This window comes from Gadus chalcogrammus, chromosome 7, assembly GCF_026213295.1.
Source record: "Gadus chalcogrammus isolate NIFS_2021 chromosome 7, NIFS_Gcha_1.0, whole genome shotgun sequence".
Lineage (NCBI taxonomy): Eukaryota > Metazoa > Chordata > Actinopteri > Gadiformes > Gadidae > Gadus > Gadus chalcogrammus.
This window is the reverse complement of record NC_079418.1, coordinates 1,737,383-1,881,205: the sequence shown is the minus strand read 5'-3', so window position 1 is coordinate 1,881,205 and position 143,823 is coordinate 1,737,383. Positions and strand designations below refer to the sequence as shown.

Genomic DNA, 143,823 nt, shown 5'->3' with positions numbered 1-143,823 from the left:
GGCAGGTTTGGAATTTGTCAACAACTGATGACGTAGGCCGGTACAATTTTCGCCCCCGGTACAATTTTAACGTGACAGTGGCACCCGGAGATGCTAACAATAAGGTCAGCTAATGCTAACCCTAGCTGTGGATGGACTCCTATACTGATGATAAAGGTCAGCTAATGTTAACCCTAGCTGTGGATACAGACTTCTATACTGACGCTAATGCTAACACTAGCAATGCCTGTCCTACTGCTCAGTAGGGCTGTCCCCAAATCTGAATTTTCTGAGTCGAATCAGATCTGCCTTTTCAGTCCAGAGATTAGACTATTGTAATACTTTCTATTAACACTCTGATTTGGTATTCTATAGGCCTTTTATATATGCTAGTGCGTTACGCTCATTACGTTCTCACCTGAACAGTTTTCTGTCAATCAAAGTCGTCGGAATTGTAGCCAACTTATTCCTGTTGGTTTTAATTAGGCTCCTGCCCATAATGCGGTCCGATAATGAACACGGGGCATATGTATAGGCTAGTGGATAATCCACCATATGAGCCCCGTGTTCACGATCCGATTGCATTTATTGAGCCCGAAAAAATAGACAGCGCGGTGTCGCCTTACTGACTGCACTCCTAGAGAAAATGTAGCAATAATGTAAGGGGAGACAGCCGCTTCCCTCTGAGATTCTGTCTAGCATACAAAGTTACAATGAATCAATCGCCACAGTGACATGGACAGTGTCTAAATAAAGCTTCTCTTGTTAGACGTGGTTGAATGAAAAGCTAATTCTTGCATACAAAGTTTGCATTTCACTTTGTTACGGTTGTCCTTTAAATGTTTGAAATGTCGCCACACTCTTGACGTCTTCTGAGACATGGTTATAGGCTATGGTAGTATTTGCTAGAGTAAAACCACCAACTGCTCTGGTTTCAATTTGTATCCATTTCAGCACACGTCGTGGCACATCAGTCCTTCTAAAATATGTAATTATAATTATTATCCATATAAATGTTATTCCTGTGCCTTTTAATGTTGAAAATTCTATTTTCAGTTTTATTACACACCACTCACTGACGAAAAAAAATAAAAAATTCAAAAACGATGAAAGGAAGACGGCAGGAAACCCCGCAGTCGACTCAGATTCTCTGAGTCGACTCCTACTGATGACTCAGATTCTCGGAGTCGACTGCGAGGTTTCCCGACTGATGATTCGAATCATCGACTTTCAGGGTAAAGCCCTACTGCTCAGACTCCTATACTGATGCTAATGCTAAGACTAGCGCTGCGTGGGGCTAGGTTAGCTGATGCAAGTCCTAGTGCTGTGTGGGGCTAGGTTAGCTGATGCTAGCCCTAGTGGTTGGTACCTTGTTGGCCGGCCTGATGTCCCACTGATCAGACTCCTATACTGATGCTAACACTAGCGCTACGAGGGGCTAGGTTAGCTGATGCTAGTCCTAGTGGTTGGTACATTGTTGGCCGGCCTGATGTCCCAATGCTCAGACTCCTAATGCTAATGCTAACACTAGCGCTGCGTTGGGCTAGGTTAGCTGATGCTAGTCCTAGCACTGCGTGGGGCTAGGTTAGCTGATGCTAGCCCTAGTGGTTGGTACCTTGTTGGCCGGCCTGATGTCCCACTGATCAGACTCCTAATGCTAATGCTAACACTAGCGCTGCTTGGGGCTAGGTTAGCTGAGGCTAGTCCTAGCGCTGCGTGGTGCTAGGTTAGCTGATGCGAGCCCTAGTGGTTGGTACCTTGTTGGCCGGCCTGATGTCCCACTGCTCAGACTCCTAATGCTAATGCTAACACTAGCGCTGCGTGGGGCTAGGTTAGCTGATGCTAGCCCTAGTGGTTGGTACCTTGTTGGCCGGCCTGATGTCCCACTGATCAGACTCCTAATGCTAATGCTAACACTAGCGCTGCTTGGGGCTAGGTTAGCTGATGCTAGTCCTAGTGCTGCGTGGGGCTAGGTTAGCTGATGCTATCCCTAGTGGTTGGTACCTTGTTGGCCGGCCTGATGTCCCACTGCTCAGACTCCTAATGCTAATGCTAACACTAGCGCTGCGTGGGGCTAGGTAAGCTGATGCTAGTCCTAGCTCTGCATGGGGCTAGGTTAGCTGATGCTAGCCCTAGTGGTTGGTACCTTGTTGGCCGGCCTGATGTCCCACTGCTCAGACTCCTTCAGCTCCACGAAGCCAGCGGCAAGGAGACGACGCTTACATTCTTCCACCACTGGGGAGGAGGAGGAGGGGGGAGGAGGAGGAGGAGGAGGAGGAGGAGGAGGAGGAGGAGGAGGAGGACTCATTCAATTTCATTTAGTTTGAACTTTTGTGAATTATTCTTCCCATTTCCCACTTCCCAAAACCTAAGCGCAATCGTGTCTCATGACTACTTTCCTTCCCCTTTAGAAAAGACTGAATCAGAGGTTTCAGATGGAAACACGTTATGAAATATTCTGTCCAGCTCAAGGTCCATATCAAAATAGTACAAGTTCTTGCCTCAGCAGATTCTAGTCAAGATAAGATATGTCCTCCTGTTGAGACAGAGACCTTCAACTGTTAGCGGACTTCTGATCATTAATAACTTTTATGAGAGTCACTTCAACTAGATCATTAACAACCATCTCTGTGAGCAACCTTACAGCACACTATTCACAAAGTATTGCAGTTGGTTTTAAATAGATTTAGGGCAAGAAGACAAACCTTAAAAAAGAATGAAAGTATAACATTAATATAGGAAAATATGGAACCCGTAAAGGGACATGGGATAAAAAAAAAAAGAATAACATTTCTCGTGACCACGAGAAAGTATCTGGTGCTCACGAGAAAGTATCTGGTGCTCACGAGAAAGTATCGTACGCATATCACTGGCAGTGTGTGTGTGTGTGTGTGTGTGTGTGTGTGTGTGTGTGTGTGTGTGCTTTAAATATGAATAAGTGCACATGTAAATATAGATTTTATTTTTTAGTATTTTTAGATTTTTATTTTAGTATTGATTGTTCAGCATGATGCAGTCTAGTGATTTGGGATTACGTCTGTGAAGTGTCCCTACCAAAGCTGAGACCAAATTTACGCCCATGGAATAAAGTACCCAGCTTGTCAAGAATGGGTGGCCGCTTCATCCCGACCTATAAGGCACACTAACCATCTCGTAGTTGGAGGCAAGAGTACGCGCTCCAATAGTGCAAGATAAAAATATAGCAAATTCATTTGAATGATTTTAGCTTGTGAGTGCCCGTGCCCGCGATAAATCACACACAAGCTAAAATCATTCAAATTAATGTACTTTATTTTTATCTCAAATTATTGGATCACGTATACTCTCTTGCGCTCCGCCTCCAACTACGAGATGGTTAGTTACACCTTTCCTGCTGTCGGCTCCCAGACCGAGGAGCACAGGTGAGACGTTCCCTCCAGGGCCGATGCTCTCTCGGGGGCAACACCCTTCACTTTGATCGACAGTGGGTCTGCTTATAGGTCGGAATATGGTTGGAATGAAGCGGCCACAGATTCTTGACAGGCTGGGTAGGCCTACTTTATTCTCACACACAACCGGACTCGTTCATTACTTCACTAAACTGACACGCACGCTAACGCTCGCTCTCCTCGCTCGTCCACCCGCTCGCTGACGACACACACACACACACACACACACACACACACACACACACACACACACACACACACACACACACACACACACACACACACACACACACACACACACACACACACACACACACACACACACACGTTACTTTCTCGTGCGCACCAGATACTTTCTCGTGCTCACGAGAAACGTTTAATTTTTATTTATTTTCCCCGCTGTCACTTTACGTGTTCCGTAGGAAAACATTCGCATGCGTTTATTAATTTTGTAGGGACTGACTGCAGCATTTCCTATCTCAGGTTTTATTGCCCACTCTGTCAAACACTCTGAGGACAGCTTAGTTGCAGTGATCTCCAAATAAATGTCATGCATGGTACTGGAGATGGAGGTAAGATGAAGACCTAACAGGGTTTAGCTCTTTTCGTCTCCCTCTCTTAGCTCTCATATTTTACCTACAGCAACTTTAAGCCATTAACCCTTTAATTAATCGAATAACGGTGTAGCATGAAGACCGGGGGTCCAGCAGGTCTAGGACCTAGTCGAGGAGGGGGTCTTAGACTCTTACCGTGATAGGGGGAGACCCCTGCGTTGACGAACGTCAGGAACTCCTTTGCCGCTTTCTGGACCGCTTCCTTGGAGTTCATGATGAGCGCCTGGAGGGAGGTTAGGGTCGGGTCGGGGGTTAACTAGGTCGGGTGGTACTGGGCAGATACTTGGATCCTGAGTCCTTTCCACAGAAGAAGTGTTGCAGAGGCTAACGCGTTAGCTTCTGGAGCTACACTGCAGACAGATTCCTCTACAAAGTGACGGAGAACGAGGAACTAACACGGACTCAAGTCTAGGGATCATATGGGTCCTACCTGCATGGAGTGGACTCTGAGACCGGGACGGGAGGAGGTCTGTGTGTGGGTGACAGCGAGAGTCGTCAGCTGTCACTCAGAAGAAGAGTTTAAATGACTGAGCCACAGCGCCTTCCGCCGGGCCGGAGGGGAATACCATAGACATGGGTTTCATGTCTATGGTAATACATCATAGACGGAGCATCGAACGCTTTTGTCATACGTGTTGCTAAAGCAGGACACATGGTTTGGCGTGTTTTATTATTCATAGTTGGCTTAACAATAATATAATATTCTATTAGGCTAGATGCTATAAGTGACCTGACCAGACGTCCGAGATCAAAACTGGGAACATAATCCCCGAGAAGTGGGAAAAAAACGGTCAGCTATTTTTATGTTGAAGAAACAATATATGAATAGGCTATATATAGGCTACATACATATCCTACATAAACAATGTATGAATACATTAGATATCTATACATCTTACCTTATAGACAGTATCTCTGACTGTTGCTGCAGCAGCAGAGTTATGTCTTGACACTTTGTAGTGATATTTTATATTTACTTTTATTAACAACATTCTTTCATCACACCACCAGGTGTGGTGTGATGAACTGTTTAAGCCGTTTTGGAAATCTGCCCCTTATGTCATCCCAGGTGGGCATGTGGGGGGCATATCATGTGACCTTTAGAACAACATGAGATACTATAGCCTTATTACTCACCACAAACCGCCAGTGACTGTCATTGATATTTACAAAAGACACTGCACCATCAAAACAGTCAAAGTCCACCTGTGTAAACAACAAGGACATACATTTGAATACTGATTCAGATTTCAGATTCTGATTTTATTCGTCACATGCACAAACAATACATTGCAGTGAAATGTTCTCAGTCGGCTCCATGCTAAATAGTCACATAACAAACATAACAAAACGGTAAATACATTCAAGATGTCAGAGGGTTATTGCACATAGGAATAAAAAAAAAAAAGGGGGTTACTTAAATAAATATATAATGCCGCTTTTCCACCGCACATGTAGCTCGACTCGACACGACACGACTCGACACGACTCGACACGGTAGCAGCGCGGGTGCTTTTCCACCGCAAATAGTACCTCCGGGACGTGGGCGGGGTCGTCTGCGCGAAAGGGCCGTGATGTATTTTTGTACGCGACGCAAACAACACCTACGTAACCCACACATGGACAGAACCCACATAACAACAATGGAGAACATCGATGCGATGGTATTCGTGTTCGTATTATTAGCTGGCATGTTGAAGAAGTGGAATATGTTGGCTGCGGCGCTACTATGGCTGTTCTATCGTTACCAGCATGGTTGCCATGTCGCTCTCGTGACTTCGTCACACTCTCTGGCCAATCAGTGGCCGGCCGTCTGCCGACGTCACCTTTTAGCATCGGCTCAGCCGCTTGGAACCTAGAGCGAGGCGGTACTAGAAAAAGCAGCCACTTGAGGTACTAGATCGCGGTGGAAACGCAAAAAAGGCGAGCTGAGTCGAGTCGAGTCGAGTCGTGTCGAGCTGGTACCATGCAGTGGAAAAGCGGCATAAGTGCAGTTGCTATAAAGGGCTTAATCAGTACCATTTAGATACCTGACAGCTTGGGGGTAGAAACTCTTCCTGAGTCTCTCAGTCTTTGCCACCAGTGAGCGGTGTCTGCTACTGGTACTGCTCAGTGAATTCAGCTCAATCCACTCTAACAAAATTACATAATATGCTGTGTTTCTACAGTTACCGGGATACCTTCATATTGACATAGAAATGAAAATATACAAACTTTTCTCATTTGGTGTCGCAACAATTGTTGCCTTGTGCCTAGTGATCCATCTGGAGCAGACGTCCAGACTTTTCAAATCTATTAAGAGCAGCCCAAATGTAGCATTCAATTGCCTGCAGGGATGAAAAATGTAGTTATTCACACCAACATGTAAAACATTTCAATGATTAAGAAGCAAATTACTGTGTTCCAACAGATTCCTACAATATTGTGTGTAGAAAACTGCAATGATCATCAATACATAGAATTCATACACTTTAAGGTTTTTTGATGAAATAACCAAACCATATTTTCAATAGCTCAACACAACTGCAACAACAATTGGTTTCCCCCAAATTCAACACAAAATATCACCACTAATTGTTGTGGGAAGTGAACACTGCATGTTCAAAAGTATTGGCACCCTTCCCAACAAAAGCAAACTTTTCATTGTTAAAATCCAGTGCTACCGTTACAGGCAGTCAGACGTCAGCTGTGGTATCATTCCCAAGAAATATAAACCCATTTCTAATGGACAATAAACTCCAGTTTACTCACTATGCATCTCTATTGGTTTCTATGGACAGCATGAGGTTTTCTTTAAGGATTCCAAATATTTGAATGAATCTACCTAACCCTTTATATGCAGCTGATTATCAGTGCCAGCGATTAACACTACTTCCTCCGACACTGATAATCAGCTGCATATGAATGAATGAATGAATTATCTTTATTGTCAAAGTACAGGTACAGGTACAGATAAATCAAAATTTGGGAGAGCTCCCCCCTGGTGCTTAAAGGGGTAGTGCTAGTGTGCTTTTATCACTGCAAACGACACTTGTTGTGAACTCCTCATTGCATTCATTTGTAAAAGTTAAATCCTTTCTGCTGTGTCTAAATTTGATTACTTACCTCACCATTGAGAAGTTCATGTGGTCGTAGTGTTACCAAGTCTGCATGCCACAAAGTAAAGGCACGAGGAGGTGATTTAATAACTGCCACTACTACTTCTGTTTGAGGTTGTTCCCACAGCATCTTTACCTACAATATAAGGGAAATGACGATGGAAATGCTTTAAGGTGATTTTGCCTGGTTCACAGTTTGTTCATTTAATTCCTACTGCAACACTTATTTGGTTTTTATAAATACCTCTTCTCTCCACTTCTGTTTCTGCTCTGCTCTTGTCCCCATCTCTGTAATTTCTCCTTTTTCACTGCTGTCCTGTTTCTGCTTTGCTCTTGTCTTTGTTTCTGATTTCCCCTTTTGCCCTGCTCTCTCACTCTTTTCTTTTTCGTTCACTTTTAGGTGCACCATAGTATTTGGATTTGTCTGTTTGTCTTGGGGATCCTCGCTTTGCCCATCTCTCTTCAGCTAAATCCACATTATTTTTGGGACATAGTGGTCTGATAAGGAGGTCCTCTGGAAGTTGATGTCTGAGGATATGTTCAGTATATCTTCCTTTGAGTGAACCATACATTTTTCTGATGAATTCTGATGGCCTGAGGTATCTTTTTTTGTGGAGAATGTTGTGTTTTACAATCCCAAACCAATTCTCAATATGGCAATTTGTGTCCTGTTGTGGCCTTGTTCCAGGTCGTCTTCTCTGTGTTTTTTGTCTCTGGCATACCTCTGTAGGTCTCCCAACATGGCACCACTCCAAAGAGGGTAAATGGCCATGTAATTGTCCAGAAGAACCTTTATTATGGTGGGGCAATGGTATGGATTTGACCTGTGAACATTTTCCTGCTGTCCTTCTGCCGCTGATACTTACTTCCTCATAGATTCCTTTGAATTCTCTTGTGTATGGAGAGCTTCCAACAAGTGTTTTGACAGACCTCCCGATTTCTGCATCCTCCCACCTGTACAACTCTGCCTCCATATGACCCTCATGCTCTTGACTCTTTTGATATAAGTGCCTTCAGAAAGTCCAAACTGCTTTGGACTGCATTCAGATGTTCTGACAGCAAAGCAATGCAGAAGTGTCTAAAAATGCGACATGTAGTCTTCAAATCGATTGTGTTCTGCAGTCTTGCAAAAATGAAGGTTGAGAACTCTCTGAGGGACTTGTCATTGGTCTTCCTAACAATGCTGCAATTCACTGCCTTAATTATGTGGGCAGAGCACAGATGAAGCAGTGTGAAGGGTTTTATATCGACCCATTTCTGTTGCCTCTGGATAATGTAAAATGCTTGTTCTCTTCAGGTATGCATCTATGCTTTCCTTGTTGAATGCTAGTATTACAGCCTGAATTAATGCCCAACTGTAATCCGTCTCTACCTTATGCACCCTGAGAGAAGTATATTTAGACAATTTCAAAAGAAACTGCATCAGCCAAAAAGCAAGGGGAGGTACACTGTGCTCATTGGAGATCACCTCGGTGACTGGGAGGGGCGGGGCATCTTGACCATGTCCTGGCAAGGCCATAGCACAATAAAGGACTCTTCGCTTGTCTTCAGGAGGCTTTGACACCATCCCCCCTGTGGCATCCAGGTACAAAGAGACAGGCTTCTTCATCCTCAGGTGGTGCACCAAGATGCTTAGGTCTGTCTCTGTGTACAGGTGTATCCCCAAGGGGTTCACCTGCAGATGATGTACATATCCTGGTATAATATAATAGCTGCTGTCACATTCCTTCTTTATGTCTTGCATAAGCTGCATTTCTATGAGAACATTGTCGTGTAATTTTCTGCTTTTCTGCACTTCTGCAGCGATTACTCTCAAGATGTTCTTATTGGGACTTTTTGTCAGGTTACCTGACACAAGTTCTGAAACTGGAGGTGTGTACGGTCTCCTGTAGTATTCTGCACTCACTCCTGTGACCACAGATTTCACGATTTTGCCCCTGCGAATATTGGTTGCTGGCATGAACCGTGGCTGTTTCCCAAAGTGAAGGCTGCAGCCTTGCTAGGATGCGTCCTTGCTAGTCGCGTCCTATGGAGATGAGACTAGAATGCTAGCTCGAGTGCTTCCTAGCGTTTGTAACGTCGGACTTTGGGAACGACTTGGTAGTGTGGAAGCGCTTCCGCTTTTTAACACTGCGTGTCCGCTTGTACACACATGTGCGCTTATGAATAAAACATGGCAGCAATCAAGCTGATCGATATTTATTTGACTTTTGTCTGTTATGAATGCGGTCATGTCTCCTTCGCATGGAGCCTCTTTGGGGAAGTCACAAAAGCTTTGTTGTGGTTGATCGAATTGTCTTTATTAAAAGGAAAATCCATTCAATTTTTATAAAACTATGTGAAATTGTTTTCACATAGAACTTAATTCATGCGTCACATTTACAGTACGGTTGATTACTATTATGCAGGGGGGAAAAGACAAAGAAAGAGATGATAAAAATGTATTTATTTGGATATATTATTTAACTGATCTGATTCATTCATTCATATATGCCTACAATCTACCAGTGCTTTGAACACATAAGTATATCATATAAAATACAATTATATACGTTCATTAAAAATTACAAACATTGCAAATGATCGGTTGTGCATTAATTTTACAACATTGGATAGTGGCACTATCCCCTCCACCGGCAAACAAATGTTTGTGCGCCACCCTAAGGCGCACAAAAGCCTCAGTTTGCTGGGCTGACCCTAAAAAAAACGATTCAACACAAACATAAATAGGTATACATAAATAATGTAATCTTGTGAGCGAGACATTGGTGACAGTGGTGTTTAACACCAGCTACGTCCAGGCAAAATATAGCAACGTATCATTAAGTTGCAAAAACGTTTGAAAAGTGGCACAGGCCTTTAGGCTTGATTATTTGCATTAACATGATGAATCTATTAAAAGCAATACGGCACAAAATATTTCTGAAAACTAATATAACTTCACTTCGTTTGAACGTGTACTTCTCTGCCATTTTCAAGAACCCGCCCAGTGAACGCAGAGGATTGTGGGTAGTTTTGGCTCGTCTAGGATGCAGCGATGCATCCTTGAAAAATCTCGGAATTCTCAAAAACAAAGGACGCAAAAATGGCGCGGCTTTCTAGTGTCCTCAACATTGGAACAGTGCTTGTCGGCGTTCTATGACGTAGCGTCCTTAAAAGGGCGGCCGTTGAGCATGCTTCCTTGACATTGGGAAACAGCCCGTGTCTCATTTTTCGAATGTTAAATTTCTCCATGACGAATAACAGCCATTCTAATGGTGGGCTGACGCCAACTAGGCTTGTTTCTCATTCTAATAATGTACCTTAGAGTCTGCGTCTTAGAGTACCATATTAAGCGCTATATAAATTGTATTTATTATTATTATTATTATTACCTTGCCTGACAGGTGGAGTATTTGCAAACAGCATGCAAAGTTAAATATGGTGCATTTATTTTCCTGCTGCCAGGAACACAGACATGCTGTTATGTAAAATGAAGGACACAAATGTTGACACCGCTGTGAAGTGAGATGTTGCTCCACTGATTTTGTGTAAGTGAAATTGTGAATTTCTTGGCCGTGGATGGCACCTTTCTAAACACTCCATCACTCTTTATAAAAAATTGTTCTGATACATGTCCTTTTACTTTTGCCTTTCTCTGCCTCACCTTCTCTGAATATATATAGGGATCCATAATGAATGTAACAATCCCTTCGCTACTTGTGTTTGTATAGCCGTTTCTCAATTCGCGTACTTGTGCGTGCTCGTGTGCTCGTGGACTCGTGAAACGTCATCAGTCGTTGCCCGAGCACTGTTCCAATTCGAAGCACGCATCAAGCGAGTACTGTCGTAAAACCCGGAAGGGTTCTTGATGCGTGCTCGATCTCGCCGTTTCACCAAGCATGCATCGGAGGTGGCTCGTGTGTGCTTGCAATCGCTATAAATCCCAGGATGCATTTCGCACTCGCAGCAGTACGATGGCGGACAATATGGAGAAGACGCACAACTGTAGCTTAAGTTACCCTCATCCTCATCCTCATCGTCATCCGCTTAACCGGGGTCGGGTCGTGGGGGGAGCAGCTCAAGCAGGGGGCCCCAGACTTCCCTTTCCCGGGCCACATTGACCAGCTCTGACGGGGGGATCCCGAGGCGTTCCCAGGCCAGTGTTGAGATATAATCTCTCCACCTAGTCCTGGGTCTTCCCCGAGGTCTCCTCCCCACTGGACGTGCCTGAAACACCTCCCAAGGAAGGCGCCCAGTGGGCATCCTTACCAGATGCCCGAACCACCTCAGCTGACTCCTTTCTAAGTAAAGGAGCAGCGGCTCTAATCCGAGTTCCTCACGGATGGCTGAGCTTCTCACCCTATCCCTAAGGGAGACGCCAGCCACCCTTCTGAGAAAACTCATCTCGGCCGCTTGTACCCGCGATCTCGTCCTTTCGGTCATCACCCAGCCCTCATGACCATAGGTGAGGATAGGAACGAAGATCGACCGGTAGATCGAGAGCTTTGCCTTGCGGCTCAGCTCTCTTTTCGTTACAACGGTGCGATAGAGCGAACGCAATACCGCCCCCGCTGCTCCGATTCTCCGGCCAATCTCACGCTCCATAGTACCCTCACTCGCGAACAAGACCCCGAGGTACTTGAACTCCTTCACTTGGGCTAAGGACTCATTTCCTACCCGGAGTAAGCAATCCACCGGTTTCCTGCTAAGAGTCATGGCCTCAGATTTAGCGGTGCTGATCCTCATCCCAGCCGCTTCACACTCGGCCGCCAGCCGATCCAGTGAGTGCTGAAGGTCACAGGCCGATGATCCAATGAGGACCACATCATCTGCAAAAAGCAGTGACGAGATCCTCAGACCACGACTACGCCTCGATATCCTGTCCATGTATATCACAAACAGGATTGGTGACAAGGCGCAGCCCTGGCGGAGACCAGCACCCACTGAGAACGAAACTGACTGGCTGCCGAGAACACGAACACAGCTCTCGCTTTGGGAGTACAAAGATTGGATGGCCCTGAGGATAGACCCCCTTACCCCATACTCCCGCAGCACCTCCCACAGTTTCTCCCGGGGGACCCGGTCATACGCCTTCTCCAGATCCACAAAAAACATGTAGACCGGATGGGCATACTCCCAGGCCCCCTCCAGGATCCTTGCGAGAGTAAAGAGCTGGTCCGTAGTTCCACGTCCGGGGCGAAAACCGCATTGTTCCTCTTCAATCTGAGGTTCGACGATCGGCCGAACCCTCCTTTCCAGCACCTTGGAGTAGACTTTACCAGGGAGGCTGAGAAGTGTGATACCCCGGTAATTGGCACACACTCTCTGGTCCCCCTTTTTGAACAGGGGAACCACCACCCCGGTTTGCCACTCCTTTGGCACTGTACCCGACTCCCACGCGATGTTGAATAGGCGTGTCAACCATGACAGCCCCTCAACACCCAGAGCCTTTAGCATTTCTGGCTGGATCTCATCAATCCCTGGGGCTTTGCCACTGCGGAGATGTTTGACTACCTCAGTGACCTCCACCAGGGAAATTGACGACGAAACACCATCAACCTCGAGCTCTGCCTCCAACATAGAGGGCGTGTTATTCGGATTCAGGAGTTCCTCAAAGTGTTCCTTCCAACGTCCGACGACCTCCTCAGTTGAGGTCAACAGAGTCCCATCCTTACTGTACACAGCTTGGATGGTTCCCCGTTTCCCCCTCCTGAGGTGCCGGATAGTCTTCCAGAAACACTTTGGTGCCGACCGAAAGTCCTTCTCCATGGCCTCTCCGAACTTCTCCCACACCCGCTGCTTAGCCTCCGACACGGCAGCCGCTGCAGCCCTTCGAGCCTGTCGGTACCCTGCAACCTGGAGTCCTCCAGGATATCATATCCCGGAAGGCCTCCTTCTTCAGTCGGACGGCTTCCCTGACCACCGGTGTCCACCACGGTGTCCGAGGGTTACCGCACCTTGAGGAGCCTAAGACCCTGAGGCCACAGCTAGCCACCGCAGCTTCAGCAATGGAGGCTTTGAACACCGCCCACTCCGGCTCAATGCCCCCAACCTCCACAGGAATGCCAGAAAAGCTCCGCCGGAGGTGTGAGTTGAAGATACCTAGGACGGGGGCCTCCTCCAGACGTTCCCAGTTCACCCGCACTACTCGTTTGGGCTTACCAGGTCTATCCGGAAATTTCCCCCATTCCCTGATCCAACTCACAACCAGATGGTGGTCGGTTGACAGTTCCGCCCCTCTCTTTACCCGAGTGTCCAAAACATGCGGCCTCAGATCAGATGACACGATCACGAAATCGATCATCGATCTTCGGCCTAGGGTACTCTGGTACCAGGTACACTTATGAGCACCCTTATGTTCGAACATGGTGTTTGTTATGGATAATCCATGACTAGCACAGAAATCCAATAACAAACGACCGCTCGGGTTTAGATCAGGGAGGCCGTTCCTCCCCACCACGCCTCTCCAGGTGTCTCCATCGTTGCCCACGTGGGCGTTGAAGTCTCCCAGCAGAACTACGGAGTCCCCTACTGGAGCCCCATACAGGACTCCATTCAGGGTCTCCAAGAAGGCCGAGTACTCTGAGCTGCTGTTTGGTGCATACGCACAAACAACAGTCAGAGTTTTCCCCCCTACAACCCTTAGTCGCAGGGAGGCGACCCTCTCGTCTACCGGGGTAACCTCCAACACCGCGGCGCTCAGCCGGGGATTTATGAGTATCCCCACACCCGCCCGGCGCCTCACGCCCTCGGCAACTCCGGAGAAAAATAGAGTCCAACCCTTATCCAGGAGTACGGTACCAGAGCTGAGACTGTGCGTGGAGGTAAGCCCCACCAGATCTAACTGATAGCGCTCCACCTCCCTCACAAGCTCCGGTTCCTTTCCCCACAGCGAGGTGACGTTCCACGTCCCCAGAGCCAGCTTCTGCCGCCCGGGTCTGGTCCGTCGAGACCCCTGACCTTCGCTGCCACCCATGTGGCTGCGCACCCGACCCCAACGGGTCTTCCCACAGGTGGTGGGCCCATGGGATGAAGAGAGGGGGGGTGCCACGTAGTTTGTTCGGGCTGTACCCGACCGGGCTCCGTGGCAAACCCGGCCACCAGGCGCTCGCCATCGAGCCCTCCGTCTGGGCCTGGCTCCAGACGGGGCCCCGGGCTTCCTCCGGGCCGGGTCACATCTCCTCTTTTTACGTTATTCATTGGAGTTTTTTGAACCATTCTTAGTCTGGCCCCTCACCTGAGACCACTCTGCCATGAGAGACCCTACCAGGAGCACAAGGCTCCAGACAACACAGCTCTCAGGTTCACAGGGACATGCAAACCTCTCCACCACGATAAGGTGACGGTTCCAGGAGAGAACCGTCACCTCTCCTGGTGACGGTATATATATATAAGTTACTCTTAACTTATATATATATATTTACATAATATAATAATAATAATAATAATATAAGATAATATATAAATATATATAAAGTCGTGTGTGTATAGCTTATACACATGACAGGACACTAGGGATGGGAATCGAGAACCGGTTCTTGTTCAGAACCGGTTCCGAGTCAACCGATTCCTTGGAATCGTTAGCAAGCCTGCTTAACGATTCCGCTTATCGGTTCCGGTCGCGGCAAATGCGTCGTGACGTCACACACACGCTGCTTTGATTTGGTTCAGAACGCAGCAAACATGTCGCCGCCGAGGAAGAATCGCATTGTGCGTTCACACCAAACGCGACGGGGCGACAAGATCCCATACAAAGTGAACGTAGAGACGCGTGTAAGGGCGAGTTTTTCGCGGGAGAAAACCGATGACAAGTTTTTGTCGTGATGACAGCCAATCAGCGTTCAACAGCGTGATAACTGAGTGACATGTGTAACGTAACAGCCAATCCGCGTTCAGCCGTCAAACTCAGTGCAGTGCAGTCCGGGTGAACCGCGGAATGGAGGAGAAAGTGATTGTTGCAGTTTGCGACTCCCGGAGCTCTATATATAATAGTATATAATATATTATATACTATATTATAATTGTATATATAATATCACGGCCAACAGCTCTGTCGCCTCCGGATGGCCGTAGCGTGGGGAGCTCTCATAGGGATTGGGCTTCTCGGGGTTTGTTTACCGGCATTGCTATGGTTTCCGGTCTTGTGTGTTCCAACGGTTTATTAGGTAGGCCCATCTAATAAATCTCTGTCTAATCAATGCTTCATTTTGTTTATGTCAGTTTAATTTTGTTACAAGTTGAATGCAAATGAGCACTGTTAGAATTCCAAAAGGCACAAGCTCTTACTTGGCTGTTTTCAGTCTTTGTTTTTAGTTGTATGGCACATAATGATGGCATTTGGGCTTAAAAAGCGAAACATATATCTTTTCGTCTAGACCAATTGATTTGAAAATGTACAATTTCCTAATACTAGAAGCACTTCTGATCAGATATTAAAGAGATGTAATGCAAACAAACACATTTATACTTATTTTCTCACCCAATGAGAATCGATAAGAGAATCGATAAGGAATCGGATCGATAAGCAGAATCGGAATCGGAATCGTGAAATTCTTATCAATTCCCATCCCTACAGGACACGCATATCTTTTCAATTTTTATTCATTCAGAATATTTACATACTATTTGAAAATGAAAGAGGCTGGGATTTTGTTTAATATCATTTGTTTATATTGTTCAGTAGTATATGCCTAAATGAGGCCGTAGCACAGTTAACGGACGAGCAGAGGTGGTGACGTCATCGAGTCCGCTGCTGTTCCAATCGCAGGTACGTACTCGCGTGCTCGCAAGTATGTGCTTGAAGTACAGACTTGCCAAGTACGTGCTTGCAAGTCATCGAGTCCGTAGTACGCGTGCTAGGAATTGAGAAACGGCCATAGACCTACTCGCGCTCACACATGTGCTCGCTGTTGCCTCGTGGTTGCTATGACTGCAGCCAGTGCTACAGCCTAAAACAGCCAATCACAACTGTCCGACGTACAGCCAATCACAATGTACGCCCATTCAAGCGTACAGCCAATGATATTGTGTAACGTAATCAGCAGACGACGGACCCCGAGCCGATCTGGAAGCTGAGCCGATATGGTACTTACAACGGCTCTTGTGTTGGGCTCTGCTTGTGTTTGTGGGTCTGTAGTGCCGTAAAGCTATTCGGTGCATCGCGAGACTCGAGACTCCTGCGATAGTGGGCGGCGGGTCGCCAGCAGAAACTTGCCCTTTTTCCGCCAAGATCAGCGACCAATCGACCCATAAAGTGTTATCAGGGGCGGCCCCAGCACATTTGGCGCTCTAGGCGAGGGGGGGAGGGGGTATGAAGCGATTGTTGAGGGGGGGGGGGGGGGGGGGGGGGGGGGGGGGCGATTGTTGACGGGGAGACGTGGCCCATACATTTTTTTTTTTTTTTTTTTTTCGGGCGCATTTTATATTTTGCGCTCCCCCTCTAGATGGCGCTCTAGGCGGCCGCCTGACCCGCCTGTAGGGAAGGCCGCCCCTGAGTGTTATAGAACCATCACAATGACTCTTAACCTGTTATATTAAGGTAAATTAAGCAAAAAAAGTTCCCATTTAAAATGTTAATTCAATAAAGGATTGTTGACTGAATCACGGGAGTTATTTTTCTCTCCCTCTCACTCTTTCTCGCCCACTGTCAATTCTAAAAGTTTCATGTGACGTCTTTAAAGTAATTTATCACTGCAATTATTATTAATAAAGTAATTATGAACTAATCATTGCGGTAGGAGTCAATGTGTTGCCGTGACCTGCGCCACAAGGGGGCAGAAGTGGCCACGAATCCACACCAAAAACCCATGTGACGATATCGTGCCGTTTCTTCATATAATTCCACATAATTTCTTACAATTCCAGTTTATTTAATCATTTCTATTTTTGATATCTGAGACGCGGGCTCAAATAAAACGGTTCTCATCAAAAACAATCTAGGCGTACATTGCCTATACATTGACAGGCCTATGAATATAAAATAGCCTACATATGAATATAAATATAAAAATATAAAATACAAGATATATATATATACATATATATATACAAGTACTAGTTATATGTATAGATACTAGTATCATGTATATTATGTTGAGGGTATTACGTTGACATACTTAGGAATACGTCTACACGAGTTGACTTAACACACACACACACACACACACACACACACACACACACACACACACACACACACACACACACACACACACACACACACACACACACACACACACACACACACACACACACATACACAAATTCCTGTCCCACATTCACATCATAGCACACAAGTACAAGTTCAGACAAACCCCACGTTTGTTGAGACCCGTCGTGTGGCGCTGTCACACTAAATTTGTACCGGCTGCCAAATTTGTACCGGGCGCGTCATCCATACGTAATCCATTCCAAACCTGCCTGTCAGCAGATGATCGCGTCGTCAGTTGCCGGGCAGGTTTCAAAAAACATTCGCGCTCATGTTGCCAAAGACGAAATAACATAACACAGTTAACGGATCGCTAGATAATGTAATGTTTTGTTGGGTTCCTTAATAAACACACGATGTATCTTGGAACAGACATCAACATGCAGCGCGCCAATCCAACTGCGCATGCTCCGTGTGACGGTCTAAAAACTGATGTTGATATCATTACAGATAACACTTGTTTTTACTTTATATTTGTATTGTATTTAATTGTTTAATCAAATTTAGCAAGTAAACTGAGTGTTTAAAGCAGGTCAAGGACGAAATAGCACAATACAGATAACGGATCGCTAGATAGAAGGTTCGCGAATGTTCACGTCATTCGACGCGATCGTCCGTTGCCAGGCAACGGACGAAGCGATCATCTGTTGCCAGGCAGGTTTGGAATGGATAACGTATGGATGACGCGCCCGGTACAAATTTGGCAGCCGGTACAAATTTAGTGTGACAGCGCCATGCTGTGAGGAGACGCACCAACCGACGGCACCAGCAGACGGCGGCAGAAGCGCTTCTACACCTGAAACATTTGGCTATTGGATCGTGTTAGAGGTTGTATGATCCTTCTCTGATTGGCTTAGGGAATCTATCTTGTCTGTCAATCACAGGTGTGCAATTCCAAACCCCTCTCAGAGAGAAAAAGAGAGAGAGTGAGAGAGTGAAAGAGAGAGAGAGACCCAAGTTTTTTCAATAAACCCCAACACCACCATATCAATACATGCTTTATTAATCCAAATAATTAGCAAAGTTGTTCCCTTAAAAAAAACTACTCAAAACAGAATCATGAAGTTACTGCAAGATGCATGATAAGGTCCCAGTCTCAGAGCGGAGGAATAAATAACATAAGGACGTTTTAAAGACAGTGTCCCACTCATCCCTTATCTTAAAGACAGTGTCCCACTCAGACCTCCCTTACCTTAACGAGAGGTTCTGAAGTTAGTCAGTGCCTGAAGTGTTTTATGTACAGAGGGTTCGACCAGGCCAGTGTTGACGCGTTGCCATGACCACAGGAGTCTGTGCTTGTGAGCCAGTGTGGGTTTGTGTGTGGGGATGTTTTGTTTGTTGGGTCCTTTTAAATAAAGTTGTATTTGAATGAAGTATTTCATTAGACAAAGTCAGACTTCAAGAGCGACGCCCAGATATTTAGTATTGAAATATTTAACGTACTATCGTCTGGTTTCTGTGTGTGTGTGTGTGTTTGTGTAGGTGTGTGTAGGTGTGTGTGTGTGTGTGTGTGTGTGTGTGTGTGTGTGTGTGTGTGTGTGTGTGTTTGTGTGTGTGTGTGTTTGTGAGAGTAGGCGTAAAGGTGTGTGTGGGGGAGGGGATGATCACAAAATGGCGGACACAGAGTTCAGCAGTTCCAGTAGTAGATTCCCCGGTCGTGGTTTCAAACTAAACAAAGAACAGTTCAGACGGCGTTAAAACATCTTGAACCCAATGAGGTCTGAGCTAAATCCTCCCCATGAATAAAAACACAAGTGTGTGTGAAGATCAGCGTTTGAGTAAATACACAGTGATAATTCAGCGTGTCAGAGCTCAGCTCAGCGCAGGACGTCCTGTGACAGAGTTCACCCCCCGCGGCCGTGAGAGGGTGAGCGGTGAGGTGGGGATTCAGCCCTTCACTCCCGCCCACGTGCCGTCCGGTCGCCGAGTCAGAGGGGTGGAAATATGGCTGAGTGGAATCAAACCCGAAGCACCTTTGACCTTTGACCTGCGGTCTGGACCTGCGTGACCCCCCCCCCCCCGTTCTCTGACCGCTGATAGTTCAGTCCGAGGTGGGGCGGTAACCTGGGCACCTGACCCCTGACCTCTAACCTCCCATCCCTCATACAAAATCCAGGTCTATCAGGGTGTAGTGTATGTGACAGGGTGAGGCTTTGTACCACCCAGTGTGTGTTTCCCCCCCCCCCCCCCCCCCAGGGGACCCACTGAGGGCCCCAAGGACCTCCTCGGGGGGGGGGGGGGGGTGTGGGTATTTGGTGAGGTCGTAGGTCACTTCAGTGGTCAAACTCCCAGAAGAAGAAGAGGAAGAGGAGACTGCGTTGTCATGGCAGTTAACCGAGGCTAACCGTCTCCCAGGGCGACGGCGTTAGGGCCCTGAGGTTGCGGGTTCGAGTCCCTGCTCTGTGTTTGGGGGGTGTGATGTCATCTTCACCGTGGCTAGGGGGCATGGGTCCACCTTGGAGGGGTGTGGCTTTAAGCATAGAGGCGGGGTCAGGTCCGACGCAGGGGCGGAGTCAAAGTCAACCCCGCCCGGCCACGCCCACTACGGCGTGGGGGGGACGGTCCCTAGACAGGGGTCCCCCAAACCCCTGGTCTGGAATAGCCAGAGGGGCCCCCCTGGCTCTCTGGGGGCCCTCTAGGACATCAGGAGGGGGGGGGGTCTGAGAGCAGGGGCCGGTCTGTAGTCCCTTAATCCTCTGGGGCCACTTAATGTCCTAGAGGGGCCCCAGAGAGGAGAGCCAGAGGGGCCCCTAGAGCAGGAGGGGCCCCAGAGAGGAGAGCCAGAGGGGCCCCAGAGAGCCAGAGGGGCCCCAGAGAGCCAGAGGGGCCCCAGAGAGGAGAGCCAGAGGGGCCCCAGAGAGGAGAGGGGCCCCAGAGAGGAGAGCCAGAGGGGCCCCAGAGAGGAGGGCCAGAGGGACCCCAGAGAGCCAGCGAGCCAGCAGGGCGCGATCAGATCCGGAGCAGGGGCCCCACAGCCTCGGCCTGGGAGCCGTAGTCGTAGCCCAGGTCCACGGCCGCATGGGGGCCCCCCGGGGGCCGGGCAAAGTGGGGGCCCCCGGAGCTGGTGGGGCGGGCGTTGGCGGGGCCACTGCTGGTCGGCCGGCCACTGTGGGGCCCGCTGCCCTGCGGGGGGCCATTGTGGGGGCCACTGCTGCTCGTAGGGCGGGAGTTATGGGGCCCGCTGCTGCTCATTGGTCGATTGCTGAGTGGACCGCTGCTAATTGGTCTGGAGTTAATCGGACCGCTGCTAATTGGTCTGGAGTTAATTGGACCACTGCTAATTGGTCTGGAACTCTGGGGCCCGCTGCCTAACAGGGGATGGTTGTGGGGGCCGCTGCTGCTCATTGGTCGATTGCTAAGTGGACCGCTGCTCATTGGTCGGCTGTTAAGTGGACCACCACTGCTGATTGGTCGAGAGCTGAGTGGGCCGCTGCTCATTGGTCGAGAGCTAAGTGGGCCGCTGCTCATTGGTCTAGAGCTTAGTGGGCCGCTGCTCATTGGTCGATTGCTAAGTGGGCCGCTGCCTATTGGGCGAGAGTTGAGTGGACCGCTGCTGATTGGCCGGGGGTTAAGTGGACCACTCCCCATCATGGGCAGGCTGGGGGGGCCGCTGGAGGTGGAGGGCTCGTCTCCACACACCTCCACCTCCACCTGCCGCTCACGGAAGTTCTGGATGTAGCTCTGTGAGGGGAGGAGAGACAGAGGACCTTAGATCGCTGGAGACAGAGGGGCAGAGGGGTGTGTCTCTATGCATGCATAGAGACACATGTATATGTGCATATGTAGCCGTGTGTTATTGCCTGAGTATGTGCATAGGTTTGTGTGTTTGTGAGTGTGTGTGTGTGTGTGTGTGTGTTGTCTGCGTGTACGTGGACACAAGTGCTTGTGTAGATCGGTACGTGTGTGCATGTGTTTTTGCGTCCATGGTATCTGCGTTGTGTGTATATCTATGTGTGTATGTGTGTGTGTGTGTGTGTGTGTGTGTGTGTGTGTGTCCACCGACCGGTGACAGCACGTCCCCGTCGTAGCGCCGAATGGGGTGGGGCTTGCGGCGGTAGGCGGGCTCGGCCGGCGAGGCCTTGTTGCCGGGGGCGCCCGCCGCCGCGGCGACCGGGTTCTTCTTCTTCTTGGCGCGGGCGCCCCGGGCGGAGCGGCCGCGGTCGTCGCGCTGACGGATCCGGAGCACCTGCATGTGCCTCTGGTGACGAGAGATGATAACTGGGGGGGAGGAGGGGGAGGGGGAGAGGGGGGAGAGGAGGGGGGGGGGGGAGCGGGGTGAGGAGGGGAGGAGGAGGAGGAGAGACATAGAAGGAATAAGAGAGAGAGATAGTTTCGTTTACCACTAACATTTCTTTGAGTAATCTTTTATATTATGACCATTTAAAGGAATTTATGTCATGACAACTCAGAATGACACCTTGAAAAGCCTTAATGAGGCTGAATTGAGGCCCACACACACACACACACACACACACACACACACACACACACACACACACACACACACCCTGGTGATGTTCTGACTGTCTGACCCACACGTGTTTATCATGTTGGTGTCTCCCTCAGACATCACAGCACCATGGATGATCTCTACGGCATCATCTCTAGATCAGATAAGACTGTTGGCACGCACACACTGACACACACACACAGACACACACTGAAGCACGCACACACAGACACACACACAGACACACACTGAAGCACACACTGACACACACACAGAAGCACGCCAACAATGACACACACACACAGACACACACTGAAGCACGCACACACTGACACACACACAGACACACCGAAGCCCACACTGACACACACAGAGGCGCACACACACAGACACACTGAAGCACGCACACAATAACACACACTGAAGCACACACACACTGAAACAAACAAGGCACACACTGAAGCGCGCGCACACACACTGACACACATAAAGACACACACTGAAGCAAGCCCACCCTGAGACACACACACCGACAAACACAAAGAAACACACTGAAGGACGCACATACTGACACACACACAGAAGCACGCACACACAGACACACACTGACAAACATTCACACTGACGCATGCAAGGATGTACACACACACTGATAAACACACGCACACAAGACTCACGCACCTACACACTTACAAACACAATGACGCACGCAGGCAGGCAGGCAGACACACACACATACATCACGCAACATTCCTGGACAGGAAGGTTTTTATCTCCCCCCTCCTAAATCTCTCTCTCTCTCTCTCTCTCTCTCTCTCTCTCTCTCTCTCTCTCTCTCTCTCTCTCTCTCTCTCTCTCTCTCTCTCTCTCTCTCTCTCTCTCTCTCTCTCTCTCTCTCTCTCTCTCTCTCTCGTCTTTCAAAGGCTGCCTTTTCATCTCATGCCTCCCACTCTCTCGACTCTCAGACATCATCCTCATAACATTTGAAAGCACTATGCAGAAAGCCAACAGTAATACATCCATAGACCATATTGATTTAGGAGGTTGAAATTGTCTCCAAAGGCTCCAGTGAATGCACTTTTAGATACACTGCAGTATAAGATGCACTGACTGCACCATGACATTTACATTTAGGGGATTTAGCAGACACTTGTATCCAGGGCGACTCACAACCGTTCATCCACCCATTCACCCACTGACGGCGGAGTCTACCCCTTTGTTGTGTTTGTCTCCGCCCCCATGTTGCATGAATATTCAAAGTTCTCGCGGGAACTATGTTTGCCCCTCCCCCATACTGCGAGAATGATCAGAGTGTTATGAGAACTGTCAGAGTTCTTGCGGGAAATATGTCCTTCCTCTCCCGTTGCTTCACACACACACACACACACACACACACACACACACACACACACACACACACACACACACACACACACACACACACACACACACACACACACACACACACACACACACACACACACACACACACACCAGGGGTCAAAACTAACTTTCCACCAACGTCCCGGAAACCTCCCGAATTCTTTTTTTAACCGTCCCGAATCGTCGCGAAATTTCCCAAAACTCATTTTTTACATTTTGAGTTGTTACTCACTGATGATATAATAAAAACATTATGTTGATAAAATAATATATTTATTCCCAGACTAGATTTGTTTAGCTTCAAGATGACAGCCAACAGAACTGAACTGTGGTCTACGTGACCTTCTGCCAGTACTCCACCATTTAGTGACTGCCTTTAGTGAGTTGTACTCGTCCAGAGGAGGGCCATGCATTGAGATTAGCATGAGGCTGTTCAGAGCTTCATTGGCAAGGCGAGACCTCCAGTCCCACTTCCCCGTTTCATGCAGGAGAAACCACGCTCTAGCAGGAGCTGCTCATGGGTAAGTCAAGGCTGTCTCTGCTACCACCATCTCTGGGTTTCATTCTGATTTAAATGCAACGGCTCCGGGGTTCCGGGGGGGGGCTTGAGTAGTGGTCATGCTGCGCTGTCTCCACAGAGACAAGGCAGCGATATCATCATGAGCAGTACTAACTGGAGAGAAGGTGAAATCCGCGAGCTGCTGATCATGTCTGGTTCGGACTACCGGATTTCAGCCCGATTTTGCCCCGATCTGTTTGTCGCAGACAAATGTGCGAGTCGTAGGCCCTGCACGATTTTCAAAAGTCAGCGACGAGTCGAGGTCTTGTAATGTGACATGCTTGCGGGCTGCGATTTTATCGTCCCAACGTCGAAATGTTTGGCATGCCAGAAATTTGTGGGAAACGCAATGACGTATCCATTGCATTGCATGCCAATTGCATTGGCATGCAATGCAATTCAATGCGCATGCATTGCACCAACGCCAATGCTTACGAAGTACTCCGCCCCCTGTTTGACGTCATCAGCGCACTGTTGACAAAACACCCGGACAGCTTTGTGGTTGTTGCAGGAGAATTCAACCACATTAGCTTAAAGACTGTGCTCCCCGGATTCAAGCAATATGTGGACTTTAAAACAAGAGGAGAAAATATACTTGATTTGGTCTATTCCAACACTGCTGAGGCATATAAGGCCATTCCTCAACCCCATATTGGCCTTTCAGACCATAAATCTGTGCTGCTGGTTCCAACTTACAAACCCAGGCTGATACGAACTAGGGCAACCCAGTCACACATCAGGGTGTGGCCAGATGGAGCAGTCTCAGCGCTGCAGGACTGTTTTAAATGCACTAACTGGGAGATTTTTAAAACAGCTGCATCTCAGGGTGAGCATCATATTAACATTGAAGAATATGCTGAAACGGTGATGAGCTTCATTGCCAAGTGCACAGAGGATGTTACTGTGATGAAGACCTATATAGTACGGAACAACCAAAAACCCTGGATGACTGCTGAGGTACGTTAGCTGTTAAAGGCTCGGGATGCTGCGTACAGTGGAGGAGACAAGGGGAGGGCGCTCCAAGCCTGTGCTGATGAGCTGACAGATGTTTTAATAGACATTTTCAACATCTCTCTCTGTCAAGCCACTGTACCCAGATGCTTCAAAACATCCATCATCGTTCCAGTTGCAAAAAAGTCTGTTGTGTCCTATTTGAATGACTACCGTCCTGTTGCATTGACCCCAATAGTGATGAAGTGTTTTGAACGGTTAATCAAACCACACATCACATCCAGCCTACCTGCATCACTGGATCCTCATCAGTATGCCTACCGTTCAAACCGTTCCACAGAGGATGCAATATCCACTACCCTGCATACAGTACTCACCCATCTAGAACAGAGAGACACCTATGCTAGAATACTGTATGTTGACTTCAGCTCTGCATTTAACACCATCTTGCCGCAGAGACTGATGGATAAACTTCTCCTCCTGGGCCTAAACCCCACCCTCAGTCACTGGATACTGGATTTCCTGTTGGAGCGACCACAGTCAGTTCGTGTTGGGAAAAAAATCTCCAAATCCATCACACTGAGTACAGGATCCCCCCAGGGATGTGTGCTCAGTCTTCTGCTGTACACGCTGCTGACCCATGACTGTGTGCCAAGGCACAAGAACAACATGATTGTTAAGTTTGCAGATGACACTACAGTCGTGGGTCTCATTCATGGGAATGAGGAATCCTATTACAGAGAGGAGGTCAATCTGTTTGAGAGATGGTGCAGAGACAACAACCTGGTGCTCAATGCGGAAAAGACCAAGGAAATGATCGTGGACTTCCGTAGATCAAAACCTAAGCACACACCCCTCTGCATCAGTAATCGTGAAGTGGAAAAGGTGGAGAACATCAAGTTCCTGGGAGTACAGATCTCTGACAACCTTTCCTGGTCCAAAAACACCACTGGGCTAGTGAAGCGAGCCCAACAGAGATTGTACTTCCTGAGGAAACTCCATCAGGCCTCACTACCTCCCAGTATCCTCACCACATTCTACAGGGGGGCAGTGGAGAGCGTGCTGACGTACGCCATCTCTACCTGGTTCTCCAGCTGCAGTGCGGCGGACAAAAAGGCCCTGCAAAGAGTGGTGAGATCAGCGGAAAAGGTCATTGGAGCCTCACTTCCCTCTGTCCAGGACATATTCCTAAGCCACTGCAGGAATAGGGCCCAGAAAATAGTGAGAGACCCCTCTCACCCTCTGAACAACTTCTTTAAGCTCCTACCCTCCAAGAAGCGCTATCGCAGCTTAAGATGCTCCACCACCAGGCTGCGGAACAGCTTCCTGCCTCAAGCTGTCAGGATGCTCAATGCACCAGCGTCCTAAATCTTCCCACTGGACTTTATTTATTATTTATTTATTCATCATTGGGACGTTTGTTTGTAATGTATGTGATCTTGATCCCTGAGAAACGCCTTCTCGTTTTGTTGTTCGATCAACAAAATGACAATAAATTTGATTTGATTTGATTTGATTTGATTTGATTGTTGACATGAGGGATCCCCGCCACCAGTTGTGCGAGGGAACCCCGCGAACAGCTGGAGCTCATGGGCAGTGTTTAATAACTAGTAAAGAACTATTAATAATAATAATAATAATACATTTAATTTAGAGGCGCCTTTCAAGACACCCAAGGTCACCTTACAGAGCATATAGTCATCATAAGATATATATTAGACTAGTAGAGTTGCGCGGTTAGCGGTCATACCCTCGGACACCGTGGATAATCTACGGGTTGGGTGGATTGCGTGAAATACAGTAGCCTCATACTTGGAGGAATTGCGGGCGGGTTGCGGTGAAACAAATAAATAAATAATAAGTAGGTTAACATATTGACTAGACAAACGGCAAACTGAGTAATTTGACATATATTTTTCTATAATCTTCTGAAATGCGCAAACATCGTTTACCATAAGCATTCCACTGTGCGATCATCCTTGCTGCGTATGCCCTCACACATTGTTGAAATCATATGCTGGATGGTTTATTCTTTCTATGTGGCTTTTAGTTAATAATCGGGATGTAATCGATGACAATAGGTGACATTTCATAGTGGTCGGACATTGTAGCGTGCCGACAGGCTTTTGCCGGAGTGGAACACGCAGCTCAAAGCCGGGACTGTCTCCACAAAACCGGGACATCTGGTCACCCTAATGATGACGGGCGGGTATCAATTGTTGAAAATAACATTGCGATGGGTGAATTAGATATTAGGCAGTGGTTGCGGATGACAGCTCATACGCGCATCTCTACTAACTTGACTTCACTGCACTACGCAGAGGACCGCCATCATAATACCTAGTGTAGGAACTCGGGATCCATTGTTATTTACACTTTGTTGCTGCGTTGTTGCTGCGTGTTTGAACGATATAAAGTAAAGATTCTAGAGCATCGCACCCTCGAATCTTGTAGCGTCTTCTGACGAGGCAAGGCCCGAATTCCTGGCTCTGTGATCGCATAGTGTGACATGTTAAATCGTGGAGGAATATCTGAGAATCGTGTATGAACCAGCCAGAGAAGGTGATGCAGTCATATTGAACAAAGACGTTGAAAGATGGTGCGATCTACGAGAGAGACGCAGAGGAACTGTCCTGACGAGGCTTTTGTCGGGATAAAAAACAAATGGTCAGCAAAATGAAGAATATGTTGGCGTTTTTTTCACTTGTAAATAGTTAATCGCGTTTGTAGCCTACACTCACGTGCCTAGGCGTCAGTTCCGCTGGGGACACGTCCCCACCAGTTTTCATCAAGATACATTTTGTACCCACCACTTGTAAAAAAAAAAAAAAAAGAAAACTCGAGTTTAATTATTATGGATTATTACACGGCTCTGCTCAATGCTGTAGACTGCTCCATTCACTTGCACGGGCCTTCCCAACGTTCAGCTGTCAATTATTTTGGTTTATTACATGGCTCTTCTCAATTCATAAAAGTATGAATAGACCTCTGAAGAATAAGTCCTGCCTCCGAGGCTCCGGTTCCATCGGTTAAATGTCTCTGGGAAATACCATGGGGCTTTTGAATGATCGTACATAACAAACTCTCTAGGTGACGAAGAAGTAAAAACTGCTCATGTTTTCAACTACAGACTTTTTCCATCTAGAATCCACTTGGGCTTTGGATTGTCGGTGCCGTAAGTAGTAAACGTTTATAAATGCTACTTTAACGGCACAGACAATCCAAAACACATCGCATCACACACATCCAAGGTTACCGCCGTGCACGAGCCATCCACGAGCCGCCCACGAGGCGGGCATATCAAACTGTTTATTGCTCTGCCTCTCGGTGATTATCCCTTACTTATAACACAGCTCTTCTCAATGCCGTGGAATGCTCACGTCCAGCATATTGGACCGCTGTCAATGAAGGTGGATTTTTTGCCTCTGATTCACGTCATCTGTATCACTCCGCAGTCCGGTAACTTATCAACCCCAGCGTGTTCGGTATAAGCGACAAATACATTGTAAAAAGACACACTTTGAAGTTATTTTTTCGTTTTGGCAAGTAGCCAATACTAATAATACCAATACTCTTCGGCTGGGATGATGAGGCATCAGACAATCAAGTCATTTTAGCCTGAATACATAGGTAAGAAGCACCAGAGCAGGTTGCTAGTACCATGGACAGTATCAGAACGATAACCTGATGAACTAAATGGATGTGGTAGGCTACACCACGGGATGCATCTGCAGACCACTGCCACATAAATAAAGGTAAGACGCAATATTTATTGCTTAAGATTTGCTGGTGCTGTGGCAAGGTCTTTTGTGTTTTTTGCACTCAAGTGGTCGGCTGTTTTAACTTGCAATTGATAGTCGGTCTCTTGTTGACACAAAGTGACTTTTGGTCATTCATGCTTTGCTTGAATTCTGAAATAAATGTGGGGGGGAGTGCATGAGTTTTGGTCAGAATGCCTGATGTAGGCTAGTTTTGAAGAGTTGAAAGAGTGCATCCTCATTGCACCCAGCACTTCTGAAAATGCACTTCCGAATGCGTCTCTGTCCCCAGCACATTTCAAACCAAACTGACGCCCAAGCTCACGTGAACATATTCTTGCATGCGAGTGTCTTCATTCATAAAAAAAACAAAAACATTCTGGAGTATGCAAATTATTATAACGAACGGGGGATTTTACCCCCTCGGTTTAACACAGGAAACTTGAGATAATACAGTGAATCGCCGGGCGTGCCAAGCCGCGACCGAACCGGCTTGGCAGTGTAAAAAGGCCGTCACCATTGTTGCAAGCAGTCTCTGCGTCCCAATGAACAACACAAACGCGAGCGCGCCAGCCAATTCAACGAACCTCAGTCCTTTTTCCATTTCAGTCTTTTCCACTGACCCCAAACCCGTTCTGGTTCGCAGAAAGTGTTGAAAAATTAAACAGAAAAAATAAGTCAGTGCCCACAAAATGCACTTTGATCAATTAAATAATAAATAAATAAAAATAAAGTTTGATATACTTTTTATATGCTTTTTTAAATAAATGTTTAATGAAGGACACATGAGATAACGTGCACAATTGTGACTTTTTAGGGACTTCTTTTGTCTATGTCTTGTCTTGTCATGACATCTCTGAGGAACAAGAGGAAGCTTGTGCTTTAGAAGTTACGGGATTTTTCACTTTTCTCCACGGATTCTCAAAAATGCAGATTCGATTTTCAGGAGGATTTCGATCCTAATGCAATTCTAAACAGATTGTTTTTTGCATGGTGCTAAATCGCCGCCATTCTGTTTAAAACCTATAGGTCAACCCACTCTAGCTCCTGAGACGCCCACGACACAATCCACTGCTACACAATCCACTACTACACAATCCCACTACTACCAAGAGACACAACCCAAGTGAACCCCACAGAACAAAGGTCAACAGACGTCCGACCCCCAGAAGCAGTGTTGCTAGGTTACCACTTGCCCTTGGTGTGCGAGTGAATACACTATAAGATGATAAGAAGCAGAGTTGCTAGGTTACCACTCACACTATAAGATGATAAGGAGAAGTGTTGCTAGGTTACCACTCACACTATAAGATGATAAGAGGCAGTGTTGCTAGGTTACCACTCACACTATAAGATGATAAGAGGCAGTGCTGCTAGGTTACCACTCACACTATAAGATGATAAGAGGCAGTGCTGCTAGGTTACCACTCACACTATAAGATGATAAGAGGCAGTGTTGCTAGGTTACCACTCACACTATAAGATGATAAGAGGCAGTGTTGCTAGGATACCACTCACACTATAAGATGATAAGAGGCAGTGTTGCTAGGTTACTACTCACACTATAAGATGATAAGAGGCAGTGTTGCTAGGTTACCACTCACACTATAAGATGATAAGAAGCAGTGTTGCTAGGTTACCGCTCACACTATAAGATAATAAGAGGCAGTGCTGCTAGGTTACCACTCACACTATAAGATGATAAGAGGCAGTGTTGCTAGGATACCACTCACCCTGGGCTGTGTGAGTGTGATAAGAGGCAGCGTTGCTAGGTTACCACTCACCCTTGGTGTGCGAGTACCCCTCTGCGGTCACCTTCCACTGCACCAGGACCCCCAGCGCGGCCAGCGCCCCCCAGACCCCCAGCGCGGCCCAGGTGACCCAGCAGACGGGGGCGTCCCGGGGCGCCGCCTTCAGCCGCTCCACCACGTACAGGACCAGCCCCAGCAGCTCCGCAAAGTAGTCCATCGCCACGGTGATGGCGGCGGCGCCGAAGCAGGCCGTGCTCAGCGTGGTGAAGAGGCGGGGCCACTGTAGCGTGAGCACGGCGCAGAGCGTCCCCGAGCCCAGCAGGAGCCCCAGCGGGGCCCAGACGGAGCGCGGGGGGGCGGAGGACAGCTCCTCCAGCCCCACCAGCAGGGCGAGGGCCAGCAGCAGGCCGAGGAGCAGCCCCACCAGGAACAGGCCCACGCTGCGCACCAGCATGGCCACCAGGCCGCACAGCAGCCCCGCCCCCACCGCCACCCCCACCGCCGCCTCCGGCCCCAGGGCGCTGTCCGGGAGGGGCTGGCGCACGCACAGGAGGAAGACCACCGCCGAGCCGAAGAGCAGCCCGGTCAGGAACATCACCGCCTTGAAGCAGCGGTACCCTGGAGGGGGGAGGGGGGGGAGAGGGGGGAGAGGGAGGGAGAGGGGGAGAGGGGGAGGGAGGGAGAGAGAGAGAGAGAGAGAGAGAGAGAGAGAGAGAGAGATAGAGATAGAGAGAGAGAGAGAGAGGGGAGAGAGAGAGGGGGGAGAGAGAGGGGGAGAGGGGGGGAGAGGGGAGAGGGGGGGAGAGGGGGAGGGAGAGAGGGGGAGAGGGGGAGAAAGGGGGAGAGGGGGAGAGAGGGGGAGAGGGGGGAGAGAGAGAGGGGAGAGAGGGGAGGGAGAGAGGGGGGAGAGGGGGAGAAAGGGGGAGAGGGGGAGAGAGGGGAGAGGGGGGGGAGAGGGGTTATTATAATATAAAGAGCAGGCCGGTCAGGAACATCACCGCCTTGAAGCAGCGGTACCCTGGAGAGGGGAGGGGGGGGAGAGGGGGAAGAGAGAGAGAGAGGGGGAGAGGGGGGAGAGAGAGAGAGAGGGGGGGAGGGGGGGAGACAGAGAGAGAGGGGGGAAGGGGGGAGACAGACAGACAGACAGACAGGCAGACAGACTCACCGAAGAAGCAGTACACGATGCCGAACAGGACCCCCACAGCGCAGACCACCGATGGAACCACGCGGTGGCGCCCCCCCGGGCTCTGGCACACCCCCGCCCCCACCGGCCGCAGAAGCTCCGCCTCCCCGCCGGCCGTGGCCCCCTCTGTCGCCCCCGCCCAGGTGGGCGTCAGCCCCGCCCACGTGGTCAGGCTCTCCGTCGCCATGGTGATCGATTGGTTAATTGGAGTGGGAGACGGTGGAGGAATGCGATTGCTCTCCTGAGAGAGATGGGGGCGGGGCTGGGGGAGGGGGGGGGGGAGGGGGGAGGGATGGGGTCGGATGGGGGAGGGCACTAGGGAGACCGTCTCACCCGCATGACGCCACCTGAGGGGGGAGGAGGGGCGAGAAGAGGAGAGACTGATTAGGCTCCTCTAATGACAATCAGGTGTGACGAGGTCCAATCGTCTCCTAATTCATTCACATTAACGTTCACATTCAGGGCGTTTATCAGACGCTGTAATCCAGAGCATCTTACAATAAGTCCATTAGTCTTTAGAAAGAGAAACAACAATACATCTCTGTGGGTGTAGTGAGGGGGTTTGTAGAACCAAGGGCCAAGCGATTCCCCACTTCCTCATGTTAGCCTCATTTGTTTAGTCAAATCTGTGTCCTTCTGTGGTTTAAAGGCCGACACCAGAAGCAACAGGATCAACACAAACATGTTTTACACGTAGGCAGACTCCCCACTACCTGTGATAGCTTAGCCTCTGGCCCTACGCTAACCCTAACACTAGCCCTAATCCTAGCCCTAGCCTCTGTTCAGAGTATGGAGGCCTAAACGGAGAGGCTCCGATTAATGGAGGCCTTACTGCTACCACCACCACTGCTGGATACATGAAGAACAGAGGTTCAGTAGACAGGATTTTCCATTGCTGCTGCAGCAGTAGGAATCCATCAAGGTGAAGATCAAGTGTGTGTGTGTCTGTGTATGTTTGTGTGCGTATGCATGTGTGCATGTGAGGTGTGAGGTGTGTGTGTGTATGCGTGTGTGTGCATGTGAATGTGAATGTGTGTACGTGTGTGTGTATGCGTGTCTCTCCGTGTGTGTGTGTGTGTCGGGGGGTTTCTAGGTCAGACCGGCCGTCCGTTACGCAACCTGTCTGTGAGGGGGGGGGGGGGCTCATGGAATATACACCACGCTCCCAGACTGCTCTAGACCGTCCGGAGTTCAACACAGAGCGACCCACAACGGTTCACACACACACATTCACCCATCCCCCCACCGCCGGCGGAGTCGCCCACTCAGGACGACAGACAGCTGGTCAGGAGCAGTCAGGGTGAGGCGTCTCGCTCAGGGACACCTCCACACTCAGCTAGGAGGAGCCGGGGATCGAACCAGCGACCTCCAGGTTACCAGTCAGCCCACTCTACCTCCTGAGACACCGCCGACCTGGTACCGTAACATGGACTGAGACACATGTTGACCTGGTACCGTAACATGGACTGAGACACATGTTGACCTGGTACCGTAACATGGACTGAGACACATGTTGACCTGGTACCGTAACATGGACTGAGACACATGTTGACCTGGTACCGTAACATGGACTGAGACACATGTTGACCTGGTACCGTAACATGGACTGAGACACATGTTGACCTGGTGCCGTAACATGGACTGAGACACATGTTGACCTGGTACCGTAACATGGACTGAGACACATGTTGACCTGGTGCCGTAACATGGACTGAGACACATGTTGACCTGGTGCCGTAACATGGACTGAGACACATGTTGACCTGGTACCGTAACATGGACTGAGACACATGTTGACCTGGTGCCGTAACATGGACTGAGACACATGTTGACCTGGTGCCGTAACATGGACTGAGACACATGTTGACCTGGTGCCGTAACATGGACTGAGACACATGTTGACCTGGTGCCGTAACATGGACTGAGACACATGTTGACCTGGTGCCGTAACATGGACTGAGACACATGTTGACCTGGTACCGTAACATGGACTGAGACACATGTTGACCTGGTACCGTAACATGGACTGAGACACATGTTGACCTGGTACCGTAACATGGACTGAGACACATGTTGACCTGGTACCGTAACATGGACTTAGACACATGTTGACCTGGTACCGTAACATGGACTGAGACACATGTTGACCTGGTACCGTAACATGGACTGAGACACATGTTGACCTGGTACCGTAACATGGACTAAGACACATGTTGACCTGGTACCGTAACATGGACTGAGACACATGTTGACCTGGTACCGTAACATGGACTGAGACACATGTTGACCTGGTACCGTAACATGGACTGAGACACATGTTGACCTGGTACCGTACGGCTGTGAGCGCTCCTCGCCCAATATACCTGCAGAGATACGAAGGCATAGACGAAGAACCAGAGCTGGAGTGAGTGTGAGAGTGAGTCGCGAGTCAGAAAACACCTGGACATTTAAAGAGTGACCCTAGATGGAGATGCTCAATAGCCAGGTTCAGAAAGCGGCCTATCGTCTGGCCTCGCCAGCTCTACTGCTCTCCAATGTAAGATCTATCAAGATTAAAATGGACAAGCTTTTACCTCAGACCCACAGCAACTGGAAGTACAAGGAATGCTCTGCCATCTGCTTGACCACGACCTGGCTGGGTGAGTACACCCCAGATGCGGCGGTCACTCCTCCCGGCTTTTCAACATACAGGGCAGACAGGTCAGCTAATCTATCACTCAAGTCTAAGGGCGGTGGTGTATGTTATCCTAGTCAATGTTCGATGGTGCACCTACTCTACCATTGTAACACAGTTCTGCTCCCCGGATCTGGAGTTTCTTATTGTCACATGCAGACCCTTTTACCTACCACGAGAGTTTGCATCTATCGTGCTAATAGGTGTTTACATCCCACCACAAGCCAATGCTATCACTGTCACCTAAGCCGGGGAAGTCTGACCAAGCAACAGTATCGTCAGAAACTTAAATCTGTGAAGCCGAAGTCCAACATCGTGAAAGTATGGTCCACAGAAGGTATCGATACGCTGAAAGGCTGCTTTGAATGCCCTTACTGGAACATCTTTAAACACTCGTGTGTCAGCCTAGACGAGTTCACAGAGGCTGTTACGTCATTCGTCCGGTTTTCACACCATCAGTCAAAATATTGAAGTATGCAGATGACACCACCATCATCATCGGCCTCATTAGTGACGATGCTGAGTCCCAGTACCACAAGGAGGTGAAATGGGCTATGGACTGTTGCACTGAAAATAAGCTCCATCTTAACGCCTCAGAAACCAAAGAAATGGTTGTGTATATGAGAAGGAGGCCTCACACCAACGCCCCGTCTTTTATATGTGCTCAGCCTATAACCTTCACTGAGTCCTTTCAATTTCTTGACTCACATATCAACCATAATTTGAAATGGGACATTAACACCACCCACCTTATCAAAAAGGCAAGTCAGAGACTTTATTTCCTAAGACAATTGAAAAAGTTTCATGCCAACAAAAACCTTTTGGTGCTCTTCTACAAAGCCATCATTCAATTCACTTCCACTTTATTTCGCCAAGTATACAGATACTAGGAATTTGATTTGGTATTCTCCATGCAGGCAACACACAGTAAAACAGAAAGACAAAAACACAATACAATGACAAACAGTACCATTGTGAGCAATGAATTAATAGCAATGGAGATATTGCAGTGTTAAATACAATTAAAGTGCAATGGAGTCCAAGTTTAAGAGTTAGTTAGGAGGGCTATTGCTTGGGGGGAAAAACTGTGGAGGTGGCGTGATGTTTTTGACATAATAGCCTTGTACCGCCGTCCAGAGGGGAGAAGATTAAACAGACTATTGGCAGGATGGGAGGGGACAGCCACAGTCTTCACAGCTCTGTTAATGGTCCTGGCCATTGAAAGCGTCATCACATCTTCATTCAGCGTCTGGAATGGGAGCTCTGACAGTCGCACCAAGAGGAAATTAGAGAGAGCTGTCACCAAAGCCTCCAACATCACTGGTGACCTTCCATCAGTCCACTCTCTGTATGCTGAACGCAGCTTGAACCGAGCAACCAAGATCATCAGGGACACCTCACATCCGAGCCATGATCTCTTTCAACTTCTGCCCTCTGGAAGACGCTATAGATCTCTGAAGACTGGAACGACACACTTCAACAGCTTCAGCAATTAGACTTCTGAACTCTATTAATTTATTTATTTTAATTTATCCCCTCCTGTTATTATTCCCCTCTCACCCTCACCGGACTGAGCTACAACAAATACCACCAACTTTGTTGTGTTGCAATTAGTGTTTCTATTCTATTCTATTCTAACATGGACTGAGACACATGTTTAGCTGGTACCGTAACTAGGACTGAGACACATGTTGACCTTGTACAGTAACATGGACTGAGACATATGTTGACCTGGTACCGTAACATGGACTGAGAGACATGTTGAGCTGGTACAGTAACATGGACTGAGACATATGTTGACCTGGTACAGTTACATGGACTGAGAGACATGTTGAGCTGGTACAGTAACATGGACTGAGACACATGTTGACCTTGTACAGTAACATGGACTGAGACATATGTTGACCTGGTACCGTAACATGGACTGAGAGACATGTTGAGCTGGTACAGTAACATGGACTGAGACATATGTTGACCTGGTACAGTTACATGGACTGAGAGACATGTTGAGCTGGTACAGTAACATGGACTGAGACACATGTTGAGCTGGTACAGTAACATGGACTGAGACACATGTTGACCTGGTACAGTTACATGGACTGAGACACAGGTGTGCTCATCAGTGAATCACCTGCAGCTCATTGTCTTATTGTCCAGATGCTGCACACTTTGTGCAGCAGTACACACTTTGTAACGGCAGGCAAAGGAAGTGCTACAAGGAAAAAGGAAGAAGTATGTGATTTGGAACGCGGCCCTCGGCTTTCTCCAGCTCCTACCATCACACAGACTTCACCTGAAGATGACCTCACATCCTGTCACTGACTTCCTGTCCATCCCCTCTCTGCCCCTCTCTACCACTGATGTCCTTTTCCAAGTGTGTGTGTGAGTGTGTGTCCAGATTCATGCAACACATTTCAACGTAACAATCATACACGGTTACGTGCACGCTCACAAACACACACATTATAAATCATAATAATCTTTTATATCGGATTACAATGTTGCTGCAGAGCCTCTCATTTGTGTAAGTATGTGTGCGTTAGGGGTTGATCTGTGTGTGTGTGTGTGTGTGCGTGTGTGTGTTTCTGTGTGAGAGGTTGATCGCTGTGTGTGTGTGTGTGTGTGTTTGTTAGGGGTTGATCTGTGTGTGTGTCTTGTACCATAGGATCATCCTCCGACGCACAACCACAGAATGCCAAACACACGAAACAACACAAAACCATGCTTAGCTTCTCAGCCTGCCTCATTCTCCTCTTCTACTTCCTGTCTGTTGCCATGACGCCGGTTGGATGCTGCCTGGCATGGCGACCGGGGAAAGGAGTCAGGAGTCGGTCCAGGACACCAGCCAATGGGGGAGCGGTATAATCTCCCATAGCAACAGACTGGCAGCCAATCAACAGCTGTGTGTGTGTGTGTGTGTGTGTGTGTGTGTGTGTGTGTGTGTGTGTGTGTGTGTGTGTGTGTGTGTGTGTGTGTGTGTGTGAGAGAGAGAAAGAGAGGGAATGAAAAGCAAAAATATGCAGGACCCATCGTGCGCATCCAGACACACAATGAACGCACACACAAACACAATAAAGTCAAGCCCCATACACACACACCACATACCTCACACAAACTCTCTCTCACTCTCTCTCTCTACTGTCCTCCCCTGACTCTCACACTCACACACACACACACGGTCACACACACACACACACACACACACACACACACACACACACACACACACACACACACACACACACACACACGTTCCCCCCCACCCCACCCCCCCCGTCTGGTGTCTGTTTGTCTGTGACGTAACTCCTCCCTCTCATCAGCTGATACGAGGGGAGTCAGAACAGAGACACCACAACCTTTGCCTGCAGCGCATGGCACTACAGAGACTAGCAAGAGGCTACAGAGCTACAGAGACTAGCAAGAGGCTACAGAGCTAGCTCCGTGCTACAGAGACTAGCATGAGGCTACAGAGCTACAGAGACTAGCATAAGGCTACAGAGCTAGCTCTGTGCTACAGAGACTAGCAAGAGGCTACAGAGCTACAGAGACTAGCATGAGGCTACAGAGCTAGCTCCGTGCTACAGAGAATAGCATGAGGCTACAGAGCTACAGAGAATAGCATGAGGCTACAGCACAAGTGCCGTGCTACACAGACTAGCATAAGGCTACAGAGCTACAGAGACTAGCATAAGGCTACAGAGCTATAGAAACTAGCATGAGGCTACAGCGCTAGTGCCGTGCTACACAGACTAGCATAAGGCTACAGAGCTACAGAGACTAGCATAAGGCTACAGAGCTATAGAAACTAGCATGAGGCTACAGAGCTATAGAAACTAGCATGAGGCTACAGCGCTAGTGCCGTGCTACACAGACTAGCATAAGGATACAGAGCTACAGAGACTAGCATGAGGCTACAGAGCTATAGAAACTAGGATGAGGCTACAGAGCTATCTTCGTGCTAGAGACTAGCATGAGGCTACAGAGCTACAGAGACTAGCATGAGGCTACAGCGCTAGTGCCATGCTACACAGACTAGCATAAGGCTACAGAGACTAGCATAAGGCTAAAGAGCTATAGAAACTAGCATGAGGCTACAGAGCTAGCTCCGTGCTACAGAGACTAGCATGAGGCTACAGAGCTAGCTCCATGCTACAGAGACTAGCATAAGGCTACAGAGCTACAGAGACTAGCATAAGGATACAGAGCTACATAGACTAGCATGAGGCTACAGAGCTAGCTCTGTGCTACAGAGACTAGCATAAGGCTACAGAGCTACAGAGACTAGCATAGGGCTACAGAGCTAGCTCCGTGCTACAGAGACTAGCAGGAGGCTATAGAGCTACAGAGATTAGCAAGAGGCTACAGAGCTGAGGAGACTAGCATGAGGCTACAGACTTAGCTCTGTGCTACAGAGCTAGCCCTAGCTCTGCGGTATACTGCTAGCTCTAGCACCGCGCTACAGAGCTAGCTCAAGCTTGGCGCTACAGAGCTCGCTCAAGCTTGGCGCTACAGAGCTACAGAGCTAGCTCAGCGTCGACCTACATAGCGAGTGACCTGCGGCGCCACGCTGGATTAAATCATCTGCTCATCGTTTGACTCTGTGTGCCGTCATGACGATGAGGGTCTGGTCACATGACCTTCTGTCTACCGCTAAACTGATCTGACCTTTGACCCCCTGCAGATATTTACAGAAATTAGAATGTGATCAACCAATCAGGCACTGTGTTGTGGTTGTTGATGTAGAATACAGTTTCAGTCGCACACATACACTCACAGGTTACAAACAGACACACACACAGATGAACACGCACACACACAGGTCAACACAACCTGTCGCCTTGACCCGCAACACAAGCCTGCATCACCACGTGTGCGGGAGTCAGAGCCCCGCCCCTCCACGGCTCCGCCCCCTCAGGGCGGTGGTGTGTGAAGGGCTGACGTAGTGTAAGACAGGCTGTTGGAGGAGGAGGAGGAGGAGGAGATGACGAAGGGTAAGACAGGCGGTTGGAGGAGGAGGAGGAGGAGGAGGAGGAGATGACGTAGGGTAAGACAGGCTGTTGGAGGAGGAGGTGGAGATGACGTAGGGTAAGGCAGGCTGTTGGAGGAGGAGGAGGAGGAGGAGGAGGAGATGACGTAGGGTAAGACAGGCTGTTGGAGGAGGAGTAGGAGGAGGAGATGACGTAGGGTAAGACAGGCTGTTGGAGGAGGAGGTGGAGATGATGTAGGGTAAGACAGGCTGTTGAAGGAGGAGGTGGAGATGATGTAGGGTAAGACAGGCTGTTGAAGGAGGAGGTGGAGATGATGTAGGGTAAGACAGGCTGTTGAAGGAGGAGGTGGAGATGATGTAGGGTAAGACAGGCTGTTGGAGGAGGAGGAGGAGATGACGTAGGGTAAGGCAGGCTGTTGGAGGAGGAGGTGGAGATGATGTAGGGTAAGACAGGCTGTTGGAGGAGGAGGTGGAGATGACGTAGGGTAAGACAGGCTGTTGGAGGAGGAGGAGGAGATGACGTAGGGTAAGGCAGGCTGTTGGAGGAGGAGGAGGTAGTGACGTAGGGTAAGGCAGGCTGTTGGAGGAGGAGGTGGTGACGTAGGGTAAGACAGGCTGTTGGAGGAGGAGGAGGAGATGACGTAGGGTAAGACAGGCTGTTGGAGGAGGAGGTGGTGACGTAGGGTAAGACAGGCTGTTGGAGGAGGAGGTGGAGATGACGTAGGGTAAGACAGGCTGTTGGAGGAGGAGGTGGTGACGTAGGGTAAGACAGGCTGTTGGAGGAGGAGGAGGAGGAGATGACGTAGGGTAAGACAGGCTGTTGGAGGAGGAGGTGGAGATGACGTAGGGTAAGGCAGGCTGTTGGAGGAGGAGGAGGTGGTGACGTAGGGTAAGACAGGCTGTTGGAGGAGGAGGTGGAGATGATGTAGGGTAAGACAGGCTGTTGGAGGAGGAGGAGGTAGTGACGTAGGGTAAGGCAGGCTGTTGGAGGAGGAGGTGGTGACGTAGGGTAAGACAGGCTGTTGGAGGAGGAGGAGGAGATGACGTAGGGTAAGGCAGGCTGTTGGAGGAGGAGGAGCGGAAGTGACTGATGTATTTATATACATGCACACACACACACGCCAGACCTAGCCACACACACACACGTGTGAGATAACTGTCAGGAAAAACACACACACACACACACACACACACACACACACACACACACACACACACACACACACACACACACACACACACACACACACACACACACACACACACACACACACACACACACACAGTGTCATGGCCCAGAGCTGTCATCTTCCAGGGAGTTCAGGTTAAATATAGATTATCTATACATATAAAGATATATAAAACCTCTCAGCTACAAGACATCAGCCACCAAATAACTCAACAATACCAGAACGTCTGTCTGGGAAACACCAATTACTGACTGACTGACTGACTGTGTCTGTGATTACCTGTGTGTGTGTGTGTGTGTGTGTGTGTGTGTGTGTGTGTGTGTGTGTGTGTGTGTGTGTGTGTGTGTCTGTGTGTGTGTCTGTGTGTGTGTGTGTGTGTGTGTGTGTGCCTATAATGTTATAATAACATAATGGTTCACCTCTTATGTAATGAAGCAAGCATTATAATTTCCTCCTTACGTTATACGCAAAATATTCTACCGATAAGCTATACCTATAATGTTTAGCTGAAAAAAATATTTCTATACACGTGCAGCTGGAAACTCATTTATTGTAATTTATTGTTTGATGTGTACTTTTAGGGTTATGATAAGACCTATCTTTTAGCGTTCACCTCAAATGACTCTTAAAAGCAGTGCCAATATTTAAATATTTTTTAACCCTTCAGCGAACAAAAGGAAACGGCTGATTATCATTTAGGGGGCCACTCAATGACGCATCATCAACACTCCCACTGAAGTGGTGCTAGAAATACCAAATTTCTACTCGTCATTCATATATAAGGTAATTTACACTTCCTACAGAGAAAATACTACCTCAGGGGAAGTATTATTCAGGAGATTTTCAGGGTTGAAATGTCAGGATATGTTGTTCACACACATGGCCTATCAGGAGAATATCCGGAGAATATCAGGACTTACACGTGTGTCTGATTGCAGTTAGTGTGTGAGCATTTGATTTCATTATAAAATTTGTCAATTTATCGGTAACAGGGGTAATTGTTCAATGGAAAGTGTAGTATACTATGCATGCATATCAATTATTAAATAGCTTTTACTGTTAATCAGGGCTAAAAAGTGCATTGACATTTTAAAATGCATGGGTTAGTTGAAAATAATAAACCTCTCTTCCAGTGTCCTGGCCAAGACAGGCAGCAGTAGACTACAGTCACACATAGCATACACACAAAACAGAAGAAAAATAAATCAACTAAACAGTCCACAGGGATGGGGGGGGATATCAATATCGCAAGACATTTGGGCAGGCTCAAGGAGGAGGGTAATATTATATTTGCGCAACAAAGTGTAGTCTTGTGGGGGACTCTATAAACATAATTCACCATACTGTGTTATTGACATGTTTTCGTTCTGTGTTATAGGGACACTGTCTCTTTAAGATAACGTGAATTGTGTGTTGATATGCCGGTCGGCGCGATGTTTGAATTTAACAGCTTTTATATGACAAAATGAGGGAATTAAGAATATGTGATTCATCAGCCGTCTGCCGAAATGCAGGAACACACACACACACACACACACACACACACACACACACACACACACACACACACACACACACACACACACACACACACACACACACACACACACACACACACACACACACACGCTACAGGCAGGTGGCTGCCTCACTGTCAGTAGCACAACAACGACAACAGGAAACCAGGATGGTGTTGCCTATTATATATATAGATACATGTACAAATACATGTATCGTTACACCCCTAATATATATATATTAGGGGTGTAACGATACATGTATTCTTATTGAACCGAATTGGTACGGACGTCACGGAACCGGGACATGGAGGAGAAAGGGATGACAACCGAGGGAGACAACCGCGGTCAACAATCCCTTTCTCCTCCATGTCCCGGTTCAGTCTACTCCAGATTGATGTGGAAGTGGAAGAACCAGAGACGTCGGAGAACCCGACGCGGTCATTTGAGATTTATAATATCGTCTGGAGGCTCACACAGCTTTTGGCCGTGATAGTATATATTATATGATATTGATATCTATGTATAATATGATATTATTTTGATATTGAGCTCCAGGACTCACGCCGGAGCACCCAGAGTGTTCTAAAAATATTTACAGAACAGGGCCAAAGACTGTATGCGCCTCGCCATTGCGATACATCCACTGTAATCAGATCGCATGGTACCGTGGCCGCAAGCTGCTCAGGGCCACACCCCCACCCTCCTCCTTGACCCGCCTCTCAAAAACTGTAAGTTTGTGGAAAGCTCATTGTGGGACTGGCTCTAGCCTAAGTTGCTGTTTTGACATTATATGTACTTCATTTTTATAACTGATCTGGTCTTATTTATTTTATAAGTTACGGATGGAGTCTGGAGATGATGTGGGTATATTGTTAACTGTTTACATCTTAGATTACACAGATCAGGCTGTTGCAGCTAGCTCAGGGGAGAGACTGTATGACACTAGGTGGTACAACCTGAGACAATAAAAAATAATTGCCTTCTGCATTTTTGTTTTTGTTTTTCCCTTCATTGTACCGAACTCGTACCGAACCGTGATGTCTGAACCGAGGTATGAACCGAACCGTGACTTCAGTGTACCGTTACACCCCTAATATATATATATATATATATATATATATATATATATAGGATCCGATCACATTGCTCATTTACCACACAGAGAACCTCAAACACTACGATGTTATGCTGTTTGTTAACGGTCGGAGGTGGGAAGTCGGAACAGGAAACGTGACATCTCCGACTTGGGTGCGTTCGAGCTTGGAAAACATGGATGCTCACGCTTAACTAGAAGAATACAAAGGGATGCATGTATCATATTTTAGTTTCTCACTCTCACCTCCTCCCTACTTCCCTCTCCTCCACTGCCACAACATACACACTGAGTGAGTGAATCAGTGAGTGAGTGATTGAGCGAGTGAGTGTATTGAGAGAGAGACCCCCTGCCAATCAAGACTCACGTCAATCATTGGCATTTCCAGTCCGACATGTCCCACACCGAAGCCGGTGGCAGATGACCGTGGTCCTCACGGCCGGCCCATTTGAAAGTGTGAACGTGGATTTGTGAGTTTGTGAGTGCGTGCATGTGGGTTGGTGAGAGTGTGAACGTGAGTCTGTGAGGGACTGCATGTGTTAGTTTTATTTCTTACATTATTCTCAACACAGACATTTACATCTATAGTCTGGCGTTATAATTGATTTACCCCGGGTGTAATGTGGAGTGGGCTGTTTTATTAGCAGGCTAGTATTGCCCGTTGCCGTGCGCTAGCCTAGCACGAGCGAACTCTGCAACTATAGAAGGACTGGATGTAATGTGTTGAAATCTGTTTCCAATGATAAAGAACACCAAGAGTCAGGGCACGTTTAACCTGGAACGCAGGACAGTAAACAAGCTTTCTCCTCCATCGCATCACAAGAATTCCACCCTCTCTCTCTCTCTCTCTCTCTCTCTCTCACTTTCTCCCCCCTCTGATCCCCTGTTCTCTCTCTGTTGCTGTTTCCTTCCTCCACTCTTACTCTTTATTCTGTCTCCCCCCCTCTCTCCCTCTCTCCGTTACTGCTTCCTTCCTCCACACTTACTTGTTATTCTGTCTCCCCCCCTCTCTCTCCCCCCTCCCTCTCTGTTACTGCTTCCTTCCTTCTCCCTCTCCCCCCCTCCCTGACTTAGTAAAGTGCTGAGTGTTACCTGAGGATCCCACAAATTAATCTGCATGTCAGCAGCGAAAGGCTCAGAGGTTAAACTAAAGTCGGTCCGTCTGTATTCAGACGACCTCTCCAGTACCTCTAGGGAGGAATCACTTTCTGCACAGATATAAAAAACGTGCCAATAATGACACAGTATCTCGCCTCATATAGGTCAGTTCAGTAGTCAACCGTGTTGTGATCATCACGTGGTTTCTATCAGGACATCGGTAGGCCGCTGACTGCCTGCAATACTCCGCTTTACCCTGGGATGCCACTCGACAGAGTCCTGAACACACAAACGACCACCCAACACACACACCTTTTGTCCGGGACATCCACCTGTCGTGATCTCCACGCGGTGACGTCACGGGTGAGCGTCATCGATTCCAACAGAGGGACCAGTTCGTCCTCAATACACAATATAAGACTCTTTCAAATACAGATACAGATATATAAATCCAGTGTATTGGTTTAACTGAATGCCTTCCCGCTGCCCATGGGATAGGCCAGACCTACAGACGAACGGGCATTAAACCAGCATCTTTAATGCTCAGAGATCGCGGTAGTCGGAGGAATCACCGCGTTATTACAATAAATAAGATAACTACAGCAGCCGATGGGTGTGGAGACACACACACGGACCAGAGACGCCCTGACCGTGAGGTCCATTGACGTCCAGGCCGGGACGGATGTGACAACCTCCCCATCAGACGCGGCCTCCAAGCGGCGGCCTACATGTCTGCGCCCCGGTCGATGAGGAGGTGGACCACCGCACACACACGAACACATAAACACACACACATGAACACCCACCCTCATTATGACAGGGTGAGGATGAACTCGGAGCAGAGACGCGCAAAAGAGCAGGGGATGATTATAAAGAGCGCTGTAACTCTTTAAGGTATTCCGCCCCTGCGCTAGAGGCGGCGTCTCTTACCTTGGCGCGTAGTTCGCGCGCGGCGCGCTGCTGCTGGTGCATCTCGAGTGAAGCGACGACTGGAAACGACGTCCGCGACGTGAAATCAAGGCGCGCGTAACACCCTCACCGTGTCACGCACGCGGGGGATTCCGGTCGTCAGGTTATTTTGTCCGGTAACGCGTCTGTGCTTCCCCCGGGAGACGCGGTGTGCGGTGCGGTGTACTGGAGGCGCTACATCCTGATGGGTCGGCTGAGTTGCACTGTCCGCGTTTATTGACGCGAGCCGCAGACGCGCGTTGACCGGCTCGATCCGGTTCCAGGGTGCTCAGATGATCCTGTAGCGATGAAGATAATATATAATATGATATACTATGATATCATATCATATCGCTCTTGCGGCGCTCCAGTGCGACGCGGTGGAGGTGGCTGCCGCGTCGGTATTCGACGCAGCGCTGGAGCGTACCATGTGTTGGGGGCGCTCCCCCGCGGAGCTGCGGTAGGCCTACGTGGTACGGTCCGGTTCGTTCAGACAGATGTGACAGGTTCTCCTGATTAAGTGATTTGACTGAATTCCAAAAAAGTAAAATCCGAACCTCTTGATTAAATTAATTACATTTAAAATAAACTGAACGTTTAAGAAATATAAAAGTTAGTTGATTCTAACTAGATTTTCTTTAGCATTTTAATTGAATGAGAAATTAATTTGAATAAAATCAACGCTTATAAATCACCACTTTGAAGTCAACATGTTATAATCGTTATATTTGAACGCAGTGAAACACACTTTTTTAGAAAAGTAAAAACGCAGCGATGCATATTATCAAGTAGTTATGGATACAATACATCATAGGATTATTTTATTACTATATATATAGTAATATATAGTAACACACACACACACACACACACACACACACACACACACACACACACACACACACACACACACACACACACACACACACACACACACACACACACACACACACACACACACACACACACACACACACACACACAGTATAACCACCCAGGCACCTATATCCTCACAATCACAAACCATGTCAGCAATTGTCAAAAACGTGACGGATTAACATCACGAAGCTTGAGTCACGTAACCTTTTTCATTTTAGAAGTTCAACATCTTTACATTACAACACTGTTTCTAATCACCTCCAGGAAAGAAAAGAAAAATAGAGTCTATGTACACAGGACACCAATTGACCAGGAGGTGATTTCAATTAAGAGTGCTCAGACAATAAAGACATAACAATTAAAATATTGCATGTTGGGATTAGATTTGTTACAGAGTCCTGAATATTCGTGATAGTGAGTCGTGATCCAACCCGCCGCAAACGACCACGCAACCCGCAATATCCACCTGTCGTGTTTCCACGCGTTAAAACGTCCCTCTGGTGCCCCCTTCAGGCCCAGGGAAGGAAGCGCATGGGAAGCGCACAATGCTTAGGAAAGGTGCCTCGATGCATCCTTTAACCCTTCTTTAGCATAGGTTACTCCTGAGCAACCTTTACGAAAGGAAAGGAGATAGTGGTATCCCATAATCCTTTACGGGCGGCAATATTTATAGCAACAGGCCACCAAGGGAGTTTACCTACACTACGCAAAGACGCATGAGAGACGCGGTAAAGAAGAAGAGAAGACAAGAAAATAAAATGTATAATAATGGAAAGTACCAATTCCATAAACATTACTATTTGAATCGAAATGAATTCATATATTGCTGCTTAGTAAGTGTAACCGGTTAGTTTCTGGCGTTGTCTGTGTTGTGTTTGGATGAAGAGGCCCAGGCCAGGATATCTTATGAGGCGATCTCCGTTTATTCTGACAAAGGTGTAAATAACAACAACAACCTCCGTTCAACTGTTATTAACGTGAGCCCCTCTTCCAAGGAGTACAACATCAAAAGGGGATAGGCAAAAACGTGAAGCACTTTCATAGGGGGGACCCCACGAAAGTGGACGTCGAAGTACAGAAACTGAGTCTCAAACGTTCCACATATTGACTCAGGAGGCCGGACAGTTTATAACTATTAAAACAGATTTTGTGTAATTATACTACATATTACTGTTGTATATTAGACTCTGTTACACATATTACTGCTGTATAATTGACTCTGTTACATAAGCACATAATATACACCATAAGAAAAAAAAATGCAGATTTCACATTAAGACAAACTACTGGGGGCAGTTCATTTCAACATCAACATAAATTGAGCCTCTTTTTTTTCACACGTGAATTGGGATTCGAGTGGCCTAAAATATTCCAGTTTTCCAAGTACGACCTAAGTAATTCTAACTGTTGGCGACAACCTTGTAAAATTGTAGTTTCAAGCTAGAGACGCTATAGAGGTCGGCAACACTCGCCGTCACGCAATGTTAGGAAAAGTGGAGTCAAATTCATTTTAAACAGTGCCGTCTTTTCCTGTGTTCAAAAGTAAGCGCCTTTTCATCTCTCCTTGACCCGATGACGTTTTCCACAAAGGTAAAGGAAAGGAGGCATACCGGTTAGGTGATACATTCACGTAAAATGTCTATATAGTGGGGGATTATTAATATATATATATTTCTTTATTTTTGTGTATGCGTGTATATAAATTTACCTTTTATTTATTTTTTAATTTAATTTAAGTAATTACTTATTTTTTATCCTTATTATGAAGGTGCAAGTGGGTCACTGGCCCCGTCCCCTCAGTAGCAGGTCTCTGCCCCCGCCCCCTCAGGCTGGCAGTAGAAGGAGCAGGTCTCTGGCCCCGCCCCCTCAGTCTGGCAGTAGAAGGAGCAGGTCTCTGGCCCCGCCCCCTCAGGCTGGCAGTAGAAGGAGCAGGTCTCTGGCCCCGCCCCCTCAGGCTGGCGGTAGAAGGAGCAGGTCTCTGGCCCCGCCCCCTCAGGCCGGAGGATGAAGTGAGGGTCTTCGGCCCCCGCCCCCTTCCTCCCCCGTCCACCTCAGGCCCGAGGGATGAATCACAGGACTCTGGCTCCGCCCCCCTCGGGCCCCTCCCCCCTCAGGCCCGGGGGATGAAGCGCAGATTGATGGGTTTTCCGGGTATCATGAGTGTCCGGGTCTTGGCCTCCACGACCTCTTCTGGGTCCTGGGGCAGGACCTGGTAGTGTTGCATGATCTGTAGCCAGAGGGGAGGAGTTAGAGGACATGGGGGAGGAGTTAGGGGAAATGGGGAGGGGTTAGAGGACATGGGGAGGAGTTAGAGGACATTGGGGAGGAGTTAAAGGACATTGGGGAGGAGTTAGAGGACATTGGGGAGTTAGGGGACATTGGGGAGGAGTTAGAGGACATTGGGGAGGAGTTATATGACGTGGAGGAGAAGTTAGGGGACATGGGGGAGGAGTTAGAGACAATGGAGGAGGAGTTAGAGGACATGGAGGAGGGGTTAGAGGACATGGGGAGGAGTTAGAGGACATTGAGGAGGAGTTAGAGGACATGGAGGAGGGGTTAGAGGACATGGAGGAGGAGTTAGAGGACATGGGGAGGAGTTAGAGGACATGGGGAGGAGTTAGGGGACATGGGGAGGAGTTAGAGGACATGGGGAGGAGTTAGAGGACATGGGGAGGAGTTATAGGACATGGGGGGGAGTTATAGGACATGGGGAGGAGTTAGGGGACATGGGGAGGAGTTAGGGGACATGGGGAGGAGTGAGAGGACATGGGGAGGAGTGAGAGGACATGGGGAGGAGTTAGGGGACATGGGGGAGGAGTTAGGGGACATGGGGAGGGACTTACTCACAGGTAGGTCTGTAGGTGAACTTTAACATCGTAGGAATATTATAATTATATAGAATAGTTATTATATAATTAAATATTTACACAGTGGCCCTCATTTATCAAACAAGCGTACGACAGAAAACGTGCGTAAAATGGACGTACGCTCATTTCAACGTTGAGCTTGGCATTTATCAATTTGAACGTGAGCGCAGGCTGCGATGAAATCTCACGTCAGGTCTGAGCTCGTGTACGCAAGTTTTTTTGGCGCAACATACGGGTATTTCAATGATGAATAGTGCAGCACAAGTAGCCCAGCTACTTGTGGCCCAGCCGTTCAAACAATTACAATCAAGTCAGGCCTAATTAAAAACAGTATTGCTATGAAAATAATTAGAATGTGACAGGTGAAATGTTTATTCAGCTGTCTATATTAACAGGAGCTTTGCCAAATAGGTGGTCGTGTCTCAGCGATGGCAGATCTGGCTCTGTTAAGGACCTCAACGCACAGACGAGAGTTTTTCGAGACCGCGCCGATTTTTTTAAGGAGGGCGATGAATGGCTCTTTAGTCGTTTTCGTCTCCCAAGGCATCTCCTGATGGAGCTATGCAATGCTTTGGAGCCACAGTTAAGGCGAGAAACTAGGCGATCAAACGCAATACCTGTGCAGGTTTGCTCTACCTTGGGATTTTTGGCCACCGGGATCTTGCAGCGGGAGATCGGGGACAGGTCTGCTATTTCCCAGCCAAGTATTAGCCGAACCATGCCAGCAGTTTTGGCAGCTATAATGTCCCTCTCCGAACGTTATATTAAATTCCCATCTAATAACGATCAGCAAACTGGAATCAAACGGGATTTTTATGCTATTGCTAGGTTTCCAAATGTGATTGGTGCGGTTGATTGTACCCATGTGCGTATGAACCATCTATTAATGATTACGCGTACATCAACCGCAAAAGCTACCATTCAGTTAATGTTCCGATTATTTGCGATGCCAGAATGTCAATCCTGAACATGGTAGCCCGATGGCCTGGGGGCACGCATTCTTTTATTTTCCAAAATAGCAACGTTGGGCATCGTCTACATCAGGGCGCACTACATTGTCCGAGTCATCTCGGTGAGTTACGCTGCAGTCACACTGCACCGGCCTCCTCCCGTTTCTTGCTTGGCCGGCTTCACAGCCGCAACACGTTTTTTGGTGCTGAACTTCATGTCGGACCATTTTTTCTTCACCTTATTCGGAATTAAATAACTTTAACGGAATGCAAACAATAGCATGTGAAATGTTTTAAGCTGGATACTAGAAGTTGTACATTTAATTTATTATTTAATTAATTTAATTAACAAACCTCTTCCGTAGCCCGACGAACATTGGAAACACTATTCACTGCAACAGTTATTTCCTTCCATATAGCATTCTTTTGCTGGCCTTTAATGCCAGCTTTTAGGCTACCAAATAAAACCAGACGGTTCGCATCCACCAGTGACCCGAGCGTCTCCATTTGGGTCTCGGAAAAATTCCTCCATTTTACCGTTGGACGTTTCTCCATGTCGTAAAAGTTAGGGGCGAGACTTCTGAAGACGTGCATTTATATGGGCGTGTTACGTTAATTACGATCGATCTCAGCCGCCGTATTTATCAACACCAAGATCCTTCGTACGCTGGGATTGGTGTGATACGAAGGTTTCGTAAATCTCACGTGGGTCCTATCGTAAGATGAATCATGCGTTCAGATTTGCGCTCATTTCTACGTTCGTTTGATAAATGAGGGCCAGTGAGAGGTCTGCTCTCTCTCTCTTCCCCCCCTTCCCCTCTCTCTCACCTCCCTCTATCTCCTCCTCAACATCTTTCTCTCTCCCCCCCCTCTCTCTCTCCCCCCCCTCTCTCTGTCTCTCTCTCTCCCCCCTCCTTCTCACCCTGAAGAGGGCGAGATACATCTCCAGCTGGGCGACCCTCTTGCCCACGCAACCTCGCACGCCCCTCCCGAAGGGGATTGAGCTGTAGGGGTGGTGGGGGAGGCGGCTCTCCCCCGCTCCCCCCCGGAGCCAGCGCTCGGGGAGGAAGCTCTCGCTTGCCCTAAACTGGGCCTCATCCCGACCCGTCACGTAGTGGCAGAGGTGGAACTGGGTCTGGAAGAGAGACAGAGAGAGAGACAGAGAGAGAGGGGGGGGAGGAGAGAGAGAGAGAGAGAGACGGAGAGAGAGACCGAGACAGAGACAGAGAGAGAGAGGGGGGGGGGGGGAGAGAGAGTGATAGAGATAGCGAGAGACAGAGACAGGGAGAGAGAGAGAAAGCATAGAGAGCACAGAGTCAAATGGTGTGTTGCTTTGATGTTCTGTGTGTGAGTGTGAGTGTGTTTGTGTGTGTGTGTGTGTGTGTGTGTGTGTCTCACCCCCCTGGGGAAGCAGTAATCCTCCAGGTAGACCTCGTTCTCTAACACCAGGCGACCGTTACCGGGAACCACCGGGTACAGGCTAGAGGAGGAAGAGGAAGAGGAAGAGAGAGAGAGGGGAGATGAGTTTTATATTCATATCGTCCACGGATTGGTCAGTCAGTCAGTCAGTCAGACAGACAGCCAGCCCCCCGGCCTCACCGCAGCGTCTCCTTGACGACGGCCTTGAGATAGGGCAGCCTGGTCAGGTGGTCGGCCGTGGGCTCCTGGAGGTCCGGACACTCGGAGAGCGCCTCCTGGTGGAGGAGGTGCTGGGCCCGGGGGTCCCGGGACAGGTGGTACAGCGCCCAGCACAGGGTGTTTGAGGTCTGGGGGGGGGGGGGGGGGGAGACAAACAGGGTGTAGGAGGAGCCGTGGATACAAACAGCAGCCTTCAGGTTACCAGCCGACCCGCTCTACCTCCGGAGCTAGGCCACGCCCCCTCACCATGGCCCCGCTCCCTCACCGTGGCCACCCCCCTAGGAGTAGCTTGGTGACGGTGGTGTAGACCCCGCCCCCTCTCCGTGGCCCCGCCTCCTTAACATGGCCCCGCCCCCTCACCATGGCCACCCCCCCAGCAGCAGCTCACTGAGGGGGGGATAGACCCCCCGCCCCACTCACGTGGCCCCGCCCCCTCACTCAGTGGGCCCGCCCCCCCTCACTCAGTGGGCCCGCCCCCCCAGCAGTAGCTCGGTGATGGTGGTGTAGACCCCCCGCCCCCCTCACGTGGCCCCGCCCCCACGCCGTGGCCCCGCCCCCTCACTCAGTGGCCCCGCCCCCCCCCTCACAGTGTCAACGCCCCCCAGCAGTAGCTCGGTGACGGTGGTGTAGACCTCATCTCGGGGGAGGGTCTTGGAGGTCAGCAGGGCGGTCAGGAGCCCCGCTCCCTCCGGCGCCGGCGCACCTCGCCGCGAGCGCTCCTCCAGCACCAGCAGCCTCCTTTCAATCAGACCGTCGGCTGGGGAGGGGTGCGACCAACACAGGAAGTTAGAGAACACATACCTGGTGTCCTGTTAGAACTACAAGGGGCGGAGCTACACCTGGCCTTTGTCACGTCTAAGGTCCTGTTAACGAGTAGAGGGCCCCTGAATGTTAACGAGTAGAGGGCCCCTGACTGAGAACGAGTTAAGAGCCCCTGACTGTTAACGAGTTAAGGGCCCCTGACTGTTCACAAGTTAAGGGCCCCTGACTGTGAACGAGTTAAGGGCCCCTGACTGTTAACGAGTAGAGGGCCCCTGACTGTTAACGAGTAGAGGGCCCCTGACTGTTAACGAGTTAAGGGCCCCTGACTGTGAACGAGTTGAGGGCCCCTGACTGTGAACGAGTTGAGGGCCCCTGACTGACCTATTGTATATTATCTGGGTGATGTCGTCCCAGGCCCGTATGATGGACCCCTGGTAAATGAGTTTGGGCCCCTGGTTAACGAGTTTGGGCCCCTGGTTAACGAGTTGATGCCCCTGGTCAACGAGTTGTTGCCCCTGACCTATCTGGGTGATGTCGTCCCAGGCCCGTACGAAGCGGCCCCAGTAGGGCAGGAGGCCCCTGGTCCAGCGCGGGAGCAGCAGGACGGGCTCCGAGAGCCTCCACATGGCGTTGAGGGCCGCGATGAACCGCAGGGTCTCCTCAGGGACCCGGTCCTGGAGGCAGCCCAGACGGGCCTCGAACACCACCGCCGCCACGCCTGGGGGGGGGGGGCCTGGTTAGACCAGCACTAGCAACCATAGCCTAGCATTAGCGTTGTACTATATGTACTTAACCAGCATTAAGATTAATGTCATTAAAGTCATAACGCATCATTGATATAAGGCTAACGATCAATATATCAACATCAATTAACATCATTCATATCAATTATGCTGGGAGGCAAACAATATTGATATATGGTGTTCCATAATAGAGGGTCCGTACTAGAACAATAGGCTAGTATGAGAATTATTATATATATATATAAGTATATAAGTAATGTGTGTGTATGTATATATATATATATATATATATATATACATAAATATATAGCTAGCCCTGCATTAAAGTACAATTAAATCTGTATCCTCATAGCATTATATGACTTACCCTGCGTTCACACCAAAAGATGCATTTGCTGCCCGAACGCGTTGACGCCTGAGTTTTGCGGCGCGTCAAATCAAGTTTTGCGGCGCGTCAACTTTTGACGCGCGTCAAAAGTTGAAATATTTCAACTCAAGCAGCATTTGACGCGCCGCAAAATACGTGAACGCGCCCTTCGCCCGTGCCCGGCAGCGGGCACGGGCATGCCGCGCCGCAAATCAGATTTTGACGCGCCGCAAATCAAGTTTTGCTGCCCGTTTTCTCGGCAGCAAATGCTGCGGCAGCAAAGCGTCTACATTCACTTTGAATGGGATCACGACGCGCGTCAACTTTTTGCATCTTTTGGTGTGAACGCAGGGTTAGGCAATTGCTGGTATGCTACGAGGTTAATGACATTCCAATCAAAACATGATACAGAATTAAGTTACGTATGATAATATTATAACTGTAGTAGGGGGCCTTCATCAGTGGACTGGGGGCCATCAACACAAAACCCCCAGTAACAATGGGGCTGTCACGTTAAAATTGTACCGGGGGAGAAAATTGTACCGGCCTACGTAATCGTTTGTTTACATCCTGACAACCTGCCCGGCAACAGACGACGCGATGCAGAAAACATGTTTCCAAACGACGAAATAACATAATACAGATAGCGGATCGCTATCTGTATTATGATAGATAGCGATAACACTTGTTTTTACTTTATATTTGTATTGTATTTAATTGTTGAATCGAAACAATAAAAAAAATTGCCCGCGAAACGGGCGATCGCGTCAAATGACAAATGTTTTGCCCGCGAAACGGGCGATCGCGTCAAACGACGCAGGAAGGTTCTTGAAACATAATACAGATAACGGATCGCTAGATAACACATGTTTTTACTTTATATTTGTATGCTATTGAATTGTTTAACTTGTTTGTCTTGTCACGCTCAATGAAGGAGTGCAATGAACGAGCATGACAGTTCGCGAATGTTCAAGAACCTTCCTACGTCATTTGACGCGTCATTTGACGCGATCGCCCGTTTCGCGGGCAAAACATTTGTCATTTGACGCGATCGCCCGTTTCGCGGGCAACTTTTTTTATTGTTTCGATTAAACAATTAAATACAATACAAATATAAAGTAAAAACAAGTGTTATCGCTATCTATCATAATACAGATAGCGATCCGCTATCTGTATTATGTTATTTCGTCGTTTGGAAACATGTTTTCTGCATCGCGTCGTCTGTTGCTTGGCAGGTTGTCAGGATGTAAACAAACAATGACGTAGGCCGGTACAATTTTCACCCCTGGTACAATTTTAACGTGACAGGGCCCTTCATCTAACCCCCCCCCCCCGGGACAACAACATGTTGTGTGGTCCCGACCTGGTCATGTTGTTGTAAGTCCCCTTAAGTCCTCTCAGATCCACTCTATTCCTCTCAAGTCCCCTCAATCCACAAGCGCCAAAAACTCACTCTCTGCCTTTTCTCAGTCAAGAAGGCACCACATTAGGCATTTATGTTACTATTCGACTGCATATATGACCCACTTTCAATACAGATTCATGTCTCCACTGGTGAAATCCTCCTTTAAGGGCTCTTAAACACATCCGTAACCCCCTTAGTCTCCTCACATTACCCCTGTCCTGGCCTCTCTTCACTGGCTTCCTGTGGCTTATATAATTAAATTCAAAATCCTGTTGTTTACTTTTAAATCTCTACATGGGCTGGCACCTAAATATATGTCAGAGCTGGTCTGCATCCATAAATTCGGTCTGGATGTACAGAGGTGCAGACAAAAAACAAAGTCTGAGACTGAGAACTGCCCAGTCTATCGACCAGTTCAAAAAGCAACTAAAGACTCACTTTTTTTCATTGGCGTTTAACACAGATTAAGATTGTATTCATTCATATCATTGTTGTTGCTAATATGCAATTTTAAGCCTTTTTGTTATTGTTTTGTTTTTACATTGTATTTGTGTACAGCACTTTGGTGTATTTGTGTACAGCACTTTGGTGTATTTGTGTACAGCACTTTGGTCAACTAACATCTCCGCAGTGGCAAAGCCCCAGGGATTGATGAGATCCAGCCAGAATTGCTAAAGGCTCTGGGTGTTGAGGGGCTGTCATGGTTGACACGCCTATTCAACATCGCGTGGGAGTCGGGTACAGTGCCAAAGGAGTGGCAAACCGGGGTGGTGGTTCCCCTATTCAAAAAGGGGGACCAGAGAGTGTGTGCCAATTACCGGGGTATCACACTTCTGAGCCTCCCTGGTAAAGTCTACTCCAAGGTGCTGGAAAGGAGGGTTCGGCCGATCGTCGAACCTCAGATTGAAGAGGAACAATGCGGTTTTCGCCCCGGACGTGGAACTACGGACCAGCTCTTCACTCTCGCAAGGATCCTGGAGGGGGCCTGGGAGTATGCCCATCCGGTCTACATGTGTTTTGTGGATCTGGAGAAGGCGTATGACCGGGTCCCCCGGGAGAAACTGTGGGAGGTGCTGCGGGAGTATGGGGGTCTATCCTCAGGGCCATCCAATCTCTGTACTCCCAAAGCGAGAGGTGTGTTCGCGTCCTCGGTCAGTTTTCGTTCTCAGTGGGTGCTGGTCTCCGCCAGGGCTGCGCCTTGTCACCAATCCGGTTTGTGATATACATGGACAGGATATCGAGGCGTAGTCGTGTTGGGGAGGGGTTGCAGTTCGGTGGTCTGAGGATCTCGTCACTGCTTTTTGCAGATGATGTGGTCCTCATTGGATCATCGGCCTGTGACCTTCAGCACTCACTGGATCGGCTGGCGGCCGAGTGTGAAGCGGCTGGGATGAGGATCAGCACCGCTAAATCTGAGGCCATGACTCTAAGCAGGAAACCGGTGGATTGCTTACTCCGGGTAGGAAATGAGTCCTTAGCCCAAGTGAAGGAGTTCAAGTACCTCGGGGTCTTGTTTGCGAGGGTCTTGGAGCGTGAGATTGGCCGGAGAATCGGAGCAGCGGGGGCGGTATTGCATTTGCTTTACCGCACCGTTGTAACGAAAAGAGAGCTGAGCCGCAAGGCAAAGCTCTCGACCTACCGGTCGATCTTCGTTCCAATCCTCACCTATGGTCATGAGGGTTGGGTGATGACCGAAAGGACAAGATCGCGGGTGCAAGCGGCCGAGATGAGTTTTCTCAGAAGGGTGGCTGGCGTCTCCCTTAGGGATAGGGTGAGAAGCTCAGCCATCCGTGAGGAACTCTGATTAGAGCCGCTGCTCCTTTACTTAGAAAGGAGTCAGCTGAGGTGGTTCGGGCATCTGGTAAGGATGCCCACTGGGCGCCTTCCTTGGGAGGTGTTTCAGGCACGTCCAGTGGGGAGGAGACCTCGGGGAAGACCCAGGACTAGATGGAGAGATTATATCTCAACACTGGCCTGGGAACGCCTCGGGATCCCCCCGTCAGAGCTGGTCAATGTGGCCCGGGAAAGGGAAGTCTGGGGCCCCCTGCTTGAGCTGCTCCCCCCGCGACCCGACCCCGGATAAGCGGACGAAGATGAGATGAGATGAGACTTTGGTCAACTACTGTTGTTTTAAAATGTGCTATATAAATAAACTTGACTTGACTTAAAGGGGAACTATGCAACTTTGGCCAGTTCTTCGCTGTTTTCTTGGTTTGCGCACGCGTTGAGCTCCCCCTACAGCGTCGGAGGAGATATTTTACAACACTGTCGTAACAACTCGTTGACAACCCCTCTCCATCCACTTCTACCCATGTGCATTTATTTTCAAAGATACCGGCGAATGCGTGGAGCGTGGAGGTAGATGTTCATAAAGAGTAGACAATGTTATACATTTTGAAAGGGTGTATGTGTTACAATAAACCCATCCTTTTTTATAGTTGACGGGGAGATGTTATATCCTACATTAGAATTGTTTTATCTTTGGTTGTTGAACAGAACGATCAGTGTAAGAGTGTTGGCCAACATAATACGTAACGATAGCATGAAAAATTTGCAGAGCAATCGTACATTTATGTATCTGCTTAAGTACGTCACTTGTGTACGGAATTACAGGGAAATGGATTCAGAGGTCGAGAGGGTATGCTGTCTCCAGTCCCAGCAGGAGAGTTGTCATAGGCAGATGCTGTGTCTGGAAGATTAGGGACACATTTATGTTTACGTGTAAATGCTTGCAAATAAACATTGTAAATGAATATTATTGTATATGGTTTTAAAATGTGTCAATTTTTTTAAACAACAGATGTTTGCACCACCTTTTTTTCATTTGTCCCATAATACACACTTTGGTAAGAAAAATATTTATTTTGGATATTGAAAGAAATGCAAGTGACAGTTCTTCATGGTTTGTTTTTTGCCTTACGGCTATTAGCATCTTCTTGAGGGTTCTCTGGATTTCCTCATGACACTTGTACCCGCACAAGTTTGGATGTGGGTGGTGGCTGTACCGGGGCAGGCAGGCCGAGCCGTCTTGGGTCATCAAGCCTCATGCCGCACAACAATGCTGTTTCCCAACGCTTGTAACTAAGAAAAAATACAACGCAATCTTTTTACAAACATGTTTACAAGCGGGGAACTACACCAAATGTATAACATGGCTAAAGCTATAATGGAGGTTCACGTATCCTAACCATGAGTGCAGATGGCACTAGGGATGGGGTGACCCCCTCAGATTCAGTGACCCCCACACTGTCCCTACATAAGGCGACAAACATCGCCGGAAAAACTGAGGATTAATGTTCCATTAGTTAGACTAATATACATGCAGCGCATGTGCTACGACTAAAGGTCGGATTAATCTCACCAGCCAGACATAGAATTCATGCTATCTTCTACTCACGTAAACAGTAGTTAGTTACATGTTTTGTTGTACGTCTGTGAGACTGGGAAGCGCTGGGAGCACTCAAATTTGGGGTTACGTTGTTTCGAGCTCCAAGTTCCGACTTTCAGTGTAAATTGAACACACCATAAGGCACGACTCTCACTCCCCAGGGGCCTAAAGAGGAACTGTTAGCTGCGCCTGACCCTGTTGCGGTGATCATTGTCTACTCTGACAGAGCGGGTGCTTCAATGAAGTAACATAAATAAGAAGCAAAAAACAATCAGAGCGTTTTTTCAAAAAACAAACAATGACTTTCCCAGATGTGGCAGCTGATCATTTTGTAATGTTGAGTAGCTAGTGACATTATTAAACGGCATTTACTCTTACCTGAAGTAGGCCAAATGTAAAATAAAATAGGTGAATAGCTTTAATGTTTTTTCATTTTTACGTATAATCTTATTTTAACTAGAAAATTCCTAAAGAAATTTTGAGTGTGCCTGGCTCTGGCCCTATTAATACCATGTCATTCTCTTTAGATAGCTACCTAGCGCTAGCATATTAATACCTTTTCATTCTCTGTAGCTAGCTAGAGATTGTTGATGGTGGTGCCCATATCATCTGCTGAGGCAGTGCGCAGTTTTAGTGGGTTACGCAGATTGAAGACATGGTTGCGATCAACCATGACGCAAAAAAGACTCAATGGCATTGCTGTGTGCCATATTCACCAAGAGAGGCTTGACAGACTAAACAGACATGAAATTGCCCAGAGGTATGCTCAGGGTAATGAAAGGAGGAGAGATGTTTTTGGGTCCTTCAATGAGTCTGCTTAGACAGTCAATTTGTTTGGCTTTTTTTTCATTGATGTAAATATGTTGTGGTTTACACTTCTGAGTGTATATACAAATGTTTAAATAAAACATATTTTGCATAAGGCATGACGTTTTTGTGGGTGATTGGCATTCCAGACAAACAACAGTTCCACAATATATGGCTAGTGTTGTAGGCAAGTACGCCTTTGTTTAACAATGTTGACTAATGGCTTTTTAGTGCAAACCATGGGCCCATAGGCTATTACGAAAGTAACTACTTGAGCGCTAGTTAAAGCCCAAATTACACAAAAATAACATATTGAGTTGAAATCATTTGCTGACAGCTTGGTCCCCCCCAGTTCAAAAATCCCATTTCGCCCCTGATCGTAACAGTTCTGCTACCGACGAATATGTGCTAACTAGCAGCTCTCGTGCAGGGTACTGCATTATATGGCCAGCCGGACATATCAGATGATTTAGGCTTCACTCTTAGAAAAATCGGAGGCATTCGAATAGCGGTCTAGTGATCCAAATAAACAAGAACCTGGATTCGGGGATTCAGCCTGTATCTAGGGGACGAGACAGACGAACAGCAAAACAACCATGAAGACAAACGTGTTTGGTAGCGAGTACGTGAACACCCCAGCAAGCAAGCAAGCAAGCTAGAAACATACAGGGCTCCCAACAAAACGGTCGAGCTAACACATTTTTACAGAGACGATCAAAATTAAGAAGCCACAATACTAAGAGGACAAAGTTCACCCAAGGGTACTTACAGTTTCAAGAGCAACACGGCCATGGCAGGTCGGCATCCGATTTGCAGTCTTTTCTTTCTTTCAGTTCACGCTATTCCTAAGAAGGTCGCCCAACGTTTACTCGTGTCTGGCCTCTCTGTCGGTCAGTCTCCCTTTTCTCTTCTTCTGTTTCTCCGACATTGGGTTTCTCTGTCTCTTTTTAGTCGGCTGATCCATGATGAATTTAACAATCCCTTTGCTACTTGTGTTTATATCGAGCCGGTTCCGTGTTTATGGGTCTGTAGTGCCGTAAAGCAATTCGGTGTTTCGCGAGAGTGGGCGGCGGGTCGCCGGCAGGAACTTGCATATTCCCTTTTTCCACCAAGTTGCGCTAGGGGATCGAAACAGCGACAAATCGACCCATAAAGTGTAAAAGAACCATCACAATGACTCTTAACCTGTTATATTAAGGTCAATTAGGCCAAAAAATTGCATAGTTCCCCTTTAAGGGCCCTTACTCTCGAAGCCAAACTTGTACAGCTCCTCTTGCATGTTGGCCACGCCCCCATCGGGGCGTTGGAGGCGGAGCCTCTCCAGACGGGCCAGCAGATCTACCACCACCTGGCGGAGGGCGGGGGCGTGGCCTAACGCCGCCGCCGGCCGGAGCAGCAAGGGGTCCAGAGCACGTCGGAGGCGGAGCCACGAGTCACCGGTACTGGGGGGGGGGGAAGAGAGGCAGACAGACAGACAGAGAGAGAGAGACAGAGACAGAGACAGAGACAGTGAGTGAGAGCCTGCAACCCCAGGCCTCCCGCTACTCCCTCCAGTGGCTGTCTGTCTGTCTGGCCCCGCCCCCTACCTGACGTGCAGCCCCAGGCCCCGCCCCCTGGCCTCCCGGTACTCCCTCCAGTGGCTGAGCTCCACCCGGACCGGCTGCGCCCCCTCCTGGTCCAGGAGCCTGAGGACCAGCTCGGGGGACGCCACGTTGACCAGGTCCAGGGGCCCGAAGCGGGACCGCCACAGGGGCCCGAAGCGGCCCCGGAATTCAGTCTGAGGGCGAGAGAGAGAGACAGAGACAGAGACAGAGACAGGGACAGGGAGATGGAGAGAGACAGAGACAGAGACAGGGAGAGGGAGAGGGAGAGAGACAGAGACAGAGACAGAGACAGACTCTAAATTAGGACCACCTAGTAGCAGGAACCGCTGATTGACCCCAAATTAATAAGAACATCTGTTGAATGTCCAACCACAAACTACGTCCCCACGGTGGTTCACTGTCGTATTATTATTGCCAGGTAAGGTATCGACAGGTTGTTACTGCACTACAATACACATACAACAACCTTATCCGAATACATTTCACTTTATATTTAACCTTTTATACAGGCTGTGTTATATGACGCAGCAACATTATTACGCCTCAATAATACGCAGAGGTTGAACATGAAGACTTTAAAGATTCACTCGCTCACTGCAGCTCTTGCAAGCCTACTGTTGACTACAGTACTTTTGCAAACTGCTTTGGCAGCATCTACACATCAATTCAGCTCTGCATAGGTTGCAGAGCTGAGCTGAACGTTCTGCTCCCTGCTGTCGTGCGCATGTGCAGAACCACTAGGTAGCAAAATCTAGGTAGCAAAATCTAGGCAGTGGTAGGTAAGCAGGCAGAAATTGGGAGAACGGTGGCACTAGGATAGGCAGACGGTACCTGCATGGCGTGGCTCTTGTCCGCGTAGCCCTTGACGAAAAGCAGGTAGGCAGTGTCCGCTGCGGTCGGTCCCGGGAGCTCGTCTATGGTCTTATACTTATGGGGGGCCGCGGTAGTCGTGGTGTGCAGGTGGATCCGTCTGGTGGACCGGGGTCCTTGGGGTCGGAGGAGTCCTGCCGGGTAAGGGGTCCAGGAGAGGACCAGAAGAGGGCTGCGCGTCACGGAGACGTTCATGGTGTCAGACTGACAGACTCCACGTCTGGTTTGTTGTGACTTTAGGCTTAACTCCGACTTTACGCGCCACCCCTTAAACCTAGAAGGAATGCGTCCGCGACTGGTTTGTTATTCCATGCAGACTACGCGCGCATACTTTACACGACGGCCATTAACTCCATGGAGCAGACTTTTGGCGACAAACCGGTTAACCCTTTAGGCGACACCCCTTAAAGCCTGGAAGCAGAATAGACGCGACAGCCCTTAACCCTAAAAGCAGACTTATAGGATTTTTCTAGTCAATCCACCCTGCAGAGAGCTGTTCTCCCGGAGAGCATTCCTTCGTGGTGATGTGGTGTTGTTGTGCAGAACAGGTCGGGTCACAGCATGCAGCTCTCCGGAGAACCGCCCACCAACAACAACACACTTCACACTCGCCCCGAGTCTTCTGAGTTCATCAGCGAGACACTGAGTGGGAAGACTCCATCAATTGGACACTAAAACACTTGAATTAATTTCGTTTTTCATTCCAAATTAATCACGGATCACCCTGAGATTAACCAAACCATCGACCCTATTCGAGATCGAGATGACCTTTGACTTCACATCGCCCCGCTCAAAAGAAAAACCTGAAAGCAGACATGAAATAAATATCCTTTATTTTATCATCATCTTAGCCGTGTTTATCTTAACTAACAACAGAACCGTTCCATCGTGCCCTAGGGGGCGTCGGAGAGAGCACCCCGCCCCCCGTTCCATGCAACACATCCCCATAAAATAAGAAACCAAATAAAAAAAATATATCTTAAAAAATTATGCGTACCACTGATATACACATCTGATATAAACAAGCGCTTTGATGGCCGGCGGCCATCAAAAGGATTATAAACATGGCTTCTTTACGATAGAGGCCAGAAGGGGTCGTTGGGGGGGGTAAAAGGTAGGCCTACGTTTTAAATCATTTACATTTATACATCTTATTTAATTTTTACCGCCTTAAGCGTCTGAACGCTAACCACTAACGCAGACAGTGTGTCGTCCAAGCGCGCGAGTGTGTGCGCACACACAGACACACACACACACACACACACGCACACACACACACACACACACACGCACACACTTTGTGTATCAGGTCCGGCTCCAGTCCGTTTCTAGTGGGGGGTAAAGTCGCCCTCTGCAGGCCAAACCAAAGCATTACATTCATCCGAAGAAATCATAACAGAATCGCCACCACAACAGCAAACATAAGTGCGTTTACATAAGAGCGTGCCAAAGAGTCGTTCATTTATTAATGTCAGTCCCTAAAAAAACTAAAATAAAAGATTCATTGGTCGACGTAGGAAGAGGTCCGCATAAACACATTTTCGGAATCTTACGTTTCAGGCTTGCAATGTTTACGTCGATAGCAATGGAAAACCGGGGGAATCCCGACCACAAGGTTGGGGGTTCAATCCCCCATGTACACTGCCTCACCCATGAGCAACCTCGTTCCAGAAGAAGATGTTGGGTGACGTTACTTCTGTTGGTATTTGCAGCGAGATCCCAAACAAACAGCCAGCTCGCCCCTCCCTTCCGTGTTTCGTGCATCCAGTATAAACTATCATGAACGCAGCGCAAAACCCCACCACACCCACCCCTTGTCGGTGATTGGTTGGAATACTTTATATTTAGGTTTTGAGTGGTTGGCAATACCATTTGTTTTTGTGTACGATCTCGGGGCATAGGCTGCCTACAGAGACACGTTTTTTTGACGGGGCGGGAAGCTAGCGGGCCGTGAGGAAAGATCAGACGAATGTGATCATTAATGTTTCGATTCTAGAATCACTGATACAACCCTTAAAGGTCAGGAGAAGTGTTTCCTAAGGGGTCGTTCATCTTCTATACGAATATTATCCTGATTAACAGTATCATTCAATACAGAAGTCATCCTTGATCTAACACCTTTTTCCTGTATGTATCCATTTTTGTCAAATCTGGCCCCCATTGCACTACTGCCCATCCCTGGAAGGAGGGGTCCCCTAGACTGTGTGCCCCGCCCGTTCTGGGGCCCTTTGAATTCACCCTGGAAGGAGGGGTCCCCTAGACTGTGTGCCCCACCCGTTCTGGGGCCCTTTGAATTCACCCTGGAAGGAGGGGACCTAGACTGTGTGCCCCGCCCGTTCTGGGGCCATTTAAATTCACCGTGCAGCAGGGGCTGGAGCGGAGCAATACACCTATTCCTGTTTCGCTACTTTTATGGGAGCCAATCACCAAGCTGGCTTTTTCCCCGAGCGCGGTATTGGGTGGTTTAACACAATAGGAAGCGACTGCAAGCAGCCAATCGCGTACAGGGTAGTTTGAACTAGGCCCGCTGATCCCGCCTCTTGTGCTAAAGGAAATGACAGCAGCCTCCCCAGTCCAACGTTCAATCTATGATGGAGCTTGGCATTGGCCATGCTAGGGGTCCCCTACCCTGCGCTCCGTATCGGGATTTCTTACCTGCTCATTAAGGGAGTTTTTCCTTGCCCCCTGGGGGGCTAGGGTTGGGGGGGGTCATAGACACACGGCCTGTTCAGCCCTTTGAGACTGTACCGGTGATTAAGGGCCGTACAAATAAAGTTGAATTAGAAGAGAGGCACTACGACAGGTCCGTGAGAAGCGTTTCTATTGGTTAGGAGGTTCACCCTGTACGTCAGTTTGAGCCAATAGGAGGCTGGTGGAATGGTCCATGTTGGGGAGCAGGGGGGGTTAAGATATGTTTATCACTTTGGGATAAAATGGGACACAAAACCTGCCCATAATATCGATACTATATTATCAATAGTACCAATACTACTATGCCCTTTAAATAAGCCTAAATCCAAATCTTTACATGAATTTTGACACAGTGTCTGTTTCGCAGACGTACAGGTTGCGTTCCAAAAACCCCAAAACCCCAAAAAAAAGTACTGCAATTATGATCACAACATAAAATGCATTTACAGCATGCTGAGTTAGCTCGTTAAGTCCAGGTTAGCCAGTTAAACTAGGTCGGGTTAGATCTGGATCAAACTGGTAACTGCACGACGACTGAACCGTTTATTCGGATTAGGGGCACCAATGTACCTTAAAGAAAATAAAACCTAAAATCAAAGAGGTAAGTATCGACTGTCGTCTGAGGGGGCGTACAAAAAGGCATACATTGTAGAAAGCGTACAAACCGATAAAACCAATTATTTAACACGACGTCGTACCGGCAGCCGAACTCAACGAAGAAGAACATTCCGACGAATATCAACGAGCAAGACGGTATCATACAGCCTGACGGTCGGCCAATCAACCGTAAGCACCAAACCCCTCTTCTGGGCTGGGCCAATGAGAACGCTCGGACGCTCTTTGACTCTGCCCGGCTAAGGGAAAGGTCCATCCCCAGAATGCACCTCTTCCTCCGTACACTGATCATGTTGTGACCATGAACAGGACGCTGTTCTCTGTACAGCAGAGGGTGGACCGGTTCATCTAGACCGTGGTCCGAGGTTAGGCCCCGGACCCTAGTGGGGTAATACTTGAGTGAGACCGTCTGAGGAGTTTATTCAGAGCCTTTCCAAGCCTCCTCCTTCTAAGACATGCAGGACTTCCTCTGACGTCCGTAGCAAATTCTGCCTACGTTCAAACGTTGACAACAAATTTACGTCGTCAGCGATGACTCTTGGAACGTTTGAGGTCTCAACTTTAAAACGATAGTTTGTTAGCGCTGGCTGGAACTTTTTCTCTTGCGTTTAGATATGATCCCCTTGATTAAAACACAGCGCTCTCTGGTGGCTGATAAACATAACGCCCTTCTTTTGGCTTCCCAGTGGAAACGGAGCAATGAGGAACGTCTACTGCATGGACTGGTCTTTTGAGTCGTACCCTGACCCCTGGATAGCCACAGCGACTTGTGGACCGCTAGTGAACCATTAAGGAACCGTTACTGAACTAGTACTAAACCGTTAAGGAACCAGCTCTGAACCGTTAAGGAACCATTACGGAACCAGTACTGAACCGTTGGAAACAGACAAATAAAAAAGGCACATTATTAAAGAAACGCAAACACAGACAACAACGCAGAACTTCTGTCCAGAGCTTGAGATGGACAGACAGCCGGGAGAGGCAGCGAGAAGAACCAGTGAGAAACCAGTGGAATCAGAGGAGGAACCAGTGAGAAACCAGAGGAACCAGAAGAACCAGTGGAATCAGAGGAACCAGTGAGGAACCATCAGAGGAACCAGAGCCATGGAACCAGCGAGCAACCAGGGAAGGAACCGTCAGAGGAACCAGGGAAGGAACCGTCAGAGGAACCAGGGAAGGAACCATCAGAGGAACCAGGGAAGGAACCATCAGAGGAACCAGGGAAGGGACCATCAGAGGAACCAGGGAAGGAACCATCACAGGAACAAGGGAAGGAACCATCACAGGAACAAGGGAAGGAACCATCACAGGAACCAGGGAAGGAACCATCACAGGAACCAGGGAAGGAACCATCACAGGAACCAGGGAAGGAACCATCAGAGGAACCAGGGAAGGAACCAGAGAGGAACCAGGGAAGGAACCATCAGAGGAACCAGGGAAGGAACCATCAGAGCAACCAGAGGAAACAATGGAACCAGCGAGTTCAGGTTGAGTTTCTACGAGGGTGTGTGTGTCGCTGGGAGGAGGCGTCCACCCCCCCAAGCAGCGGTTGCCATAGCAACCCAGTGCTCTGGGTCTCTGCGGCCAAATACATTCGGGGGGGTCATCGGGGCGGGGGGGAGGTGCCAGTCGCCCTCTAGGTCCGAGCGGGGGTAGGTCCAGGGCTGACAGGGGAGGGATCGCGGGGAAGGGGAAACATACAGACGTAAAAAACAAAATATATATATCGGCAAATATATTGGCATTATAAAATGGAGTCCTTCTTCATGGGAAGAAGGGGAAGTGCTTTGGACCCCCGCGCTGCGGCGGGGAAATTAAGGTGCAAATTTGCAGGGAGACAAAAAAAACAACAAAGAAAGAAAACGCCTTAAGTCCTCGGCAGCGAATCAGGATGGGAGGAGGGGCCGGGACCACCGTTCATCCACCAATCGCAGACCTCCGACTCCGTCCAACGAGCAACAACGGTGTGAGAAGGGGCGGGGCTACCGCTCATCCAACCAATCACAGAGCTCCGTTTACGTCCAATGTGATTCAACCAAGGGGGGAGGAGGAGTTTCAGGGATGGGGGATGGGGTCGACCCGACAGCCACGCCCACGAGGTAAAGGCGACGTCCAGCATGACGAGGGGGGGCGTGGTTGGAGGGGTCGGGGTCAAGGGTCAAGACGTCTAGTGTACGAAGATGTGTCGGAGCAGCTCGTCGGCCGAGGGCCGGGCCTTGCTCTCCGTGAAGATGCGCTTCAGGAAGTCACGGCAGTGGTCGGAGGCGTGGGGGGGCAGCATGGGGTTGGTGGGCTGGGTGGCGATCTTGAAGATGGCCGCCATGGCCTCGTACTCCGCCCAGGGGGGGCGCTGGGTCAGCATCTCCACCACCGTGCACCCCACGCTCCTGTAGGGGGGGTAGAGCTGTTAGTACATGTTGTTACACTGAGGGTCCACTAGGGGGCGGTAGAGAGCTGTTAGTACATGTTGTTACACTGAGGGTCCACTAGGGGGGGGGGTAGAGAGCTGTTAGTACATGTTGTTACACTGAGGGTCCACTAGGGGGGGGGGGGTAGAGAGCTGTTAGTACATGTTGTTACACTGAGGGTCCACTAGGGGGGGTAGAGCTGTTAGTACATGTTGTTACACTGAGGGTCCACTAGGGGGGGTAGAGCTGTTAGTACATGTTGTTACACTGAGGGTCCACTAGGGGGGGGGGGGGTAGAGAGCTGTTAGTACATGTTGTTACACTGAGGGTCCACTAGGGGGGGGGGGTAGAGAGCTGTTAGTACATGTTGTTACACTGAGGGTCCACTAGGGGGGGGGGTAGAGAGCTGTTAGTACATGGTGTTACACTGAGGGTCCACTAGGGGGGGGGGGTAGAGAGCTGTTAGTACATGTTGTTACACTGAGGGTCCACTAGGGGGGGGGGGGGTAGAGAGCTGTTAGTACATGTTGTTACACTGAGGGTCCACTAGGGGGGGGGGGTAGAGAGCTGTTAGTACATGTTGTTACACTGAGGGTCCACTAGGGGAGGTAGAGCTGTTAGTACATGTTGTTACACTGAGGGTCCACTAGGGGGGGTAGAGCTGTTAGTACATGTTGTTACACTGAGGGTCCACTAGGGGGCAGTAATAATCTTGTTACAGTTAGGGCCGTTACATAGTCAGCGACGCGAGTGATGCGAGCGACAAGCTTCCTTTCATTGTCTACACAGCATACGCAAACGTCGCGGGCAATGCATGACATGCAAAACACCACTCACGCCTCGGGTGGCAGCAGGGTCACTGGTGTTTTTGCAGGTGACATTGCGTGTGACATTCTGATCAAAATGGCTACGGAAGAAGAGTGCAATTTATTGCTCCTTTTACATCGGCGGCGGCAACGCAGGAAGCGCAGAGATAGGCGGTGGTATGTGTGCCCTTTAAATACCACACGAGATTAGGATGGGGAATTTGTTTCTCTGGTGCTTCCAATGCGAAGCCTGGACGAGGAGAGGAATTTCCAGTATTTTGGGATGTCGGCGCCAAAGTTTGATGATCTCTTTTCGCGAGTCATCCGATAGCTTCCCGACTCTCACCAAAACCGGCCCTTGTCAGGGAGCAGCTGGCAGATTATCTTTTGTCAGATGCTGGCGTGTTTCCCCACCAGTACAATGTGCTACGATTGGGTACACGCACTAAATAAATGTATATACATTGGTCACTTGGAAGCATGACTTTTGATTTATTAGTTATCACATTACACAAGTTAACTAATTTGGTTTACGTCAAACTCATTCATTCATATCCATATAAAACGTTTATACAACGAGCTACTGCCTTGACAGATGAATTAATTATTTAAGTGTATTATAGGCCTATAGCCAAAGCTATAGCGCATAATGTCCACAGAAATGATATGGTAGGAAACATTATTAGAGAAAAGGGGTTTATTTATCAAATACAGAAACCCACCATACACGCACACATTTTTCATTCACTCACAGAACATGAACACTTATGTTTCACACAGAACGTGAACACAAAACATTGCGTAATTAATTCAAATAGGCTAACACTAAAACAAATAACGCCAGTAATAGAACGAATATCGGGTGACAAGAAGATCATTAAAATAGCTAATAATCCCGCATCAGCTGTTTGATGTCGCGCATCAGCTGTTTGATGTCGCGCATCAGCTGTTTGATGACGCGCATCAAAATAGCACTTTACCCCTGTGGAAGGGTTCGCATAAATTGCCACAGGTAATTAGTAAAAGAGACGTGAATGTCATTCTTATCACGTTCCCTCATCCTCTCCAATTTTCTCCTGTAAATATAACCTTTAGTTGAAATAATGTACAATATTGGCAGTATCGGCCCCACCGACAACGCATAGTATTGCATGGATCGGTGCGTCGCGTATCAAAAATTGGGAGGACGCGTTTTGCTACGCGTCGACGCATAATGGCAGCCGAAGTGTAGCGATGCGTAGCCTTCTGGACGCGTATGCGTAGCGATGCGTTGACTATGTAACGGCACTAAAGGTACGGCCACACTGAACCCGTTAGATTACACGAGTAACGTGCCTAACCTGGCGCTTGATCATTGTGTGTCACAAAAATGGTTCAACGCGCCTACGCAGCCACCATCGCTGCGCTGGATTTAGGAGTCCGAAGTAGGAAACCCAAACGCTGCCGTGTTTGGGTGCATGATGGAGTTTAGATCGGGTTAGATTAATTAATCTCGGATATAAATAACAATAATCGGGTTAACTAACTTCACATGGTGTGTCTGGTGTGTTTCCAGCATTTGTTGTGTTGATCAGCAGAGAAATAGTCCGCCAAAGACGTTGAGGTTGCTTAGCAACCAGAGACTCTGTCCATGCAAGTGAACGGAGCGTTCCCTCTTAGTCATAACTATCAAACCAAACATCCTTCACATTCACAGAGCGAACATAATGAAAGTAAAATGCACATTTCTCGCTAAAAATGTTTACATAAACACTTTTAATGGTGTAACTATGTTACTATTTCCACCCAGAATAAAGAGTAAGATGTCCGCCATGTGCTTCTGTGCAAGCGTCATGCGTTAAAATTGAACTCGGCGCGTTGGTGCGTTTACGTGCGTCTAACGCCCCTAACGCGACGCTTTAACGCGTGTAACGCGTCTAAGCCAATGGTTCCGTATGCAAAAATGCAGTTTTTCAACGGCTCTAACACGTGTAACGCGCTGAGTGTGGCCGTACCTTAAGAATCCACTAGGGGGCAGTATTAATGTTACAGGTCCCCTGAGGGGCCGTGTCCCCTGAGGGGGGCGTGTCCTCACCAGATGTCAGCCTTGCGTCCGTAGCCCTCCCCGCTGATGACCTCGGGGCTCATCCAATAGGGCGTCCCGGTCACCGACTTGATGCCGGTCCCCGATAGGCAGATGGTCTGCAGCCGCCGGCTGGCCCCGAAGTCCCCCAGCTTCACGTTCCCCACAGAGTCCCGCAGGATGTTGGCCCCTAGGAGAGAGGTCAGAGGTCAGGGTCAGGGGTTAGGGTCAGCTGGCCCCGAAGTCTCCCAGCTTCACGTTCCCCACAGTGGGTTAGGTGGTGTTGGAGCCATTTAGAGGTCTTTTGTGTTGAATATTTTTAAGTAAATATATTTTGAGTCTAAGGCAAAAAGTATGAGTTATGAATTATAAAGTGTATGAAATATTAATAACATTTTCATTAATATGTATATGTATGCATTTTGTGATGACGTGGTGATTAGTCCCTTGTGTCACCTGGGGAAGCCTATTGGAGGCCCTCAGATAGGGCAGGCTAATTACTGTTGTTCAGGTTTGGAAGGCAGAGAGCCAACAGTTTTTTGACCACATTATTTCGCATTATTTCGTATTATTGGATGCATTTTGACAGATTATTTTACATTGAAAAGCCCTTTTTGTACAATACAAAGAACCCTGTTTTGGCCGCAAACAGTTACATTGTTTGGAGTTTTTATGTTTAGTTATTTCCTGGAAAGTCAACCGGAGTTATTGCTTAATAAATGAATCAACACCAAGTTAAACAATCTCTGTGCGCGCTTCCCAAGAAATGTGTGTCGGACTACCTCTGCCTCAGGAATAAATAGGGGGAACAAAGGGTTCGCCACTTCAGGTGGGTTAGGTGGTAGGTTAGGGTCAGGGTTAAGGTCAGAGGTTAGGGTCAGAGGTCAGGGTCAGGACCAGGTTGGCTTCAGAGATAGGGGGTCATGAAGGGGTTAGGGTCAGGGTTAGGGTCAGAGGTTAGGGTCAGAGGTCAGGGTCAGGACCAGGTTGGCTTCAGAGATAGGGGGTCATGAAGGGGTTAGGGTCAGGGTTAGGGTCAGAGGTTAGGGTCAGGACCAGGTTAGCTTCAGAGATAGGGGGTCATGAAGGGGTCAGGGTTCATCTACTGGAGGCGGTCGGCGTCCCTCACCCTTGACGTCGCGGTGGACGATCATGAGGTTAGGGACAGGGTTAGGGTCAGAGGTCAGGGTTAGGCTCAGAGGTTAGGGTCGGCGGCGCTCACCCTTGACGTCGCGGTGGACGATCATGAGGTTAGGGTTAGGGTCAGAGGTTAGGGTCAGAGGTTAGGATCAGAGGTTAGGGTCAGAGGTTAGGGTTAGGGTCAGAGGTTAGGGTTAGGGTCAGAGGTTAGCGTTAGGGTCAGAGGTCAGGGTAAGGGTCAGAGGTTAGGGTCCCTCACCCTTGATGTCGCGGTGGACGATCATGAGGTAAAGGTTAGGGTCAGGGTTCGGGGTCAGGGTCAGATGTCAGGGTCAGAGGTTAGGGTCGGCGGCCCTTACCCTTGACGTCGCGGTGGACGATCATGAGGTTAGGGTTAGGGTAGGGCTGGGCGATATGGACCCAAAGTCATATCTCGATATCTTCAAGCAGAATATCGATATAAGATAAATATCGATATTTGTCGAGGGGGGGGGGGGGGGCAGCTTGCAGCCACGGTACCATGCGCTCTGTTTACAGTGGATGTATCGCAATGGCGAGGCGCACATAGCCTTTAGCCGTGTTCTGCAAATATTCTAGAACACACGGGAGGCATGTCGCAGTTCATGTACTTCAGCGAGTCAAAGCCAAAGTTCCTTTTCCCCAATTCCTTCTCAACCATGGCTCAGATAACCCCCGCTACAGTCTCGTTGTGGAAATACGAGACACGTCAAAGAACCGACAAGAAACACTTGCGTTACAGTGTGTGTATTCACACACACACATGTGGCGCTCGCACGGTCGTGTCTCATTGGCGGGCCAACGTCTCTGGGCGGGCCAGGCAGAGTAAGGGGAGGAGCTTAGATGCTTTGTGACAGACCTAAAGACATTCCAAATCAGCACGCTTGAGCCTCCGTTTTTTCAAAGGCGAGCAGAGCAGCTAGTGCTCGTTTTACACCAAACGCAAGTTTTAGCCACTGGGGGACCATAGGCAGGCTAGGGGAACTCATATTTATGTTAAAAAACCTCATAAAGTGAGATTTTCATGTCATGGGACCTTTAATGTTTTATGTTTGGGTCTCGCGGAGTGAGAAACCTTGAAGTTACCGTTATTACTATACCTACCTACCGTTTCGATTTACAATTACTATTCCTACCGTTCAGAATTGAATACAGTTTGACGGTTGAATAAACCGTGGACTAGAAACTGCCTCCGCCTCGTATTTGAGAACATTATAATATATAATATCACGGCCAAAAGCTGTGTGCACCTCCGGAATATTATGCACAGAATTGCCACCCGTTGGTTGCGACAGTTTTTAAGCACAAATTACGTGATTTTGTAATTCGTCAGACCCCTTATATCCAAACCATTTCCATACTATGGAGCCGTTGGTCTTTCGCTTGCAAACAAGCTCCTCGGAGCTGCTTGTGCAGGCGGACTCCATAGCTGCAGTGTTTCCCACACATTGACGAGACTATGGCGGCCCGCCATAGTCTAATTTCGGCCGCCATAGTCTCTGCGTGCACATGAATTATTATAAAAATTTTTTTTTTTTTTTTCTTTGCTCAGACGAAGTTTGAAGACATACAACCTCCCCCCCCCCCCCCCCCCGTCAACAATCGCTCCATACCCCCCCCCCCCCCCCCCCGTCAACAATCGCTCCATACCCCCCCCCCCCCGTCAACAATCGCTCCATACCACCCCCCTTCCCCCATAGTCTCCAAAATTTCTGTGGGAAACACTGAGCTGTGTTCGAAATCGTTCCCTATCACGGATATAGTGCACTATATAGGGTGCTCCTCATTTTGCAGTGGTGTTCGAATTCTCAGTGGTTAATTTCATGCACAATATAGTGCACTTAAAAGACCCAATGAATAGTGAACGATTTCGAACACGGCTCATGTTTCGCGATTTCAAAAAGTGACGTGAGTCAGTGGAGGGGGGGGGGGGGGGTGGGGGGGGCAGGCAGAGACTGTTTGTGAGCCGGAGGCAGAGCGGGAGAAACATAAGGAGAGTTACGAAATAGCAGGCGGCAGGCGCGGTTCGAAACTGGTGTTATTTGGAACAAATGTACTGTAATTTCAACGCAAATTAAATTATATCGATATTGACGATATGGTCTAGTTTCATATCTCGTTTGAAAAAATATCGATATATTTTAAATATCGATATATCGCCCAGCCCTAGGTTAGGGTAAGGGTCAGAGGTCAGGGTAGGGTCAGAGGTTAGGGTCAGAGGTTAGGGTTAGGGTCCCTCACCCTTGATGTCGCGGTGGACGATCATGAAGTAAAGATTAGGGTCAGGGTTAGGGGTCAGGGTTAGGGTCAGAGGTCAGGGTTAGGGTCAGAGGTTAGGGTCGGCGACCCTCACCCTTGACGTCGCGGTGGACGATCATGTTGCTGTGCAGGTAGGACACCCCCTCCAGGATCTGACGGGTGTAGCGTCGCGTCACGTTCTCCGTCAGCGCGCCGTACGACTTCAGCTGGTCCTTGATCGAGCCCTGGGGACACACACAGAGACACACACACACACAGAGACAAACACAGAGACAGAGACACACACACACACACACACACACACAGAGACAAACACAGGGACAGAGACACACCCAGAGACAAACACAGGGACAGAGACACACACACACAGAGACAAACAAAGGGACAGAGACACACACACAGACACAGGGACAGAGACACACACACACAAAATAAAACATCTTTCAGATTCTGATTCAATAAAACTAAAATAAGTTATTCTTTCTTTGCGGTACCACATGAGCCAAGACCAATACTCTTCCTCTTTTTCTTCCCCCCTCCTCCTCTTCCCCCCTCCTCCTTCATCCCACTCCTCCTCCATCCCCTCCCTCTCCCCACTCTTCCTCCTCCAACTCCTCCTCCTCCCTCTGCTTCTAGAGTGCTCGAGTCACTTTAACAACGACATTGTGATCAGATGTTTGAGTGGAGCCAGGAGTGATGGCGGTGGCAGTCCTCTCAGAGGTCCTCACCCCGGGCATGTACTCCATGAAGATGGACAGGGTCCTCTCGGTGGAGTCCCTCAGACAGCCGTAGTACTGCACGATGCGCTCGTGGAACAGGTTCTTCAGGAGCTGGATCTCACACTCCAGAGCACTCACCTCCTGGGGGGGAGAGAGGGACAGAAAGGGAGAGAGAGACAGAAAGAGAGCGAGAGAGAGGGACAGGAACATAGAGACACAGACAGACAGACAGACAGACAGACAGACAGACAGACAGACAGACAGACAGACAGACAGACAGACAGACAGACAGACAGACAGACAGACAGACAGACAGACAGACAGACAGACACATAGGGACAGAAAGAGAGAGAGACAAGGACAGAAAGAGAGAGAGAGACATAGGGACAGAAAGAGAGAGAGCGACATAGGGCCAGAAAGAGAGAGACATAGGGACAGAAAGAGAGACGGAAAGAGAGAGACATAGGGCCAGAAAGAGAGACGGAAAGAGAGAGACATAGGGCCAGAAAGAGAGACGGAAAGAGAGAGACATAGGGCCAGAAAGAGAGACGGAAAGAGAGAGACATAGGGACAGAAAGAGAGAGAGACAGAGAAATAAAGAGAGACATAGGGACAGAAAGAGAGAGAGACATAGGGACAGAAAGAGAGAGAGACATAGGGACAGAAAGAGAGAGAGAGACATTGGGACAGAAAGAGAGAGAGAGAAAGAGACGGAGACAAAAAGAGAGAGACATAATATTTTACAGCAGCCAAAATTGTTAATCTTCACACTACAGTGTGGCGTGCAAATCAAACAGGAAGATAAAGTATTATATTTTTACTATTCATATACATTTGTTCTGAATAATAATAAATTGCATTTCTACAGGGATTTTTAACACGGCAGAGGAATTACCCCATCCACTACCAAACTGGATGCAAACACCAATGTCTACAATAACACATTGCAAGCATTTACATCATCAGAGAGGGAGAGTGGGAGAGAGGCCTGCCCATAACAGGTTTGAATATTAAGGGCTCCCTAATATTTGTTAGAATTTTGATTTCTTTTTTGATATTCTAATTATATTCGAATAACGAAGTTCGGAGTCAAAGCCCTAATGCAAACCTTGCTGGTTCCGGAGGAGTCGGGTCGAAGGCCCAAACCACTACAAGGCCTAAACCAATCAGACTGATACTCTAAACCAATCAGACTGATACTCTAAAGTTTAGAGTATCAGTCTGATTGGTTTAGAGTATCAGTCTGATTGGTTCAGAGTATCAGTCTGATTGGTTCAGAGTATCAGTCTGATTGGTTTAGAGCAGTGGTTTTCAAACTGTGGGGCGCGCCCCCCCTGGGGGGCGCCAGAGTTCTTCAGGGGGGGCGCGACGTGAGAAAAAAATAACCCGAAGAAAAACCTGAAAGTCGATGATTCAAATCATCAATCGTACTTCAACTGTAGAAGTAACCTAACTAAATCAATTTTCAACCGCTTATCTTCGTGCAAACCATTTAACAAATGTACACACTTGTATCTTCAATAATATCGATATCTTATGCATAATTTCGATATCATTTAAAATCTCTTCAGAACCACAGTTTTAGTTTCATACCGCTTCGTTTTCAGCTGTTTTCATTGAAGACGTCAGGCCATTCTGATACACCTACTTCTAGACATCGTAACTCATTCATTTTTCAACCGTTTATCATCGTTCAAACCATTGAACAAATCTACACACTTATATCTTCAATACTGTCCAAACGGAATTTTGATAGCATTTATACTTTTTTCAGAATCACAGTTTTAGTTTCTTACCGGCATCGTTTTCAGTTGCTTAAAATAATTTAGGTCACCATAGCAACGCCGGTAAACAAACCCCGCCGATTAGTCTAATCTCTGGACTGAAAATGCAGATCTGATTCGACTGGCAGTTTACACAGATTAAGTTGTCCAAATTTATTTAAAAAAGGTTAAGCTAAAACATGCTTAGATAAAGTTGTTAAATTGTGTTAAGAAATGTGTTTAAAAACGCACAAAGATGTTGTAATGATTAAAAAATATGTTTCAAATGTTAAAATTATGATCAGAGATGTTTAAAATGTGTAAAATAATTAAAATAGCTTTCAAAACACAGGTATTTAGAAAAAAAAAATTGGGGGGGGGGGGTCTCAGCTGAAATTTTTTCTCTGAGGGGGGGCTCACTCTCTCACACTTTGAAAACCCCTGGTCTAAACCAATCAGAGGGGGCCTTACCTTGCTGGTCTCGGGGGAGTCGGGGTCGAAGGCCACCTGCTTGGCGGCCAGCTCGCGGCCGGTGTCGGCGTCGTAGCAGAGGAACACCCTCCCAAAGGCGCCCTGCCCCAGCAGCTTCCCAAGGCGCCAGTTGGTGGGGGCGCGCGGCGCTGGGGGGGGGGGGGGGTCAGGAAGGATGGTCAGAGCCTCCACAGTAAAAGCCCTTCAACAGGACTCGACTCTCTCTGAATAAAGGCCGTTCATCGTGACTCAACTCTTCCAGAATAAAAGCCCTTTGTCGTGTCTCAACTCTTTCAAAATAAAAGCCATTCATCATGTCTCACCTCCTCCAAAAAAAATGCCATTAAACATGTCTCATTAACTTCTCCAAAATAAAAAACATTCAATGGGCCTCAACTCAACAAAATAAAGGCAATTCAACATGTCATCATCCACTCCTCCAAAATAAAGGCCATTCAACATGTCATCATCCACTCCTCCAAAATAAAGGCCATTCAACATGTCATCAACTCCTCCAAAATAAAAGCCATTCAACAGGACTCATCAACTCCTCCAAAATAAAACACATTAAACACATCATCATCCACTCCTCCAAAATAAAAGCCATTCAACACATCATCATCCACTCCTCCAAAATAAAAGCATTCAACATGTCATCATCAACTCCTCCAAAATAAAACCCATTCAACGTATCATCCACTCCTCCAAAATAAAACCCATTCAACATATCATCCACTCCTCCAAAATAAAAGCCATTCAACATGTCATCATCCACTCCTCCAAAATAAAACCCATTCAACATGTCATCATCCACTCCTCCAAAATAAAACCCATTCAACAGGACTCATCAACTCCTCCAAAATAAAACACATTAAACATTTCATCATCTACTCCTCCAAAATAAAACCCATTCAACATGTCATCATCCACTCCTCCAAAATAAAACCCATTCAACATGTCATCATCCACTCCTCCAAAATAAAAGCCATTCAACATGTCATCATCTACTCCTCCAAAATAAAAGCCATTCGATAGGTCTCAACAACTCCTCCAAAATAAAAGCATATTAACATGTCTCATCAACCCCATCTAAACAAAAGCATCTTCAAAGTCTCAACTCCTCCAAAATAAAACCCAATAAACATGTTCATCAACCCCTTCAAAATAAAACCCATTAAACATGTTGCATCAACCCCTTCAAAATAAAACCCATTAAACATGTTTCATCAACTCCTCCAAAATAAAAGGCATTAAACATGCCTCATCAACCCCTTCAAAAAAAAGCGTCTTCAAAGTCTCAACTCCTCCAAATTAAAAGCCATTAAACATGTCTCATCAACCCCTTCAAAGTAAAAGCCATGGCACTCACAGCGGCTAGGCGGGCTGATGTCCATGACTGAGAGTCCGGGGGTCCCTGTGGGCGTCACCACGCTGTTCCCCTCGATGTCGCTGCCGCGGCGAGGCCGCCGCCCCCCCGGCAGCGGGCCCCCCCCCAGCGGGGCCTCCTCCAGGTCGGGGGTGAACACGCTGCTGCCGCTGCTGGTGGACGGGGACGGCTCCGTGGGGCTGAAGCTCACCGGGGAGCGCAGCCCGTGGACCTGGGTCCTCCGAGCCCTCGGGAACGTCTTCCTCCCTGGGGGGTCAGGGGTCAAAGGTCACAGGGGTCAGGTTAACAGAGGTCAGACACTGGGCCGTGGCCCTGGGGGTCAGAGGTCAGGACTCACCGTCGCTGTAGTCCTGGAGGCTGAAGGGAATGCCGTATCTCCGCGGGTAGGTCCCGCCCTTCCCAGACTTCTCAAACACTGGAATGTCGTACTCTGTCCCGGAGAACAGCGGAGAGACCTCAGTGAGCCAACCGTACCACCACTCACACACTGGTCCAACGATCAGACAGTAGCACTGAATACTTATGCATTGAAATAACCAATCTGGATTTTTTCCACGTCCCCAAATTCAACCCGCCAAATTCAGCTGCAAAATTCAATGCCTGAAAATTCAGTGTTAACATCTGGGGACCAAAGGAAGAGCCACCGATCCTAGATACTAGAGCGAGGTCAAGCAAGCAGAGCAGGAATAAAATGAAATGTAAAATGTTTGATAAATTAATCTCAACAACTGTGGCATTAAATGCTTTGAGTACAGCAGGGCTCTAAAGTGCGACCAATTTGGTCGCACATGCGACCTAATTTCTCAATGGTGCGACTAAAAAAAATCTGAGGTCGCACCGGTGCAACCAGCCGTTCAAAAAGAAAAAAACTCTGCGACTCTGAAAGGCCCATATCATGGTCCAAACCAATCAGAGATAATGAAGAGCGGGACCCCCCTCTGATTGGCCGTGGTCCACATATTCCTGTTTATTCTACTTCATTTAAGAATGCTCGTCAGAATTTTGCGATTTTCACTGGCTACAATATTGCATCTGTCAGTTGTCAAATTTGCTGAACAAAATGTTAAACTTCAATAATTGTTCAGTCAACTTATATCGTGCATTTATTTAAGCTCTCAACAGCATAACCATACAGCTTCGCCACATCGGCGGGAAAACACGGCACACGCAAAGTAGGCTACATCCATGGAATCAGCCGTTCAAAACCAGTCTGCATGAATCGTATGACAACTGGATGGCAGGGGATGCGGACAAGGTATACACCGCAGGGGAGAACATGAGAGCCCCAGCTCGCCACATAGTAGCCTGGGTGCTTTAAGCATGGAATAAGCTGGATACGGAGTGGGTGAAAAACTATGTGTGTGTGTGTGTGTGTTTGTGTGTCACTCTGTTCGAGCCTTCATGAGAGTTCAATGTTGTCATTAGCTGTTACGTCTTTCTGACCAATCGCAGTTCAAGGCCGACCTGGGTTGTTCCACTTCGGGAGGGGGCGCTCAGTTACTCCCCTCTAGACAAAACGGAATTGGTTGCGACGTTGACCCGGCGCCGCCCGAAACGTTAACGGGCCACCGGGAATTCTCCCAACTCTCCCGATTACCACTCTGCGTGTTCGTGCGTGCGTGCGTGCGTGCGTGCGTGCCTGTGTGTGTGTGTGCGCAGGCGTTATTCAATTGCCTGGTAAACATATAGGCCTACGGTAATATTCATACTGGTTTAAATAATGCATTTGATAGTAGGCTATTTCCCATCGTTGCTGAGCAAGAGTTTTGTTCGAAAGTTCAGTGATAGAAAACAAATAATAGCCCGGGCTATTGCCAAAGATCAAGAAGGCCAAACTACATGAGTTGGCCATCAGAGGGGCATGTGACTGCAATTGAGGATAGTCCATAAGACCTGGAGCCATGAGATGTTCAGTTTGAAGTTTCAGTTTAAAACACTTGCACTTTTAATTTAGATTTTCTTTTTATTTCATTTATCTTCAGATGTTTTAAGTTTAAATTGCAGCTCAGTGAAGCACTTACAGCACCAAAATGTTTCAGTGAAATTACCTTTCTTGTGCAAATATTCAAATAAAGAACATTAGGTTGACCAGATTCTTAGTTCATCATTTACAAGTCAATATTGCCTACATGGACAGCTATTTAAAAAACGTGAACCTGTAAAACTGCAGTGTTGAATGCGATATGGTCGACAATTTGGGTGCACCTAACTTTTGTGCTGGTGCACCTAAGAAAAAAAGTTAGGCGCACCAGTGCAACCAGTGAAAAATGTTAGTTTAGAGCCCTGTACAGCCTGGGTGGGATCGACCAATCAGGTGTGCTTAGAGCCGGGGGTACCTGGGAAGTCCTGGTGGTTGTCGGGGTAACTCTGTGCCCGGGGCATCCGGGACTTGGGGTAGTCACTGTCCAGGGGGCTGTCCAGAGACGGGCAGCTCCCCGATGCAGAGTTCTCTGGACTGCTCATCGACAGAGGGTCCAGCATCTAGAGGGGGGGGGGGGGGGGGGGGGGGGGGAGACAGAGACAGAAGAGACAGAGACAGAGACAGAGACAAAGACAGAGACAGAGACAGAGACAGAGACAGAGACAGAGACAGACAGACAGACAGAGAGAGAGAGACAGAGAGAGACAGAGACAGAGAGAACAGAGTTAATGGGGTGGGAAGGTAGCCTGGCGGGGGAGCTAGTTTACGCTTGCTCCGCTACGGGGAACTACGGAGAGCCTTTATCCTGGGTCTGGTCCATGCTCTCGGGGATGAACTCCCCCTCACTGTTGATGGAGGCAGACAGACAGACAGACAGACAGACAGACAGACAGACAGACAGACAGACAGACAGACCTGGTCCATGCTCTCGGGGATGAACTCCCCCTCACTGTTGATGGAGGTGAAGGACCCGTTCCTGGTGAACTGCTGCAGGGCGTCGGGGATGTAGCCCGGGGGGGGGGAGGCCCGGTCCGTAGAGTGAGAGTCTGGGGGAGGGAGAGGGGAGAAGGGGGAGGGATGTTTCATCACCATCATAAGGGGTCCTTTCACACGGCCTGTTGAGCCCTCTGAGACTGTAGCTGTGATTAACATAAGATAACATGGCCATGTGCTCAGAATACTTCCATCATGGGGACTAGAGGTTTAAAGCACGGTTCATCAGACTGCACCACTCAATGGATGGTCCACAGTGACATCAGTCTAGAGGAGGAGGAGGGGGAGGGGGAGGAGGAGGAGGAGAGGGAGGAGGAGGGAGGAGGAGGGAGGGGGGAGGAGGGCGAAGATAGAGGAGGAGGAGGAGGAGAGGGAGGAGGAGAGGGAGGAGGAGGGAGAAGAGGAGGAGGAGAGGAGGAGGGGGATGAGGAAGAGGAGGAGGTGGGAGAAGAGGAGGAGGAGGAGAAAGAGGAAGAAGAGGAGGAGGAGGAGGAGGAGGAGGAGGAGGAGGAGGAGGAGGAGGAGGAGGAGAGGGAGGAGGAGGAGGAGGGGGAGGGGGAGGGGGAGGAAGGAGGAGGAGGAGGGAGAAGAGGAGGAGGAGCAGGGATGCAAACACATGTATGACAAAAAGAGAGAGCTACCCTCTGTACCTGGGATCGCTATTGGATATGCGATCCCAGGTACAGGTACTGGCAGTGTAGGCCTGGCACTGTCCCTGATCTTATCTGCTGCTTAGGGGGTTTCTGGAGGAGGGTTTCGGAGAAGCTGTGCAACACTTTGTGTAGTTATTGTTGTTGTCATTTTCCTCTGATGAATGTCTGCCTTACAGTGTGCATACAGGGCATGTACACCCCTGCTGGCATAATTAATTTCTTTAATGCAGAGTGTGCCTTTAGCACATCCTTTTTTCTCAATTTATTGAAAAAAATCAGACAGTGGAAAGTTATGCTTCACTGAATTCACCTCAGTAGTGGCTTCTAATTTTAGCCATGACCACTTCCAACTGCACTTGCACCCTGCGTCCTGCTGCACAATAAGTGCATCCTTCTCCGATATTTCCCACGACTATCCTCGGGCCGGGTTGTGCCTTTTTATATTTTTTTATCATTGGTTTATTGACCTATTCTGAGGCGAAATCTATGCCGTACACAGAAATATTATAGGCCTTTATTACACAGGTCTTCTCAATGCCGTGGAACACTTCATTTCGGTAGTAGTCCGGTAACTTGTTAACCCCAGCATCTTCCGTAGCTAAGCGACGTCACCGTCTTTGCGGACAATTTATAATTATTGCTCTGCTGATCAACACTACGAATGCTGGTAACGAATAAATTGTAAAAAGGCACACCATGTAAAGTTATTCGTTTAGTTTTGGCAAGTAGCCGTGTAATAAGCGGGATCATGTATAGAACGTCGCCGTTCTATACATGAGACTATACAAGACCCTTCAGGGCGGAGCAAGACGCCTTCGCTGCGCGTCGGTGTACTGTTCGCCCTGTCGGGGCTTAGTTTCCCGATAATGACCGCCGTTCTATACATTAACCGTTACATATATATTTAGCAGAGTAGGCCTAGTAACAAATGTGTACAAAGTCACGTATGTGTTAAAATAAATGTCGGGTCGGGCTTGATTTTCTGGGCCCGATCTAAGCTCTAACGTGCGCATGCGCATCCAATATTTAACCTTCAGTCGACGCGACGGCAAGGGCTGTGATTGTTCCCCTAACAAAATCATTTCCAGAATCACTTTTCTTTACTCGTCAGTCAGATTACGGAATATTGACACCTGCACGCGCGCACCCATCGACGCTTGCACCGATCGACGCCCCCCCCCCCCCCCCCCCCCCAAAAAAAAACCTCTTCGGATCTGCACGAACCACACAGGTCCCCAAAATGTATGATAAAAAAGTGACTCGCGCCAAAAAGCGCGCCGTTTGCATTTCTGGAGGAGGGGGAGAGGGGAGGAGGAAGGAGAGGAGGAGGGGGGGGAGGAAGAGGTCCCACCTTTGAGGCCCATCAGGCTCTTGCGGTCCTCCAGTCTGAAGCTGGTGTTGTCCAGCTCCTCATGCAGCGACATGTTGGAGGGGGTCTGAGGGGAGACACACACGTTAACACAGGAGGACTAACCACGTTAACACAGGAGGGCTAACCACGTTAACACAGGAGGGCTAACCACGTTAACACAGGAGGGCTAACCACGTTAACACAGGAGGGCTAACCACGCTAACACAGGAGGGCTAACCACGTTAACACAGGAGGGCTAACCACGTTAACACAGGAGGGCTAACCACGCTAACACAGGAGGGCTAACCACGTTAACACAGGAGGGCTAACCACGTTAACACAGGAGGGCTAACCACGCTAACACAGGAGGGCTAACCACGTTAACACAGGAGGGCTAACCACGTTAACACAGGAGGGCTAACCACGTTAACACAGGAGGGCTAACCACGTTAACACAGGAGGGCTAACCACGTTAACACAGGAGGGCTAACCACGTTAACACAGGGCTGTAAGGGCCAACCACGTTAACACAGGGCTGTAAGGGCAGCTAACCTGTTGCAGCACCAGGAGGATCCTCAGGCGCTTCATGTGTTAGCGTGAGGCTAGGTGTTACCCTGATGCTATGCTAGGTGTTACCCTGATGCTAGTTGCAGATGCTAACCTGTTGCAGCACCAGGAGGATCTTCAGGCTCTTCATGTGCGCGCTGCGGTCCAGCAGCTCCACCGCCTTGTCCAGGTCGTCCTGAGTTGTCAAGGGGATCACCAGCTAGAGAGAGAGAGGGGAGAGAGACATAGAGAGGGGGGGGAGAGGGAAGAGAGAGAGGGGAGAGAGACATAGAGAGGGGAGAAAGAGAGAGAGAGAGAGAGAGAGACATAGAGAGGGGGGGGAGAGGGAAGAGAGAGAGGGGAGAGAGACATAGAGAGGGGAGAGAGAGAGTGAGAGAGACATAGAGAGGAGAGAGGGGAGAGAGACATAGAGAGGGGAGAGACATAGAGAGGGGAGAGAGAGGGGAGAGAGAGACATAGAGAGGGGAGAGAGAGAGAGAGAGAGGGGAGTGAGACATAGAGAGGGGAGAGAGACAGAGAGGGGAGAGAGAGAGAGAGAGAGAGAGGGGAGAGAGAGAGAGAGAGGGAAGAGAGACATAGAGAGAGGGGGGGGGGGAGAGGGGAGAGAGACATAGAGAGGGGAGAGAGACAGACAGAGGGGAGAGAGACAGACAGAGGGGAGAGAGAGAGACAGAGACAGAGACAGAGAGAGAGAGAGAGACATAGAGAGGGGAGAGACATAGAGAGGGGGGGAGAGAGAGAGAGACACAGGGGGGAGAGAGAGAGAGAGGGGAGAGACATAGAGAGAGAGAGTCAGAGAGAGTGAGAGACACACACAGAGGGAGAGAGAGTCAGAGAGACACACACAGAGGGAGAGAGAGTCAGAGGGAGAGAGAGTCAGAGAGAGTGAGAGTGAGAGTTAGAGAGAGAGATAGTTTATTATAATAATATAATGGGTAAAGCAATGCAGCCTTTCTTACCAACTGTAGTTCAGAGTAACGAAACATATCTCCCCCACGGGATCAGTTCATAATGTTGGCCTTGTTCCAGATTCACTCAACCAAAGCTGATGACCCCGCCGTCGGTGTGTGAATGGGTGCATGAAATGGGTGAATGGAAACGTACCTCGTTGTTGGTGTAGTGGAGGTCCATGCTCTGGCCAAAGGCCACCTTAGCTTTGGTCTTCAGCTCGGCCAGAAGGACCGGTCGGGAGAACTGCAGGATCCTAGGAGGAGGAGACAGGGTCAGGAGGTCATAGGGTCAGGAGGTCATAGGGTCAGGAGGTCATAGGGTGAGGTCATAGGGTCAGGAGGTGATGTCATAGGGTCAGGAGGTGATGTCATAGGCTCAGGAGGTCATAGGGTCAGGAGGTCACAGGGTCAGGAGGTCATAGGGTCGGGAGGTCATAGGGTCAGGAGGTCATAGGGTGAGGTCATAGGGTCAGGAGGTCATAGGGTCAGGAGGTGATGTCATAGGGTCAGGAGGTCATAGGGTCGGGAGGTCATAGGTTCAGGAGGTCATAGGGTCAGGAGGTCATAGGGTCAGGAGGTGATGTCATTGGGTCAGGAGGTCAGGTCATAGTGCTCACCGACCCTTTACCTTCTCTCGCCTTTGAACTCGAACTTCACTCTGACGTCGTTCTGTCGAATAAAGAAAATAGGACATGGGTTGAAACGGGCAGAAGGAACATGAGACGATGTGATGTTCTTCACAACATAGAGGCACCATTTCCTAAAGACGACCTCGATGACCAGACCGCCTGAATGAAGAGGAGGTGATACATGTTTAAATAGGTTACTGAAGTCATTCCTAGCTGAATTCCTTCCCCTTAGACATCCAGGCTTGTGCGTTTCCCCCCCCTACGCAGACAGAGCAGGAGAGGACCTACAGAGCAGCGAGCGGTTCTACCTCACCTGGTTCTTGGGCGAGGAGGCTTTGGGCTTCCCCAGGTCGGTCAGGGACAGGACCGGGCGTCTTGTTGAGCGGTGAAGCTCCGCCAGGTCCTGCATGATCGAGTTCAGCGCATCCTGCTCATCTGTGGAGAGGAGGGGCTGCAGTCAGGGCAGGGCCATGCTTCAGTACATCAGCGCTTAGCCTGAGGAGGGGACTAGTACAGGGGCCCAAAGGGCGCTCTGCGTTCGGATCCTGGACGTCAGATAGTGTACAACGTTTGGATCGGGGAGGTTCAGACCGTGTACGTTTGGATGGTGAACGACAAACACACACACACACACACACACACACACACACACACACACACACACACACACACACACACACACACACACACACACACACACACACACACACACACACACACACACACACACACACACAGAGCCCTCCAAGATATCACTTAAAGGGGAGATATTGTGAAAAGAACACTATTCCTGGGATTTGGGGTGTTGTTTTGGGTCTCTGGTGCTCCCACACGAATACATACTTTGAAAAAAGTCGTTACGTATGATTTTTTTGGAGTGAGATATGTATTTCTGAAAGTACCCCGCCTACAGTTACCAAACGAGCGAGTAAGTTTCTGCGCCCCCTCCTACATAGGAAGGGGGCACACTTGAATAATACTTCAGAGGTCAAGGCCAAAGTTCCTTTCCCCCAATTCTAATTCTTCTCAAACATGGCCGAGATATCCCCCACTACGAGTCTTTACTTGTTGTGGAAGTACCAGAGATGTCAGACGCAGTCTATATGATTCATAATAACATCCGAGGCGCACATAGCTTTTGACTGTGATATAGATATAATATTATTATTATTATATTACCTATATAGATTGTGGTGGCCCAGCCGCTGAGCAGTGCCCAACATGGCCACAAAGGCAGGCAAAGGCAGCCAAGGGGTGTGGTGCTGGATGGGAGGTACTTCTCTAAAAGCTGTGTCATAGAGACCCCGCCCCACTCGGGTGTCTCAGCTTACCACTCACTGGTGTGCTGAGTTAGCCCTGCAATCAGGAGGCCTTTTAACTCCACCAGAACAGGCTGAAGACAGACTGGCTGGAGGAGCGTGAGGAGACCAGACACACACTAGGCCAGTCTCGTGGTAAGAGGCCTGTGGCCAACCCTCTTGATCAATCCAATCCGCATTAATGAAATTACTTCCAAGTCGACCAAAGAGCTGTTTTGTCGGTGTGTGAATGGTGTCGTGCTGAAACCTTAGAGAAGGCCTGCAGCTGAAGAGGAACCCCAAAGACACCAAGAGGAAACCCGAGCCGAGCTAGAGCGAAGAGGTCAGTGGCAGGGACCACAGACCCCCCCTAATCTCTCTCTCTGTCTCCGTCTCTCTCGAAGAGCCAGAATGGGCACCCTGACGACAGCCGCCGACCCGGTGAAGATTTGAGTTGAATTTTGCCCCCTCCCTTTTTCCCCTGCACCTTTTTATAAATAAATGACACAAGTTGATTTTACCGCAAACCCCGCTTCTGCCTGTTTCTATTCTAATTGGTGACCCCACTGTTGTACCTCACAGACCAGGCGCCCACAAGATATAAAGCTCCAGGAGTCCGCAAATGGCAACAATCCCTTCTCCTTCATGCTGTGGTTCAGTCTGACAGCTCATTGGTCAATGGGCAGCAGCTCATTTGCATTAAAGCTACAGACACTAGAAACAGCGCATTCTGAAGGGACTGAAACAGAGGGGAATAGTGGTAGGCGAGATCTTTTTTCCGAAACTCTATTTCCAGCAAACCGCTTCAAAAACATGTTTTCTGGAACTCAAATACTATGTTTACTTGCTGGGAATAAAACATGTCTCGTTTAAAAAAAAACACCTGTTTAATAGCATGAATGAGAAGATAGTTCATATGCTTTACTCAGGTGTGTGAATTGACCTTGATACAAAAAATAATATAACATTCGTAAATTAATCTAACAAATATATAGCGAAATAATATAACATTCATTTTTTGAAGAGATAAGACAGCTCTCCTCTCCGTCTATATGCTTTACTCACAAGTGTGTGAATTGACCTGGATATGAAGTAGTGATCGACCGATATTATCTGCCGTTTTTATTTTGCTGCGATTTACAGACAGTTCACTAAATGTTAATTTTTTTAAATTGAGACATTGTGTCATTTTTATGATGTAAATTGAGGGAGGCTTAGCCTGGAAACCCAGACCCACATCTAGAAAGCTGTAGGGTCTGGCAACGAGAAATTAAAATGGCCCAACTCGAGGGGCCGCACCAAGCATGTATTTGAAAATATCACTGGATAACACTATGACCAATCAGAAGAACACAAGGGGTGACGTATCCAGACCAGTGGCGCAAACCAATAGATAAGACTCTTGCCGTATCCGGTCGGTAAAACAGCAACGGTTTTGGCCCGCCTATATTGATACATCGATGGGATTGATTAATGTTCTGGGCCAGGGGAGGCCCAGAATATACACGAGTAGATTGCTCGTTCCTAGAGTGACTCGCTGAGCAAATTCAAATTGTGCTCTCGCGAGAACTCTGGATTTCCAGGGTAGTATCGGCTCAAGAAAATCGGTATCGGCGTATCGGTTATCGGCTAAGGCTGATGAAAAGAAATCAGCATCGGCACTAAAAAATCAGTATTGGTCGATCCCTAATATGAAGCGTCCGTAGCGCAAAATAATAGGCTATAGCATTAGTTTTTTAAAGAGATGGAGCTCTCTCCTCTCCTCTCATATGTTTCCCCTATATGCACCTAGTGCATATAGGGGAAACACTGGATTAACACTGGATGGTCTGGTGGAACGGTCTGAACTGTGACTCTGCTCAGTGTTAACGTAAGGACACCATGTGACCACCATGGGACCGACAAGATTTAACAACAACAGAGTTTAAATGGCTCTAAGTTAGGTCGGGTTCATGTTGAGGTTAACAGTATCTGTAAAACTGTTCCTCCACCAAATACTGGGCACCCCATTACCTGACCGCTGGGGGGGGGCATTCAATCTGATCCAGGACAGGTTGTCAGGGGAAACAAGCAACCACACACGGTCAGACATTAGCTCTGACACCGTCTATAATAAGGAAGGTAATACGAGTTTAAAGCAGTGTTATCTTCTCTGCTGGTGTCACCCACTCACACATTTCAACATCAGACGGGGGATTTACACTTGTTAGTTTGTTACACAACATGAATATTTACCATGGTTCCTGTTACACTTTATTACAACACACACACTATCCATAACACACACACACACTTACCCATCATGGTGAATCTTCTTCTGTGGACCCAGGAGGTTAAGAAGCAGGTTTCTCCCATCAAAGGGGTCCTTCTCCTAGGGGAGACACACACACACACACACAGACACAGACACAGACACAGACACAGACACACACACACACACCACCTTGTTAGAAACAATACACACCGCCTCGTTAGAAACAACACACACCACCTCGTAAGGTCCCGTTTTTTTACACAAAGGGAAAACGCAGATATTTCCACGCGGTTTGGCCTCTCATTTACACGAAAACGCTGTTTTTATCACAGAAAACGATCATTTCTAATAACTCCGGCCGAAGTGGAGATTTCTGAAAACGCCGGTTATGTATTGTCATGTCAACGGGGAGAAACGGGGTTTTAGGTTCTGAAGCGTCACATTATGCGCCAGGAAATGCTTAACGTCATATGAGCGCCCTATGTTTACAGTTTATTTGTTACAGGAAGACCCTCGTGTTATTCGTTGTTGATGATTCTGAGGATTCTGATTGGCTTTCATGGCTTTATCCTTCTCCCTACACTGCCGCCCATAGGTTTGGCATAGTTATAGTGGCGCTCGACGGCGTAATTATGCGTTTTGATGTAAACGACAACTTTTTTGAAACCGATGTTGTGTGCACAATGTTATTTTGGAAATCGGAGAGGGGGGAATATTAGTTTCTATAAATACCCTGCTACGTATAAACGTGGCCTAAGAAACAACACACACCGCACACCACCTTGTTAGAAACAACACACACCGCACACCACCTCGTTGGAACCAACACACACCACCTCGATGGAAACAACACACATCGCACACCACCTCGTTGGAACCAACACACACCACCTCGTTGGAAACAACACACATCTCACACCACCTTGTTAGAAACAACACACACCACCTTGTTAGAAACAACATACACCACCTTCTTAGAAACACACGCCGCACACCACCTTGTTAGAAATGACACACACCACCACGTTAGAAACAACACACACCTCCTTTTTAGAAACACACACCAACTTGTTAGAAACAACACACACCGCATCGTTAGAAACAACACACCGCACACGCACCACCTTGTTAGAAACAATACACACCCCATCGTTAGAAACAACACACCGCACACTACCTTGTTAGAAACAACAGACACTGCAGTGTTTCCCCTAGAATTTTTTTTAGGCCCGGTGGTAAGAGCTGATAGTGTGATTTGTTATAAATTTTTCACGGGATGCTAGAGTATTTGTTGGTATTTGTTGGAGGGGGGGGGGGGAAGAGGTATGGAGCGATTGTTGACCGGGGGGGGGGGGTGGAGCAATTGTTGACCGGAGGGGGGGGGGGGGGGGGGGGGAGGGATTGTTGACCGGGGGGGAGGGGGGGGGGTGTGGAGCGATTGTTGACCGGGGGGGGGGGGGGGGGGAGCGATTGTTGACCGGGAGGGGGGGGGGAGCGATTGTTGACGGGGGGGGGGGGTTGTATGTCTTCAAACTTCGTCTGAGCAATAAGGTAAAGAAAAAAATGCTAAAAAAAATTTTTTTATCATGCCCATAGTCTCGTCAATGTGTGGGAAACGCTGAACAGTGTTTTTCTAAAAACAAAGTTGATTTAATGTAAACTAATTTCATGTACAGGAGCATAAAGCACCAATACATATTGAGATAGCTGGTGGTGAGCTTGGATGGTTATGATATTATGCCTAATAATAATAATTAAAAAAAAATAATAATAAAAAAAAAACATTTTTTTTTTTTTTTTTTCTCTTTTTCATTTTTTTGGCCGGTTGTTGGCCTGGCGGGGGCGCTCGTTGGCCTGGCGGCCCGCCAGGCCTGAACAATGGTAGGGGAAACACTGCACTGCACACCACCTCCTTGTTCAGAATGCTGCTGCTAGAGTTCTAACAAAGACCAACAAATTTGAACATATTACATCAATTCTTAACTCGTTACATTGGCTTCCTGTAGGTCAGAGAATTGATTTTAAAATCCCTACATGGTTTAGGGCCAAAATATTTAACTGATATGATTCCACTATGTAAGCCTTCTGAGACCAATCTGTTAATTATCCCCAGAGTAAACACGAAACATTTAGTTACTATGCAACTAATAGCGGGAATAAACTCCCTGAGGATTTAAGACTTGCCCCAACTCTGACCACTTTTAAAACAAGACTGAAGACTTTTAGGTTTGCTTTATCTTTCTACTAAACCTAAAATACATTGCACCTTCAAAAAAAAAAAAGGCCTTTTTAACTTTACCTTTATTTTATATTTTTATCAGAGAGCGCTTTCTAAAATGCTTATTTAACTGTGCCTTTATTTTTGCATACGTTTTCTTTTCTATTTATTAATTTTTACTTAATTTTATTTGTATGACAATTAGGGTTGCCGCGGTATACGGTATTACCGGTGTTGAGGCCAGCACCGTTTACTCGGTGTTGCACACCGGCAACACCGTTTTTTTTTTTTTTTTTTCCAGTAATAAAAAACAAATTCAGTAAAAATGAATAATACAATTATAATTAGGAAAATTTAAATGTGTAGAATAGGCCACAGTTCTGCTCTGTGCGGGAGAATTGTCGCGCCGAGAATTAACGTGCTTCCTTACAAGACCGGTAACCATAGCAACGCCGGTAAACAAACCCCGCGGAGCCCAATCCCTACGTGAGCTACCCGCGCTACGGCTATCCGGAGGCGCACAGAGCTTTTCGCCGTGATATTATGATATATACAATTACCGTATTTTCCGGACTATACGTCGCTCCCGAGTATTAGTCGCATCAGTCAAAAAATGCTCCATGACGAGGAAAAAAACATATATACGTCGCATCGGTGTATAAGTCGCATTTATTTTTAAACATTTAAACAAGAACGTTTAGTCTGGAGAGACTGAATAAAATTGCAATAGCAATATAGGTGTGTCGGTCCTACTCGTAGTTCTGAGAGTATACCGAATTCAGTGACACCGGGATTCCACCGGACGCGTATGCGCCGCGGTCCTAAACCTGAGCGCACGATCGGGAGGTGGAAGTTGCGCTTTAGATGCCTTCACAAGTCCAGCGGAGGGCTCCAGTTTTCGCCGGCCAAGTCATGCGCTGTGATATTTGTGACAGCTATGTTGCACAACATTGCAGCTAAGGCTGGGGTAGCTTTGGTTGAACCGGAGGACATTGAGGACGATGACAACGAGAATATAATTTATTCGGTGGTGCAGTAGGCTTGCAGCGTTCAGTTGTAGGCCTAATGAATGACGGTGCCATCTTGCGGCCGAAGATTATGTACGCACAATTTCGGCATACAAGTCGCTTCGAAATATAAGTCGCAGGGCAAGCCAAACTACAAAAAAAACGCGACTTATAGTCCGGAAAATACGGTATATTATACAATATATATACTATTATATATAGAACGTTATAAGACGCCGAGAATTGGCACGCTGCCAGCCGCTGTCACCGAGTGTGAGAGGAGAGTTGACGGAGAAGATGGCGGTTGACCTATAGTTTCAAAGTCAATACCGTTTATACCGGTAATACCGGTGTTGACACGAGCGTATTACTCGGTGTGAAAATGTCCACACCGCGGCAACCCTAATGACAATGTTTATATGTGAAGCACTTTGAGTCTGACTTATGGATGAAAAGTGCTATATAAATAAAGTTGCCTTGCCTTGCCTAAAATACTGGTTAGACAGCAAAGCTGCATAAAAAAATTAAAATTATTTTCTCAAGTTACTTCCATCTCTGAAAAACACCAATGACTTATAGTATGGACTTGTTTCTCCACTTGCTTGCGGACCTTGCCGTATAGTTTTGGCATCTCAATTCGGCGGAAGTGTGTACGGACAGGCAGGGGCATTTCTAGGTTTCTGAAATATCCGGGGCTTAGCCCAGAGGGAAAGGGTTAATTAAATAATATCCAGGGCTTTAAGGTACGGCCACACTTAACGTATTACGCGCGTGACCCGTCTAACCTGCCGCTTGATCGTTGTGTCACAAAAATGTGTCAACGCGCCTACGCAGCTGGATGAGCCCGCCCAAAACCTATTTCACCCCGCTACTTTTCTTTTGCTCCACAAACATGGATGAGGTCACCATCATCGCTGCGCTGTATTTGTTGTGGGAGTTCGAGGAGAGTAGGAAACCCAAACGCCGTCGTGTTTGGGTGCATGACATCCTCCGTAGGCGCTCACAACTGGGTGAGTTTCACCACCTCCTCCAGGAACTCCGCCTGGATGACGGCCGGTTCCAGCGGTATTTTCGGTTGACTGGGGCCATGTTCGATGACCTGCTAGCCCGGGTTGGTGCCAGGATATCCCGTCAGGACACCAACTACAGGCACTCCATATCAGCTGCGGAGCACCTGTCCTCTGTCTCTCTGCCAGTGACGTTGGGTCAAGCTCAACCCTGATTGGCTATCGCGGCTAAGCGTTACGCGTAGGAGAGTAAAAAGTAAAAAATGTTGAACTCCGCGCGTAGGTGCATTATTATTAGTGTCAGGCGGTTGCTGCGCGCCTGTGTGCTTGGCAATAGCATACTGCCTGAGAAGGCTGTATCGCTGTCAAATCTCTCCCTGGGAAAAGTAACGTTACGCCAAATTGAAAAAGGAACTATGTTTCGTTACCATATTTTCAGTAGTTGCGCATAACTTTACTTTTTACATGAAAAAGTAGTTAGGTTACTGTATTAACGCATGACTTACTTTATTTAGTGTTACACACAACACTGTCTACCGGTCACACCGGTCTCACGGTAACGTCAAAATCCATACCGTAGCACAAATTCACACTGGTGTACTTTCTATAGCGTTTATACCGTACACCCCCACTTCAAATTGAAGTTAAGAGTTTCCATCGGACTCGCGAAGTAGCCAGGCGTCTCATCCAAAGGCGAGCTCAGTTGGCGCTGTGTGCTTCAAGATTCTGAAGCAAGTGCTGAGATTCCGATTGGCCCAGAGAAATGTAAATTATAAGAATTAGCCAATATTGTTTCGCAATTCTAGCCTGCAAAAGCGAAAAGCGACAAGTTTGCAGGTATGATACATGTGTGTCTAGTGGTGATGTTAAGGCTCACTATACACTAAAGCACTTTGAGATTCTTGAATATAAAGTGCATTATAAATAAAATTTATTATTATTATTATTATTATTATTATTATTATTATTATTATTATTATACACTAGGGCTGGGCGATATATCGATATCTGAAATATATAAAATATCGATACCATAAAACATTAGTCACCAACCAACCTCTGGTCTATAGCATATAAACGCGTTGTCTGATTACAGTTTAATTCATTTTTCACAATGTACCAGCTGTCTTTTCTAAGAATAATCACCGCGCTAGGGCTGCAACAACGAATTGATAAAATCGATAAAAGTCGATTACTAAAAGCATTGAATTTGGTCATCCATTTGTTGAGTCGCGCGATTAATACGTCACTCGTAGGCGCGGCACTGTTTACAGCCAGCCGCCGACAGGTTGGTTCATGGTTCATGCACGCCCACAGCGAGCTTTTGTGTGAGCGACCACAGCTTGTATTTTGGTCATATCTTAACACTGGACTATATAAGGCCTAAAAAAAAAAAAAGTTTGGTTCCTGTTGGTTGTCAGTTGAGGTCATGGGTCGGTAGGGAATTTATTTTATTATTTTATTTTTTCCGGCGGCAGCGAATGATAGGTAGGTTGTTTTCATTTAAAAACGAGAAAATTCGCTCATCCTTGTACAGAATGAAGAGGTGCTGTACCAAAACGTAATTATAGTTTTCTTCAAACAAAATCGTTTTTTATTTATTTTTATAAAGCTCATAAAATTATTTGGGTCGCACATAAATTGACAGGGTCGGTCGGAAACCGGAAACAAAAAATGTTTAGGCCTCATATATATAAAAGTGTTTTACCTTCACTGTCTTTGGGTTAAAAAAAATCTCCTTGAACTCAGTATCCGTCTAGTCCAGGGGTCGGCAACCTTTTCAACATGCAGTGCCAGTTTGACATATTCTCGTTAATGAGTGTGCCTTAAGCAACAATATATTAAAAATTAAGCTGAATATGACACAGCGACCAAAAACATTTCCAGAAGACCTGGAATTGTACTATTTCCATATAGTCCACAATCATGCATCAACATTCTAAATGTTTTTTTTGGTTGTTATAATTGCAACATGGGCTTACAAGTAGGGATGCACCGAATTTTCGGCCGAAAATGGCCCAAAAGCGCATTTTCGGTTTTCTGCCGAAATACTTTTATCACCAAAACAACACGGCTGAAACAGAAATTTGTGATGACGCAAACAAAAAGCGCGGCCAGCACACGCTTGTCTGGATAAGCGCCAATATGTTGTGTCAACACCGGTATTACCGAGTATAAACGGTATAAACTTTGAAACTAGGTCAACCGCCATGTTCTCCGTCAACTCTCCTCTCACACTCGGTGACAGCGTGCCAATTCTCGGTGACAGCATCTTATAACGTTCTTTATATAATAGTATAATATCATTTTATATATATAATATCACGGCCAAAAACTCTGTGCGCCTCCGGCTGGCCGTAGCGCAGGGAGCTCTCGTACGGATCGGGCTTCACGGGGCGTTGCTATGGTTACCGGTCTTGTGTGTTCCAAGGCTTTATTAGGTAGCCTATCTATTAGGTTTGTATATTAATTTTTTTTAGGGTAAAAACACATAAAAAATAAAACAGTGCAAAGACAAACTGCCAAACCTTTTTTTTTTTTTAACAAATAGGCCTAAAGATGACGGCGATTATTTTTTTATTACTGAAAAAAATTCACATCCCTAATGCATACTTTCGACATAAAGTTTGCACATTTATAATTCGAAATTCGTCCCAGCCTTTATATCACAGATACTCTAGAGCAGGGGTCAGCTACCTTTTCAACATGCAGTGCCAGTTTCACATTTTCTCGTTAATGAGTGTGCCGTAATAGATCTATATATTTTTTAAGTGTGCCAATGATTATGCTGCCCCGTGGCAGTGGTGGCACGCGTGCCTAGGGTTGCCGACCCCTGCACTAGGTTCTATAGCATATAACCGCGTTGTCTGATTAGTATTACAGTTACAGATTACAGGAATCGCGACGGTCTATACTTTCAACATAAAGTGTACATATTTATAATTCGAATTTCGTCCCAGCCTTTTTACCACAGGTACTCTAGGGTCTATAGTAGGGATGGGTGTGAGGAATCGATTACTCGAGTACTCCTCGTTACAAATGAACTCGGTTGGTGGACAGGCAAACTCGAGTTTGCATATACACACACACAAACAAAGTTTTCTGAAGCAAATGTATCAATTTTCTGTGCGGCGCCACCAACGCATGCCGTGGGCACAAAGCAAATGAAATGAATCAAATTTCTATGTGGCGCGTGCCGTGCTGTGTGCAGGCACACCAGAATTAAAAAAGTTAAGAGATGGGGGCTAAAGCAAAGGACACCGGGAGTCCGGCGGGGGTCGCTCCATGTCGCGATTCAATTCTGTGCTTCAGATTGATGAGGAAGTGAAGAACCAGGGACGGCGGGAGATGTATTAATAATACAATTATTATTAATGTAAGATTCATAATATTCCGGAGGCGCACACAGCTTTTGGCCGTGATATTAGGCTATATATTATTGTAATGCTCTCAAATACGAGGCGGAGGCAGTGTCTAGTAGGGCTGTCAAAACGAACTTCGCTATTCGAATACAATTCGAATTTTTAAAAAGAAGGAGGACATTCGAGTCCGGCAACTAACGTTCAAACTTTTTTTTTTTTTTTTTTAGCAAATTGTATTGACAAGTCAAGAATTACATTTAACTTTTGCATTTTACCGTCATTTGCAAATTATGCTGTAAGTCGTTAAAGTACCACTCGACTACGAGCAACATGAGCGCACACCTCCATTCAGTGCATTACTCTGAGTATGCAGAACAGTTAGCGCCTGAGGAAGAGCCACGGTCAAAACAGCCAAGAATAACATCGTTTTTGCCTCCCTCCTCATCTCGTTGTCTGCCAGCTGGGCGGCAGACAACATCTTCATTAAACATCATTGCTTGAATATTTCTGGCGTTATATCTTACCTATTTATATAAGTTTTGTATTGATTTGGTAAAACTTGTTGCAAAAGTTACATAACAGATTTGGTTGACGCGCCCTCTAGTGGACGCGGGACGTAGGCCTAATAATAAGATGGTATCGGTGTATATAATGATATAATTAAAAAAAAAAAAAAAAAGATTATTATTCGAATATTCAACATAAGAAGCATTAGAAATTCGAATATGATTTGAGGGGAGGATTGACAGCCCTAGTGTCTAGTCCACGGTTTATTCAACCATCAAACTGCATTAAATTCCGAACGGTAGGAATAGTAACGGTAAATCCAAACTGTAGGTAGGTAGGTAGCCTATAGTAATAACGGTAACTCCACGGTAACTCCCCCCTCATCAGCAAGGCAGGTTAACGAGCACAGCGACGCAGGCAGGCTGGAAATGAGAGCACAGCGGCGCCACCGATGTAGAACGACGAGCTGGAGCGGCAACGGCAACTATGTTATTGCTTCAACAAATATCGATCTTTATCTTAATATCGATATTCTGCTTGAAGATATCGAGATATGACTTTTGGTCCATATCGCCCAGCCCTACTATACATGTGTGTCTAGTGGTGATGTCAAAGCTGCAGGAAGGCCCTCCCGTCGGTCGTTTAACTAGATGCATCGCTGTGTTTTATCCTGCATGATTGTGATGATTATATCCTGCATGCGTGTTGGTTTTGTGATGGTATATCCTGCATGATTGTGATCCTATATCCTGATTGTGATGATATATCCTGAGTGGTTGTGATACTATATCCAGACTGGGATCATATATCCTGCATGATTTTGATCCTATATCCTGACTGTGATGGTATATCATGCATGTTTGTGATCCTATATCCAGATTGTGATCGTATACCCTGATTGTGATGGTATTTCCTACATGGATGTGATTCTATATCCTGCATGGTTGTGATCCTATATCCAGATTGTGATCCTATATCCTGATTGTGATGGTATATCCTGAGTGGTTGCGATCCTATATCCTGCATGGTTGTAATACTATATCTGACCATAGCGACCTAGCCAAGGTGATAATAATTTAGCAACACGGAGCTAGCCCAGAGTCAGATAATCACAACACAATCGATACGGACACACTACACAGCTGTTGTGGGGTTAATTCGGGGAGACAACGGTCTGAGGATGAGCCAAAAATTAACATGTTACCGTGACCCGTCTGGTACATGTTAGAGAAGTAAACACTGCTGTTTGACAGCCAGACAATAACATGCTAACGTGAACCCGTCTGGTACATGTTAGTGAAGTAAACACTGCTGTTTGACAGCCAGACATGCTAACACAGCATTAAGAACAAACACTGATTTATATCATACTAATACTAATATATATTATTAATATAATAAAGATACGTTAGCAGACAGGGCAGACCCTCCGGGTCCCCACACCGAGCTGTCAGTGTCAGGCCAACCCGGGCTAACACCAACATTAGCCACCTAGCTCCCCGGAGCTATCACACATTATCACCCAAAACCGTCAAATTAACGCGGTTTAACCCCGCGGGATAGACAGTTTGAGTTGGTAAATAACCCGGAGACCCGTGTGGGTGGTCTTACCCGGGCGGGCGGCTCTCTTCTCATCCACAGGGCCGGCGACAGGAGCCCCGGACCCCGCGGATAGACAGCGGCCAGGCGGGGAGGCAGAAGTTTGGGGTCCGCTGCGAACTTCACTCCGTGCGCCGCCGGAGTCCTGGGCCGGGGATGCTAATGCTAAAGCTAATGCTAAAGCTAACGTGTGGTAACGTCAACGGAAATATCCCCACGCGGGAAACCACTCGTGCCGCTTCGGGGCTCGTGAGTCGAAGGAGCTCCCGCTAGAAACGATCCGCGGCGGGGAACGGGAGCGGGAAGGGAGAGGCTCTGAGGCCGCCGCTGTCAACACCTCCTGCCGCTGTAGCCTCCGTACAGAGCGTGTTAGCGTGTTAGCTCCTCGTACAGGGTTGCCAGATTGGGCCAGGTTTTGCGATCCAGCCAGTGTTGCCAGATTGGGAGGGAAATCTGGCCCAATCTGGCAACACTGGACGAGGTCGCCACCGCCGCCTCTTACAACAGCAGCCGTGTTGGAAGAGTCCAACACAACACACGGGCCGTGACGTCAGAGTCAGGCGCGCTACCCGCTGACCTCATGGATGAACTCTGAACGATGGCGCCGCACGGAGGACTACAACTGTAGTTCTGTATCTGTAATAAATAATTTATTGTTATAATAAATAAATAATGAATAAAAGATTAATCACTGTCTTGACTTAATAAATAATTTACACAGCTACACATGTAATGAATAAATAATAATATTAAATGTAATAGATGTCACTACAATATTTTTCTGTACTGAAGTTGTGTACTGGTTGTTGGTGTTCTTCTGCTATTATAAATAGACAATCCATACGTTTACCATGAAATCATTTAAAATTGATTTATTGAGCAATTTTAGCGTTTCTTACTAAGTTCAAGCTAGAAAAAAAAAAAGGCTTTAATTTTTTCCATTCGGTGTTTCCGTTATTTTACAATCACAATCTTTCGTGAGTTTCTCTTTTGATCAGCTACACACTTATATTTTATATTGCTTTAAATTATTTAATGAATTAATAAATCATCTCAAAACGTGAATGTTCTTCCTAATAAACGTTTACTTATTATTATTTATTTTGCAGAGACGACCTCGCTCTTCGCTTCCGGGTCAACGCAGGATTCTCATAACAAGCTATCAGGCTAGGAGCTAGAGCAGTGTGTAGCCTCATCCTCCGCCACTAAACGGACTACTTTCTCCTCCAGTCCTCCCATCATGTCGGACACGGTGAGACCAGCCTCCTTAAACATGACCTTCATTAATAGACACGTGTTAAAATGCAGAGATTCGAGCTTAGCACGATGCTAACCCCATCCTGTGAAGCACCAGGCTAGCTCTGTTAGCTCCGACCCTCTCACCAAATGGGTTCTCGGACGCTTACATCACATAAACTAAAACATGTATGTCTTTAATATATATACTGTGTTTAAATGTCACGTTTTAGAAAAGATGAACCATGTTGGTGATTGGCATGTGTGTAGCTGTTAGCTTTGGCGTGCTGCAGAGCATGTAGCATGTCCCCCTCACACTGCAGAGCGCTCAGACACACATGGACCCCCGGGGTGTGTGTCGCTGGGTTCACTAGCGTCGTAACTAGAGAGGGTTCAACATCGGAGAAATAAAGTGTGTACACACACAAACTCTGGAGACAGACAGACAGACAGACACGAATAGACAGTCAGACACACATAGACAGACACAAATAGACAGACACAAATAGACAGACAGACGGACACACAAATAGGAAGTGACAGACAGACACAAATAGACAGACAAGCAGACACAAACAGACAGACAGACAAAAATAGACAGAAAGGCGGACATACAAATAGACAGAGACACAGACAATATAGGCACACACACTCACCTCGCCTCATCACCTGAACCCCTCTGCCCCCCCCAGGAGACTAAACCGTCCAGCCACGACGGAGACGGAGGGGATAAGAAGGAGGGAGATTACATCAAGCTGAAGGTCATCGGACAGGTGGGCCGATCAATCAATAGAACAGGGATCAATAGAACATCGTGAATCCTGTCCCCATGTTAAAGGTCCCATGGCATGCTACTTTATGGATGCTTTAACATAGATATTAGTGGGCCTCTAACACGAAATTCAGCCGTCTAAAGCCACCACAAGCCAGTCGCAGCTTTCCCCAAACGCAGCGTTTCGGTGTCATTAGCTTTAATGCAAATGAGGAGGAGAGAGGCGGGTCAAGGAGGAGGGTGGGGGTGTGGCCCTGAGCAGCTTGAGGCCACGGAACCATGCGCTCTGTTTACAGTGGATGTATCGTAATGGTAAGGCGCACACAGCCTTTGGCCGTGTTCTGTAAATATTCTAGAACACTCCGGGTGCTCCGACTGGGAGTCCTGGAGCTCTATATCTAAATAATATCATATTATACATAAATATAAATGTATATTAACATTGCCAAAAGCTGTGTGCGCCTCCAGACGATATCATGAATCTCAAACGACTGCGTTGGGTTCTCCGACGTCTCTGGTTCTTCCACTTCCTCATCAATCTGAAGTAGATTGAACCGGGACATGGAGGAGAAAGGGATTGTTGCCCGCAATTGTCTCCCCCCAGAGCCTCGCTGCCAAGGCAACACCGTCTCGGAAGCGGGCGGCGGGCGGCAGGCAGCGGGCGGCGGGCAGCGGCGCTCCAGTGGGAGTCAATCGTGGGCAACAATCCCTTTCTCCTTCATTTCGCGGTTCACGTACTTCAGGGAGGCAAAACCAAGTTCCTTTCCCCGATTTCCCTCTCAACCATGGCTGAGATAACCCCAACTACGAGCCTCGTTGTTGAAATACCAGAGACGTCAGAGAACCCGACGTGTTATGCGCCGTAACACCAACAGCAGAACGGTTATCCAAATAACAAAGAAGTGTACAACAGTCGTAGCTCATTGTCTCATTTGCGGGTCAAATTCTCTGGGCGGGCAAAGCAGAGAAAAGGGAGGTAACCTGGCCCATGACGACATATGGGGCCAAATTCGAAATCAGCTTTCATTTTTCAAAGGCGTAGCAGGATACCTAGGGCTCGTTTTACACCTACGCCGTATATGTTAGAAAACCTCATTTTCTTGCCATGGGACCTTTAACGTGTATGCATAACAGTCCACATGTTTGACTGGCTACCATTGTGTAAGTGAAATGTGTCCATGAGAGTGACCACACTTAACTAACCTTCCAGGGCCCCAGACTAAAGGCCGATTCATGCCTCCGGATCCGGACGAAATTCGTCCGTCCGCCCCAAACGTTGCCTCCGGAACTACCCTTCATACCTCCGTCTGGTTTCAGTGTTGTTATGGATGTTACGCAATAAATCCTCTAGAGGGCAGTGACTGTCGTTTCACAAATTAACGGCATCGACAATCGCAAAAAAAGTGCAAAAAGTGCGGTGGCATGTGACACCCCTCACCAACCCGCAGATTATCTCCTCAAAATGTTGTTAAATGACCAGTTACAATTCATTGCCAAAGCAGGGGAACATTAAATAAAAAGGTCAGGTATATAGTATAATATAAGTATAAAACGTTAAATACAATAATATATATACATATCAGATATTATACTACTATTATCTATTTTCGCGAATGGTCTGACTTTTGACTCTATACTGCCGCCTCGATTTCCGGTGGTATTGCTCCGTTTCTCCCGGAGCACTCCGGATTCGTAAGCTCACGAGTTCGGTCCCTTGGTGCGGACATTCTGGGCTGTTGCGAATACAAACCATCAAACTCGGGAACGGACCAAACAGCCGGTCCGAGACCCAGCCAGAGAGGTGGTGTCGGTTCGCTTCAAAACGAACCCTGGTGCGGTTCGCTTGAGATGTGAAAGCGAACGCACCTCGGTCCGATCAAGTTCTAAAGATCATACGCCTCTTTGGACAAAACAGGCACCCGCTCAGACGCACGCATTATAAGAATTATTGTTTGATTAGCGGTAACTCCAAGATTAGCAGAACGTTGTCGGGCCGTCGGGTGAAAATGAGTCGTGGCTCAACATGGAGCTAAGAGGAGACGGAACGTCTATTGGATATTGGGGTCCGATATCCAAAAGACATTCCGTCTCGTCTTAGCTCCATGCTGAGCCACGACTCAATTTCACTCAACGGTCCGACAAAAGCACATAAAAAGTATGCTGGAAAATATGCATAAAAATGATGCATTCAACACATTCCGAGTCAGGATGAGGGAGAAGGACTTGGACCGGTCCACAGATCAATGTATATCACGCTGGATATCCATGATTGTTTACTTTCACCGGTGCTTTCTCCGCCTTTTTTTCCCTCTAACGCTTCACCCCACCCCAGACCTTTTTTGTCCAATGATTTAACGTTCTTTGCACACATCCGGGTTTGTTGACAAATTCTGGCACTGTTGCGAAAATTGCAATGTGAAATGGAACCGTACCAAAGCACAAATATTTGTTTTTATTTTGCGTCTTCAACATGCATTATCGTGATAGAGCGATCAAATTAAAATCACTATCGTAGGCCATTTATCGTTCATATCGTATCGCGCATTGCTATAAATATTTTGATAATAGATGCAGAAATGTTCAAATTCAGTTTCTCATCTAAACTGTTTCTACGTGTGCGTGCATACGTTCGACGAGCACGGAACGACTCGGGCTCCAAGGGAGCGTGCCAGCTTGTCATCGTGCCGCTTGACAGGACGCTGTGCCTTCTCTCTGCCCGCTCGCCTCTCCATTGAGACTGCATTAGCGAGCGCAACAAACGCCTCGTGTGTGAAAAGCCCTTTAGGGCCCCTGAGGCAGAGCCCTGCACGGGTTCGGGTACCCGCACAATTTGGATGAAACGGGTGAAAAATGATTTACTGTGTCGGACACGGGTCGGGTCGGACGACTGAACAGCGCGGGTCGGTCGCGGGTTTCGCGATTGCGAGCGAGACTGCTCCAGTGCTGGAGATGTTATTCAGGAGCAGAGCAACTAAAACCGGCGTCAACAGTGGATGATGTGCTTTTTTTGAACAGCAATCACCAGATTGTGTAATTCCCCGGCATTTAATCTAATAAATCTAATATTCCTTCGGGTGCGGGACGGATGTCGATATCAATTTATTGCGGGTCTGGTGCGGAATGTAATTCGCGCTACTGTCTGATGCGGTTTTAAGTATTGCGGTGGGTGGGTGGGTGGGTGGGTGCGGGTTTGCAAAATAAGGACTCTAAATGGTACTGGCACACTAGCCGAAGGTCGGAAATACGAGTCAACAGCTTGCTCATTGTTCAAATGCACGTAGCAGGTTGTGAAATCTTTCTCACAAACATTTACGCTCGCTCAATAATCTCAAGGACCCTCCCCCTCCACACATTAGCCACTAACAGTGGCCGTTCCCCATCCTTCTCACACTCATTGGCCTGCTACCGGATTTTGGCGGAGCTTATTGGGCAGAAGATACAGAGTGCCTCTAGCCAAAAAATCTCTACATAATCCTTCATACCCAAGGCAATACACACACACAACATACTTCTTACACAAGCACCACATACACACAATTAGAGAATAGACTGCCTTCATTCAAAGACAATTTTCTAATATGGCAACCTGTGGGACAAATAAAGCTTTTAGATTCCGGATTTAATGATGCGCCCCTTCCACGTTTAACGTGTCAAAATAAAAAAGGGTAAATTCAGTCGCAGACTCTCAAAATTTGGTAGCAGTCTGGAGCCCTGCCATCACATCATGTAGGAACACGTTAACATGATGTACCTCTGCATCATGTTAATGTGACGATGAGAGGGGCAACAGTAAACTAACCATCACGCCCTGTAGCAACACTTTAACATGATGGAGAGGTCGCAGGTTTCAAACCTGCAACCTCTCCAGTACCTTATGATCCATGTTCCATAGCCGCTCTTTGCGGTTGCATTTTGATTTAATAAAGATGTATTTAGAATTAGATGTCGGCGGTCACTTCTCTGTGGCTGAGTTGTTCCCAGTGTCCTCCCCCCTCTACTCACCCCCCCTCTCTCCCGTCTGTCCTCCCCCACCCCCCCAGGACAACAGTGAAATCCACTTCAAGGTGAAGATGACCACGCATCTAAAGAAGCTCAAGGAATCCTACAGCCAGAGACAGGTGAGAGAGAGGGGGATGCTAAGCGACGAGAGGCTGAGTGGTGGTCCATGTTGCTAAGCGACGAGATGCTGTGTGTGTCCTCCAGGGAGTCCCTATGAACACGCTACGGTTCCTCTTCGAAGGCCAGAGGATCACAGACAACCAGACTCCTAAAGAGGTACCCAAAAGCACGCACACAACAACACGCACACAACAACACAAACCACCACACAACGCACACTACAACACACACACACACTACAACACTGTCACGACCCCACTGGTATACATGGAAAACGGCTCTTTATAGGCAGGAGTCGTGACAAGTAGCCAACCGCAGCAGGCAGGCCACTGGTTTCCGGCCTCGTGAGTAGTGACTCGCCTGGTTTCCTGGCGAGCTCTGGTCCTTCTCTCTCCGGTAGGGGGGATAGCCCGAGCGTTTGGGGTGAACGGTAGCTGTCTCATTCAGTTATTGTCTTGACATATAACATAGACAAACAAAGACGACAAAGGGGCGGTCCCGTTCCCCGTAGGAATCCTTAATTCCGGCGTGGTCCTGGTATGTGGGTGAATGGGCTTTACAAAGTCTTATGATTTCGGAGTGTAACCACTGGGCACCATGCTGTCTATCCAGACACCATCTTGCTTCTGTGTCGCCATCTTGGATCCCTCAGGTGACCATAATCAATCAGGGGAGCCACTCCCACAGTAACCATGACCACCGGTTACCCACCAGCCTAACATTACGCAATAGTAGGATCGTGACAACACACACACACTACAACACACACACTACAACACACACACTACAACACACACACTACAACACACACACTACAACACACACACTACAACACACACACTACAACACGCACACACTACAACACGCGCTACAAAACACACGCTACAAAACACACGCTACAACACACACGCTACAACACACGCACTACAACACACACGCACTACAACACACGCACACTACCACACACACACACACTACAACACACACACACTACAACACGCACCAGGGCTCCAGACTGCGACCAAAATTTGAGTGTGCGACTGAATTTTCCATCTGCGACCAGTAAATTTGCCCTTTTTTTTTTTTACACTTTAAACGTGGGAGGGGCGCGTCAATGAATCCGGAATCTTTAGGAGGCCAATGAGTGTAAGAAGGATAGGAAATGGCCACTGTAAGTGGCTAATGTGTGGAGGAGGAGGGTCCTAGAGATTATGAGCGCGCGTAAACGTCTGTGCGAAGGAGAAAGATTTCACAACCTGCTACGTGCGTTTACAATGAGCAAGCAAACGATTGACTCGTTCTTCCGACCTTAGGCTAGTGTGCCAGTGCAAGTCAGTCTTGGCGGGTCTTATTTTACAAACCCCGCACCCGCCCGTACCCCCAATACTTCAAACCGCATCCGACCCGTGTTCCGACAGTAGCCCGACCAGACCCGCTATAAATTGATATCGACACCCGACCCACACCCGATGGAAAATTAGAAACATTAGATGGGAATTACACTGTCTGGTGTTTGGCTTGGTGCTTTGGATTGTTGTGCAAAAAAAGCACATCATCCACTGTTGACGGTTTGAGTTGACTCCTCCTCTCCTGATTAACATATCTAGCACCGGTGAAGTCTCGCTTGCACTCGCAAAACCCGCGCCCGACCCGCGCTGTTCAGTCGTCCGACCCGACTCGTTTCATCCAAATTGTGCGGGTCACCCGAACCAGTGCAGGACTCTGCTTCAGGTGCCATAAAGGGCTTTTCACAAGGGAGGCGTTTGTTGGGCCTGATAATGCATTCTCAATGGAGAGGCGAGCAGGCAGAGAGGAGGCTCAGCGTCCTGTCAAGCGGCACGACAAGCGGGCGCACTCCCGTAAAACTGTCGCTTCCGTACTTGTCGAACACATGCATGCGCAAACCTGGAAACCGTTGGGATAGATGAGAATCACAATAAAATGTGACACTGAATTTGAAAGAGCACATTGTAATTTCTGCAGCTCTTATCGAAATAGTTATTAGTAATACAGTGAAAATTTGTAGAAATGTGAATATCTGGAGCCCTGCGCACACTACAACACGCACACTGCAACACACACACTACAGCACACAACCAGACTCCTAATGAGGTACACAACACGCACAATTATGTCCACTCCATCACCTCAGATTCACCATGTGTTGACTTTTTGTCTACTCTCCTCCCCTACTCCTCTCCTCTCTCTGTCCTCCTCCCCTCTCTCTTCTCTCTGTCCTCCTCTCTCTGTCCTCCTCCCCTCTCTCTTCTCTCTGTCCTCCTCTCCTCTCTCTGTCCTCCTCCCCTCTCTCTTCTCTCTGTCCTCCTCTCTCTGTCCTCCTCCCCTCTCTCTTCTCTCTGTCCTCCCCTCCTCTCTCTGTCCTCCTCCCCTCTCTCCTCTCTCTGTCCTCCTCTCTCCTCTCTCTCCCCCTCCTCTCTTCTCTCTCTCCTCCTCTCCTCTCTCTCTCTCTCCTCTCTCTCTCTCCCCCTCCTCTCTTCTCTCTCCTCCTCTCCCCTCCTCTCTCTGTCCTCCTCTCTCCTCTCCCTCTCTTCTCTCTGTCCTCCTCTCTTCTCTCTCTCCCCCTCCCCTCCTCTCTCTCTCTTCTCTCTGTCCTCCTCTCCTCTCTTCTCTCTCTCCCCCTCCTCTCTTCTCTCCCTCCTCCTCTCCCCTCCTCTCTCTGTCCTCTTCTCCTCTCTTCTCTCTCTCTCTCCCCCTCCTCTCGTCTCTCTCTCCTCCTCTCCCCTCCTCTCTCTGTCCTCCTCTCTCTTCTCTCTGTCCTCCTCTCTTCTCTCTCTCCTCTCCTCTTCCTCAGCTGGGGATGGAAGATGAAGACGTGATTGAAGTGTATCAAGAACAGACGGGCGGACTTTGTAACAACTGAAACCTCCACAGCATATTCATATTTTTTATTTTATTCTTTATATTTTTTATTTTAGTGTTTGTTTTATATGGTTATCTTACCCTTTCCTCTCATTTCAAACCATCTGGATCCAATGTGACGAGGCTAGGGGTGAATTAAAGAAAAAGGATGAATTAATTCATTCGTTCATTGGTTCATCTCAGCTCCTGGACCTCGTAGATTCATCACCCTTTCATTCGGCCTTCTGGAATCAGAGGAGACATCAGAAACAAAGTGATATTCTGGCCTCATGATCTTTGAGTTTCAACATTAAAAAGCGGAATGCACGGAGTCGGCCTCCAGCGCTGCCTGGCTCAGAGGCCCTAGGGCAGAGGGCTTCGCCCCCACGGCTTACCTCACAGCGCTGATCATGTTCCTACTACATCCCAACTCAACCTCCCCTCACCAGAGACCATCTGTGGTGAGACGGCGCCTATTGAGCCATTTTCTGATTGGCTCGGATTTCGTGCCATGTCACTGCAGCCAATCAGAAAGGCTCGTTGTACGATCGGTGTTTGAGGTTTGATTCCAGCGTTGACTTATTTTATGGATGCAAAAAAACACTTCTCTGTACATTTTACGCTTTGCTCCGACTCGTCAGTTCAGACAAATTCTTGTACAATTTCGCAATCTGTTATTGCATTTTTTTTAATATAGATGATGAGTGTGGTGTGCTAATACGTTTGTGTTCATGATATTTGAGCAAAACGCCCCTAATGTATATCTTAAAACAACCTCTTTTGTAACTTACTCTGAAGAGGCTTGCTCCAAATTTAGGAATCATGATTTAGGGGCCACTCACACTAGGGCCACGGCCCCGTGTGAATCTTCCTGCAGCACGGAACAGGCCAACGACCCTAGTGTGAGTGGCCCCTTACAGTTTAGGGTTCTACGACAGAGGAACCAAACTCCATGGCGTTCCGAACCGTCGTGGAGGTTTGGGGACTTTGCTTTGCATTCAGATTTTCTCAGGTTTTATTAGGATGATTATCGTTATAATTATAATCATAATTGTTATCACATGGGTGAATCGCATCAGGAGGAAGGGACCCCGGATTGGGCAGCTTTTTCAAAGTACAGGTTCCCTACTCCCTACTCTTGCCTCATAACCCCTAGCTCCTACTCCCTACTCCCTTACCCCCTATTTCCTACTTGGGCCTCTTTAACTGGAACCCCCTTTTTAAATAGCTGGGGAAAAGGTATAAAGGGGTCAAACCGCCAGACGTCGATCCAACCAGGCTTTAGTTTGGTTTTGGTTATCTTTGATTGAAACGTGATATTGTTCTTGGGTTTGATTTTCTGAAGTGCCTGTTAGTGTTTAGGTACGACCCATCTCCCACGCCGCCCCCTTCCTTACCTGTCCTACCCCAGCTGCCCCGTCCTACCCCAGCTGCCCCGTCCTACCCCGTCCTACCCCAGCCCAGCGGAGGTTCAGAAGTTAAGAGCCCCCCAAAGAGCCCCCCAAAGAGCCCCAGCAGCAGACCTGAGACCAGCCCAGCATGATGTAGTGTGGAGGTTCAACCGGTAGACCCCCAACGACCCCTAACTAGACTAGGGGGCGGGCAAATTGAAGTCAGGGGGGGATTTTGGTCCCTCCCTGATAGCCAGTCGTCCATCGTTCAGTGAAAGCAAAATTTAAAATTTAATTGAGAGATTTCGTCCATTTCAAATTGAGTTATTGATGTGTTTCAGGCGGTTTTGATCGATGTGTCCCCCCCCCCTTTAAAGTAGTAGGTCGGCCCGTGTTCGAACGGGCTGGGAGGCATGGTCTTTCTCTGGTCCTCCCCTCAGCAGAGGGTTGATGCAGATGGTTTGAAATGACGCCGGTTCTTTTGCCCTTTTTGAATAAAATGTTAAGAAAAATTAACGATATGTGCGTGATTATTTTGATTTGATTTGTCTCTTTAATGACTGTACTCTCTCTTTAACCCATTTACCCCTAAAACGCCTGCTGAAAACCCCTGCTAAAATCCTATGCTATTCTAGGAAAAATAACCTCATTTCCTGAGGGTAAAACCTTAATATCTAAGCCTCTGGAGCACCTAGAAACATGAAATAAAAAGCATTGTAAAGGTAAGAACTAAAGGTTTTATTAAAACATGCTTCCTGAGCACAACCATAACAGCAACATTTTAAAAGCACTCAAAACAAGATTACAAAGAAAAAACTGCAGCTCTTATCGTATAAATCAATGATATAAAATACAACAAATAACATTTTTACCAAAGCATTGTAAAGGTCAGAACTACAGTTCCAACCCATGGGAAAGTCCTGAGGTGGAACTGGTCTCGCGACCAACGTGGTACATGAAGCACTCACGGTGCAGAGGGACATTGCACTGCTTGCACCCCATCAATGTAGACCCTGGACGCATGTCGGTGCCGCTGTGCTTTAGAGAGCACTCCCTGCAGGTCTTCCTCTTGGTATTGATCTGAGCCAGATCATGGTCAGCAGAAGCTCCTGTTGGGGCGGTGGGGAGCACACAGGGAGCACTTCTTGCTGTGACGGGGACGATCAGCTCCTGGGACAGATCCTCCAGCCCCTCCTCCTGTATTTCCACCCAGGTCCTCCCACAGACCTGGCAGCAACAAAGGCATTGTAGCCCGCCACACTAAAGAGGTAAAAGAACAGCCTCCTCCACCACTTCGTAGACCGGTGGCGTATCTGGTAGTAGGCCACCATCTGGTCCAGTAAATCGACCCCCTTCATGTGTTGCTGATAATCAGCAAGACATGCTGGCACCCGAACATCAATCTGGCGTTGCCCACCGGTTCTCCTCTTCACTGACCCATTAGCTGTCGGGTCATGGATGTTGGACAGGACCATGACCGTTTTGGTGTCCTGCCAGACGCAGAAGGTGAGGTCATCCTGCTGTGCCACATTGAATTGGTGTTTGTTTAGACCAGCCTTTTTAGTCAGCTCCTTGTTTTTAGGGAGGTCCTTCCTCCCGGCACGCACCGTGCCACACGCTTGCACACCCCTGACCTGCAGATCCAGCAACAACTTCAAGCTGGTGTAAAAGTTGTCCATATAAACACAAGTTTGACCAAAAATACGGTTTAGCCAGGTCTGACACAATCCGGTAAGCCAGGCCTGTCTCGGTCTTGCCTGCAATGGCCCCTGTGTAAACTTAAATTGTTTACGTAGCCTGTATTGCTCTCTGCCATGACCCACACCTTTATCCCCCACTTCACCGGCTTCATGGGGAGGTACTGCCGGAAGGCAAGGCGTCCCTTGTATTTTACCATGGACTCATCCACGCTCACAAACCCAGTGACCTCATAGAGCGCCTGGAACTGATGCAAGAGGAGGTCCATGAACCGGCAGATCTTCCACAGCTTATCGGATTTATCCAAGGCAGGGTCCAAGTTATCTTCTAGATGGAGATATCTGAAAATGCATAATATGACAAAGAATTTGAGCCTGACATTTATTTCCATTATTGTGTTTATTTGTATTATGTTATTTATAGTATTTATATTTATTCATAATTGTATTACTATTTATTACGCTATTTATTCATTATTCCATTATTGTATTTATAACCAACATTATTGTATTTATTCATTATCAACCATCATCACCATTAGTAATTGCTATAGCACCACTATCATTACTGGCCATTCCGTTTTCTAAGAGAGAATGGAACTGGGAAGAGAGCACAAGAAAACAAAACATGAGTAATTACCTCCAGATCACGTCGAAACGGACCCTTGACATTGCCCTGGGGACGTTTGTTTGGTAGAGCCACTTAGTCTGCCTCCAGTAATCGCGGCGTGCTGGTAGCTTTAAAATTCCAAAGCAAAGACACAGCCCGAGGAATGTTTTCATTTCTGTTTTCGAGACCGGGGTCCACTTTGAGGTCGTGGAGGTCTGGCTCGTACCTGTTCCGCGTACCGATTCGTTTCGGTCAATAACGTGTCCCACAGCTGATCGGTGAAGATCCTGGAAAACACATCGAGTGGGCTAGCATCCAAGGGGATCGGATGTTTCACCCCCGGTGTGCGAGAGAATGTCTTTGTTTTCCGAGGCTGGTAATTACCGGTTCTCCAGTCCACCTGGAATCCCCGAAAGTCATCCTCCTCCTCTCCTTCGGTGTCCAAAAATTCCCACTCCTGTGCCCGATCCAGTGGATCAACCGGCACAAAATCATTCTCGTCCTCTCTCTCAGACTCAAATCCCTTGAATTCTATGTCAATATCACTGCCATCGCTATCAAAATCCTCCATGTTCATTGCTACTTCTCGGTCGCCAGCTAGCCGTATCGCTAAAAACAAAGATAGAAAATCACGTGTATATCTGATTGATTGACGTGATTTTCAGCCAACCAAAGTGCATTTTGGTGGTCACCAGATCTTGACCAAAGCCTTAAGACCCACCTCATGTTTATTTTAACCAACCAAAGTGAGTTATTTGCTGCATTCATCATGAAAACAATCACGTGTACAAAATGCTGCGCCACGCAGCAGCCGGCAGAAGAGCTAATGTTGCGCTACGCAGCTCCCGGCAGGAGGGGCAATGTTGCGCGACGCAGCATCCGGCGCCAATGGGTTAATGAATGTGTGTACCGTCTAATGAATGTGTGTGTACCATCTCTTTAATGAATGTGTGTGTACCGTCTCTTTAATGAATGTGTGTCTACCGTCTAATGAATGTGTGTGTACTGTCTCTTTAATGAATGTGTGTCTACCGTCTAGCGAATGTGTGTGTGTACCGTCTAATGAATGTGTGTGTCCCGCCTAATGAATGTGTACCGTCTCTTTAATGAATGTGTGTGTACCGTCTCTTCGATGAATGTTTGTACCGTCTCTTTAATGAATGTGCGTGTACTGTCTCTATAATGAATGTGTGTGTACCGTCTAATGAATGTGTGTGTACCGTCTAATGAATGTGTGTGTACCGTCTAATGAATGTGTGTGTACCGTCTAATGAATGTGTGTGTACATTCTCTTTAATGAATGTGTGTGTACCGTCTCTTTAATGAAGGTTTGTACCGTCTCTTTAATGAATGTGTGTGTACCGTCTCTTTAATGAATGTGTGTACTGTCTCATTAATGAATGTGTGTGTACCGTCTCTTTAATGAATGTGTGTGTACCGTCTCTTTAATGAATGTGTACCGTCTCTTTAATGAACGTGTGTGTACCGTCTAATGAATGTGTGTGTACCGTCTCTTTAATGAATGTGTGTGTACCGTCTCTTTAATGAATGTGTGTCTACCGTCTAATGAATGTGTGTGTACTGTCTCTTTAATGAATGTGTGTCTACCGTCTAGCGAATGTGTGTGTGTACCGTCTAATGAATGTGTGTGTCCCGCCTAATGAATGTGTACCGTCTCTTTAATGAATGTGTGTGTACCGTCTCTTCGATGAATGTTTGTACCGTCTCTTTAATGAATGTGCGTGTACTGTCTCTATAATGAATGTGTGTGTACCGTCTAATGAATGTGTGTGTACCGTCTAATGAATGTGTGTGTACCGTCTAATGAATGTGTGTGTACCGTCTAATGAATGTGTGTGTACATTCTCTTTAATGAATGTGTGTGTACCGTCTCTTTAATGAAGGTTTGTACCGTCTCTTTAATGAATGTGTGTGTACCGTCTCTTTAATGAATGTGTGTACTGTCTCATTAATGAATGTGTGTGTACCGTCTCTTTAATGAATGTGTGTGTACCGTCTCTTTAATGAATGTGTACCGTCTCTTTAATGAACGTGTGTGTACCGTCTAATGAATGTGTGTGTACCGTCTCTTTAATGAATGTGTGTGTATCGTCTCTTTAATGAACGTGGGTGTACCGTCTCTTTAATGAACGTGTGTGTACCGTCTCTTTAATAAATGTGTGTGTACCGTCTCTTTAATGAATGTGTGTGTACCGTCTCTTTAATGTATGTTTGTACCGTCTGTTACGGCCTATTGTCTGGGCGCAGGCATGAATAGATAGACACGAGAATAACTGAAAAATGGGGAGTTTAATCAGGGTTCCGCATGAAGTCATAAGTGACTTAAACGGCCCAATGCCGAACAATAATGGTCTCACGCAGGAGACAGAAAAAGGAAGAGGCGGCCAGGCTTAAGCCCAACCGCAAATCTTGGTGTTGAGAGAGAGACTGCTTCCAGGGTCTGGTCTTCTTAAGTAGCCTACACCACCAGGTGTAAGCAATGATTGCCAATTGGCAGCTGGAAGCAGGTGAAAGCTAGAAAAGAAGCCACAGAACATAATAGCACCAGCAGGGGGTGCTAGAGTGCATAAACAACCTAAACAATATAAAGGGGGTCGTAACACTGTCTCTTTAATGAACGTGGTGTGTACCGTCTCTTTCATGAATGTGTGTGTACCGTCTAATGAATGTGTAGGTTAGTTGAGGGTTGGGTTAGGGTAGGTTTAAGTTGGGTTGGGTTAGGGTAGGTTAAGGTAGGTTGTGTTAAATTAGTTTGGGTCAGGGTAGGTTTAGGTTAAGTTTGGTTGGTTTAAATTAGTTTGGGTCAGGTTTAGGTTAAGTTAGGATGGTTTAAATTAGTTTGGGTTAGGGTAGGTTTAGGTTAAGTTAGGGTAGGTTAAAGTAGTTTGGGATAGGGTAGGTTTAAGTTAAATTGGGATGGGTTAAATTAGTTTGGGTCAGGGTAGGTTTAGGTTAAGTTAGGTTGGTTTAAATTAGTTTGGGCTAGGTTAAGTTAGGATGGTTTAAATTAGTTTGGGTTAGGGTAGGTTTAGGTTAAGTTGGGATGGGTTAAATAAGTTTGGGTTAGGGTAGGTTTAGGTTAAGTTAGAATGGGTTAAATTAGTTTGGTTTAGGGTAGGTTTAGGTTAAGTTAGGCTGTGTCAAATTAGTTTGGGTCAGGTAGGTTTAGGTTAAGTTAGGATGGGTTAAATTAGTTTGGGATAGGGTAGGTTTAAGTTAAGTTGGGATGGGTTAAACTAGTTTGGGTTAGAGTAGGTTTAGGTTAAGATAGGTTGGATTAGGTTAGGGTAGGGCTGGTTAGGGTTAGGGTGTGTGCTATTTACACGTCCCCATTTTAGCCCTTTCTATTTTATTTGAACTGCGGTACACATTAGCTGTGTTCGAAATCGTTCCCTATTCACTCACTCACTATTCTCTATATGATATAGTGCACTATATAGGGAACGAACAAACGAGAATTCAGACACTACAACGCGAACCCAGCGTTTTCAGATTCATCCACCTCAGTGATCGTTTTTGAAAAGCATCGTTTTCAGTGTCGGAATTCTCAGTTTTAGTGTGGACGGAAGGGCTAAATGGATAATATTTAGGCTTGGCTGCGTTCTTTTCCTGTTGTGGTAATAAGAAGTAGCGACCCCCATCTTCATCTGCCTGGAAGCTGCCTTCTCCGGGTCAACTTCATCCTGGATGGGCTTCCTTCCAATCGGGCCCTGCTCCTCACATTAAGCATAGCCCAGCTCTACCCAAGACTACCCAAGTTTTTTTCACTGTTATCCCTCAATAAAGTTTCTTTGATATTTTGTTAATTATGTATGACTAATGCTGCCCTACTGTGTGAAAGGTGTGGGAAAACTTTGCCATAGCTTATGGAGCTTATGGTCATGATGTTTACGTTGAGAAATATGTAGTAGCCAGGCCTACTGCTTAGAAATGAATTTTTATGAAGCTTGTTTATATTTCCAATGATGATAAATTAACATTTCATTGCTGCGAGTTGTGAAGATTATACAAATAAATATTAAATCTGCTGAATCAGAATACTCTATAAAATCTTTAGTGATGGATTGTAAATGGCCTTTAACTGAAGTACTGTACAATAAGTGCAATTTGGAGGTACCTACTTGTATTTCACTTGAGCATTTAATTAAACCGACTTATCTCCAGATGTTTGCGATAAACTGGAGGATGACGGTAGAAAATCCTCCTAAATAAATGATTGAAGAGCCCCCCTGGATCGGCTGGGAAAGTCATAGTCACGCTGATTACAGGTGTTTTTAAAATGCGTACGGCTCTCCCAGGACAGCCACGCAACAGAATATATATATTGTAATGTCATATTGAGAACATTTAGATCGGGGGACACGCAACAATCGGGGGATGTGGACACCCCCTGAATATTGACGGCTATTTTGCACACTGCCATCACAATTATAGCCTAACATAACACTGTACTAGACACAAATGGGCCGATTGCTTTGTCGCTAGCTTTTTAGAGTTTAACACGGGTTTAAACTCGTCGGTGACGCAAGAAGTCATGTGACGTCTTAAACTCCATTGCTGTGTCATATGTAGGCTACTTGTGGTTTAACCTTCAGCTGCGTTTTACCTTGATCTCAATTGCTGTGTCTTCAGAGAAATTCACATCAGACACTAGAGGGCGTATTTTGTGCGTGTTAGTCTAATCTCGCAACTGACGTGGTTTTAGAGGAGACTAAACCAGTTTGCAGGATGAAACAGGGCTCCATCATAACCAACACACACACACAGAATTAGTTTTATGAATAATAGGTATGATACATTTACACTTATTACACCAGGTAGGCCTTCAGTACAATGCAGGCTACAATATAGGAGTTGCTTAAAGTGCCCAACTAAAACTGTACAAAGAACAGATTATTTGTATGTAAAAAAAATAAATGAACGCACAGAGGATCGTACCATTCAACGAAACATAAAAAGGTCAATGCTTAACTAAAATGTTCCTAACTCTCCTTCTCCGAGAATTGAAAGGCGTGACATTATCCTAATTACTCACATAGGCCTATTAGTTCGTCTTCAATTAATTAAGTAATCACGTTTGCATACACACACCAAGAGAAAACAATGACAAGTAATTGATTGGCGTAGGTGAGGGCAGATTCCAGACTCAGATTTCCACAAAAAGTAGCCTAGACTATTTCATAATATATGTCAACATTATTAGGGTTTTTATTAACTTAAAGTTCATTTTACATTCCCATTAAGTTTTTGTTGGTAATTATAGCACAAAATGCATCCACCATGAAGTTAAGACTGCATCTGCTCTGGGGTATACTAGAAGTCAGAGTACTTCCGGTTTCCAAGCAGATTAAACCGAGTCAGCTAGGAATCAGCTGATCCTGTACGAGTTGTTACACAGCAATGACGTTCAACCTCGTGCGCAGCTGCGTGTTAAACTCGTGTTAAAACCTCTGTTTTAAGGAGTACGGTTTTAAAGCGCAGCACAGCTAGCGCAATGCTAACTGACAGAGCAATCGGCCCAAATGTATTTTCCACTAGCTAGTGGTGGTCATTACATTGTAGTGAAACTAGTAAAGACAACACAGCTTTATGTTACGGCGAAACATGGAGGCACTGTAGCTCTTGACAATGCGTTACTTTAGTCTGGTATTTCTCTTCACTGATTGGTTAGACAGCCTTCAAACTTAGTGGTCAAGCAAAAAAGAGGGAGGGGCTCGTTCTGCATACCTAATCCTGCGTTCGAGTATTCTCTGCGAACCGACTCGGATCTCGGATCTGATGCCACGGCCACACTTCAAGCGTTTTATTATTTCGCTCGGTCGTTGGAGGAAAACATGGACGCCACCCGGAAAGCTGTTGTCGCGGTAGCATTGGCAGAGGACCAGGTGCTCCAAAATAAGTAGGCTATAGGCCATAGGCAGAGATACGGACGCCGTAAGGTATTGCAGTAATACGAGTGATTGAAATTGCCATTTAAACCACCAAAGTTGTCCAAGCACAATGAAAACAGTTCATACTTCAAGTCATGGACGCAGCCATCTTGAATTCTGTCTCGGAATTTTGCTCGGTCACCACTGAGTTCAACCGAGATGGCGAGTTCGCCGTCCGAGGAAAAGGGGCGTGTTTGTGCGTGTCGCTAGGCAACGTCCTCGGACCTCCGAGACGGATGGATATTAAAACGCAGCATAATAGCCGGAGTGAATATCTAATAGCCGCGGCTATTAGTCATTCAAAAACCGTACGGAATTCCTGCCAAACCGCACGGATTCCGTATGGTTTCCGTACGGTTTAGCACTTTTACCGCGCCATTCTAGGGCCAGTTAGTGGCCTTCTTGGCTTTCCATAGAGGTGTGCCGTGGCCAAAGTACAGATGCTAATGAGATGACACGCGCGGATACGCAACGTGAGCTGGATGACGTAGTCCTTGCGCGACCCTTCTTTCTTTATAGGTCCATGCCCTTCTTCCCCACAACAATCATTTTAAACAATGGCGGCAAGCGGTTCACAAGTGGGTTTACGTTGGTCTCATCATCATCTCATTTTCGTCCGCTTATCCGGGGTCGGGTCGGGAGGGGAGCAGCTCAAGCAGGGGGCCCCAGACTTCCCTTTCCCGGGCCACATTGACCAGCTCTGACGGGGGGATCCCGAGGCGTTCCCAGGCCAGTGTTGAGATATAATCTCTCCACCTAGTCCTGGGTCTTCCCCGAGGTCTCCTACCCACTGGACGTGCCTGAAACACCTCCCAAGGAAGACGCCCAGTGGGCATCCTTACCAGATGCCCGAACCACCTCAGCTGACTCCTTTCTAAGTAAAGGAGCAGCGGCTCTAATCCGAGTTCCTCACGGATGGCTGAGCTTCTCACCCAATCCCTAAGGGAGACGCCAGCCACCCTTCTGAGAAAACTCATCTCGGCCGCTTGTACCCGCAATCTCGTCCTTTCGGTCATCACCCAGCCCTCATGACCATAGGTGAGGATAGGAACGAAGATCGACCGGTAGATCGAGAGCTTTGCCTTGCGGCTCAGCTCTCTTTTCGTTACAACGGTGCGGTAAAGCGAACGCAATACCGCCCCTGCTGCTCCGATTCTCCGGCCAATCTCACGCTCCATAGTACCCTCACTCGCGACCAAGACCCCGAGAATTTTGAACTCCTTCACTTGGGCTAAGGACTCATTTCCTACCCGGAGTAAGCAATCCTCCGGTTTCCTGCTAAGAGTCATGGCCTCAGATTTAGCGGTGCTGATCCTCATCCCAGCCGCTTCACACTCGGCCGCAAGCCGATCCAGTGAGTGCTGAAGGTCACAGGCCGATGATCCAATGAGGACCACATCATCTGCAAAAAGCAGTGGCGAGATCCTCAGACCACCGAACTGCAACCCCTCCCCACCACGACTACGCCTCGATATCCTGTCCATGTATATCACAAACAGGATTGGTGACAAGGCGTAGCCCTGGCGGAGACCAGCACCCACTGAGAACGAAACTGACTGGCTGCCGAGGACGCGAACACAGCTCTTGCTTTGGGAGTACAGAGATTGGATGGCCCTGAGGATAGACCCCCTTACCCCATACTCCCGCAGCACCTCCCACAGTTTCTCCCTGGGGACCCGGTCTTACGCCTTCTCCAGATCCACAAAACACATGTAGACCGGATGGGCATACTCCCAGGCCCCCTCCAGGATCCTTGCGAGAGTGAAGAGCTGGTCCGTAGTTCCACGTCCGGGGCGAAAACCGCATTGTTCCTCTTCAATCTGAGGTTCGACGATCGGCCGAACCCTCCTTTCCAGCACCTTGGAGTAGACTTTACCAGGGAGGCTGAGAAGTGTGATACCCCGGTAATTGGCACACACTCTCTGGTCCCCCTTTTTGAAAAGGGGAACCACCACCCCGTATTGCCACTCCTTTGGCACTGTACCCGACTCCCACGCGATGTTGAATAGGCGTGTCAACCATGACAGCCCCTCAACACCCAGAGCCTTTAGCATTTCTGGCTGGATCTCATCAATCCCTGGGGCTTTGCCACTGCGGAGATGTTTGACTACCTCAGTGACCTCCACCAGGGAAATTGACGACGAAACACCATCAACCTCGAGCTCTGCCTCCAACATAGAGGGTGTGTTATTCGGATTCAGGAGTTCCTCAAAGTGTTCCTTCCAACGTCCGACGACCTCCTCAGTTGAGGTCAACAGAGTCCCATCCTTACTGTATACAGCTTGGATGGTTCCCGGTTTCCCCCTCCTGAGGTGCCGGATAGTCTTCCAGAAACACTTTGGTGCCGACCGAAAGTCCTTCTCCATGGCCTCTCCGAACTTCTCCCACACCCGCTGCTTAGCCTCCGACACGGCAGCAGCTGCAGCCCTTCGAGCCTGTCGGTACCCTGCAACCGAGTCAGGAGTCCTCCAGGATATCATATCCCGGAAGGCCTCCTTCTTCAATCGGACGGCTTCCCTGACCACCGGTGTCCACCACGGTGTCCGAGGGTTACCGCCCCTTGAGGAGCCTAAGACCCTGAGGCCACAGCTAGCCACCGCAGCTTCAGCAATGGAGGCTTTGAACACCGCCCACTCCGGCTCAATGCCCCCAACCTCCACAGGAATTCCAGAAAAACTCCGCCGGAGGTGTGAGTTGAAGATACCTAGGACGGGGGCCTCCTCCAGACGTTCCCAGTTCACCCGCACTACTCGTTTGGGCTTACCAGGTCTATCCGGAAATTTCCCCCATTCCCTGATCCAACTCACAACCAGATGGTGGTCGGTTGACAGTTCCGCCCCTCTCTTAACCCGAGTGTCCAAAACATGCGGCCTCAGATCAGATGACACGATCACGAAATCGATCATCGATCTTCGGCCTAGGGTACTCTGGTACCAGGTACACTTATGAGCACCCTTATGTTCGAACATGGTGTTTGTTATGGATAATCCATGACTAGCACAGAAGTCCGTTAACAAACGACCGTTCGGGTTTAGATCAGGGAGGCCGTTCCTCCCCACCACGCCTCTCCAGGTGTCTCCATCGTTGCCCACGTGGGCGTTGAAGTCACCCAGCCGAACTACGGAGTCCCCTACTGGAGCCCCATACAGGACTACATTCAGGGTCTCCAAGAAGGCAGAGTACTCTGAGCTGCTGTTTGGTGCATATGCACAAACAACAGTCAGAGTTTTCCCCCCTACAACCCTTAGGCGCAGGGAGGCGACCCTCTCGTCTACCGGGGTAAACTCCAACACCGCGGCGCTCTGCCGGGGATTTATGAGTATCCCCACACCCGCCCGGCGCCTCACGCCCTCGGCAACTCCGGAGAAGAATAGAGTCCAACCCTTATCCAGGAGTACGGTACCAGAGCTGAGACTGTGCGTGGAGGTAAGCCCCACCAGATCTAACTGATAGCGCTCCACCTCCCTCACAAGCTCCGGTTCCTTTCCCCACATCGAGGTGACGTTCCACGTCCCCAGAGCCAGCTTCTGCCGCCCGGGTCTGGTCCGTCGAGACCCCTGACCTTCGCTGCCACCCATGTGGCTGCGCACCCGACCCCAACGGGTCTTCCCACAGGTGGTGGGCCCATGGGATGAAGAGAGGTTGGGGTGCCACGTAGTTTGTTCGGGCTGTGCCCGACCGGGCTCCGTGGCAAACCCGGCCACCAGGCGCTCGCCATCGAGCCCTCCGTCTGGGCCTGGCTCACATCTCCTCTTCTTCCGTTATTCATTGAGGATTTTTGAACCATTCTTAGTCTGGCCCCTCACCTGAGACCACTCTGCCATGAGAGACCCTACCAGGAGCACAAGGCTCCAGACAACACAGCCCTCAGGTTCACAGGGACACGCAAACCTCTCCACCACGATAAGGTGACGGTTCCAGGAGAGGTGATAGAGGTGATAGTAAAGTCGAGTGTTTACTTGAAATTTGGGCAGACGACAGCATTCAGTTGCAGCTGGACACCACGCTTGGTGATGTATTTATCGTATTACGACATGATGACGTATGTATGAAGGAGCAATCGTGCCCAGGCCACGGCCTTTGTATCACAGCATAGCTGGTCTTTCTCAAAGGAGGCGTATGCAATCTCAAGAAAGCTCCTCTGCAGGGCATCCCCGTTGATCTGTCCAGACTAGACAGTATATCAGAATATGAAAAAACATTTTTGAGATATTCAAAGTAGATGTAAATAATTTGCTGATAATATTGGCGACGGGCGAGCATAGTAAATAGCATTGCTGATATCATACATACTCTTCCTGTGCGATGTTCCAGCCGCTTTGCAAAGGCTTGCTCCTGAAAGGAGTTGAGGAGGTCCACCGTGTAGACAGGGGCGGATCTAGAAAAATATTCATGGGGTGGCAAGAGGGGGACAGGAGATTTTGAGGGGTGACACCCTATGGCAGAAGTATATACAGTATGCCGATTTAATTAAAGCCATATCAATCAATATTTACTTGGAAAGCCCCCACATTTAGATATTTTGACTCAATAACATTATATTTAATTTATTGTGGGATGAGTAAAGCCTTACATTTAAACATAAAAGGTTTCAGACCAAATTTAATAAATTATTACTGAATAATTACAAAATCAACCTGCCTTACAACAAACACCTGCACTATTACACCAGCAGGGGCATGGGGCTAAAAATATATGCAAAAAGAGCTGCAATATGTACTTTAGTTAACAATAAGTTGGTATTTGTCCATGAGATATTCCTATCAGATGTCAATCATCAGTCCAACTTGAGTGCAAATATCACTTTATTCACCGATTCCAATAATTTACATACAATGCCACCCTCAAAGCGCGGTGACATAGAATAACTCCCAAAGTAGAGTGTATTACCTGCATGCTTGGAAGAGCCAAATGGGGATTCAGGGGAAGTGCTATCAAAGATTTCCCTCTCTTTCTTTTTTATATCTTTAATTTCTAAGTATTTTCAAGACCTTTTGGGTTTACCATATAATTTTTTTTGCTCTTGATGTGAAGCTTGTTTTATTATTAATTATTGATGACTTATATTGGTTTATAAAAGTTCAGACAGGTGTGCAACCAAGTAGATTAGAGATGGCCATTTGAAAATAATTTACAGAAGATGACTCGCATTTTGTTGTCCAAGTACCTGTTACTTGGTTCAATGACAATAAAGTTTAATATAATCAAATCGAATGACTGTTGATACAAAAGGAGGCACATGAAGTTAACGGTCAGGAAAACCAGCTGAGTGTAGAAGGGTTTGTGTTTGTTAGCACGTGCGTGGCGTGCGCGGCGTGCGTGGCGTGCGCGGCGTGCGTGGCGTGCGACACGCGTGTGTGTGAAAAGGAGGCACATGAAGTTAACGGTCAGGAAAACCAGCTGAGTGTAGAAGGGTTTGTGTTTGTTAGCGCGTCTTTAGCGCGGATTGCAATTCTTATTGCAGCCTGCAGGGTTATGCGAGAAACATACGGAGGGACGCGTTCGTTGAGCTCCGCCGCCCCACATTGCATGACACGTTAAACTCAACTAGAATCGCCACCATCAATTTGATATCAACAGAACAAAAATAGTCGGAAAGCCTACAGAAACTATAGATAGTTAATGTGACAATCACATTATTAAAAATAAACTTGGAGCAATGATTTACTGAGGAACTATTTTTTTGGGAGAATGCTTTTGCAGGGAGTTCGCCGCCCCACCTGCCCATATGGACGGCACGCGCCTGCTATGCAGCTATAAGGCATTCCAATCTTAACTTCAGTCTTTAACTATGATGTTTCTGTAATACACAGCCCTGCTCTTTTCAAATTATTATAATTTCTTCATAGATGATCAGTATTACCTCAAGAATGTAGTCTCTCTGCCGCGCCGCTTGCTTCGTTCGTTTGGAGGACTCTCGCGCCTTCCTTGTAGGCCTAATCAAAATCAGTGCCGGCGGGAGTCTCGGGGAGGGGGGGGGGGGGGGGGGGCAGGCGGGATGGGGCAATATTTCCTGGTTGCATTCACTTGCAGTCGGACATTTGAAACTCGCTTTCGTAAATGTCTTGTAAAAGCAAAAAAAAAAAAAAAAAAATTATTTGGCACTGCCAACTGGGGTGGCAGCTGGGGTGGCAAGGCTTTTTTTAGGGTGGCAGTTGCCACCCTATGCCACCCCAGTAGATCCGCCCCTGTGTGTAGATTGTGCAAGCATTGGCAGAAGCTGGCCAATCTCCACTCCTGACTAGGTCTCTCCCATCAGGGGCCCACTGCTGCAGGCATGTTTGGCACACATAACGTGGCAAATGCAAATCATAACGCCCTCACCAAAACAAAAGAACATTAGTCATAATCATTGGCACATTGTATATTAGACTAACATAAGTCTAAATAGAGAACTGGTTTCTACCATTGATGGTAATAAAGATGACTTAGGTGCACTCTCTGTCTGCACCTAAGCAGACAAAACACTGTTAAGTCACTCAATTTATTTATATTATATACTTTTTTTAATGTATATAGATACACTATATTATTTGATTGATGAACATCCAACCTTATAACAGCAGGCTTGTGGCAGAAGCAACACAATGGCCAACAGCCTCAGATTCCAAAAGGCATCTGAGGTGGTATGGCCGTGCTTCCTCCCAAAGGTCGGAGGCTTTCTGCTGCCTGACAGAACAAGATGATGCTGAGCTTCTCTCAGGCTCAGCAGGACATGGGCATGATTCCAGTAGGGCAGAAAGCCTCTCCATGTTTTGTTCTGCAATTAAAATATAACCAAATGATCTACATTCTATATACAGTATTTGGATTTCAGAATTAAACACTGTATATTTACCAGATATTTCTTGAGGATTTTGCTGTGCTCTGGGTAAGGGCAAGGAATCCTCTGAAGGAAGTGCCAACACCTCAGTGTCCATGCCTGTTAAACAGTACATGACAGATTAAGATATCACCACGGCAGACGCTGAAGTGCTTGCACTGCTGCCTCACAGCAAGACGACCCTTGGTTTGATTTCCGCTTGGGTAACTGTGTGCTCTACATAACATCTGAATTACAATTAGGGATGTGAATAACTCAAATTTGTTCATGGTAGAATAATCAGTGGATGGTATGAACGAATAATCGATTATTCGATGTGTGCCGACATTCACAGAGGCAGCCATGGATCATCGGCAAGAAATCACTTAATATGTTAAACGCAAAAAAACAACTACCTGCTAAGTAGTTCCAGTCAAATTGTCTGGTCAGCCTTCAAGACGAGAGCAGGTAAATTGTGAAATATGAATTAAACTGTAATCAGACAATGCGGTTATATGCTATAGACCCTGGAGTATATGTGGTATAAAGGCTGGGACGAATTTCGAATTATAAATATGTACAATCCATAACGTTAGCTCTCTGGCTCGTAGCTCAGCGGAATAGAATACCTCCCGTTGCCAAGTTGTAGCTAAGGTCTGTCCTATTTACTGGTGGAGTGAACAACGTTTCCGTTGCATAAGAACCTTACGGGAGGGTAATGGTTGTTCCAGGTATTAGTCAAACCCTCAGGCATTACCAGGGAGACTAAGTTATGGCTTGTGAAAAACGTATATATTTGGATTGTAAAACGCATGAAAATATGAATGAATGTTCTTAATTTCTTTTCTTCGGCAAGTGACCATGGTATAAGCGGGATAATGCCCTTTGAGGTGTCCAACATTAGTTCTATCCGTTAATTCTTGTTTATTTGAATGGGAAAAAATGTTAACGTCCAAATATAAAAAATCGACTTTGACCCTCGGGAACGAATAATCGAATATTCTGACCCGTCCCTAATTACACACTAACACACTATCGTTTTCATATCGTTTTCGGAAAGTATTGCATCCACGTTCCACACTGAAATGTTTTTGATTAACAGTTGTTGTCATGGTTACGCGACTCCCGCCACGCCTCTTTGTTTATATTACAGGCGCGCGATCAGCTGATAGTTTCAGTAGATCAGCTGGCTTATCATTTTCACTCACAAGCAAAAATATGGCTTAAACCAAAAGTACGAAGGTGAGTTGTTTTTTTTCTTGAAACGCCGCTCCAAGTACGGTTTGAACTGGCGTCTTTGCGTTTTTTTTCCCATCGCTTAAGCACAGCAAGTAGCTACAGCGCTCGCCTTCGGCGTCGGACTAACGAATATGTTTGAGACAATGTGTCGTGTTGTATTTGGAGATAAATAAGTACATTGTACAGAGAAATCACCATTTGCATTTCCCCTGCCATTTTTTTGATGAGCGTCTCGGTCTCGAGCGCAAGCTTGTGGCAGCGTCGTGGCATTGTCATGGCAACCAAACGTCATCGTTTCTGAAAGGCTCTGTGTACCCAAGCCCCCAGGAACAGTGCATACTTCCGCGATCCACCAGTGCTCAGCGGCCAAGCCTGGTATTGCAGCTGTTTAAGCGGGCTGTGGACGGGTCCCTCGATTCAAAGAGCCCAGAAGTAGATATCTCCGTTCACTCCAATACAAATTCTGGATATCAATCAAAGGCTCATAATTATCTTTATGCCATGTCCTAAAAAAAAGTTTTTTTCTTCTCAAAACGCCACCTCAAGCGTTTTGTTGCAACCCGGTATCACGCGATTGCGTGCTCATGTGCACAAACGTTAATCTATTGAAGCGTGTTCCAGAGTACGATAGTCCGACTTTTTGCGTGCTACACAGAACGAAATGCAAACCAATGCTTTCTGAATGGGAATGTTTTCAGACAATGAACGTGCTCCACAAAACGGTACGAGAGAGAGAAAGAGAGAGAGGGAGGGACAGAGAGAGAGAGAGAGAGAGAGCGAGAGAGAGGCTTCAGAAAGGGTGTGCGCAGATAGTACAGTGCACCCTAGTTATGTTTATGCCAAAACCACAAATGCTATATGTATATATATATATTGCCTAGTTATATATATATTGCCTATATATTTGTATAGGCTATATACATAATTAGGCTATAATTATATTATTTAGCATGTAATGAGACAATCTATAGCCAAATTGTCGAAGATGCCCGAGAATCTCCGGGGATATCAGCATGGGAAATCGGCGAATCAGACCCATGAACCTTTAAAGAAAGACGTCATCTCAAGCGGGAGAGAACGTTTGCGATGCTGGTTTGTGTCACGTAAGTACAGTGCCGTGTTCCAATACCCGTACTGTCCGTACTTACTAGCCAAAATTTGAGTACGCAGTACGTTCCAATTCTGGCCACCCGTTTCTACTTTCACCTTTGATACTGAGAAATTGTGACAATACACAGATATATTAAATGCAGGTGCGCTGCTCTGTAGGCAAACCGCGAAGGAAAAAAGGGTAGCTGCTTCATCGGTTCTTTTTAGAATTGTATGTCTTGATGTTTATTTTATCTAGCCATCTATTCTCTTGTTTTTGGCTATGTGAATGAACGTCCGCATCGATGCCTCGATCGCAAGTCCAGTGTCGCGAGCGGACGTTGCCATGACATCTAGAAATCATACCGTATTTAATGGGTTGTAGTGAGTGTAACATAATTCACCTACAGTATTTTGTTATGTGTTGTTCTTTCAATTGTGTTAGGCATGTCGTTTACTATCTTGGTGGTTCAGGGATCGCTGTCCCTTTAAGGATTACGAGCGTCTCATGACGTCAGAGCCCATGCGGGATTTGTTTACCTTCAGCACGTTTTGATTTCCTGTTTCTCTCTTACTAAATAAACGAGTCACACAACTGTGTGCTCAACGTGCGAAATTGTATCTCTCACTTATGGCAATTTCCACAGGGTTATCATTAATATTGTGGCGAGCAGCGCGGGAAGGACGAGACGGGAGCCCAGGTTAAAATGGCGGCGCAACTCTCGTGCCTCAGTACACCGCACAACCCCGAGAGCTGCCTTTATTCAAACACACAACAGAAAACACGGCACACCTGACCAACACACACAACACTCTCACTAATGGTCCCGATCACACTACACATCACAATTAACACACAAACAATAAAGAACCCCAAACCCGTTAACCCCACTTAACCTAATAACATAAACAAGTTATCTAAAGACAATAAAACCCCTTTTCCCTAAACAACATTATGAATACCCCATTACCCAGACTCCCCAGGGGGTAGGAGTCACCACAATATTGATGTGTAGGGGTTGTTTATAACTCGTGAATAATATTGTTTAGACTAGGTCTGGGGGAATACTCTGATTCTGATTGGCTGCAGTCTGTGCATTAACTCCTCATATAGCCCTACAGACACCTGCTAAGTAATTCCAGTCAGTGTTTAGATTCTCTGCCCGAGCCCGAGCCCGACGCGGGCCGGTGGTTAGAAAATAGGCAGATATTCCAAGGTATCCTTAAAAGGCAGCTTGGATGCTTTTATTTTCTGCAGTTTAGACTTCTACTATAACCTATTTTGGAAAGCAAAACACCAAGCTCATTGATTTAACGAGGCAGGGTCATTTGAAACAATTTATTAAATAAATATTTGTGAGATGTTATTACTTCTCCTGAGTTTGCTTCCTATTTATGTTGAGTATACACCCCTACTGTCCACAAGCATCCCTCCCCCCTCCCCATATGGATTTGGAGAATTGTTGCCACGTCCCAGTGGTGGAGGTATCATATATATGAAAGAGGGCATTCAATTATACTATAATAATCAATTAGGCGGCCGAAGCCCTAAAGGAAGTGATGCAATAGGTGACTGAGGGTCAACATTTGAGAACCCCTTTTATCAAAGGGGGTCTCAAAGGACTCATACGCTTCAATCTGTGGCTCCAGCCCTACAGGAAATGACTCAGCAAGTGCTCCATCTCGTTGCACCTGCACCCAGCAGCTCGTCTGCAAGATTTTGGCCTGAAGTTCTTCCCAGACCTACACCCTGGCCATCCAACATGCATATCTGAGAATCAGGCCTCTCTTTAATAATGACAAAAAGTTATGAGAGAAATACACATGAACTTTTGTTATCTCATAAGCGGCGTGGTGCCGGCTCCTTTTGACCTTTTGACCCCAGACTTCAAAAACGTGGCCACAGGCCAGCTGTGTCTACACACCTTAAGCCACAAATGTACACCTCCATCCCACAAAAACTGGGGACTAGAAACTAACCTCTGTCTTATCTACATTTACAGTACTGTTGGAGGTCACGCCCCTTTTCCGGCCTTTTCGAGATAGCCAGGGATACTTAAATGTTTACACACATTTCCCGGGGCCCCGAGAACGACATATCCGAGATTTGGAGTTCTAGCCCTTAGAGAAAAAAAGTTTTCCCAAATGGACTGTCATTTGGACAAAGCCCCTCAGAAGTGTTGCCTGCAAGACCTAATGGTTCAGAATGTGGTGGAAAAACAGTTTTTGAGATAGAAGGTCCTACCGCGCTGAAATTTGAATACCTTATTCTAGGGCCTAACTGGGACCCCCGCACCGAAACTTGGCCCGGTCGGACCCCGAGGGCAGGAAGGGGAGGCCCTTCCTGCCTGAAACTTGGCCCAGTCGGACCCCGAGTGCAGGAAGGTGGGGCCTGGACTTTCATAATCTTCGCTTGGTGAATGTGAAGGATGTTTGGTCGGATGTTATGACGAAGAATCACAATGTGAATGGGAATATTCTATAAATGTCTTGATATCATCTTTCGTCTCAACACTTCTGCTGCAGCCGCTTAAAGGGGTAGTTCGGAATTTTGGACATAGGGCCTGATTCCGAAGTGAGCATTGGTATTCTATATCACTGGAGACAGTTTTCAACACATTTCATTCAGTCCTTCTAGTTGCAGAGTTCGCTCGTGCTAGGCTAGCGCACGGCAACGGGCAATGCTAGCCTGCTATTAAAAACAGTCTTACCCACTCCACAGTACACCCGAGGTAAATCAATTATAACGACAGACTATAAATCTAAATGTCTGTTTATAGAATAATGTTAGAAATAAAACCAACCTTGCATGTTACCTTACTTAGCCTCTGAAGAAGTTGTTGTACAACCAAACGTCAGGTACCTCTCTTTATACCTTTTCTATTTATTTGATCATCCCTTGTTTTTCAAAGGGCAATCCTTTTAGGCCATTAGGGTTCTTATTACTTTTAGTCGTTTTATCCCTTTTTTAAGAAGCTTGTCGAGCTAAGTGACCGCCCAACAAATACCTTCGCCGGGCCGAGTTGTTTAATGTTTTTATGTTTTTATTCCTTTTAGTATTCTTGGTAAGCTCTTAGCTGGGGTGTTTTAAGTAGGACATGTGAACCAGCTCCCAGTAGACCTCCAGAACACAGCAGAACCACAGGAAAACTCTTCCCTGTTGGTTGGAGAAGCCAATCACGGGCCCCCACTGAGCCCCAGCAGGCCTCAGGAAAAGGGCCCCCGGACTATCACCTCCTGGGGGACACAAACGGAGGCAGAGACTCACCAATCCATACTAAGGACTCTCCACTCACCACCCCCATTGCTGTGGGGGGAGCCCACTTCTAACCCCCCCTGCTTTAACCTGTTTTTATCACCAGATCCACTGTTCTCTTCTGCTTTTATTCATCAGATTGTTTTTTTCCCTTTTTATTTTGCTCTAGCCTGGCTTTCTATTCTTGTTTGGTCACCATGTTGCACCAGGGATCTAGATGTGTGCCCCTGTCGCACTCTAGTGGAGACAGGGACACACACACACACTCTCTCTCTCTCTCTCTCTCTCTCTCTCTCTCTCTCTCTCTCTCTCTCTCTCTCTCTCTCTCTCTCTCTCTCTCTCTCTCTCTCTCTCTCTCTCTCTCTCTCTCATACTACTATTCAGTGTGTCTTCAATCATCCCCTTGAACTTCTCAATATGTTATATATATATGGCTGGAGGTCCTCCACACCCCCGCTGAGGAGAGGGAGACCCCCCCCCCACCCATCTATGAGGCTAGACACACACACACACACACCGAACACACACACACAAACACACATGAACTTACATAGTGTCAAGATGTAACCAGTACCAGTATGACCCCCCAGCGTCTAACATAGTGCTGTTTGACTCAACATGGCCGCTCTGACGGCTGCAGACTCATCCATCCCAACCAAAACCCAGGGAGGAGGTCCCAGAATAAAATCGGAATAACATTTATTGTTTTATTTATAATTTCTGATTAAAAAATAGTCCCTTACATGTACACAATAAACACGAGGACTAAAACAATAGAAGCAGCAGACTTTACAAATCATCAACAGGTGAGCATGTATCTTTAATAACTGAACATGTTCTGCGGCCGCTTGCTTCCCAACAGAACACAAAAAATCAAGATTCAGTTTAAAGTCATTTACAACATGCAACATTATCCCATAGACATCTTGGTTATTATGAATAAAACATAACATCTGCTTTAAATCAGGTCGCAAATCAGGATTATGACAAAAATGATGATATTAGAGCCCTTAAGACTTAAAAAGTCTGAAAATATATAAAGATTGACCATCAATAGGTATTTTATGTACATTTCAAATAATAAACGTGCTTATCTAACTATGGGAGATCTTAAAAGCCTTTTCATGGTTTATCATGCTATACCAGAAGAGAGATAGAGAGAGAGAGAAAGAGAGAGAGAGAGAGAGAGAGAGAGAGAGAGAGAGAGAGAGAGAGAGAGAGAGAGAGAGAGAGAGAGAGAGGGATGGAGAGGGAGGGAGAGAGAGAGAGAGAGAGAGAGAGAGAGAGAGAGAGAGAGAGAGAGAGAGAGAGAGAGAGAGAGAGAGGGGGATGGAGAGGGAGGGAGGGAGGGAGGGGGAGAGAGAGACAGGGAGGGGGAGAGAGAGAGGGAGAGAGAGAGAGAGAGAGACTATAACTGCCACAGAGACACTGAGTCGTCAGTCCTCTCAGTGTGTGTGTGTGTGTGTATGTGTTTTTATGTAGGTTTGTTTTTGTGTGTGCATGTGTTTGTGTGTCTGTGTGTGTGTGTTTCTGTGTGTGTGTGTGTGTGTGTGTGTGTGTGTGTCGGTGTGTGTTTGTGTGTGTGTATTGTGGCAGACGCCAGGGAGGAGTGGGGGAGTGGTAGGTCTGGCAACCTGCTGGCTCCACCCCCAAGCCATATATGGTCTTCCTCCCTCTAACGAGGCAAGCCTGGGGATCGTTAGGCAGGGGTGCTCTAGCTTAAAAGGGCTAGCCAACAGACGTGTGGGGAGGTTGGAGTTGGAAGAGGAGCTAGGGCTAGGTAAGGACAGGCAGGATCTGTGTGATCGCCTGGCAGTGTGGTACGCCCAGAGAGAGAGAGACAGGTGTAAGGTGTTTGACGGACGATAGCATAAAGGAGGTGGATGTCCCTTTCCCACCCTGGTTTTCATTTACTAGGTAAATAAACCATTCTGCACTGGAACTGCTGTGTGTTGTGTCATTTATCTACTCAACTTGGTAGCGTGGAAACCCCACACCCACTGGCCCGCTACAGTATGTATATGTGTGTGTGTGTTTGTATGTGTTTGCATGCGTATGTGTGTGTGTGTGCGTACAAAGTGCCCCCCCCTCCACCCTCTACCCTTCCACCCTCTACCCCCTCCACCCCCTCCACCCTCCTATACCCCTCCACCCTCCCCCTCCACCCCTCCACCCTCTACCCCCTCCACCCTCTACCCCCTCCACCCTCCTCTACCCCTCCACCCTCCTCTACCCCTCCACCCTCTACCCCTCCATTCCTCCACCCTCCTCTACCCCTCCACCCTCCCCCCTCCACCCTCCTCTACCCCCTCCACCCTCCTCTACCCCTCCACCCTCTACCCCTCCATTCCTCCACCCTCCTCTACCCCTCCACCCTCCCCCCTCCACCCTCCTCTACCCCTCCACCCCCCTCCACCCTCTACCCCTCCACCCCCTCCACCCCTCCACCCTCTACCCCCTCCACCCTCCAGCCTCCTCCCCTCCACCCTCCACCCCTCCACCCTCTACCCCTGAGGCACCCCGCAGACCCCCCCCCCCCCCATTTCTCTACAACTGAGGGACCACCAAGACGCCCCCCAGAACCCCGGGAGGCTCCTGCTGCCCCCCACTCTCTTTCTACAACCGACACAGAGAGGCTGAGGACCCCCCTGGGGTCCGCCACCTCCCCCCTGAGGTCCGCCAGACCCCCCCTACCCTAACCCCCGGGAGGAGGTCCTCCTGGGTGAAGGAGGACCAGAAGGTGTGGAGGTGTGTCAGTGTGTCTGAGGACCCTCCTCCACCTGGGGACACTCTGTAGAAGGACAGAGAGCCAGCAGGCCGGTCCAGATACACTCCTACTCTGGTGGAGCCAGCGGGGCGGAGAGGGAGGGCTGTATCTATACCGTTGTACAGGGCAGAGTAACCAACATCACCACAATAAAGACCCCAGGACTTGTTGTTCCATCCAAGCCAGCTGTCATCCCCCCCTCCTCTCCTTGTGATTCCTCTGTATGTCACTCCTATACCAACCCGTCCTTCACACTCTACCTCCCAATAACAGCGGCCAGTCAGAGCCTCTCTACCCAACACCTGGTACTGGGAGTCAAATCTCTCTGGGTGATCCGGATACCACTGGTACATTCCAACCCACGTCACCTTCCTGTTGTCCTCAGACAGAGAGAGGAGTCTGTTGGCCGTGTTGGGGTCCAGTGTGAGGTCACAGGCATCTGAGGGAGAACCAGACATGATGAGCTGCTGAACCGTTCTTCATCCTCATCATCATCATCATCACTAGTACTGTTTTCCTGCGCTCTATGTACATATACATAGATATGAACACATACATACATGTACATATGTACACATTCATAGATACACACACCTCAACATTAACGTTATGAAAACATCCACAACAATATTATGAATGTATCAACAACAATATTATGAATAAATCAACAACAATGCTATGAATACATCAACAACAAACATCTCTCCTTGGATCCAGGACTTACCAAAGACAAGCAGCTCAGCGCTGTGATTGGCCGTGCCAGCGCTGTTGCTCGCCATGCAGCAGACCGTGTTCACGCCGTACCTCCCACCTCTGACGAAGAGGAAGCCCCTCTCCACCCAGGCCTCTGATTGGTCGTCTGTGCCGTCCCTCTCCAGGGGCCTGCCGTTGTAGAGCCACTCTACTGTGGGCTCCGGCGTGCCGCCGGCGTGGCAGGTATAGCGGGCCGTTTGGCCTACGGGCAACACGTGGGTAGAGGAGTGGAACTCTGTGATGCTGGGGGCCTCCTCCTCCTCCTCCGTGGGCATCACTGAACCTGAAGAAACCAGGAGGAGAGGTGAACGTCTCCTCCTGAACGTCTGAACACAATTTTGTGTGTGAACGTCTACAACACGGATCTACAGATGGAGCGTCAGACACTCCCTTCACTCTCTCCTAACACCTGTCTACTAGAGGGCGACCCAGGGGATTCACACCCAGTATTCTCTCCTGCCTTTTCATACATGATTGAGTATCACAGCAGTGTCTACAAAGATTACCCAGGGAGGGGAAGTCACTCCACGAAGAGATTAACGAGTCGGGGGCGGAGCTTGTGGAGGAGAACGCAAAACAGTTCAGTATCTCCAATAGAAACTAGTGCAAGTGAACCCAGAAAGGGTTGACCCTTGTGACCTGACCTTAGGAGACCACAATAGAAACCTGACCTCAGAAGACCACAATAGAAACCTGACCTTAGTAGACCACAATAGAAACCTGACCTTAGTAGACCACAATAGAAACCTGACCTCAGTAGACCACAATAGAAAACTGACCTCAGTAGACCATAATAGAAACCTGACCTCAGTAGACCACAATAGAAACCTGACCTTAGTAGACCACAATAGAAACCTGACCATAGTAGACCACAATAGAAACCTGACCTCAGTAGACCACAATAGAATCCTGACCTCACTAGACCACAATAGAAACCTGACCTCACTAGACCACAATAGAAATCTGACCTCAGTAGACCTAAATACATCCAACAACCTTTCAACTCTTAAAGAGTGTATTTACTGTCAACGGCACAGAGAACAGAAAGGAGGAACCGTTCTCCACTCATGAACACAAACAAAGTCTACGGACCCTCTTTGTTCCGCTCAGCCTCCAGATGATCCAGGTCCACGACCTTCTCACAGATCCAGTGGTGCAGTCTGTTACACGGTTCTTCAGACCAGCCGTCCTCCCCTGCTACGACGCAGTCTCTTGCTCCGCCGTCATCGCGTGGTTTAACGTGTCTCCAACTGAGAACCACGAGGAGGAGACAGTGGAGGTCAGTCTGTCTCTCTCAGAGAAGAGATGCTGCTGAATAGAGTCTTCAGCCTTACCTTGAGGTCATGGGGGAACCATCAACCCACTTGAGGGTCCCCTCTTTCTCTCGATCACTCAGTCCAATCCAGGAAGAACCCATCAATCTGCTGACAAACGCCTGTTTCCAAAGGTAATAGCATCTGTTGTCATGACCACAAAGTACACACACACACACACACACACACACACACACACACACGCACAAACACAAACACAAACACAAACACACACACACACACACACACACACACACACACACACACACACACACACACACACACACACACACACACACACACACCAGTTCTTCTCTGCTGTTGATGACCACCAGGTCTGCCTTTCTCTTCAGACAGTCTTCTCTACTGGCCCTCCAGCCCTTCTTAGCAGTAGAAATAAGGTAGAGACTCTTGTCGTGAAGCATCCAGCCCTGAAGTGTCAATTCATCTGTTGAATGTAAAAGAACATCCTGAACAAACAGAGAACTGCTTATCTTACGGTCTTCGTTACGGACACACAACCCTGAGACCTGACCTTAACAGACCACATAGACGCATGACCTTAATAGACGACAATAGAAACCTGACCTTAGTAGACCACAATATGAATCACTGAAGCAGAGGGTGTTTTTTAAATGAATGTTAATGACGCGATTCATTTAATAACTTGGATAAAACCCTCACCGAGTTCATCCAGTAAGTGCTCTCTCCCCTCTATCCAGGGTGACGGTGAGTCTAGGACAGGACAGAGGAATACAGAAGATATGAGCTCTAAAACAGAACGACATCGTCTCTAAACATCACAGGACCAACAGCCAACCAAACAAAAAGTCCATAATATTAATACTAATTAAAATAGCAATAACTACAGTTATCATTATCATTGCTATTATTACAGGTTGAGCGCGCGCATTGCACGCTCAACCTCTAGTTGTAATTAAACCCATAGCTGTAATGTGGAAACCCCAGTCGATAATGTAACACATTTCTGAGCACATAATATAATAACATTTTGCCTATAATGTTACAACGTATAACATTCAGGTTCAGCTATTACGTAATGAAGCAAGCATAATAATTTTCTCTCTACGTCATGAAGCAAGCATCTTTTGCCCGCCAACAGAGCTTCATGCCAATTCATTCTCAACCACGGCCGAGATAACCACCGTAGCATGTCCTTACCTGTTGTGGAAGAGGGAGGGACGTCGGAGAACCCGACGCAGTCAATCCATAATATCGTAATGACCACGGAAGAGGCAGTGAATGAAGTATTGATTAGACAGCGATTTATTAGATACCACCGCTAATAAACCGTTGGAACACACAAGACCGGTAACCATAGCAACGCCAGTAAACAAACCCCTCGAAGCCCAATCCCTACGCGCTACGGCCATCCGGAGGCTCACACAGCTTTTGGCCGTAATATCATATATAAAATTATATAATATTACATACTATTATATATAGAGCTCCGGGAGTGCAAACGGCAACTATCCTTTTCTCCTCCATGCTGCGGTTCACCCCGGACGGCACTGCAGGGAACGGTTGGCCGGTTGAACGCTGATTGGCTGTTACGTTACGTCACTCAGTGGCCATGCTGTTGAATGCTGATTGGCTGTTACGTTACGTCCCTCAGTGGCCACGCTGTTGAAAGCTGATTGGCTGTTACGTTATGTCACTCAGTGGCCATGCTGTTGAATGCTGATTGGCTGTCATCACACAAATGTCGCGGCAAAGTTCAAATATTTCAACTCGAGTGAAAGGCTGCAGCCTTCCCTTTGGGAAAGAGCCAAAGTGTCGCATTGCAAATCCTGATGAACGCGCTCGCCGGTGCAGTGCGCTACAAATCAAATCTTGTAGCAGGATTTTTCTAGCAAAAAATTTGCCCTATTCGCGTCTCTACGTTGAATTTGTATGGAGCCATGTCGCCCCTTCGCGTTTGGTGTGGACGCACCTTCACTTGTGCGACAGGCCCGCTATTATATAGCAGTAAGATGTTTAAAAACATAACGTCTAACCTGGGCGAGTCGCGGTGTGTGTGTGTGTTCTTACCTGGGCGCGTGTGTCGATGACGGAGCCGTTATGTTTGAAAACATAACGTGTTACCTGGGCGAGTGTCGCTGCGGAATGTGCGCGTGCGTGTTAGTGGTGGATTTAATGATTTGTTTACGTGACCCAGTTCGCGTGATTCAGTTCGCCAAGAGGCGTCGTTCGCGAATCGTACATTAGTTTGTTCGTTCAGTTGAGTTTCCGGTAGCACTAACTCCACTGAGTCTGACTGACTGAGCTGGGAACCGTGCAATGGCGTCCATTCCATGATGCGATTTACCGCTACCAGAAACCAGGCTGAACGAACAAACGATTTGCGAACGACTCCTCCCAGTTCAGTGGAGGAGGTGGAGGAGTCGTTCGCGAATCAGCCTAGTTTCCGGTAGCGGTGAATCGCATCATGGAATGTACGCCATTGCACGGTTCTCAGCTGAGTCAGTCAGACTCAGTAGAGTTAGTGCTACCGGAAACTCGTTCGTTCATTCAGTCGAGTTTCCGGTGAATCGAATGGTGAACGAGACGACCGAACAAACGAGAGAAACGAAAGACTCGTTCATTTGAACCGGTTCGCGAACGAACGAGCCAACACAAGTGAGTGTGTGTTCTTACCTGCGTGTGTGTCGATGGCGTAGCCATTAAGGTTAAAAACATAACCTCTTACCTGGGCGAGTGTGTCGCTGCCTTTGTATTGGCTAGCGGTGTGTGTGCGTGCGTGTGCGTGTGTGTGCTTCCGTGTATGTTTGTGCACGGCTGCGTATGTGTGCGGTGTGTGTGGATGCGGTGTGTATGTGCGTGCTTGCGGTGTATGTATGCGTTTGCGTGTGCTGTGTGTGTGTGAGAGCTGCAGGCTGCTTGGCACGTGCACACTGACCAACTTGAGTAACTGGTGCGACAGGCCTGCTATTATATAGAAGTAAGACTAGAGTGTCCGTGTGTGCGTTGCCTGCGCTCAACCTCTAGTTGTTTTAAACCCATAGCAATATTATGGAAACCCCGGTCGATATTGTATTTAATTTCTAAGCGCATAATGTAATAAAATTTTGCCTATAATGTTACAACGTATAATATATTGGTTCACCTATAACGTAATGAAGCAAGCATAATAATTTTAAGTTTGCCGTATTTGTATATCAGAAGATTCGACCCTGAGGGTTTTTCAAACTTGATGCTTTATATGCGGACATCGATGTCGTTCAGACATCAGTAGAATCAAGGGGGGTGGGCTTCCAAGGGGCGAGATTGGACATATGGTCTAAGTTCGCAAGAGGCGGGATAAGTGCGGCAACTGACACTATAGTTTGTTTTGGTTTGACCGCAGACAGCACGGAGGCAGAATGGGCAGAACTCATCGCCATCATCTTAAATGTTACTGCAGCGATGCATCATATATTCCGTTGCATTCACAACATCCGAAGCATCGATCAATGAAAGATTAGAGCATGAGTTAGAGACAAATTGAAGAAAAGACGAAGAAGAAGGGCGTCGCGAACGATACCAGAGAAGGAGAGTGTATTTTATTGCTTGAAGGTCCCATGGCATGAGAATCTCCCTTTATGAGGTTTTCTAACATTGATATGAGTTCCCCTAGCCTGCCTATCGTCTCCCAGTGGCTAAAACTTGCGTTCGGTGTAAAACGAGCACAAGGTATCCTGCTCGCCTTTAAAAAAAAATGGAAGCTCAGGCGTGCTGATTTGTAAAGCGGCCCCATATGTCGCCATAAGGGGCCAAGCTCCTCCCCTTTCTCTGACTGGCCCGCCCAGAAAATTCGGCCTGCCAATCAGACAATGAGCTACGACCATGCGAGCGCAACATGTGTGGTGCTTTGTAGTTTGGATAACCGTTCTGCTTTGATGCTATGGCGCATAAAACGTTGGTTCTTTGACGTCCCTAGTAATTCCACAACCAGACTCTAGTTGGGGTTATCTCCGCCATGGTTGAGAAGGAATTGGGGGAAAGGAACTTTGGCTTTGACTCCCTGAAGTACATGAACACTTACATTGAGGAGAAAGGGATTGATTGTTGTATGCTTTGCCATTGTGAAACATCCACTGTAAGCAGAGCGCATGGTACCGTGGCCACAAGCTGCTCAGGGCCACACCCCCACCCTCCTCCTTGACCCGCCTCTCTCCTCCTCATTTGCATTAAAGCTACTGACACAGAAACGGCGCATTTGGGGAAAGCTCAATGTGCGACTGGCTCGTAGTGGCTGTAATTCTGCCCCGCGGCTGAATTTCGGGAGCGTCTTCAAATAGTGTGTTTGGGGCCCACTAATATCTATATTAAAGCATCCATAAAGTAGCATGCCATGGGACCTTTAATTTCCCATAGCACAAACGCTGGGACAAATGCAGTTGATTTCTTGTTTAAACAGGGTGAGAAAACAGGGAGTGGAAGGATGCGACCATATAATGTTCAGCTAACTGTTGGGTTACAGAGGTAATTGTTTAATGGAAAGTGTAGAATACTATGCATGCAAATCAATCATTCAATAGCTTTTACTGTTATTCAGGGCTCAAAGTGCATTGATACTAAAAAAATGCATGGCAACTACTATTGGTTAGTTGGAAATAATAATAACAAACAGCTGAAAATTGTGTTCATGTTACAACAACTAAGTAACAACCTACCTAACTATAGTGAACTAAAGCACGGGCTTGTGTGGGGGAGGGGGAGGGTGGGGGGGGGGGTTGTGAGGGCAAGATTACAGATTGGCTACCTGCCGTGAGGGATGTTTTTTTTTTGTTGACAGAAGAATGCGTCTTTGAGATTAAACATCTCTTCAAGTGATCTGGCCAAGACAGGCAGCAGTAGCCTACAGTCACACATAGCCTACACATAAAACATAAGAAAAATAAAACAACTAATACAGTCGGCAGGGGCGAGGGGGGATTTCAATATCGCAAGACATTTCGGGAGGCTCAATGTGGTGGATAATGTTTAAAGAAAAATAACGTTTTGCAAAAAAGTGTCTTTGATGGACATAAGGCTCAGGTGGGAAAGTGTGTCGACGGCGGGGCTGTTATCTGAATCTTGCCGTTGTTTTGAAACATCTGCATCCGCGTGTGTGCAGTGTGTGTATGCACGTGCATGTGTGTGCGTGCGTGTGTGCATGTGTGTGTGGTGTGTGCGTATGCGGTGTCCTGCGCTGCCCTTGTCTTGAAACGTCTGCATCAGCAGGCCCCTGTGTGCAGAGTGTGTGCATGTGCGTGTGTGTTTGTGCACGTGCGTGTGGATTGTTTGTGTGTGTGTATGCTGTGTTTATGTGTGTGCGTGCGGTGCTAACCCTATTATTATCACTAAATCTAACAAAAACAATATTTAACATTATCATTGCTATTAATACAATCAATGATATGATTATACTGTATTGTAATTCTATTCAGGATGATATGATTTAGACTCACTGAAGCGCAGGGAGATGAGGAGAATACTCAGCAGTCCGATGCTCACAATGACAGTGATGTGAAACCATAGAGCTGTTCAGGAGTAGGACACACACACACACACACACACACACACACACACACACACACACACACACACACACACACACACACACACACACAGACACACACACACACACACACACACACACACACACACACACACACACACACACACACACACGCACAGACACACACACACACGGTCACTTCGACTAAAAAAGTTTTATAAACAATAATCTTAAATGTATTTGGAGGAAATCATTTTTTTTGGATCATTGTTTTGGACTGGATTATTTCTTTTAAATTCTGTATAAATGGGCACCTACCAAATCTTCTCTTCCTGGTCTCCTCCCGGTCCAAAGACGTGTCCTCAGGGTCCTCAGAGAGCCCAGGGTCCGGTTCAGAGATGGTGACCATTGTTACTCTCTGACGGCTTCCACGGCGTCTGGACTTAGCCTTCTTCTTTGCTCTACCAGCTGGAAAAACAACGACACTTGTTTTCATTCTGACCAATTGCACTCCGATACCATCAGTGTAAGGGAATGTTTTTCTTCTACTGCACACAGACTCACGAACGCACTCAAGCACACGCACACACAGAGTAATGTACACACTGATATATTCATACTGCGTGGCTGTCATTCACAGTCCAGACTCCCTACGGTCTGCAGAATCCCTCCCCGTCTTGAAGAAACACCTGAAGACCTCTACTGAGAACACCTCAGTAAGTGATGACTGGTACTGTGGCTCTCGTGTTTAGAACACACTTAAGCAGAGCAAGTATTGGTCTCTAGCATATGTTATTATTCCCTCATTATTGACATATATGCGCACATAGTTATACAGTAATACAGACAGAATCACATACGTACACACACAGTAATGGAGGGGGGACAACATGTGGCCTGCGTGTCACCAGGGTCTTTCACATCGGCCCACGCAGAAAATATGAGGACATGTATTGTGGGATAAATTGAGATATGTTCATATTAATGACAAACTTTATAGAATTATGTTAAATTCATAAGTAGACCTGATATCGCTTCAGTTAAATGAGCAGCCATTATTAAAACGCAAGATTGTTGATTAAATAAACCATTGTCTATCTAATGTCACGTTGCACTACCATAAATAATAAGTCATGAAAAAACTAAACTTGTGTTCTGCTCCCTAAAGTTACTCTGCACTCTGTTCCACGTATATAACGGACATATAACATGAAACACACAACTACTTGAAATGCCTATCAATAGTCCGTAACTCATGAGCGTAATCACACATTAAAGTAAATGTGAGCTTTTTGTCTCAAACACACAAATGTCGTTATTTAGGAGAATAAATCTGTCTATACGGTCACTGGTTCATCAGGTCGGCCCATTTGGCTAAAAACTTTTTCTAAAACTACATTTTAAACGTATGCAGATGAAAATACATTTTTTTTACTGGATTATTTATTTTAAAATCCTCTCAAAAGGGCACCTACCAAATCTTCTCTTCCTGCGGTCCAAAGACGTGTCCTCAGGTTCCTCAGAGAGTCCAGGGTCCGGTTCAGAGATGGTAGCCATGGTTCCTCCCTGACAGCTTCCAATACGTCTGCTCTCAGACGTATTGGAGTCGGCTCTGCTATATCAGCTGGAAAAAACACGTCGCATGTCTTAATTCTGGCCCGTCGTCAGCCTGCAATCTGATATCATCAGTGTCAGGAAGTGACAGTGTCTTCACTCTTATCAGAGTGAAAACACTCTTATCAGATGTCTTCAGTTGACACACAGACTCACGGACGCATGCAAACACAAACAAGATTATTTTTCATTGAATATAAAGATACAACATACATAGGTATCAGAGACGTGTAGTGAGGTCCGTGGCTGGTGAGGCACTGACTTTTTCAGAGTCAGATTTACAAATATATGAACCCAATTGTTATATAGTAGAAAAGGCGATTTCTCTTTTCGGCAGTACCACTCTGTTTGAAAAGACCGGGTTACTTTCTGTCCCGTTGTTTGAAGCAACCCGATAAGCTCCGGCATTGGTCTTCTATCATTGATTATCTCTTTTTTTGATTGAAAGTCCAGTTTTGAGAAATTTCTGAGTTTGGCTATTGAATCATTATCTTCCATGTTTGCGGTCAGAAATGTTTTCTTTTTAAATAAACAAACTGATGTAGTGCACTTGACTGCTTAAAATAAGTTAACGGAAGCATCCTGTAAACACAGGGGGCTCACGCATACGTCCACTTCAGTGAGGCAGAGTAGGCCTACTGGCTGCCTCATTTCATGCTTTGTCAGCGCGGTTATGTCAGATCAGCATATTTAGTCTTGCTGCAAGACTAAATATGTTACACACAAACATCAAATACATTAATTAGTTTAAGTAAAGTGCGATCATACAATAAAGGCAAAAATGTCTACAAACATTACATTGCTGACAACGGTGAAAAAGCTAACTGGGTTGAGCGAATACGCTCTACCCAGTTTGTGAGGGATTGTGCAATTCTCGGTGAGGCAGCACTGCTCGCTGCCTCAGCAGGCCTCAGCTCGCGTATTTCCCCTTAGGAATAAAAATGATTAAAATGATTGGAATTATTGGTGAGCTGTGTTGTCTGGAGCCTTGTGCTCCTGGTAGGGTCTCTCATGGCAGAGTGGTCTCAGGTGAGGGGCCAGACTAAGAATGGTTCAAAAACTCCAATGAATAACGAAAAAAGAGGAGATGTGACCCGGCCCGGAGGAAGCCCGGGGCCCCCGTCTGGAGCCAGGCCCAGACGGAGGGCTCGATGGCGAGCGCCTGGTGGCCGGGTTTGCCACGGAGCCCGGTCAGGCACAGCCCGAAAAAACTACGTGGCACCCCCCCTCTCTTCATCCCATGGGCCCACCACCTGTGGGAAGACCCGTTGGGGTCGGGTGCGCAGCCACATGGGTGGCAGCGAAGGTCAGGGGTCTCGACGGACCAGACCCGGGCGGTAGAAGCTGGCTCTGGGGACGTGGAACGTCACCTCGCTGTGGGGAAAGGAACCGGAGCTTGTGAGGGAGGTGGAGCGCTATCAGTTAGATCTGGTGGGGCTTACCTCCACGCACAGTCTCAGCTCTGGTACCGTACTCCTGGATAAGGGTTGGACTCTATTCTTCTCCGGAGTTGCCGAGGGCGTGAGGCGCCGGGCGGGTGTGGGGATACTCATAAATCCCCGGCTGAGCGCCGTGGTGTTGGAGTTTACCCCGGTAGACGAGAGGGTCGCCTCCCTGCGCCTAAGGGTTGTAGGGGGGAAAACTCTGACTGTTGTTTGTGCGTATGCACCAAACAGCAGCTCAGAGTACTCGGCCTTCTTGGAGATCCTGAATGGAGTCCTGTATGGGGCTCCAGTAGGGGACTCCGTAGTTCTGCTGGGAGACTTCAACGCCCACGTGGGCAACGATGGAGACACCTGGAGAGGCGTGGTGGGGAGGAACGGCCTCCCTGATCTAAACCCGAGCGGTCGTTTGTTATTGGACTTCTGTGCTAGTCATGGATTATCCATAACAAACACCATGTTCGAACATAAGGGTGCTCATAAGTGTACCTGGTACCAGAGTACCCTAGGCCGAAGATCGTTGATCGTTGATCGATTTCGTGATCGTGTCATCTGATCTGAGGCCGCATGTTTTGGACACTCGGGGTTAAGAGAGGGGCAGAACTGTCAACCGACCACCATCTGGTTGTGAGTTGGATCAGGGAATGGGGGAAATTTCCGGATAGACCTGGTAAGCCCAAACGAGTAGTGCGGGTGAACTGGGAACGTCTGGAGGAGGCCCCCGTCCTAGGTATCTTCATCTCACACCTCCGGCTGAGTTTTTCTGGCATTCCTGTGGAGGTTGGGGGCATTGAGCCGGAGTGGGCGGTGTTCAAAGCCTCCATTGCTGAAGCTGCGGTGGCTAGCTGTGGCCTCAGGGTCTTAGGCTCCTCAAGGGGCGGTAACCCTCGGACACCGTGGTGGACACCGGTGGTCAGGGAAGCCGTCCGATTGAAGAAGGAGGCCTTCCGGGATATGATATCCTGGAGGACTCCTGACTCGGTTGCAGGGTACCGACGGGCTCGAAGGGCTGCAGCTGCTGCCGTGTCGGAGGCTAAGCAGCGGGTGTGGGAGAAGTTCGGAGAGGCCATGGAGAAGGACTTTCGGTCGGCACCAAAGTGTTTCTGGAAGAGTATCTGGCACCGCAGGAGGGGGAAACGGGGAACCATCCAAGCTGTGTACAGTAAGGATGGGACTCTGTTGACCTCAACTGAGGAGGTCGTCGGACGTTGGAAGGAACACTTTGAGGAACTCCTGAATCCGAATAACACGCCCTCTATGTTGGAGGCAGAGCTCGAGGTTGATGGTGTTTCGTCGTCAATTTCCCTGGTGGAGGTCACTGAGGTAGTCAAACATCTCCGCAGTGGCAAAGCCCCAGGGATTGATGAGATCCAGACCGAAATGCTAAAGGCTCTGGGTGTTGAGGGGTTGTCATGGTTGACACGCCTATTCAACATCGCGTGGGAGTAGGGTACAGTGCCAAAGGAGTGGCAAACCGGGGTGGTGGTTCCCCTGTTCAAAAAGGGGGACCAGACCAGTGTGCCAATTACCGGGGTATCACACTTCTCAGCCTCCCTGGTAAAGTCTACTCCAAGGTGCTGGAAAGGAGGGTTCGGCCGATCGTCGAACCTCAGATTGAAGAG

At 47.6% G+C, this 143,823-nt stretch overlaps 7 protein-coding genes across 9 annotated transcripts in view; 1 reads left to right on the top strand and 6 right to left on the bottom strand.

The window, feature by feature from the left end:
• Window positions 1-4,547, bottom strand: part of dnpep (aspartyl aminopeptidase) — a 19,782-nt gene extending 15,235 nt beyond the window's left edge. For 2 of the 3 annotated variants that reach the window (XM_056594144.1, XM_056594145.1), the window contains exons 1-3: window positions 4,452-4,547; window positions 4,157-4,244; window positions 2,126-2,214 (exon numbers count right to left, since the gene is read on the bottom strand). In XM_056594144.1, coding sequence (XP_056450119.1) covers window positions 2,126-2,214; window positions 4,157-4,244; window positions 4,452-4,457 — 183 coding nt within the window. In that variant the 5' untranslated portion in view covers window positions 4,458-4,547. Of the gene's footprint in view, window positions 1-1,736; window positions 1,788-2,125; window positions 2,215-4,156; window positions 4,245-4,451 lie in introns of those variants that run through there. The other variant, XM_056594146.1, reaches the window with a different exon arrangement.
• A 15,710-nt stretch (window positions 4,548-20,257) lies between these two features.
• On the bottom strand, window positions 20,258-31,530 carry LOC130385438 (transmembrane protein 198-B-like). Its single transcript, XM_056593942.1, has 4 exons — window positions 31,326-31,530; window positions 30,194-30,778; window positions 21,312-21,526; window positions 20,258-20,989 (listed from the first exon to the last, which is right to left on the bottom strand). The coding sequence occupies exons 1-4, from the start codon at window positions 31,528-31,530 to the stop codon at window positions 20,258-20,260; spliced, it is 1,737 nt and encodes a 578-aa protein (XP_056449917.1).
• A 16,249-nt stretch (window positions 31,531-47,779) lies between these two features.
• Window positions 47,780-61,330, bottom strand: LOC130385571 (sterol 26-hydroxylase, mitochondrial). The gene is made up of 9 exons (XM_056594143.1): window positions 61,095-61,330; window positions 60,246-60,436; window positions 59,905-60,101; window positions 52,470-52,667; window positions 51,775-51,944; window positions 51,149-51,315; window positions 50,948-51,029; window positions 50,472-50,684; window positions 47,780-47,959 (listed from the first exon to the last, which is right to left on the bottom strand). The coding sequence occupies exons 1-9, from the start codon at window positions 61,326-61,328 to the stop codon at window positions 47,843-47,845; spliced, it is 1,569 nt and encodes a 522-aa protein (XP_056450118.1). The 5' UTR covers window positions 61,329-61,330; the 3' UTR covers window positions 47,780-47,842.
• Window positions 61,331-66,606: 5,276 nt separating this feature from the next.
• map3k2 (mitogen-activated protein kinase kinase kinase 2) lies at window positions 66,607-98,162 on the bottom strand. Its single transcript, XM_056594141.1, has 16 exons — window positions 97,801-98,162; window positions 88,132-88,205; window positions 84,850-84,971; window positions 84,536-84,576; window positions 84,062-84,161; window positions 83,052-83,156; window positions 82,391-82,475; window positions 80,309-80,439; window positions 79,809-79,953; window positions 77,810-77,902; window positions 77,455-77,718; window positions 76,086-76,234; window positions 73,861-73,992; window positions 73,227-73,356; window positions 69,728-69,905; window positions 66,607-66,826 (listed from the first exon to the last, which is right to left on the bottom strand). The coding sequence occupies exons 2-16, from the start codon at window positions 88,187-88,189 to the stop codon at window positions 66,607-66,609; spliced, it is 1,953 nt and encodes a 650-aa protein (XP_056450116.1). The 5' UTR covers window positions 88,190-88,205; window positions 97,801-98,162.
• A 747-nt stretch (window positions 98,163-98,909) lies between these two features.
• sumo1 (small ubiquitin like modifier 1) lies at window positions 98,910-108,683 on the top strand. Its single transcript, XM_056594152.1, has 5 exons — window positions 98,910-99,040; window positions 99,717-99,797; window positions 103,837-103,914; window positions 104,000-104,071; window positions 106,728-108,683. The coding sequence occupies exons 1-5, from the start codon at window positions 99,029-99,031 to the stop codon at window positions 106,794-106,796; spliced, it is 312 nt and encodes a 103-aa protein (XP_056450127.1). The 5' UTR covers window positions 98,910-99,028; the 3' UTR covers window positions 106,797-108,683.
• Window positions 108,684-109,261: 578 nt separating this feature from the next.
• On the bottom strand, window positions 109,262-133,597 carry LOC130385437 (uncharacterized). The gene is made up of 6 exons (XM_056593941.1): window positions 133,422-133,597; window positions 132,301-132,612; window positions 131,472-132,015; window positions 109,958-110,204; window positions 109,603-109,799; window positions 109,262-109,274 (listed from the first exon to the last, which is right to left on the bottom strand). The coding sequence occupies exons 2-6, from the start codon at window positions 132,602-132,604 to the stop codon at window positions 109,262-109,264; spliced, it is 1,305 nt and encodes a 434-aa protein (XP_056449916.1). The 5' UTR covers window positions 132,605-132,612; window positions 133,422-133,597.
• Window positions 133,598-133,659: 62 nt separating this feature from the next.
• Window positions 133,660-140,745, bottom strand: LOC130385576 (CD209 antigen-like protein D). The gene is made up of 6 exons (XM_056594150.1): window positions 140,621-140,745; window positions 139,464-139,613; window positions 139,096-139,167; window positions 134,327-134,377; window positions 133,948-134,090; window positions 133,660-133,764 (listed from the first exon to the last, which is right to left on the bottom strand). The coding sequence occupies exons 1-6, from the start codon at window positions 140,700-140,702 to the stop codon at window positions 133,660-133,662; spliced, it is 603 nt and encodes a 200-aa protein (XP_056450125.1). The 5' UTR covers window positions 140,703-140,745.
• Between the last annotated feature and the right edge of the window lie 3,078 nt (window positions 140,746-143,823).

What these genes read in the sequence shown, in the direction of transcription:
- LOC130385571 (XM_056594143.1), bottom strand. Translation starts at nt 61,328, where the DNA reads ATGAACGTCTCCGTGACGCGCAGCCCTCTTCTGGTCCTCTCCTGGACC. An exon ending in ACAAGAGCCACGCCATGCAG is followed by an intron (nt 60,437 to 61,094) that starts GTACCGTCTGCC and finishes TCTCGCCCTCAG; the next exon opens with ACTGAATTCCGGGGCCGCTT. An exon ending in GGCCTGGGGCTGCACGTCAG is followed by an intron (nt 60,102 to 60,245) that starts GTAGGGGGCGGG and finishes CCCCCCCCCCAG; the next exon opens with TACCGGTGACTCGTGGCTCC.
- LOC130385576 (XM_056594150.1), bottom strand. Translation starts at nt 140,702, where the DNA reads ATGGCTACCATCTCTGAACCGGACCCTGGACTCTCTGAGGAACCTGAG. An exon ending in CCTCATCTCCCTGCGCTTCA is followed by an intron (nt 134,378 to 139,095) that starts GTGAGTCTAAAT and finishes GTCCTGTCCTAG; the next exon opens with ACTCACCGTCACCCTGGATA. An exon ending in GCACTTACTGGATGAACTCG is followed by an intron (nt 134,091 to 134,326) that starts GTGAGGGTTTTA and finishes TACATTCAACAG; the next exon opens with ATGAATTGACACTTCAGGGC.
- LOC130385437 (XM_056593941.1), bottom strand. Translation starts at nt 132,604, where the DNA reads ATGCCCACGGAGGAGGAGGAGGAGGCCCCCAGCATCACAGAGTTCCAC. An exon ending in CGCTGAGCTGCTTGTCTTTG is followed by an intron (nt 132,016 to 132,300) that starts GTAAGTCCTGGA and finishes GTTCTCCCTCAG; the next exon opens with ATGCCTGTGACCTCACACTG. An exon ending in TGGCGGACCTCAGGGGGGAG is followed by an intron (nt 110,205 to 131,471) that starts GTGGCGGACCCC and finishes ATGCATTTTCAG; the next exon opens with ATATCTCCATCTAGAAGATA.
- map3k2 (XM_056594141.1), bottom strand. Translation starts at nt 88,189, where the DNA reads ATGGGAGAAACCTGCTTCTTAACCTCCTGGGTCCACAGAAGAAGATTC. An exon ending in CAACCACCAGGACTTCCCAG is followed by an intron (nt 77,903 to 79,808) that starts GTACCCCCGGCT and finishes TCTCCGGGACAG; the next exon opens with AGTACGACATTCCAGTGTTT. An exon ending in CATCAGCCCGCCTAGCCGCT is followed by an intron (nt 76,235 to 77,454) that starts GTGAGTGCCATG and finishes CCCCCCCCCCAG; the next exon opens with CGCCGCGCGCCCCCACCAAC.
- sumo1 (XM_056594152.1), top strand. An exon ending in AGCTGAAGGTCATCGGACAG is followed by an intron (nt 99,798 to 103,836) that starts GTGGGCCGATCA and finishes CCACCCCCCCAG; the next exon opens with GACAACAGTGAAATCCACTT. An exon ending in AATCCTACAGCCAGAGACAG is followed by an intron (nt 103,915 to 103,999) that starts GTGAGAGAGAGG and finishes TGTGTCCTCCAG; the next exon opens with GGAGTCCCTATGAACACGCT.
- LOC130385438 (XM_056593942.1), bottom strand. Translation starts at nt 31,530, where the DNA reads ATGGCGACGGAGAGCCTGACCACGTGGGCGGGGCTGACGCCCACCTGG. An exon ending in CATCGTGTACTGCTTCTTCG is followed by an intron (nt 30,779 to 31,325) that starts GTGAGTCTGTCT and finishes TCCCCCCTCCAG; the next exon opens with GGTACCGCTGCTTCAAGGCG. An exon ending in GGGGTACTCGCACACCAAGG is followed by an intron (nt 21,527 to 30,193) that starts GTGAGTGGTAAC and finishes CCTCCCCCCCAG; the next exon opens with TTATCATCTCTCGTCACCAG.